At 42.5% G+C, this 125,808-nt stretch overlaps 2 protein-coding genes across 2 annotated transcripts; one reads left to right on the top strand and one right to left on the bottom strand.

The window, feature by feature from the left end:
• The first annotated feature begins 14,574 nt into the window (after positions 1–14,574).
• On the top strand, positions 14,575–17,270 carry LOC125015836 (free fatty acid receptor 2-like). The gene is made up of 2 exons (XM_047597834.1): positions 14,575–14,690; positions 15,340–17,270. Exon 2 carries the CDS (start codon positions 15,585–15,587, stop codon positions 16,593–16,595), a length of 1,011 nt encoding a protein of 336 aa, XP_047453790.1. The 5' UTR covers positions 14,575–14,690; positions 15,340–15,584; the 3' UTR covers positions 16,596–17,270.
• Positions 17,271–28,011: 10,741 nt separating this feature from the next.
• iglon5 (IgLON family member 5) lies at positions 28,012–120,948 on the bottom strand. Its single transcript, XM_047598579.1, has 8 exons — positions 120,376–120,948; positions 49,958–50,036; positions 47,452–47,684; positions 45,680–45,799; positions 39,199–39,330; positions 38,813–38,933; positions 37,473–37,624; positions 28,012–34,565 (listed from the first exon to the last, which is right to left on the bottom strand). Exons 1-8 carry the CDS (start codon positions 120,434–120,436, stop codon positions 34,462–34,464), a joined length of 1,002 nt encoding a protein of 333 aa, XP_047454535.1. The 5' UTR covers positions 120,437–120,948; the 3' UTR covers positions 28,012–34,461.
• Between the last annotated feature and the right edge of the window lie 4,860 nt (positions 120,949–125,808).

Raw genomic sequence — 125,808 nt, 5'->3', positions numbered from 1 at the left:
ACTAAACAGCTCAACTGAACTGGCAAGACATTTTGTAGCCGTGCAACACAACGCAGTAAACCTCAAAAGCTGATGTGGCCACCTTCCCTGGGCCAATTTGCATGCAAATCGGCTTGTGTTGTTTTAGTATACTGATTTACAGTGATTTAGTGTGACTGCCACAAGTAATTGTAATTGTTCACGCATCCCTTTGGAGGCATAAATTAAAGGAAAACATAACTCAAGTGCTGTGTGTGCAAATAGGGCATTTTCCTTTTTTTTTTTTTTTTTTTCCTGTATTGATGAATGCTCGCTTTGGTGTGTGTCAAACTGCGGCGGTGAGCTTTCCTTATCCAAGTGCATAGAGAGCCAATGTTGATTTCACTCAGGAGACTGCAGCTGGTTTGTGCAGAAAATGGCCAATGTAATCCTAATCCAATTTTAATTTAAATTCAGTCTGGTTCAGCAGGCACACGCATTTCTGTAGATTTGATGGCATTTTTTAGTTCTGAAATTACACAGGAGCTGTAATAAATCCCTGGCTGAATTTAGTCCAATTAACTAACGCCTCCGAGTGAATATAAATTCATGATACCTCCTTTCTTCTGTTCACCGCATTCATGGTGTTTTTCTCCACTGCCAGGGGAAAGAAGGGGGCCATGCATGATAGTCTTCATAAGTCTACATGATCATTGAAATGAACTACAAAGCCCTTTGAGATCAGGGCGTCCATCCTTGTCAAAGTGTCCTTGAGAAAGACGCTGAAGCTCCACTGCTGCGCACTGACCCCTTCGGTGAGATGGCATATGAATATGAGTCTCAGAGGGATATGAAATGAAACAAATTTATGATTAAACTTTGCACATAGGACGAGAGAGAAAAAAAAACACTCAACATTTTAGAGCTTGACAGTATGACCCTGAATTTATAGCTTCAGTCTGTGCCACAGTCATCTATCCATTCAAAATGTCCTTGAGCAGGACAGCGAATCCCCAACAGTTCACTAACTGTAAATTGCTCTGGATGGGAGAGTCTGAAATGAAAACCATGTGCCCAACCTGCACTGTGGCAGCCACCGCCTCAATAACTCCTCACCCACAAGGGGGAGCCATGCGAGAGAATTTTTGACATCTATTGATCACTCTCCACACTTTTCCCCTCCTGGAGGCCTTCACCACCTGTGAAACTTTGATGCTGTGCACTGAAATTAAAATACAAGCCATTTAGCAAAGTGTGTTTTTATCCGTAACAACAAAACACAAGGGGGAATGAAATACAGTCATGTAAGACAGTGAGGAAATCCTTTATGTATAAAGGTGACCTGCTGCCTTCAGGGATACATACTAAACACTGTAACTTCAAAAACCACCTTGTTGTATTGTTATCTTTTGTGGAATCGTGCTGTTTAATATGTTCACCATGATTTCTCTATCAAATAAAGGCACAACATTTCATAGATATTTCGAATTAAAATGAACTCCGACCCGTGTACAAATTCTGTATTCTAAAGCATTCTCAAGAGATCTATGAAGTCGTCTGTGGCGCTGAAATGAAGCAACAACAACTGTTTGACTATGACTGTTTATCATAGATGCTCCGAGTATGCACATGACACATTCGCAATGCGGTTTGGGGACTTTAAAGAAACAGAAGTGCCAAGCTAAAAATACAATTCAGATTTAACACATATGTGCTGTATTAGAGGTGCTCAGCGCACTGAGCTTGGAGTGAAACTGCACGTAGACATCACCCCGCACCACCTACTTAAGAGGTTCAAACTTTGCAACCTGAAACCACAGATGAAAGGTGTCCTGAAGCCTGTGTGCTGAAAACTTGTGTTACATGTTCCACAGTAGAGCAGATTCTCTGAATTGCAGCGCTAGAAGTTCTACTTTGGTGATGCAGTGAAAAACTGACATCAGCAAAAAAAAAAAAAAAAGGATGATAGCACAGAACACAGCAGATGCAGAAGTCACTAAAAATATGTTCAGGCCAAGAGCTGTGAGCGATACGACACCGCAGTGGCTTCAGATAGGAGATACAGTAGTGGTTGCTTCCTCTTTATAGCTATGTTCCATTTAGAGCACTTAAATTCACTCTACTGTACATACAACTTCTTTCTGCCCATGTTCTCATGGAATTTTCCCTTTACTTCATAATCCTTGTGAAGGCTCAACTGCAAACACCTGAAGGAAACCATGTTCTGCCTTTCTGTGAAAGCATGACTAGCATTTACTGAACAGCAGCCACAAAAACCAAAAGACAATCTTCTAGAACAATCAGAAACTGAGTCACACTGTGAATACCTTAACTTGTGCAAGAGTGTATTTTACTGTTGACAAATTACACTTTGTTGTATATAGAATAATATATTAATCCTTTTTCTAAAGTAACATAATACCACTCCCTAGCCAGGAAATGCATGCACAACACCAACAAATGCAGACTTTGTCCAGTTGCCCAGTTAAACATTACCTTAACGCAGACCCGATTCAAATAGCCCAACATACCAGCCAGAGATGACAGAGATCAGATGATCAAGCTGGACCTGCTGCCGCTGGGAATGAGAAACTACTCTTCTGTTTCACCGGCTTCACCGAGCCACGCCGATTATTGAGGGGGCGATGGCAAAGAAAAGATTCTGGGAGATTGTCAAGCCCCCAATGTTGCAGGGCAGCACTCTATATTGAAGAAGGGTCCTGATTAAACAAGCAGGCAGCTTTCTGTCCTACATGCCTGCAGTGAAGACTCGCATACCTTTAATCATAAGGCTGTCAGTGGGGCTTTAAATACCCTGCAGGACAGAGGCCTTACTCAGTTATTTGCTTGAATTTATTTTCAAACCACCAGCTGGACAGATTTCTTTCTTTCCAGTTTAGGATCTAAGCCTAATTTCTTGTGACCCAAAGTAAAGCAAACACAATAAAACATATGTCTTTGCTGTAATCCTAATGCTAGTATAAGGATAGTTGCGTAAAACCTTCCTTTCTTTAGGTGTTCATGAATGTCTGACTGATGCAGAAATAGATTTGCTTACCAAAGAGTCAGAAACAGTGCATCCACCGAAGGCAAGGTGTTTTACAGCTGCACCGGGTTAATAAATTGCCCTGTCAGCACATGTGCTGCAGAGTGCAATAAAGCATGGTGTCCACTGAATATCACTAAATACCCTATTTATGGCAGTGTTTTTATTTTACCGTCTTTTGCAACGTGCAGTTATACAAATATACAGCTTCAGCGCTTGTGCATGCCATGTTTGGTGAAGTTCTCTGTTCAACCCTGCACCACTGCACACAGAGTGTATTATTTGATGAGGATGTGACTACTTTTAAATTCTAAATATATCTTTTACACCATCAGCTGGAACAGAAGATGAGTGACAGATAAGTCAACTGTAATAAATTTATCTCAGCTTTAAAAACTCATTTCATTGCAGTAGGTCAAGTAAAATTCGTCTGTAAAGCCCTTAGTCACAGTGTCAAAAGTTATATACTGAAATAGAACAAAATCAAGGAGCTACGAGTTCATCCCAACTCCCATTGTGACATGTATATGAAGTGAATCATTTCACACATTTAAGTTCATGTATTATCGTTCTCATTACTCATAACCACAACTTAATAGAACCGTTATATTTTTTTTACAAATCCACTCATAAACACTTGCTATAAGTGCTTGAAACTTCACAGTGAGCTGTAAACCATTTCAAACGGTGCTTGACAAATGAAGACACTGAAGACAGGAAACAATGAAAATGAGAGCAACAGAAACAAAACAAACATGCATTTGCTTGGGCTGATATCCACTCCAGCTCCTCTGTTGAAGGCAACTACCTACAACTCTCTTTAAGTTTTTATTTTTATTTTAGTTAATAAAATGTTTTTTGGCAGACTTAGCTAATTTTGTAACATTGCTACATACAATAAGTGGAAGCCATGCCCAGGTGGATAGGTGCTCAATAATAGAGCTGAATTGTTTGATTGGAATCTGAAAAGCTTAATGAGAATTTCTTTGTTGCACTGCTCGTACACAAAGACAACCAGGTATTTTCTGGTTTATATTTTCATTTGTGAAATCGCTAATTGGCTTTTCAGCAGACGAAAAGTCATCCACAGACATCACTTAATAGACTCTGCAAACCTTTGATGTGCTTTTGTCATTACTTCTGGCATTTAAGAGCAAATGATTTGTCAGAAACAACTGATATTGAAAACCAGCATTGTTTGCAGAGCTTGTGAGTCTGTTCCTGCTTATTTCTGCGCCTTTATGTTGCAGAAAAGTGGCTTGGAATATCTCTGCTCTTCAAAATGCCACCGCTGTGCCATGTGACCTCATGTTAAGCAGGCCTTTAGGGGAGTTAACAGTGACATTTACAACTGTTTCTTGGCAGGGTTCACTTTTATAAAATTGCTCACTATCATATATTTTTGAACAGCTTTTGATAAGGACAACATTTTCTAGGGGATGAAGGTCTTTAGGAAGTGACATTTCTGCTGTACTAAAAAAAAGTGCTGTTTGTCCCATCAGCCTCAGAAGAATAGAGCTGAGTAAGCAAAAGCTGGAAACACTGTAATATACATCATGTTTTATCTAACCTTACATTCTGCAGTGGCAAGGGTTTGAAAATGTATATGCGCAAAAGAATCCCCACAGACAGAACATTTCTGTTTTGATTTGCTCACGCGTTGGTGGTTTGTGGAACACAGTTGGGAAAACATGATGTCAGTGCTCAACATTTCACTTAAAATATAATGTCAGTCATGGCTCTGTTTACTTATGTAAGCAAGTGAGTAGAGATTTAACACTTGAGGTCTGTCCACATATAGACTGATTCAGTGAGTGGTTCCCAACCTTTTTTCCTTGGAGCCCCCCCCCATTTGTATCTAAGAAAAGCATGGCGCCCCCCACCCCCCTTATAACTTGAACTTTTTTAATTTGGAAGCGGTAACTTTTGAGTTTGACAACTCAGAGTGTATTTTTCCCAGGTTCTCTTGAATGCAGCATCAGCTGCAGCTGGATCTCAACAAAGCTTTCCAAGGCCCACCCACACCCTACTTCTGAGTGGCTAGTGATGTTAGTTTGGAAGCTGCTTTACTTTTATTCCATTGGTAGACGAACTCAAAACTTTTTTTTTTTTTTTTTTATCACGATCCACATGCCAGACATCCGGCGCAGTCACTTTAAGCCCTGCAAGCCCAAGTTTTGACTCATTCAGTCGTTGCTCGTTGCACGGGTGCTAAAGGAAGGTCCTTGAGCTCCAAAACCATTTTGTACATTTTTCATTCAAAATGCACACAGATCAGGATTAACATTATGACCACATTCTTAATACTGCAGATCACTCTTGTGCCTCCAAAACAGCTGTGTTTCATCAGAGAATGGACATGGGCTTTCTGAGACTGTGGCGTCTGGTAAAGGGATGTCATTAGGGGCCTTTGGGTCCTAGGGGTTGAGGGGAGAGACCTCTGTGTATCATCCTACAGATACTTGATCAATTTGGGATCTAGTGAATTTGGAAGTCAGGTCAACACCTTGTGCTGTTTTTCGTGTTTTTTTTTTGTTGAGTTTTTCCAGATCTTTTTTTGTGTGTCAGGATACGTCCTGCTGGGGTCTGCTCTAGGTGGATGGTACATGTCTAAGTAACATCCACAGTGTACCAGGCCCAAACTTTTCCCAGCAGAACACTGAATTGTCACAAGATGATTAATGTTATTTACTTCTCCGTCAGTGGTTTTAATGTTATGGCTAATCAGTGTTGTGAGTGAGGCAAACAGGACATATTGCCAGCATAGGGCAGAACTATCCTATACTTATAGTGACAAATCACACAGCTTTTCTTTTGTTCGCAGATAGACTCATACAGTTTTTAGATCAAAGCTGTGCATTATGGACTTCAAGAAGGAGCTCTCCTTGATGTTGCTGCTCCATTATGGTCCATCAGGGTCAGCTTGGTGAATTTGGTGGCAGGAACCAAAGTCATGGATGGTTTTTCCTGCTGGTCAGCATTCGGGGGTTACCAATTACCTGTATCAGCTACTTCCACTGGTCATTACCAACTGAGAGTAGTTAGTACTCTGCTGAACACTGAATTTCATCACAGGGATGTACATACAGGAAAAGACTAGCAGCATGTGACAAGACGAACCTTTAGCAACGTGAAGTGAGCATTTGCCAAGTTTAGAGACTAAGATTTCCCCAATAGTGCCCCAAATAGTTACAACAAGAAAACACTGACCATGGGATTAGTTCTTTCTAATACATTTATCATGCTGGTAAAGCGTCTAGGTGAGCACATGGAGGGATAGTATTGCATTTGTGTGTGCATGGGTACTTAATGTTCAATTCTCTTGCCACCACATCACTGCTAGTCTCGTCAAGTGTGTCAACCTCTGTAAACAGAGATTTTTAGCAGTTTTGTCCTGAATATTTACCAGATTTGTATAATATTCTTGGCTGCTTTCTTCCAGCAAAAGTAATTTAATGTATCTGAAGTGTAAAGCTAAATGTCTTATATAATAGTTTTCTTTATTCCTGGCGGACTCAGCCGCTGAACTGAGGAAGGTCTTCCTCAATACAGAAAATCATTTTCTATAATGAAGGTCTTTTAAAAATAATTTCTTCTCACCTTTCATGTAATTTGTTTTAAGGATATAAGGCAGAGCAATTATTGGTATTAGAGATTATTTTACAGAAGAATATGAGGTAATCTCTGGCTGACTTGTCATCTAAATGCTTCCAAATGTTAGCAAATGTTCCCTATGGCAATCATTAAAATTTCGTCTCTCCTTAACATGGAACCACAGTTGCTGTCCTGCGCCCTTTATTATTATTACACAGCTAAGATATTAAAGAGGTGTATTCTGTACATCTATTGAGCAATTTCATAGTCTAATCAGAAGAGTGGTGACTTTCAAGTTTCATCGACCTCAAAGAACGTGCGTGATGCCTCTGTCTTGTGGCTCTGCTCCAACAGAGGGCTTCTTTCATCTGGCCAATCACTCACTGTTTGACAAAATCATTGATTCAACTCTTGCTCCCATAATGACATGCATTTTAAGTGCTATGCTTTTTGATCTTTTGAGAAATTTTTTACCTCTGTGATCCGAACCCCTGGTCTGAGCACCAGCGGCGTTGAACTCGCCCTGCAGTTCTACACTGCGCTGCAAACTTCTGGACTGAAAGGATATTGTATTCAAGACTGAATCATAAGTCAGGAACTGACATATACTGTAAGAGGAAGCCAGAACTAAAAATACAGGTAATCAAGAATGTAACTGCACAATAAGTAAATGAAGGTGGTATAAAATATGGATGAGCAGTTCAACAAGCAATCAACAATCCGTTTCCTTGTGTAGCCTACACAAGGAAGTGCTGGTGACGTGAGAGTATTATTGCTTGGAACGTCAAACATTGAGGCTGTCTGCTGCTGTAATCTCTGAACACATCCATACATCCAGCAGCCTCAATATCAGCTTTTTTTATTTTACAGCCACTCCTTGAGTTCCCAGCAACACCAGATAATCCAATAAACGCCCACACTCGGGACCATTGCCCAGGTGTGTGACTTGGCTTTGTTCCCAGTAGTTGGTTTCAAAAGTATGTTTGGAAAATGTGCACAATGGTCATAATTTGTTCTGAATCTTAATCTTGGTTTGTGTGTTTACGAGGTTTACACAAAGGACAAGCATTTGTTGAAATATTATTTGCACGTGTTTGACAACGGGCTGCTCAGTGCTTTAAATGGGGACTACAGAAGAGTTTCCTTTGGGTATTTCTGAAAAGAATTAACGATTGCGATCATTTCAAAACTGATTCGCCACTCCGTGTGAGAAGCCATGGACTAAAGATCTATTGCGTCTCTATCGCTCTTACATCTATTTTTGACACAGTTTTCTGTCTTCTAGCAGTTGTATCTTTGGACTCAGGTCATATGTGATAAAGCCGACAGCCATACGTACAGGATTATCTTTTCAACATAGCAAGCTGTATTTTATTAATGTGTCACTGGGAATGAGACAAGTCCACGTTGGTCTCAAAGTCACTCTTCAAATAACAATGTGGTAACTTAGCAGCCACTGAACTCTTCTGTCAGGACAAGAGAATTATGCTGTTATTTTTCTTCCCAGGCCACAAATATAAGGAAGCTTAGAGGTTCATGCTCTGAGTATTAACAGAGGGATTAGGAAGGAAGCTTCTGGGGTACTTAAATCCGTGAAGCGCAGAGCAGCAATCTCTTCATTGTTGAGATATCTACTTGATGCAACACAATTAACTATTTATTTCAACCGCTTTGAGGTATTACGGAGGCAAGATGGAAGCGGATTTCAGTGACACTCGTCCTTTTATGTTTTGAATCTAACCTGTTTTGCGGGTGTACAGCCTTTTTTTTTTTTTTTTTTTTTTTCAGAAGAGGATGTGTCTGGTTTGATCTGGACCAAAACAAATTTACTGATAAGAGGAAGCTGAGTGTGTCCCTGCAAGACACTTGTGACACAAACTGTGAAATTGGATGAAATATCGCCATAAGCAAGCTTTGCTGTTTCAGATCAATAGAATGCAGTAATTACATATCATGTAGAAACAGTGGGGTAAAGTATACCTGCTCCATTACGTTCTACAGGGGCATGTTACTTTTCAGATGAACAGCTCCAATAATCTTGAAGAAAACAAAAATGCAGCACTCATATTTTTAAATAGTGATCCTGGTATGTTTTACTGAAGCAGAGGTTCTGAGTATGACATCCACCGATGACAAATCATAAAGTTTTTTTTCTCAGGCTGGATAAATGGAAAAATTTCATGTTGAGTTGTCTCTTTCTTCAGAAACACAGAGTTGCGTGCACTGTTACCAAAAAAGGAACTTTTTTTTAACTCTTATGTTCCTTCCCCTTTCCTATAAAATGTTTATTTACAACACACACACGATGAGGGTGCGCAGCAGTCACGTCTACTTTGTTCTACCACTCCATCATCTCCAACCTCCTCCACTAGTCCTTCAAAAGGCTGCCGATAATGCTACAGAGCAGCTCTTGTCTCTATTTCCCATATTTGCTCTTCAACAACACAAGCAGTCGGACACTTTGTTCATAACAGCCATGACAATTGAGCTCCGGGGCAGCCTTTCTCGTCGAGCGCAAAGCAAATGAATGCAGTCGTGGCCAGTTTATTTATTATTGTGCCAGAGCACGGTTGGCTTCAAGCAGGTTCCTAATACCTAGGATTTTTATTAGGATATATTTTTTTCAATGATTAATTTCAGATAGTCAAACAAATCTTCAGTTTCTCTTGATTTTTATTTAAATTTTCATTAACTTCCCAGGACACTAAAGCACTCCTTTGAAAGGCTCACTAAAGTAATTCATTTATAGTTAGCAGCTAAATTAAGCATGATTGCTCACCCTCTCTACTTAACCTCTGAGAGGAATATAACTCTCCTGAGGGCAATAAACTGTATCTATCTGGTGATATGAATTCACAGAAGAACCAAACAGAAAAAAGCTTGTAAGTGCTTTTACGGGTTGTTTTGGCGGGAAGGGAGGAATCAGCATCATTGTTTCCCATCATTGGTCCCTGATACACCAAGATTTTCTACCGTTGCGTATATACTGCCTGCTTTTGTTTCAAAAACCACAGACGTTTCTCTGTAGTTCATCAAACTGACGCACGTCCTTGTTCCATTCCACGTGCTCTGTCACAAATATCATCCTGTTTCAACAGCCTTGTCTGACTGCAACGGCAGTTTTCTGAACGACGAAACCACCTCTGATTTGTGGGTCTTCTGCGGCCATTCACAACCTGTTTTCACACCACTCAACCTGTCCAAAAATTATGGGATCAATTCAGTGCCAAAATCTGCGCACAAAAAAACAAAAAACAGGATATTGTAATTCAAGTGACTGATGTGCCTCCTGGGTGTGTTCAAAGGCTTTACAGAAATCATCCTTTTGACGTAAGTTTTCCACCAGTCACAGATCATTTCATGGAGTTTTTGGTGTTCCTATTGGTCACTCTACATAAATTGTGCGCGTTCACATCCCTTTGTTAGTCATTAACTATGCTGAACTAACGTTTGTTCATAATTTCAATTTGTTCATGGTAGAAATGTAAAGAATCTGTGTATCATTCGTTCTTTCTATTTTCAATTGTCAATCAAAAATCAAAAAATTAAAAAGTTACGGATTATTTTGTCTTTCGTTTTTTTTTAAGAAAAAACGATAAAATGTCTGGTTTTTCATATTTCAATTTTAGACCCTGATCAAAAATAAGAAATGGAAAAATGGGCCACAGGACTGAATTTGATTTTAATATTCAGTTGGTTGGGCTGCGTGACCCGGAGATGGCTTTGTTCGGGTAATGTAGCCCCTTTCACATGGAGCGAAAAACGGGATTTTATCAGCTGGGCTTGACGCAGCTTGATGTGAACAGGAATGCCGCGTGGCCTGACAGTATCATTGTAGAAGCTTCAGCTCAAAAACAGCGCAAAGTTGTGGTCTGCTCCCATAAAGACCGATCTCTGAAGGGCAGATATTTTTGTTCATTTTTTTTTTCAATCAAACAAATATGTGTTGTTACATGTTCATTAATGGAAGCGCGAATTAGATTAGATTCAAGAACAAGAACAAGATTATTATTGTTATTGAGATGAGTATTAATACTCTTCACTATCTCTTGATACACACACTGTTTAGGAGTTAACTTCTGTCATTAACAGACATAACACCTACTTTGCAGCGTTGTATGGTGTAGAAGACTGTGATAACGGTTGTTTTATATCAGTCTCTAATCATTTTATCTTATTTAGCAGGCTAATCTACAAGTAAATGTGCAGCCTTGTAACGTCTGGTGTAAAATACAATAAAATAAACGTCACGTAATGTGCAGCAGTGATATAAACATAATATATAAATATAATCAAATAAGAGTCACATTACCGTTCACCCCATATTTTCATGCACAATGGTTCAGCCAGCTGTTCTGTCTCTCTCCACCCCGTGTCTCTCTCCACTGAGCTGCTACGCTAGGAGCGCCCCCTTCAGGTTTGGAGAACTTCCGTTTGTAGTGACCGGTAATGCAGCGTTTTTCGTTTCCAGACCGTTTCTTGGTGTGCAGATCGTTTCATGGTTTGCATCGTTTCTCTATTTGCAGCGCGTTTCGTGATGACGCATCTGTTTTAGTTTTTTGCAGCACGTTTTTTCGTTTGCACCACGTTCCTCTTTTTGTACTTCGTTTAGACTTGTGTTTGAGTTTGTGATTTTGCATCGTTTCTGTACTTGAAGCTGTTTTCTTGAATTGAGACGTATTTGGTCGTTGCCGTGCGTTTGGCCTGTGTCGGCCACCGTACAAGAGGGATGCCCAAACCTTTAAAAATTGGTTGATTATTCATTTTGTGTTTCTAAAAACAACCGTCTTTTCATTTTGTGCGACCAGAAGTTGCCGTTTTCAAAGTAAGAGCAAGTATAACTGTAAGGGCCGTGCTGTGTATGGGCGATAAAGAATTTCGGCGTTGCTATTTAACAGAAGTTTAAGGACATGGATCAGTAGGTGTTTTTTGAAACAATAAGAGTGTGTCTCAAGGAAGATGAAATGACTGCAGAAAAACTAATTAGTAATAGCTATAGTTACCAGTTACTTCTCCCAAAAAGTAACTGAGTTAGTAACTGAATTACTCCATTATAAAAGTAACTCGTTACCAGGGAAAGTAACTATTGCTTTGTTGACGCGTTGATGCAACCTAGAGATGGTTGTGTGTGAAAATACCAGTAGATCAGCTGGCCTTCAGCAGATGGGTCCCTCCACATGAGCTGGGTTCAGGAAGGTTTCTTCCTGTTAAAAGGGAGTTTTTCCTTGCCGCTGTCGCCCTCAGGCTACTCTGGAGGTTTCAAGGCCAGTTTTTGTAAAGCGTCTTGAGACAATTTGTATTGTTATTGGAGCTACATAAATAAAATAAAATTAAAATTAAAAAACAACAAGCACCAACAACCATACCACATTCAAAGTCACTTAAGTCCCCTTTCTACCTCATCCTGATGCTCGGTTTGAACTTCAGCCAGTTGTCTTGATCACCTTTACATGACTAAATGCATTGAATTGCAGCCATGTGATTGGCTGATTAGCTATTAACAAGCAATTGAACACGTGTACCTAATAAAGTGGCCAGTGAGTTTATATGAGAGGAAATAACTGTTTGTGCTAGTTGTCCATATTCCTCCAGAAGATCTGGGTCTACCTGGGATGGTAGGAAGACAGCTGCAAACCATCAGAACAGATTTGGCCTCTATAGAAACACGCTGTTCAGTTGGTCTCCAGTTAGATGATCACGTGAATACTTGTGCGTTTGAATGTTAAAATTAGCTCAAAATGAAAAAGGAGAACAGACTTTGTCTCTTGACATCACTTTTTGTTTATGTCATGTTAATTTCTCTTTTTGTGAATGAAGCTCTGCCACTGATTTAATATGCTGAATCAGCTGAAAAGCTGCTGGCAGAGGTCCGATCATTGACAGTAGTGGAGTAGTAGTAGGGACACTTTGCCAAAACAGATCAAAGATGTTTTTCAACCATCTAGCTTGTGGCTGATAATCAGCTTGAAGCGCCATTGTCCTTTGTCTCGTGATTTGTTTACCCGTCCATCCACCTGAACCTCAATATTCAGAATTGTCCCCCTATAATAAGGTCATCTTTCTTCCTCCTTTGGTCCAGCAATAACTGTTCCTGCTCATATCAGGCTTTGATCATAAACAGATGTGGATTTCACCATCTTATCAAAGTCACTATTGCTGCCTGTCTTGTTTGGAGTCTCCAAGGCTGTTTTATAATCATGGTAATGTTGTCAGGAATTTGGAGTGTATACATGGACGATATTTACAGTATATATCAAGATATGATACGATTGGCCACATTTAGAATTTTTTGATAGGAAAATTTATAGTTGGTTCTTTTACAATGAAAGTAAGTATTTCAGAACTAATTCAGAAGGACTGAAACTGCATTTACGCCTCCATGTTGAGAAAGAAATATATACACAAAGGTAAATTAACAATAAAAAATATTGTTTGCCTTGGTTAAGTGGTGTGGATACTTGAGGATTTTTTTCCCCAAAAAACCCTGGCCTTGCTCCTCTTCTTCTGCTTCTGAAGATAAAAATGATTTTTATTAAAGCTATCAACTAAATATGAGAATGTTCTCTGATCTAACCTTGCCACACATTCAAAGCTGCAGTTAAGATTCTCACTGGCAGTGAGGACAGCTTTAATGTGAAAGATACTATTCTGGCTCTGAAATCAGTTTAGAAAGTAAGAAAATGGGGACCTATCTACATGTCTCTTTTCATTTTTTCCCCTGCCTCTGGCTAATTACAGAAGTGGGTTATCCTGCAGTGGTGAAATAAACCAAAACATTACAGGGAAGTTTATGCTCACACAGCATCTTAGAAACCCCTCGATGTCACTCTTGCTCTGGAACTCACCCACTTGCATAACATGACTGTAATTACGTAATTTAAGTAATTTCCCCTTGGGATCAATACAGTAATTCTGATTCGGACTCTCCAGATGTATGTTTAAAAATATAAATGCGATAAAGCACATTGGCTGAAACTCAAATATTGTCTCTTGTTTAGTGTGTGGATGAATTGGAAAGAAGCTTTTTGAATAAAACCAATAGCAGCAGCAGGAAGTGACTCACATAGAAAACATAAAGATCTAACATGAGAAGTTGGATCAGACCAAAATCTCACACGTGGGAATGTAGTGTTGAAGGACTAAGCTGAAATGAAACACCGCAGCGTCAGAAGGACTCATTGTAAACCTCTGAGTCATTGCTACTTCAAAAGCTTGTGTCTTTCACTTTGTAAAATTAAGTGCGTTGCGACTGCTCAAGACAAGCTTGACCCTGCTGCTGCAATAGAAAGTGGTTGACACGAACAGGCCACATCCATCATCAGTTCATCAGTTCTTTGAAGAAACCAGCAGTCGATCGTGGTTTATTATTCTTTATCGCTGTGTGCACTATATGACTATTCAAATATCCAGCCCATGTTTGGACAACCCTATAGCTCTGCCTGCCGCCCTCACCACATGCTGCGAAGGGAGGGAGTGTGCTGACAACAGGTCATCCATTTAGTCAACCACCCCGCCCCTCCCGAATGAAAACGTGTCTAAGAAGAAAAAGTGGGTATGGATAACTGAATATGATTTAATAACTCACGATCAAACAGCCTCGTACACTGTCTGTGCCACTCATATTGCGAACATGCCTGGTGTTGCCTGGGAAACCGTGTTTGGCCAGCATGGGAGATGAATTACAGCAGTATCTACCTGATAATAAATTCTATTATCTGTACTGGATGTTTAGATTATCATGTAAATAGGGGGGTGTGCCAGACCTCAGGTCGGAGCTGAAGGCTGATGAATAAACGAGATCAAATAAACCAGCTGAGCAATCATCACGTGTGGGTTTCCCAAGAATCGGGCTGTAGAGGTAAGTCACAACCACTCCTTCTTCTTTTTTTTTTTTTTTTTTTCCACTAAAATGTGAAAGTTGTGTCTGTGTGTGTGTGTTGGGGGGTGGGGGGTGACTAACAACAGGAAGGCAAGAAGGAAGTCTTATGGCAATTCTTGGTTGCGTGAACAGTTTCCCCCTGCCATGTCACGTTATAAAAGCTGAACTTGTATCACACACGTTCACACTCAGTTGACACTCATTCCGTTAAGGGTAAGAAACAAGCTTTTCATCTTAACATTGAAATGTTTATAAAGGGCTTATGAAATACTCTCTTAGCAGTTTTCTTATAGATTGCACCAACTGACTTACTCCAGACTTTATTTTGTAGTTATTCTATAAAAGGATGCATGAAGTACACTCAGACATTGTTTTCATGACAACATATGTAGTGAAATGGTGTCAGCTAAAGCTGTGACACCAATTTCCACAGTGTAGTTAAGTCATTATGTTTACGAGGGTCATCATTTTCACAACAGGTCCACTGTTCCGTGTTTTTTATGAGAACAGGCGCTGAGAGTTAATGATAAAAGCGTTGTTGTAATGTATTTACTACGCAAAGCAAGCAATAACACAGTCTTATAGTTTGTATACAAAGTCCAGACCGAAACACTGGTTCCTCATTAAGAGATAATACATGGCCACAGCAAAACCCAACAGAGGGATGTGGAAAAAGGAATACCGAGGAAAAAGAAATTATAGTTTATCTCTGGATGCTAACTAAGGTTTTCAGCTTTTAGGTGAAACTTTAATATATAAAAAGCTCAGCAGTGCATTTGTAAATCATGTGTCAAATGGGCTAAAGTTTGAAATACTTTTCTGTGCAGTGTGGTAATCTCTTTCCATTCTCCCTTATCGGCAGCGCTCACAGCGTTCGAGGAAACGATGAGCCCTGGTTTATTGGTGAGGACAGGATAACCACGCTGTCTCGTCGGGTTTGTTCCAGGCCACTGACCCAATAAGACGCTTTTGCCTCCTGTGGTTCAGACTGCGTGACTGATCAAACCTCCCTGCACTGCAGCCTGTTCTTCCCTCCAGAGTCAAGGACATAATGTGACACATCTCGATTCCTGACTGACTAGAGCGACTTCACACACAGAGGCCACCATGCAGCGGTGTCACACCGGCCTGTGTCTGTCCGTCTACATCATTACCTTCGTCCTGGGCTTCCCAGCCAATGTCCTGGCCTTCTACACTTTCTCCAAGAAAGTGAGACAGAAACCCACGCCGATTGACATCCTGCTTCTCAACCTGACCATCTCCGACCTCCTCTTTCTCCTCTTCCTGCCCTTCAAGATGCATGAAGTGGTCAACGATATGATCTGGGATATGCCCTACGCCCTCTGTCCACTTTCTGGGTTCATCTTCTACATGACCATCTACACCAGCACCTTCTTCCTCACCGCCATCAGCGTAGAGCGCTACTTGGGTGTGGCCTTTCCCATTCAGCACAGTCTGAAGCGGCGTCCTGCGTATGCTGTTGCTGCCAGCATCTTCTTCTGGATTTTCTCCATCCTCCACCTGAGCATTGTGTTCATCATACCCTTCATTGGCACGGAAGAGTCTATGAATTCCCTTTCGGCCTCAAACAGCTCTTCCACTGCTGAGGACAGGGAGGTATGTTATGAGAATTTCACTCAGGCTCAGTTAAACATACTCCTGCCTGTGCGTCTGGAGCTCTGCGTGGTGCTTTTCTTCATCCCGTTCCTTGTTTGTAGTTTTTGCTACATCAATTTCATCAGGATTTTGTCTAGGCTGCACAACATCGACCGACGTCGGCGATACCGGGCCATTGGCATGGCTTTAGGAACGCTCTTGGTGTTTGCTGTGTGCTTTGGCCCCTACAACATCTCGCACATTGTGGGTTTTATTACGTGGAAAAGTCCTGACTGGAGAGACAAGGCCCTGCTGTGCAGCACCTTTAACGCCTGTCTAGACCCTATTATTTTTTACTTCTCTTCCTCGGCCGTCAGAGGGACTGTGGGCCATTTGATAAATGGGGTCAAACGTCGCTTCAACCTGTGGATCCCCTGTTCCTCGTGCCAGACCTTCTGGGGGGAGATTAGCAAGACTTCAGAAGATAAGGAACACAAACAAGACGAGACCAATACTATCTGAGCTAACTGAAAGGGAGCTCCAAACATTTTTCCTGTTTGTTATTTCTTATCCCTCGAGGCAGGAAATGAATGCAATGTGTCTGCTTTCACACGTGAGAAAAAGGACTCTGCTGTAAAAGGCACAGCGTGGTTTTGTTTGACTGTTATGCACTTCCTGTTTGGATATGAGACAAGACAGGTAACTTTCTCTCTGCCTGAGCAATCTACACCAATTTCTTATGCAAGGCAACATGTAAAGCCACAGAGACAGACTAGTCTGAACCGTCACATGAAATAAAAAATGTTTTTTACACAAAGCAGCAGGATTTTAGAGGAGCTACATTAATGTGTGTCAAGTGTTGTGGAGTGCTGCAGTAGAGGGGGAAACAAAATGAATATCTAAGCAACAGCTTCACGCATCATCCCCACACGCAAACAAAAGAGAGGAAGATTTCATTCCAGCTCCACTCCTGACCAGAATCTGTTGTTTGCTTGCAAAAACGTACTTGTTATGTCAATTGTCGGTGATACAAGTGGAGAATGTTGAAAATTACATGGTCTTGTACAGAAAGTAAACCTGTATTTTATAGCTTTGGAATTTGCTTTTTATCTGAGCACTCATTTATGTTCACACGTGCAGCTGATATGTATCTGAATTCTGTATGAAAGGAGTTAAAATAAAGTAACATTATTTTCATATGCAAATCGTGTACTTGTAAACTTTGTGTAAGTTATGACTCGTAGATGATTTTGTTTGAATGTGTCACTGTGTGTGAAAGCACCTGACGGAAGAGGAAGAGAAGCCGGTGATAAACACAAACTGCACAAACACTGTTTTCTCAAACGAACCATGGAAAACGTTTATGACTGAGTACGCAGTAGCCAGGCACAAGGTGATTGTGTCCGTGTGTACATGCAGGAGGAGCGATAAGGATTAATTTGGTTTTGAAAGGGTGAGTGACGAATGTGAAGAGTGCATGGAATAAACCCCCTGCATCACATAAATTTAGATGTGATCCCCAGATCGGTCACAAAAGCTGTTTTATTTTTTATCTATGATTTTAAGCGGGCAAAAATAAGGATTAAGTATGAACAATATTATTGAACCTCTCTTGAATCTGGTTTCTGTGAACACATTAGCATGCGGCTCTAACTGTAATGTGCATTACCCCCCCCCCCCCCCCCCCCCCCCCCCGACAGTCTGAGCAGTCTAAATTTAAAATGAACTTCCTCCAACACGTGAATCAAGATCTCACCCCACATCCTGCGAACATAAACAATGCTATCACACAAGCAAGCGCTGGCTTCGGCTGTAATCCTTTTTTGGGAGGATTAGGCCAGCACGGAGGTTGAGATGATCGCTGTGTCTGTTTGACAGGTGGATCATGCATGAAGCATTCATTTTGACACACAGACTCGAGTGAATGACTAAGACGTGCGGGCTAGCAGCCACTGACACAACAAACAAATCCAAAAAGACGCTAGTCAGCATGTCACCACGATGAAAAAGTTACTGAGATGAGCAGCTTTGATGCACAAAAAGAAAGGAGTGGTGCTTCAGTGTTCAGGTTGCACACAGTATTGGAAAGCACAGCATGGACTGTGCACACATGGATATATTATAATCATTCATAATATGGGGCGGCTGAGATAGAAAAGCACTATATAAAAACAAAACCTTTTGCAATATCCCAGCATGTGGCTTCAAATTAGAGAGAGAACCTTTTATTACAGTGTAGATGTTAAAGCAGGATGAATCCTATTTCCTTCAAGATGAGTCTGGACTTGAATTTGTACGATGTTGTTTGCCAAAGGTTGGTCAGCTGAGATGAGCTGCACTGAAGGCCCGGTGGTCCTTTTTTGTTTTCTCTGCCATTTCATTTTGTGTTTCCTGGAAGAAGATAATTGGTTATTGTGCCAGTGTTGACTTTTTCTCAACAACGTGTGATAGGTTACAGGGATAAGGCAATAAGAAAAACAGTCGCCTGTGAGTGTGTATATTCGTGCATATACATGTGTTTGCCGAGGGCATAGGAGCGTAGGAAAATATTGTACTCACATGGCAGACAGTATTTTCCTTGTACCCATAAATGTTTCACTGTATTGGAGAGCAAGCAATATCACATAAATTAAACATGTTTTTTTTTTTATCAACATGTAATTTTTGGAAAACACATTTACTCTCTCACCTTCCAATAAAAACATGGTCAATGCCGAGAGGAAACACATCTTGAGAATATTCAAGTGGACAATTAGCTCATTTGCGCAGGCATCTGGAAAAAACTAAAAAGCCCAGCACTGATTAGCACTGACTTACCATGTTACTGAGCATGACAGAATTAAATCACGCAGGTTAAACTGGCTTTTGATGATGGGCATTCTCCACATCCCCAGAAGGAGAGGTGTTAAAATATTGATTGGAAAAATCATTAATTTGTTCGAGTATGCAGTATTGCAGGCAATCTGTTGCCTTGGAATTATCAATGTCTGCCCCACATTAGCAGTCAAGTAGGGCAAACACTGAGCATGCCACTTGTTTGTTAGATGTGTCGTCTATGAACTCTCCCTCAGTGAGGAGTGTGTTATTTTGAAGGGAGCTGCATATATTCCAGCAAATATCCAGTTTACTTTGTGCATAGACATAGTTGCCTTGCAGCCTGCTATTTGAAGCTTAAAATTTTTTTTATTTTAAGTAACATGTTACCGCAAGAAAGACACAGTGCTGTCTAGCATTATTTTGAGTCTCATGCTACACAAATGCTATTGTGTTTATTATTTTCACAGGGAAAATATGAATTTTTTGTGGTTCTTATGACCTAACTGTAAGGCAGGGGGGTTATCATTCATAATCTGCGACCATGGACTATAAATAAGGAAAGACGACAGAACAGTTCCTCAAAAGTGAAGCCAAAGCAAGTAGAGCTCCCTCTAGTGACTGTCTGCAGTATAGGTCATGAGCTCATAAGCTCCACCCCCTCCTTTTATTTCAGTGGTAGTTTTTGTCTTTTTATGTAGTTCATATAATACTGATGCATGTTTTATTTTAACTAGTTGTTTGACGCAATATGAACAAGATGTGGTCTCATGATGATTACAAGTTACCATTCTAGCAGCTCTGTAAAGCCGTCCCATGGGGAAATGAGAGTGGGAGAAAATAAATAAATAAAAAAGTACAGTGTAGAATTTGTTGTAGCTCGTGGAGGTAGAGGAGAGTTCAGTACCAATTAAACCAAAATGCACAAACAAACGAATATAAAAGAATATAAGCGGCCGCTTTCAAGAGTCTGACAAGATGGTGTGTATGTTACCAAAAAATGTAACGAAGGCCAGATTATCAGACGTAATGTGACACACACCTTTCAAAAAGTTCAACTATTGTCTCCTCAGTCCACAGAGTATTTTCCCAAAAGTCTTAGGGATCATCAAGATGCTTTCTGTTAATACTGAGATGAGCCTTTATGTTCTTTTTGCTCAGTGGTTTTGGTCTTGATCTCTGCCATGAGGCCATTTTAGCCCAGTCTCTTTCTTATGGTGGAGTCATGAACACTGACCTTAACTGAGGCAAGTGAGGCCTGCAGTTCTTTGGATTTTGGTGTGGGTTTTTTTGTGACCTCTTGGATGAGTCGTCACTGCCCTCTTTGGGTAATTTTGGTCGGTCAGTCACTCCTGGGACGGTTCACCACTGTTCCATGTTTTCACTATTTATGGATAATGGCTCTCACTGTGGTTCACAGAGCTTTAGAAATAGAACGGATTAACCTTTTCAAGACTGATAGATCTCATCTGTTCCTGAATTTCTTTGGATCTCAGCATGTCTAGCTTTTGAGGATCTTTTGGTCTACCTCTCTTTGTCAGGTAGATCCTATTGAAGTGATTTCTGGATAGATAACAGGTGTGGCAGTAATCAGGCCTGTGGAGGAGTCAGTGGATTGAAAATGGCTGACAAATTCTTTTCTGTAGCTTCTGAGTTGTCCAACCTTTCTTAATGCCTTTCAGTCTTGAAAATGGCTAAATCCTCAACCAAATCCATTTCTTCTCTTCCTTCAGCCATTGTCGTCGACAAAACACCTGCAGAACTGATTCTGAAGGCCTCCTTCAGAATCAGTGATTGGAGAAGAGCTTTTATATGAAAATGCACATTTGAGAGCAGCACAGCCACTGGAAAAGCTATGAAAGGAAGCGAACAGACCTTTAGGAATTATTTAATTGGTTTTCGTGGAAAATATAATTTAATCTGTTATACAGATATTTTTTAAGCCAGCAGAGAAGGCCTTGCAGACCCTGATGGCCTACTACTGCAAAATGTATATATAGTGAAATAACAATTATCTACTCTCAATTTACTTATGACTTACTTACTTATGAAATCTGCTTATGTGGTTACATCATGGCTACAATTCACACATTGCATACTTAACAGCACTTGTGCGCATGCATGACCAAGTGTACCATCCCAAGAAAGCATACCGTACTCAAGCACTGTATGCTTGCACTCACACTAGCCATAGAATCCAGAAGAACCTAACATGCTTGTCCAGGCAAACATGCTTGGGCACGGCACGATTAACTTACGGCCGGATCTACTAAGATCCCAAATTGCGTATACCAATTTGTGTGCGCAATCTACAATTTTGCTTGTGGGCTGGAAATTTGCAGGTGATTTACTAAGACAGATTGTGTAAATGACAGTGGGTGCAAACAGCACAGCAGTGCAAAATAACATTTGGTGTCATTACATTGAAGGTGTCAGCTGAAGAGGCAAATAAACACATTACTAGACAGAGCAAAAAACATCTGAATAGAATTATAAGACAAGTCACAGTGACGGACTGCCAAATAAAGAGGCCACACAACGGAAGAGTCATTGTAGACCATGGTAAGCACATGAAACATGCAAATTATTTATTGGTCTTTTTGAGACTTGTAAATACAGCCGCAGTTTCTATGAGCGAAATCGCTTTCAGGTTGGATAAATCGCTTTGCGTGTGCTAAATTAATGTATTTGCATTTTCTCCTCCCAGCACACGCAAAATTGCTGTAACCACCCCATATTGCATATTCTATTGAGGAAAACATGATAAGCAGACTCTGACACACTATTTTGCACCTTTGAAAGGCACAAGTGTACTTTTTTGCACGCGCAGTGAGTTTGCATACGTTTATACATGCAAACCTTTAATAGATCTGGCCCTAGACAGCCATTCCTTATACACCTAGCATACTGGAGTTGGCTTTATTGGTTCCCTGGTAAAAGTAAATCCAAAGGAAAGATGACTTTAATTAAATTGTCCTGACCTTACCTTTTTTGCTTTCTTCTGACCCCTACCTATAGGACCTTCATCTGGGTTTGAATTCTCCCAGATTGCGTTGAGTAGTTTTTCTTTTCCAGTATTTATCCATCGCTGTCACCGCTTTCTCACTCCAAGCACAATGACTTATTCTGTTGTTTGAATGACAACAGGTAGGTAGACAGGTTGATTGTCTACCCTCTACCATCTAGTGGAAGAGGATTTAATTGTTCTGCCTATCACTATACATCGCTGACATAGGCAAATTATTTGCAGTAAATAAACAATAATTTTCTGACCAATTAAGTGAAATTGGATAATTGATGATCTCTCACAACACACTAATGTGACGAGGCACAGTGGTTGGATTCACTGTGGTAGAGGACCCAAGACTGAGGATGACACAGATACAATATGAACAGCACAAGGTTGACCTGGCCTCCAAATTCACTAGATCCCAAACTGATCTATCGGATGATTCACAGAAGCCCCTCCCCTTAACCCATAGGACCCAAAGACCCCCACTAACAACATTCAGTTACCAGACACCACAGGACAACAGAAAACAAGCAAACAAGCAGAAAGCAATCGACAAAACAACAAACATAAAAAAATAAAAAAATTAAAAATAGAGGGGGTCCAACAGAGACAGTATGTACACACACCTACACCTCTACAACTATAAAAAATATATACATGCAAACGCAAACTTCAGAAAGGAGTTAACAGAAAGGGTGCAATTGACCCATGTAACCAGATAACGCTGTATTAGGGCCCCATGTTTTCATATAAAACTCCATTTTATAAATATAAAATTATAAAACTTATCCATCAGCCTGTAGCACAGTCTTTCGTAGGATTAAATCTTGGCCATTCTGTGAAACCACTTCTTCGCTTATATGTCTCCTTATCCTACACCCAGTTATAAGTGCTGTTCTGCACCATGCGATCTGGTGGACATTTAGCACCCTTCTCCTCGGTAGTACACCCAATAGACAAAGCAGTGGTTGCTGTACCGGTGCAGAGGACATCACAGTATTAATAAAGATAATCTTAACAAATCTATCATGGGGCATGATTACAACACACACGAAGCATCACATCTCCAGCATAAATCAGAGTTTCTAAGTCCTAACTCTGCTGTTTTGCATGGGGTCCAATAAGTCCTATTAATAATTCTATAACTAATCAAGCATGTCTGCATTTCCCTTGACACTTTAACCCAGGATCAAATAATTTGCCCCCATATTTCATCAAATATCTTTTCCCCTAATCCCACACCCAGCATGTCTTACGGCCTTCAAAACTGAGTGGTTTGGGCCCCCTCAGAAGGTTGTAGAAACATCAAGTTTTCCTTTAGAGGTTATTTGTGCCAGGATACAACAGCATACCTGCAGGTATTCCAGAAATACTATAGTTTACACTTTCTCCTTAATTCATCAAAAGAAAGCAATAAATGCCTAAAATAAACACTTAAACACACAACTGGTTTGGAGGCACAAGGGAGACCTACACAATGTTAAGCAGATGATCATAATGTTTTTGCCTGATCGGTGTATCTATTGTCAGTGCTCAGTATTCTGTAGTGAGACAAATTCCATGCCTATGTTTGCGAAAAGGATTCATTTTCCTTCTTAATTTACCTTAAACGAAGCTGGCATGGCAGGGAGGTCCTGAACAAGAAGGATCAAGCTGATCCCTATTTTGAAGGACAACTTCATTGTGAGAGAAACAAGTCTTTGAAGGACAGACTCCCTGGCAGTGGTTGTCTATCACCTGGAAACAGCTTGACTGCTGTGCTGGCATGGAGTTCACCAACCAGTCTGAAGACAGCAGGGCTCTGTCAGCTGGCTGTTCAGACAGGCTGTTGTGAGGGCTGTTGGCAGGAAGGGGGCAGCTGGTGACTGACAGGTCATCGATATTGGCGCTTTGGGAGATCCAGGTGAGGGTGAGCCTGCTTTGATGGAATCCCCCAGTGAGGCAAAAGCAGAGCCTATTGACCAGTCTCTGGATCTGAGGGAATACTGAAGTACGTTTTAGAGGTGTAAGGTGGAGACAGTAGCAGAAGTAGGGTATGAAGCAAGCAAAGCGCCAAATGAGATCATTCAAATTGCTAAAGTGGGTCAGTGCAGACGCAAATAATCATATACCACAAGGGAAAATAGGACGGAAATATGAAAGGGGAAAATGTGATGCTATTAGTCATAATGCAGCCGTCTACACAAGGAGTAAATGTGAAGAAATACTTGACTAATGAAAGGGGAACATTTCACAAAATGCAATGATATGCAAGGTGTGTAAAATGAACATCAGAAAACATTCTGGGACACAGAAAAAAGACGCATTGTACAAAATATGCTATGTGACAAAAAATGGTGCATAAATAAAAGCTCCTTCACTAAATCGCTAGTCTGAATAATAATGTATCCACTATCTCTGACGACTGCTGCTCCTCCTACTTCTATGATTAGTGTCTATAATGGCCATTTGAACTGTGTGTCATTTCAGACACATATTACAAAATTGCTTCACCTACAATGTACTGCGGGAGGTCGTAATAATAATAATAATAATAATAATTGATGAAAAGAGAATTGAAATAAATGTAAAACAGAATTCAGCCTAAATACGACAATCAAGGAATAAAATTGGCCAAAACTTGCAATATCACTCGTTATTTGGTCGAGGCAATGTTGCATTCAGGGGAAATCAAAAGGAAGCTTTTCTTCCGCATGAAGGATTTCCACATAATAGTTTGGCCATCCCTCCCTGCCTTGTTTTCTGGTGAGTTTCAATTCCCTGGGCAAGATCGATACAAGGCACTGCGCATGGTGCTGGGGTGATTATTTCTAAATCTGTCATGAAACTGCTCAGGCAAAAAGATGAACTCTGAGGGAATTTCACATGACTTGAATTTTTATGGCCTGGCCGTTCGTTTTATGGTGATGCTCAGTCCTCGACGCTGCTCGTATCGGGCTGCCTCTCTTTAAACGCCGTGGCCCTGGTGCACGGGAGATACAAATGAGACATAATTACGAGCATGGCAACATAACCCAAGCACAGCGGCCCTAATGAATTGCGAGCGCGTTCATTTCTGAAACCAGCTATTTGTTTCTCACCACAGACGACCAGCTCGGTGCCGTTGGCCCACTCTGGATCGTCCTGCAGGACGTTCACCTCGTAGAAAAGCCACCCAGAATCATCCAGTGCTACCTCAGTGATCACGAGAGAGGATGCTTGATTCTCCTCCACAACGATCTGCCTGGATGACTTTGGGATGAGCTGCTTCTCCGACTTCATTTTAAACTGCTCAACCCCATACTGGAGGGATTTAACTCTGAAATGACATGACAGAGTTGCCGTCTCAGGCGGCATCACACCGAGAGATGGAGGATACTGTCTAACCCTCGGCCCCTCTGAGGTTCCTGTCAGGGCTAAAGACAGAGCCATTAATACAATGTGTCATACAGGGAACTTTTAAAAAGTGCAGGCCAGACCTGTGGGTCAACTACTTTAAATATGTGTGTGGTATGGCTGGATGACAGCTAACAGCGAGGTTTGCCAGAGAAAGACAATCAAACAGAAAACTCTAACAACCAGAAGAAGAATAAGTCTGCAAGTCAATCAAGTATAGTTTCACCATCCACCAGGCATTTATTGAATAACTTATAGTGTGATAAACCTCCCCAAACAAAAGTATGATGCAGACACACTCAAACACAAGAGATTGCCATGGAATAGGTTTGATTGTAGCGAATGCTCGTCTAGCCAAGGGTGATGAAGTGATTATTATGTGTGATGATGAAATGCCGCAGATAAGATAAGTCGCTCACAATTGCAGTGCAGATGACAAAAACGACTCGCAAGCATAAAAAATAATTGTTGAGAAACAAGTGTTATCTGTTTTCCCTCTGTTTGGAGGGAATTCAATAAAGAGCAGAGGCAGGATTTATTGACAATACTGAATTTGTTCAATAGAAGAAGCGGTCCAGGATGGACTGAGACGGACCCGGGTTTTCAATGGCACTACCTACATGGGTTCTGGCTTTGTTGGTCTTTACAAACACTTGTTTAAGCATGTTGTTGTTAGGCTACCATTCAGTTTCTTCCCTTCTTTAATGAACTGTATTCATACGCATGTGGTTCTTATTCTGCTAACAAAAGAGCAGACAAAGGTCAGGCTTTTTTTGTCATGCTGCTGTTGTTCCCCTCCTTTCTAGTGTCTCTCTGATGTTTGAAGCTTGCAGATGCTTCAAATGTAATGGTGTCAGCGGGGTTTTTTTTTTTTTTTTTTTTTGCTTTTGCACTCTGTGGTTAGTAACGGTTAGTAGGTCACACTTCGACAGAGCTGCGAGAGACTGTGACTACATATGTCTGTGTCTTGGCAAATAAATAAGCACCTTGTCTGCATGCCGACAGAAACCACGTTTTCACAGAGTCCTGAGGCTCTTTAAATAATGAAAACGGTTTGATCTGTGAGACACGTGTGCCAATTTTTAGAAACAAAAACGTACCACGGCACAAGGAATTACAATGAAACCTTAGTGTGAATAAAGCAGAATAAATCAGCAGCGAGCAGATTTGCGACAAGCACTTTTAGAAATGGTAACAAGTCACTGATGTATTCCACAATTCTTGTTTTGATTGTGGCTTTTCCAAGTTTTTTCCCGACAGCTGTAAATACGAATGTCTCGAGTGCCCTAATGAGCGACGGTATAATAAATTCCGATCTCCGAGGAGAGAAAACTTGTGATGCTAGGTGAAATTGTTCCCATCAAAGTGAGACGCGAGAAGTTCAGTTGAATATGAGTTCAAGTGGGGAAAAATAAAGATCTACTTTAAATATAATACACTTAATTGAAACTGCAGAGGGTCTCCTCTAACGCAGGTAATCGCAGTGACTTAAAGGTTCTTACTTTCCTTTCTGTGAGCAAAGGAAATTTTAAAAACAGCAACAAATAGGACCTGACTTTCAAAAAACTACATAAATAAATAAAAAACTGTGCAGCTCAGACAGAAAGCAGAACAGACTGGCCTGATTGGAAGGACTTCAGAGGGTTGGTGTAGAGCTTTTGATAGTCAGAGCCATGTAAACAAATAATCGGATCGTTTCTCTCGGGTTGGAATGGATTCACGTCTTCAGTGCACGCTTTCCCCTGTGCGCCTCGGGTAAACATCAGGTGACACGGCGAGTTTCCAGGATGGACTGAACACTGCTGTTTGGCCGCCGCCATGTGTGCGTTTGAAAGGATGAATGAAGCCGGAATCTATGTGAATAAGCGTCTCCATCATGTTCCGTCTGGGTCATCTCCCTCTACTGAAGAAAATCAGTGTTTGATTTGACACTCCACTTTGTGCATTTCAGAAAAGTTCTATTCTGCTTGAAGCTTCGGGGTAAGTTAGCACACAAATTACATTTGCTATTGCTATTTGCTATTTGGTGTCTATTTAAACAGTCAAGCTGAAAAGTCTGATCTGAAGGATTTCAATCAAGTTGAAGAATGTCTGTGTAAACACAGCCAGTGTTGAATTTCCAAATCCAAAATGACTCTGTTATTCTATTATTTTCCTCCATTATATGTTTTTTGACAGCTCCATTAAAAGGTTTTGACAAAAATATATATAGAAGGTGGTGTTATTAATGTGTCACTAAACACATATTGGCAAAATGACAATTACAACATGACGCTTTTCCTCACAGGACAGATTTAAACAAAGGATATTATTGTAATTAATTAGAAAAGATTAGCTCCCCAAAGCCGTTATCATCCTGTTTGATGACCATGACTAAATGTGTGCAGGTGTGTTGAAGATGAGAACACAGATGTTTGTCATTGACAAGAGGAGGACAAGTGGAGAGTCTCCCACTTATGAATTCACACTAACCACACCACGATAGCCATCATTTTCATATTAATTACTGGCGACGTCCATCATTATTATCCACTAATGACATTTGTGCTTTTTTGCTGGAAAACGATTTCCGACAAAATCTCAACAAACCCTCGGGAACAAACCTGCAAATGCAGCAAACGCAAAGGGGCTTTACTCAGCAGGACGCAAAAAGCAAACTGATGCAACTCCCCCGATCTCAAACCAACAGAGAGCGCCGCTTCGAGCAAGAATAAAAACAAAAACACACACAGTGAGTTCTGTTAAAAACAAAACTGATTTTTATTTTTTTGCCTCCCTCCACTTGATATCATATTTAACTCCACTTCATGGATTTTGAAAAAAAAAAGCAAAAAAAAAAGCAATACACTCCAAAATAAAAAGTCAGAGAAGATAACTAAAGGAATCAAAAAGAAGTACAATCACCACTTCACAGCACTGAACATCTGTCAAGGGTGGAAGACAAATGTTTTGATCCTTTCATTCTGTCTTGTGTTTGCATTGACATCGGTGTGTGTTTTGGACGAACCAAACAACCTGTCCGTGCAGGTCGGGGGAAACACACACCCACACACAGATGTTGACATACTTCTCGCATGTGAGGCCCCTTGAATTACACTTCAACATAGACAACACCTGTACGCACACGCACACCATTTAGATCAGCCATCGCAGAGTGGGCAAACCTGGAGCACTGTGGGGTGGGAGGGCATTTTTACAGATAATCCCCACTTTTTAATTGAAGACAGCAAGATTAAAGGAATCTGTGCAGCGAGAGTAAAAGAAGAAGAGAGAAGATTTCCACATTAAACACTAACCACAGACACCGTTCCTGCCATTATACCTGGTGGCTCTCTTTTGGTAAAAATGTGTAATTAGTTTCCAAATATGACATTTGCAGTGACTGCCTAATCCTCGGAGCTATTTCTCATCTTGAGGCACGTTGACCAGCCCCATCGCACATCCTGTCACATATCTCAGCCTCCAGCACACCTTACATAAGACACTTGTGCAGGGTTCACCGATGACTTCGCCGCAGCCTGGCAATCCATCCATCGCATAACTGCAATATAAATCACCAGCTGGCGCTGTCACTTGTGAAAGAAATCCAAGTTTCCCCTGTCAGCTCTCAACACCACAACCAATATTTACCCCTTGGCTGATTGACAAGGAAAATGCCAGGCGTGGGATGGTAAATCAGAAAGGCCAAGAAATGAGACTCTTTCTGTGTTGGAGATGTGAGGCGGGCGACTTAATGACTAGGGGGAGACTTGGTGGGCGAGATGCCTCTGTTGTGTTGCACGGTCCGTGTGAACGCTGCTGTTGCTCAGCTGGTGGAGTGCAGCATGCCATTAATTAGCCTCACACATCAGTTACAGTGAGGAAGACGGTGAGGCTGGAGGCTGTGGGGTGCAACACCTTAGCTGCAAGCAGAGGTTGTATATATATAAAGAAGACCTGACCTGACCTGCATCTATTATACACACTAGTATCTATCTATCTATCTATCTATCTATCTATCTATCTATCTATCTATCTATCTATCTATCTATCTATCTATCTATCTATCTATCTATCTATCTATCTATCCTGTATACCAATGCACTCATTAGCTGTGGTAATGCAGAAGTACAGCAGCTTTGCTCACGAGAACCAAATGAGCCTGTAGGTACTTGGTAAATAGTGGCTAATTAATATAATATATGGGAATTAGCCCTGCTTTGCTGTAAAAGACATGAGAAGGGGAATTCAAACAATGAATCATTCACATATAATTGTAACTCTGCATATCCTATTTCGTTATGCCGACTCCGGCGCTTCGACGCATGCAAATGTTCACATCACACATGATTTCTTAACCTTGTGTTGCGCACGCACACGTTACATTTGGCCGTTTCTCGCCCAAGATATTAGCTTCTAGATCTCGTATGGCTGCCACCACATAGTCGGCCTCTGCAAAATCTCCAGGTTACGCTGCTGTGATTACAAATGACATACAATAAAAATACATACAGTGCCAAAGGCAGCAATTATGGATAACAACACAGCATGTAGTGGAGAGAAAAAAAAACAAAAAACATACAAAAAAAAAAACTGCCTGGATTGACTTGAAAAGAAAAAGAAATGATTAATTCTTCATTTCTTGGATCTGAACCACAGCTCTGAAGACATAGTTTACTGAGCTGACATTACAGCTTGCCCAAATAGTTTCAGAGAAGGGCTTAAAATCAATGCGCAATTAGGGGTGTCTTGTATCAGGCATGATGAATTATGCTCTCTGTTCTAAGGCTGGTCTATGGACACTTGATCAATTTAGCTTCTGGGGACCTGGTACGGCAGGCCGCGGAGAAATTGCTCTATTCCAAAGCCATTCAGTCGAATGTATTGATTAACCATTGCATACTGAATTGAAAGTCTGTCCAGGATCTGTTCTATATGGCGAGGGTGTTATAGGAAAGAACTCAGCTGGAGCTGGGCTGCCACGTGTAACACAAAAAAAAAAAGAGGTACATTCACACCTTATCTGTACTGCCTTTTGCTATTTTTCGGTATTGACTTTAGAGCACCATAACAATTAAATTATACTCAGGAACGGTGCGCAGTATCCGTCCTCACACCATAAAAAGCTTGATTCCCTGACCCTTCTCAGCAAAAGCACAACGCTTTGAAACCTACTTCAAAGTTACTCCTCTTCCTAAAGTCCGTTTCATAATGCTGCAAACATTTAAAACCAACCGCTTGAAAAAAAAAATTAAAATGTGACACAATCCACTATATTGTAAACTGGGACACATGCTAGTTTTGTGAGCTCTAAACAACAGCTTTGTGGGACATTATTAACAACAATTCTGTAAACAGATAATCATAACCTTCAGCTACAGGAGCCAATCAACACATTCTCATCAGGGTGCGCAGAAAGTAATTAGGGGCTGAGGAAACGTCTTGTTTATATCACTGTAAACTCACTGAACCCCAGTTGGGGTGTTATTTATACACTTGAAGTGGGCCAGACTGTGTTTGTGATCAAGGCTATGTTAATGCTGTTCATATTACATAGTGCCACCATAAATAGTTTGTGGTACACCTTCTCCTGGGAAAGACCACGGCTCTCAAATTTGGAAATATGACTGTCTGTCTGTGTTCTCTCCCTAAATGGAGAGTTCACTGTCTGGTTAGTGTCATCTCATCTCCCTCTGGCTCTCGGCTTGTGGATTTGAATTGTCAGGATATCCTCCCACAGGCCTGTCAGGGGTGCTCGCTGAGCAGCGTCCTCGTCTGCCCTCAAAATGTACACCCAGGGGAGCTGTTGCCATCTTGCCCCCATCCTCTCCGGTTCCTTCCTTCCTCATTTACAGTACTGTGCAAAGGTTTTAACTTTAGATGTTTAGGCATCTCATAACACCAGTAAGAGGAGTTGGGCTTCGGTTTAAATAACCTCGTTAATGTGCGATCGCTACCACAAACATACAGCCAGAGTCCTTCCAGCGAAGGAAAATGACCTGCAACAGATGCTGTGGCTCCCTCAGAGACTTGAGCTCAACATCGTCAAGTCAGGACGGGGTTACGTGAAAAGACAGAGGACAGAGAAGCAGACTAAATCTGCAGAGGGCTGGACACTGTGTGCAAGTTCTCCAAGATGGAAAAAACGCAGAGATCGAGTGCAACGAGAAACATTTGGTTTACTGCACGGCGTATAACTTTTGCACAGCACTGCACAACTGTACATCATGGACAATTTAGATGCTCACATTCAATTTTTAACCACACCACCATTTCAAGTTGTATCACTTGATTCCCCCTCCTGCCGTCTGGACCCTTTCACCAAAAACCTGAACAGAAATAAAAATGTAATTTTTTTTTTCAAAATCCACCCATACACCAACACCAACGTGCTTTTTTCAAACCCACACTGAGAAACATGACAGTATGTTATTTTTTGTCCGTGTATTTTTTTTTTTATCTTGTATTTTTTGTGTTTTTTTTGTTCGTCATCATAAGGACAGATTATGTACATACAGATGTTATGTGCCACTAAAAAAAACAAAAACATAAAAAAAAAAACAGAACACAATCTGAGTGACAGATAGAAACAACATGATGTAAAAGACAGAAACGGAGAGAGAGTGAAAAGAAGACAGAAAAAAGGAGCACTGACCAAACGACCCGCTCTTGTGCTTGAAATGGAATCCATTGTTGTTTTTGGAGCAAAAAGATGCATGCACACTGTGTGCTCGCTGGCACACAATCCAAATACATTGCAGAGAGGGCAAGACTTTTGGAGTACAACATGTAATGTTTTAGTTTAAGGGCCATTTAAACAGAGCTTCACAATCATCTTAGAGTACTGTACACGATAAAAGTACAACAACAGACTTATTTGATATACCTTGTTAATGGCAAATTTCCAGATAGTACAACACAGCTTTAACCATGACTGATATCTCTTTGCACAGTAGAATTAGGGGTTATTGCTGCTTTGAAACAAAATTCCAATAAAACCAAACACATTCAGACATTTGATTCAGTGTCGAGTAACTCCCCGTTCAGATGGCAGTAGTCAGGGTTCAGCCGGGGGTGCACTCATCTCTCCGTGCAGGCTTGTTATGGCAAATTTGCATATAGTCGCTGCATGTGAGTGGAGCAGGTTTTCAGGGGAGAAACGAGTGCCACCGTTTTTGGAAAGGCGTGCTTTCCTCCCACTGTTTGTGCTGCGCGGGGGAAGTGGCTGGATAATTGTGCCGTGGGGGGTTTTGTAGTGCCCGTGCCTGCATGTCACAGGTACGTACTGGAGGGAGTAGTGATGCGCCGAGGCAAGGTTGTCCTTGAAGAGGATTCCTGTCAGTGGCAGGATTGAGCTTGATTTATGGGGGCCATAACTGGGCGGCGGGAAGGACAGGTGGAGCCCGGGCTCCTTCACTTAGCCAGCCACAGGTAACGGCTAATTACATCTTTATCTCCCTGCGGTCTGGCAGAACAAGAACTGACTTACACCCACGACCAGAGACTGACATGGATCCAAATCATTTATCTAGCCGGTCAGAGAAATACACACTATGATAATAGGACAAATGTGTGTGCAATGCAGTTAACAGCATGACAAAAGAGTCAAACACATAAACTGTTAAAAATTATAAATTACATCATCACCCACCATTTCTGGCCTCGGATGAAATGATCCCTCAAAATATTTCAAATGTGTTTTTAAAAAGCTTGCCATGGCAAAATAGAGCACATCACTTCGAAAACTTTACACCTTTTTTTTTTTTGTTATTTTTTTTTCATTGTAGTCATTTGATGTGTGTGAGTACAAAAACTATTTTTCCCACGCACGGCTCTTCACCATCAGATTTTTTTTTTTCTCACATAGAATTACTATTCATAGTTATTCAAATACTTATTAACATCATCATCGTCATCATCGTCATCATCATCATCATCATCATCAGTAGTATTATTAACACCAAAAAAGTAAAAGCAGGTAACCTTGCAGAGTAAAACAGACACAGTGCAGGGAGGGAGGGAGTGTATGGACTCACAACAGGAACATCTCTAACCAGTACATGCTATCAACAAGCGACAAAGAGGATGGAGCCGCAGCTTTGAAACAGAAGATATTGTTGTCAGTGGACAGTCTCTTGCTGCTTCGGAGGACTGGATCGTAGTCGAGGCTCATGGGAGATGTTTTCCCGGCTCAAGGCGACTCAAAGTCGCCGGCGTGGCCTCTTTACTGCATATATTTACACTGGGGAGGGGCAGCGAGGGGGGAGGAGGGAGGGGTGACACAGAGTAGAGAACACCATAGCAATGCGTAGGGTCGACTAGACAGAGCACGCTGAACAGAGGGGCAGGGAGGGGCTAAAAAGGTTTGGGTGGTGGGGGCGTCTACATGCGGAATCTCACTATGAACCCCTAAATTACATAAAGGGGTAGTTGAGACTGACACCGTCACTACCCAACCTTTTTTTATTTTATTTTATACATTTTGACATCATTCAGAGCAGCTTCACTGCTACACAGTTGAAATCAACAAAAAGCAATACGTGTGTGTGTTTGTGTTGTTGTTGCGTGTGTGATCAAAGAGTGACGCTTCGCGTGGCCACCTACTGGTCAATTTTCAAAAGGTCACACGACCACCAGTGACTATCATTTCCATAAATATCCACCATAATAATGTGATTTCATGTATAATTTCCATAAGGCAAACATTGTAGGTCAGTCCTTAGTCTATGATACATAAGAGATCATCCAGTTATTAGATTTTCTATTTTCTCATTGATCACCAACACAATTTTCATTAATTTACACTCTATTAACATATGCCCAGTGGTAATAATGGGTAAAAACAAGATGAGGGAAGGGAGGTGGGGAGTGCCAAGTCAGACAAATCTGCAAGGCATTCTGGGAGACAAAAAAAGAGAGACAGACGCTGTGTGAGAAATGGAGGAGGAGATAATGACAATGAGTCGACCTCAAAATTGAATTGAGGGTGCTGGGGTTTAGGGGTGGGGGGTAGTGGGGGAGTTGTGTGTTTGATGCAATGATTCAATGGCTCCTGGAATAATGCATATTCTTTTGTTCACAGTGATGGGTTCGTAATTAAAGAATTTCATTTCGGTTTTTCCTTCCGTAGTTGGGGAGAGAAGGAGGGGGAGGGAGAGCTGGGGCTTTCAGGGGCGTTTAAGGACAATTCCTGGAGGAGTTTGATCATTACACCTTCAGCAGGAGAACAGCCGTGAGGGAAACCCAAGCACACATGCTGACGCTCATCGATGCATGTAGACCGGTCCCTCGGCCCTTTAGGGCTCCCGGTCCTGGGAAAAGATGAAGATGGGAGTGGGGGGAGTGGAGGTAAAAGAGGGAGTTAAAAAAGGATAAATTCATCATTAAAAACACAGGAAGCTACAACCCTGGCTAGATATTTGTTTGTGGCAGCTTGTATACATTTTTAAACATATTACAATTAATTAACCAAATTAATTCTGACACCCTGACATAATTACTGTGAACAATTAAGAGGTTGCCGTGTTTTACATTAGTGATATGATGTTTCTGAAAACTGGATTATTCCATTTCTCATTTTCAACAGATTTATATTCAATTCACTAAGTGAGGGAATTTATTTAAAATGTTTTTTTTTTTTGTTTTTTTTTTTGTTTGTTTTTTGTGTGATGGAAACAGCTGAGAATCCGGAACTAATTATGGCACGGTGGGTACTCAAAATGGACAATACGTGGCAGGATGTGTCATGAAGTTATATTATTCCTGCAGGGTGTGGACGTCTACGAGGGAAACTTCATTAGCTGTTCCAGATATCAAAACGAATGACAAAGAAGCACTCAGGCAATGAAAATCCATACAGTATGCAACCCAGATTAATGCTGGTAGTTACACCTGTGGTGGTAAAAAGGACCAGTGTGTACAGTGTACATATATACATGTATAATTCAGTGTGTTCATTTCAAGTTACGTAGCCGTTAAATGGTGGCGATAAAGCAAAGGGTCCCATTACAGCACAGAGTGTGATTCATGGTTTAATAGATGAGGGATGAGGTGGCCCTGTTAGCTGAGAGAATACACTGCCATGTAGGAAATCGTGGGCAAACACAAGATATCTAAGAAAACATCTTCACCAATTGGGCGACACACGTGCAGCATTTAGAAGAGAAACGTGTTGCAAATAAAAAGAAAAACACACACACAACCTAAAACTGGATTTCAAAAACAGACTGAATGCTTCCAAATATGGAAACAAGCTGCAAAGACTGACGGCACGTGCACGTAGCCTACAATGGGGATGTTTCCAGGGGGCACTAATAAGTGATTAACACAGCATCTGTGTTGTTGACGTGGTGACTCACGAAGTCACTGAAACAGACAAACGGCTGTGTTGGAAAATATATATTTCTTAGCCTCATTTAAAGAAAAAAGAAAGATGACGTGTGATTCAGATCGCATTCTTGCAAACGCCGCACAAGATTGCTGATTTGTGTTTTGTCTCTTTGCACGTGTTGTCTTAATTTGCAGCGCTTTCAGGGCCACTACAGTGCTGCGCTTTATATTCCTGACAGTAACAGCGTTTACGTTCCTTTCCGTGATAAGCAGTGACATGAGCCGCACACAAAGATTAATAGCGCCGGAGGTAACTTTTACGTCACCGTGTCTTGCTAATGAATAGGAGACTGCTGCTTCACAGTAGCCATGTTTGCATTCATTCATACAGTGATTACTGCGTCGAGCAGAACCTTTGATGCGCAATTTGTCTGTCAGATGTTTGTTAAGGAGACGAGCGCCGAGCCCTTCCTTAACATCATTAACACTGTCTTTGTTCTCCGCAGATTCAAATGACATCAGGAATATGAAGAGGAATATATAAAGAGCTGTAAGCGGTCTACATGACATCACTGACACGCCGACGATGAGACATGAAAGTGATGTGTCATTTCGTTTTAGAGGAGTAGCTCCTATGGCCACAGCTTGGGGCCCTTAATGCAGCTCAGGAGGATTTGTCCAGAAAGAAAAACAAAAAGCAAAACAAGAAGAGTACAGTATATACAGCAACTTAATTAATATCATTTAATAGCCCATCGTGAACATGACATTTGGACCAGCACATTGCAGACCACTTAAAAAGGCAATGGCAAGAACACTTTCTCTGTGTGTCTGTTTCGTGCCATTAAACAACATAGTACATTTCAAAAATCTAACCCGGTGGCTTGTAAAGTGAAATCTAGTACAGCCTGCCAATGCTCCCTGTAATGGACTCATTGGTAGAGCGTAATTACGATAATGTGCCCATTTTGATGTGATGGTGGGTTGTTGATGTTAAAATGCTACACGTGGCACCTTTAAAATTGTGAACAAAGAGGTACAAAAGCGGCAAAACAAAGTCCTTGGAGGCAATGACAGTGAGGGACAGCGTATGAATAGAAATGCCACAAAAGTATCCGATTATGGTCCGATTTTGTGTGCCCGGTCCCGAACAGCGAGGGGTTTGTTGTGTCCTAATGACGGAAGGAGTAGATTAGGACCGAAAGAGGAGGCAGAAGGACAGATGATGGAGAGATAGGCTGACAGAAGTGGCAGCGGTGTTGGAAAAAGAAAGCTGGAAGATGTATGGGTCTGACGGAGGAGTGAGTCATTGAAGGGAGACTGGCCGGGATAATGGGTAAAGGAATGAAAGAAGAAAGGGGCTAGATGAAGGACTCACTTAAGATGGTAATGCTGAATGCACTAAAGGGAGGGAGGGAAGAAGGGAGAGAGGGGGAAGATGGGAAATGGAAGGGTAGAAAATCGCTCATTGGGGACGGTTAATGTGAACTGGGTTCCGAGAGAAATGACAACTTCTTGGGTAACGGGACAGAGCAGAGCAATATTTTGTGTGTGTGCAGGCGGGAGTGTGCACGGACAAGAGATGGAGAGTGTGAACCAACTAGAAAGAGAGAAAGAGGGACAGTAATGCAGGCAAGCAAAGCTTTAATGGGGCGGAGAGTAACGGAAATGGGAAGGAGAAGGGAGGAGAAGGCTGAGAAAATGCTGTGATGTACGCCGAGCTAAAACAGATGGGTGAGGAGGGAAAAACTGTGCGTCATGTCTCTTATAACTCACGCACGTTGATTGATAGTCAGACGAGATAAATGAGAGTGTATTTGTCAAATCATGGGTTTGTGTTTGCGTGTGTGTGTGTGTGTGTGGGCAGTTAGTTCTGCGCGTTGACTTACGGAACAGCAACATGCTGGCGTTGGAAGCCCCCAGGCGGTTTGAGGCAAAGCAGGTGTAGTTGCCAAAGTGTTTTTCTGTCACATTTGTGACGAGCAACAGCGAGCGCGTCTTCTCGTTTTTGATCCTTAGGGTGTTGTCACTCTCTACCGGCCTGGGTGGGGGAGCAAGAGAGCAAAGGAAGGAAGCAGGGGGGAGAGAGAAAAAAGAAGAAGAAAAAGTGTGTGACAGAAAAAAAGGGAGAAAACCCAGCGTAACATCACACCCTGCGACTACTTAAAATACTCTCTATAGTCTCTGTGGAAATGATCACACAATGTAGCCCCCTCAACACGTCGGCACTGTCTCACCTTGTACTAATAGTGAAATCTCACAGTCCATAAATAACAGAGATCTCCTATCGGGTCCCATAATACTCTATTAACAGCTCTCTCTGGCTTTGTCTTAGTACGTCAGCGTCTTGCTGTGTCTGACGCCAAATCACCATAACTCTTCTGCGCTCTCTGGGACCTTTTGCAAACTTGAGAAGGACCGTTACATGTCATAAATATAGAGGAAATATGTGGCCAGCAAGCTAATAATTCTCTAGAGGTGACAAAACATGCATTATTATCCCAGATATATACTAATGCCGTAGGTAAGATATATCTAACGCCATAACCACAGTAGCTCAGTGTGCAGCAATACTTGTTTTTTTAGGTCATATTTGCAAAGATCTCTATTTACATTCGCTGTGTGAAAAATTCCTTAATCTCTTCTTTTTCATTTTTGCCTTGTCAAAAATCAAAAGGTGGAAGAGGAGGGGCAGGAAAAACAGTTACTCATCTAAATCTGTCCTCTCTCTTTGTTGTTCTGTGATCACCTGCTGTACGCTGTGTTTGAATACTGCTGAACTCACAATTTAATTACTCTCATTAACATATCTTTCTGTTGGTGCTGACAGCCGTCTGATAGGTATAAAACAGTGGTCTGATTGCAGCTCAAAATAGCTCCCCGTTAACTAGGCTAACTGTTATTCCTGCCGCACCGAGGTGCTGACTAATCCATGTTAATGCCACGGAAACAAAAACACAGATTGAAGACGCCTCCATTGTGTGATCTAGTGCTCAAGTAGAGGGTTACAGGGAAATCTGTCTTCTTAAGTACACCCTTGCAGCTGCCAGCCATAAACATTTTTTTCTAGATTAATACTAAAATCCACTTTACAGAGTTTTCTTTTTCCAAAAGCTCCAACTTTGCTTTAAAAGCGCATTCCTGTTGTGAACCAAATGCAATGGAAAGAAAACTGGGGCCTTAGCTCCAGCTGGCGTACGGTGGACATTATAAAATAAACTTGTCTCACCTGTGGTCATCTCTGTACCACTCAAATGAGGCTGGAGGAACGGCCATGGCTTCACAACGTAAGATGGCTGTCTTTCCCAAATGGGCTGGCATGTTTTTCACGTCTGTGATCATGGGAGGGTCTGGCAGAGTAAACAAGAAAAAGACAGGCAAACAAACAGAGGAGAATCAGTAATTAGTCTACACTTGCTTTCATTGGAAAATCGAGTCAGGCGTGCCTGGGGCAGCCCAGAGGTTAAAAAAACACCTGCAAAAAAACAAATTAAAATATATACATGATAATGTATCTACAGCATTAACATACATTAGTGATACATCATTGCACACATGAGGTTTAGCTGTGCTGTCACCGCTAAGCCGCCGTGTCACGCACCAAGGGATACTTACAGTTCACTGTGACTCTGACCTTGCGCTGGTCGGGGGGAGCCACGCCGTTGTTGGTGATGCATTCGTAGTCCTCCGCCTGCTGCCTCTTGATCTCAGTGATGTCCAGGAACTCCCCGTCACTCACCAGCCCGTCTAATGGCAAAGGTCATTATATATCGAGTGCAAGGTGACTCAAGTTACCATTTGCAAAACTAACTGAGATAACATCTGCATGTACATGTGTTCTTATGATTAGGGCAATTCATACTTTCAAGTATAAATTAATGTCAGAGAAGCTCAAGCCCTGGCCAAATGAGTGGTGAAGCTAATCCGTACCAGGGAACCTCTCTGCACTGTGAGAATTCAAAAAACATTTTCTTAGTTGACAGTCCCACATTGCCACAATTTTATATCAGCTATCACGATGGTTTGGCAGAATTGAAGAATGGAGAAAACACAGTAACAGAGACATAACAGACCATCTAGAGGTAAATGTATCTTGACTTCTAGGAATTCACTGACGTTGGTGGTTGGGAAGAATAAAACAGAACCTGTAGCATTAACGAAAAGATAGTAGAGAATAAAGCCTAGGAATATGGTGGGAAAAAGTTACAAATGCAATTTGGGTTTTCTCAATTCACATAAAGCTGTTCAGGAACTGTCATTCAGGAAGCATCATACAGAACATGGCTAAAGAAAACATGGTCCAGATTTGTGTAATTAATTTCACTGCCAGAAGGGGGAGACAAATATTCTATACTGGACCTTTAAGAGAAGTATCATTAAGGAGTATTTTTGAACAATACTCATAATTTCTTAGAATTGTTCTTCCTCTTCTTTAAAAAAAAAAATGAATAACAGTTTGCTGCCTACAGAAAATTACAAATGAAGTGGTGAGAGAACACACAAATACAACACAACAAAATTTGGAATGATATAATTTGGAATGATAAAGCCCTGATGAAATATGTGTAGCTAAGTAAAACTCGTGACATTCCAGAATTTGTCATATGACCCTCAGGCTGTTTTGTTCAGGAAAATAATGGGTCAGTTGGTGACTCTGTGCGTAGGTGTAAAGTAAGCAAACACAATTTGACAGCAGTGACAACATTACTTTTATAATATCAGGGGAAATTGTAAGCTTGGTTTCCCAGCACTAGACACACCAGGGGGTGACAGCTCATTCACCACATTATGTAGTGTAGAAGAGTATTTGGCTGTTATTTGATGTTGACAAAGTCCCAGGTGCTCCAAAAACCAAATTAGCCACCCTCACACTTTCACTCTTTTTCCTTGGGCAATGAAAAGCCACGGAATCTCTTCAGCGGGGGGAGTCGAGGGGACGAGCTGCAAGTTATTGCTCCTCCATGTGAGGGCCATGGATGCTGGGGGTGTTATTGGCTTGACAGTGGCACAGAGAGGGAGAGAGAGAATGTTGGGAGAAGACGAATGAGTGAGAATGTATCGCCCTCCTTCCAGGCAAGTCTTACCAGTCAGCTGTCTCACTGCCTCCAAAACCATTAGGCCTTTTCTCTCCCCTTTACTCCATTAGAGAAGTCAGACTGTGGAACACGACATAATACATAATCTCACCACTAACAAGGAAATCCTGCTCTTAAACTGCTGCTCACTTTATTCCTTTCAAAGCTCCCACCCAAACCCACGAAGCACTGTCACTCAGTAGACCTTTACTTCCCCTCGAAAACAGCTCCTGAGTAACACCAACGCAAACACATACACACACACAAAAAAAGACGCTAAACGCCGCGTTTATTCCTGTCAGAGATTAGCGCGGCGGTTCTAATTGAAGATTATACTGGAGGATTATTAGTGCGGCTACTGAGCTGGAGACGATTATTTGCAGCTGCTGCGGCAGAGGCTGAGCAGCGAGTGACAACTGCAGTGACGGCTGCCCGAGAGAGTGCGGGCAAGCGTTTGGTGATGGGGTTGGGGTGGGTGCAATGTTATTCACTCATTCCATTAGTCTAATAAATATAGCTCTCTTGTGACATCTCTGTCAAACAGGCAGAAGTGCCCAACTTTGCCAGAATGAGGGAGCTGCAGCTGCATAGGATGGAAAAGGGGACAGAAAGATGGAATCAGACAGACACAAGAGAAAACACATGCAAGGCTGTTCCATCGAGACTTCCAAGAAATAAAAAGGACAAAGAAAATAAAGATTGAGAGCAATCGAGCACTAGAGTGCTCAGAAAATGTGGTAATTTGATTGAGATGCCGTGCAAGAGACTGGGAGAGAAACATACAGTAGATACGAAGATAAAGGAAAAGGAGAGAAACAGCAGCATAAAGACGGGAGCAGTGAGAGATGACGAGTCGGTTATTTGACGTGGTTTGTTCTTTTATGCACTTTTCATCCACAGCATCGATGTGTGATGTAATATGACAGCACAAAGCAGCCCTCTCAGACTCCCTTTATTTCCCTCCCTCTCCCTCCCCTGAGATCTCTGGACCAGCGCTGCACACCTCTCTCCACTTTGGTGGGAGATCATATCTGAGTGGAGCCGGCCCCTGGCACTCCTACAATGGTCTGTAAAATACAGCTCCATCAACCACTTACGGCTTTTGAAGGAGCCTGACTCCTGACCACCAGAGATAGTTGGATTGCACCTGAGAAGAGAGGGGGTGTGTGAAAAAGCGAATATGGAAAGGATCATGAGTTCCGGCCGGCCCCGGCACACTCTACGTCTCCGCTAGGACTCTGAGCTGGACTAGATCATCGGGCCACTAGATTTCTCTGCTCCTCTCAATCACTTACATTAGAAAAACTCACATCACGGACACCATATTACATTTTATGAGCCAGTTAATGAAATATTTCTCTTCTCCCAGTTCTGATGATGTTTCAGTAAGTGAAAAAATAAATCTGTTTCATGTTTATTTATGTTTTCATGGGCCACAAATCCCATAAAAAGATCAAAACCAACAATGAGATGATTCACCTAACAAGTATTGTCTTTGTAGCCAAAGCCTGGGTAAAGCCTATTCCACTCCCACTGAGATGCATCATAGGCTAAAAGCAATCCGGGGATGAGTAAATCCTAAAGTGTTCATCAACAGCTGTAAATCACTTCCAACCTACAGTTCTTAAAAAAAATTCAAAACGTTTTTAAGGTTTAAAATAAACCATTGTGACTATTCTTCCTGGCTGCAGGGTGAAGGAATATGTTCAGGCCTCAGAGACGCAGGCTGAAGGCATTGTCGTTTTAACAAGACTTGACATGATTTCTGGTCTTATTCTATAACATAAGCTCATAAACATTTTCAACTGCTTACTTACTTAGTAAAGACATGTACACAGTTGTGTGGATGGGAAACAAACGTGTCCCTGGAAATACTTTCCCTTCTTTCCAGTTACCTGGTGATTTCCCTACCCACCTGCTCCCAATTCCCAGCCCCATTTGTGTCTAATTCCCTTCATGCACCGTTATATATTGCACACTTGCCAATACACACCCATTATCTAATAGATCTTCTATCATGTACATGGAGCTTTAACATTCCTCCTTCGACATGTATTCGATATGTATTTGGTTTTGCACTAAAGCAAAATTTAGCAAACTGTGTTTTAAATATTCGCTCTGTATAGCGGTGCACCCTTTGGCTGTACACAATAATCCCTCAAATACAATGCACTGTGCACCCATACATGCAACCTTCATGCTTATCATCCTATTACTCACTTTTTAGTGTGCACCAACATTGCTCCCCCTACCCGCTGCCACACACATCTATTCATGCTAAGTCTGTGTGCCTGTGGGCTTTAAAGAATGGTATGTCGGATGATAAGCCTGCGCTTGGCTGGTGTGTTTAACTTCAGTGAGACAAAATGCTTGTATGTGTCTGTGTGGGTCAACTGATGGATGCCAGTGAGAGTGAACGGGTGCGACAGATTGTATCGCTGCTCTGGTGAAGATGAAGGAGGTGCCGGCTGCAAATAGCAGAGTAGAGTGGTATCTCCAGCCGCGTGAGAGTGAGGACTCTGGTGACTGCAGGCGGGTTGCAAAGGGGTCGAAGACTTTTAGACGCTCCCCCTCACCTCTGAGGTGGTGCGGCTCCTCCTTCTGTACCACCTCCTGGTGCATGCAAACACAATTTGCACACATTTTCCACACAGCTTCCATGTAGACTCCTCTCCTCGCGGCCCCTCCCTGCAGTTTCTCTCTGCGGTCTCTGAGTAATGGGGACAGATGGCCGGCAGCTTCTTGCTGTTTCTTTGGGATGGACCACCCCCTCCTTATCTCCACTGCCCCTGGTCTCCTGCAACTGATGGCTTGGTTGCAGAGACTCCCACAGAATAGCAATGTGGGCCCTATCTCTTTCCCTGCGAGCTGAGGGGTTATGGGGGTGGGGTGGTGGGAGTTGGTAGAGGCGGTCTGAGAGGGAGGATTACCGCTGACAGAGGAGAAATGCTGTAGGCTTTCAGGAGAGGACGACTGCTCAGAGTTCGTGATGTAAGGTTGTGTGTGTGTGTGTATTTGCTGCAGGTGAGCATTCATGCATGCTTTCCCCTTTCTCTTCTACAATTTTGTGCGTCTGTGCATGTGGACTTGGTCCCTGCCTGAGGTGAAGTACTGTACTGTACAGGTTCACAGATACAAAACAGTGCAGAGGAGGGCGTTGAGTTAACAGGAAGCTAACCCAGAGACAAACCGAGGAGAGAGGAGGAGCAGGAGGAACAGACCCCTGAGCAAGCCCAAATCTGTCTGTAAATACAGCACTATAGTAGGTTGTGCATTTATTGGCCTAACAGTATAATTACATTGTGTTCAGCAGTTGTTCACGCTGACCTATTTATTACTGCTGTCTCACTGCTGCATTGGACGTGTTGTAATGAAGCTACAATTCAGCCAGTGCTACAGTGGGATAAAAAAAGGGATACTGTCTTTCAAAGTGAAAAGACTAAAGCCTGCTGTGAAATTCATCTGTCAAATCAGAAATTGCCAAAGATGCTGTGAAAGATGCACGCACAGAAAGAAACACAACAAAGTCTGCACTACAACTGCACTAGAAAATATAATTATACCAGAAATATGCTGCATGTAGTGAAGAAATGAAAGTGTTTTTTTTTTCTTCTTCTTCATGGTGACTTATGACCTATTGCATATAAACTGTCATAACTTCATATTTTTATTCAGTGTGTGAAATGTTATCATAAGGAGCTTTCCAACTGCAGGAACTTTTTCATAGTCATCATAACTGCTCAAGTGCATGAACTGAGAATAGTCTTTTTTCCATTCCCTCATCAAGGTCGGTACTTTTCCAGCACAAGAAGACCCTTCAAGGACAGACATATCGTACTGCCAATGGCAACCCGCAATGAGCCATGAAGACAACTGTTTCCAATGTTAAAACAACACTTTATCTACCCTTCACGCAGATCTAGCTGATGTTTCTATAACAACCACTGACTATTACTACGGCTATAACATCAATGCGGCAGTCTTATTGGAGGTAAAGTACAAACAGAAAAAAAGTCCTTTAAGGTATGCAGCCAGATTTTCCCTGTGGGAGTCTCAAGTATTGTTTGATCTGGAAGGATCGACTATTAGAAATTGCGAGTGTGGTAAAATATGTCTGAGGTTGCTGTGACAACCAAATTTTGACACATAAGTTTATCCTTAAGTCTCAATAAGCACAATTTCAAGGTCCCTCTCTGAATCCCTCAACATGCTCCTGAGGTATTGGGTGGATGAAACACTTGTGTACACACAATTCACAATCATACAAACAGAAAGAGGAACATACTAAAATGATATTCTAACCTTTCTCCGAAAGCAATCACCTTTTTAGGGATATTGAGTCATAGCACAGCGGTGTATTGGGTACATTGCAATTTTCTTTATGCACCCAACAGATGACATGGCAGGACCAATTACAGCTCCAAAAAACCCTTAACCCCCTCTCTGTAAAAACGGTTACAGACCATGTAATGGTTATCTGCCTGACTGTGGACGTAAGCGATGACTGAGATGGGAGCGTATATAGAATAAATGCTATGCTGATCAGATAAAATGGATCTGACTTCATCCATCAAGCCATGCATCCCGGCCACCCTGAACCAGCTCAAGAGAAGATAAAAATAGCTGATTTAATGCCAAATTTGGCTGCTGGCTTCGTGATGCTGGTTGACAGGGTGGATGAAGACAGATGCTGATGATTACGGGTGGCGCGGTGGGGATAATTACGTGTAATGTGTGGTTATTTGGGACAAAACGTTGGGACATGTGGTGGTATGAATTTAAGATGGGGACAAACTAAAACAGCTGGGTTTAAGAATGATGACACAGGGATGAGGGATAAAGATGTTAACATGAGCTGAATGCTGATTTGCTACTTTTGCCCAGTAGGAAAAAAAAACAAAGAAAATAAAAACAAATTTAACAGTGGGAGCAAGGTTAGGGATGAACATGTAGACCGGGGAGGTGAAGGTGGAGCTGAGAACAACAGGAGACAAGCAAACAAGCAAGACGGGGTAGCTTACATTTCTGGTCTTTCCAGGTGACAGTGGGCTCAGGCCGGCCCACCGCCAAACAGTACAGGTTTACATTCTCTCCCTCGTTCACCGACACGTTTTTTGAGATGTTGACGATTCTGGCCGGCACTGGAAAACAAGATTACACTATTAATCTGTGACCTCAAAATCACCTTTCTATTTCATCAGTCATTGATAAGGTATACCCTTACAGCCCATTAATGTGTTTAAAATATGATGCAAACCACTGCGCTTTGGACGGACAGGCAATCAGCTGATTAATGATCTGTACCCCAGTGCTTACTGAACTGTGCAGCAATATGTTTGACCGACTACTTAAAATGCACTGAATTCTAAATTGCTGCAAATGGCCATTAAAATCTCCTTCTCCTGACGTCTGATCTAATTTAATCTTTAAAGAAAAGGACACTTGTAAAAGCGGTAGTTGGAGGAATTTCTACTTCTACTTTTTCAGTGACCACCCCTGCGAGCAAAGTGTTGGGAGGCTCTGCATGTATTTAGTTTGATAACAAGATGGCCCTTGAATTTAAATAGCCCATTATCATTGTTTTTAATGAGCTTGGCCCTGAGATTACTTTTTTTTCTGTCTTTTTCTTAGACATCTACCGAGGATCGTTTTCCCTGTCTTGCTGGAGTTGAATACTTGCAGCGATAGAGCACAGATTGGAGTGGTGGTGAAGCGGCGCTCGCTTGATGCACTGACTTGAGGGTGTAATTATTTTGTGTGATATCAAGCAAGGGCTGCAATTGCAGGCGACTTGGAATTGGGTGTATAATTGGGTATATATGGTCATCTGTGCCAAGCTTTGAACCCTGCAGACAGCATGGTTGGTTCGGCAGCGGCACAATGTGAAATGTCTGTTAGTAAAGTGGCCGAAGTCGTCTCCGCCACCTGCGAGCTGTGAGCCAGGCCTCGTGTTCTCATTCCAGCAGAATGTACCAAATATATCCTGTTGAAAATGCTCTGTGTCACCCTGCCAGTGATGTATCGCTGCAATCTGCACCGCACAGTCCCGAATATGCATAAAAATTGACACGCGAGAGGGGAAAAGGTCTTCCTCCGTCCTGCGGGCAGTCCTGCGTCAATACTGCACGTCGCTCAGGATCAGCTTGGCTCTCACTCACTTAGCCGCTGACTTGATGAGCGACCCCAGTCATGGTCTTGCACTGTCAGTCATTTAGTTAGGCAGTTGGACAGCATCCTGTGTACCTGATCTACTCAACATGCGACCTCATCCATCTCACCTGCCCAACTTTCTGTTTGTTAAGGCAAGCGGTCTTTACAGGCCGCACGGAAATACCTAATGAACCTGGGCTCGGGCCCTTGCGGTTTTCCGTCACTCGTGCCAGACGTACTTCACTGTGACAGCACACACAGGCCAACTAAGCATTTAAGATGTCCGCGCATAAATTCCAGCCTTAAATCCTGACATCGTAAACATCTACTGCTGGGGTGTACGTCGTAAAAAATAAATTTTAAGCCTATATTTAAGCACGATTTAACGTAAAAGGAAATTAAATATAACCATAAAAAATCTTAATTGCTGCCGCTGATGTAAAACCTCAATGACACGCAGCAACACGCATTGATGAATAACAATATACATAATTAAGCCATTTAGCTGATCCAAAGCTGCTTAAAATACCACAAGTACAGTAAGTATTTATTTTTCAATTTTTAAATTTTTAATCAAATCTGCAGAGTCTTGATAAACAACGACTAAAAACCTCTTATGACGGATTCCTGTTAAGCTGCTGACCTTGGACAATGAGGTAGACGTGGGCAATGCGGGGCTTGTTGTTGGCCTGGAAGGTGCAGGTGTAAGGCCCCTCGTCGTGCACTTGCACATTTTCAATGTGAATGGAGAAGTCACTGTTGTTACTGTTGACCAGGGTCACACGCTTGTCCAGGGACCACTTATCTGTCCCCGTGAAAAGGATATTGGAGCGGTTCAGCCAAGCCTTGTGGGTCACCTCTTCGTCGATCCGACACCTGTGACACAACGGGAGGCGATGAAGACCTGTTAATGTCATGTTTTTAGCTGGATGAATATTAATTCAGAGACAAGTTTTCCCATGAATAATTCTTCATGCAGTGTGATCACATCTTAAGTAAGATTTTTGATGCCAACGTACAAACTGATGATATGTGAATATATCTAAAAACCCTCTTTAAATATGTTTGTACAGAATGTTAGTACTTCAATGCATTTTAAAACAGACGTTGTGCAATGTTTTTTTAGTTTTCTGGAGGAATAGAAGCACATACTCCTCAGGAATAATTGATGTTTTCACAGTGAGTGTGTTTTCGTAGAGGGGAGCTTCGTCTGTGCCTTTTAGCTAGGTGGAAATACAATGATTTCAAAGGCTTCACACAATTATCACACCCATCAAACCATTCAGTCACCCCGTACTCAGTATCGGTCCACTCATTTATGCAATCGTTATTTTTTTCCCCTTCTTCTTTGATTTGGCTCTTGGGCGATACATAACAAATAAGCAAAAAATGTAAAAGGAATACCTGCAGCACAATGTGTCATCTTATGAAACATTTAGGCAAAATCAGTCACAGAAAAATTCACAATTATTGTAACACAACTCTGAATGAATGCAGTCTAAACTAAGTATGTCAACGGGCCATTATCCTGTCCTGGTGTTAAAGCCTTGTTTAAAGTTAATTGGTGTAAATAATAATAATAATACATTCTTGACTTGGCCACTAGATGGCCTTACCCAGCTTTAACTAGTAAGATCACATCCTCTCTAGCACTGGTGTTTAATTTATATGACCTGGTGAAACTAACTAGTCCTGGTCAGGGACAGTGACACTGCAATGCACAATCCTGGAAGTCTTTACCAGTCAGGCTACAAGGTATGAGCTGTTATACACAAACTAAGAGCCAAGAACAGTTGTGGCAGGACAGGGAATATGGGAAAATGGAAAACATTCTATTACCTATTATAGATTTTTTTGTCTGCTTGTGCCTGGCTGGTTTAAACAGAGGGAGAGTACATACGAAAAAAAAAATCCCACAATTAAAATTCATTATCTTTGTACAAACGCTCTGTTAATCTATTTTTAAAATTAATCACTTCTGCACTGATGATGCTGCAACAGGACTGCGAGCCCAGAGGAAATGAGCATCATAATAGCATCAGTTGTGTCTCTTCTTAATGGCCCGCATCAAAGCCAACTCAACAGCATTGTCTCAAGCACAACCCAAGTATTTGTGCCACTTGGGCAAAAGTGATTTTACATTAAAATGGGGTTTATTCATAAATCTCTTTATTCTTTTGTTTGACAGCTATTTGCTGTCTGGCACCGACTAAACTTGTACACACATCTGATTAGGAAATGTGCCAGCAAAACCGTGCTGATGAAGCCATCTAACTTTTAGGTAAAAGTCAGACTGATGCTCATAATGGAGCACTACTGTCACACTATTGCCCAGCTTTTGCTAAATGGCGGAGAAAACAATGTCACATTGACAGCTCAGATTTTATCACTTAGGTGCATTTAGCTTTGGGTTTTAGGTGTGAAGATATCCCATAAATCGGATAGATCTGACTTCGCAGCATCCATAGAACACCTCCAGGCTACACATTGTGATGACAACATTGATCAGCGTCCTTGTTCTTTGATTTTCAACTTTGAGAGAGATTTGTTGATGCCAACAAGTATTGACGGAACTGTACTTGGCTTCAGAATTACATACTTGATTCCAGTTGAAGACTCACTCCATAGAGAAAAAAGGGCCCGAAAGAGGAGGAATTTGTTCAGAGTTTGTTGGCGAGGCGAAGGTTTTAAGGTGATGAAAGCAATGTTGACTTGGATTTTTACTTTGCACTGCTGAGTGTACTGCCAAGCCAGGTCACATCCACGCTAGGGGAAAAAGCAAGTTGGCTGTTTTTCTGCTTGGTTGGGAGCCGGGAAAAACTGTGATTTCTACTTTATCACTCACAGTTAGGCAGGTGTGGTTGGATGGAGGGGGGGCGGGGGGGTCCACCCACAGAGCTGACCTGTGCATCATTATTGTTACATCCAAGTAAAAAAGAAAAGGAGACTGCAGGAAAACTGGAAGACATCTGACAGATAATATTATTAAATTAGCAAGGATAGACTGAGCTGGAAAATATGGCACAGGGTGGGATGCCTAATTGAAGTTATGTGACAGAGATTTGGCAATTAAACCAGCTTGACAGGTGGTGGAGGGGCAAACATGTTTTCATTTAATCAGTTGGTGCAGGTGTAGGATCAAGGATTACCTCAAAGTGACGCTTTCGCCTTCCAACACTGTAATGTTGTCCGGCAGGTGTCCGAATTCTGCTCCGTGTACACTGGACCCTGCCAAGAAAAATGAGAGAAGAGTGCAATGAGCGTCCAATAGCGGCCCCAGACGCTTTGCCGGTGTTCATCAATCTCAGGTCAGCTGCCTGAAGATCGACTACCTCACCAAGTCATTTGGGGCGCGGAGGTGTCCTGCATCCCGATTTCTTATTTCCGAAGGGAAAGGAATAAATATACTAAACAAAAGAACCACAATGTCTGCACTGACCCCCATACTTGAATAATGATTTGGTTTTACCCTGCATTCTGGTGGGATGCGTGTTCATTGAACAGCACTGATAATGAGCCAAGGGAAGAGGATTCACGCGGAGCTGCCGGAGCGTGAAATGAAGGGACAGCAACGGTAACAGAAGGGATGCTCATCCTGCCTACCAATACGCATACACAACACACACACACACACACACACACACACACACACACACACACACACCCCGAACAGAGGCACATTCTTACAAAAGCACAAACATCCCGACACACATACTGAGAGCCATTAGCTGAAGAGGAAACACAAACTTGGCATGAGTGTTTGACAAAACAGTTTGAAATCATTTTAGTTTGGACTGCAAACAAAGATGATAGAACTGGTTATATACTGGTTGTGACCACTCCCAAACACACTCAGCTTTGACCATTTAAACACATCAGATGCATCCGCTTTTGTCCTTCCTCCAAATTGGACAGTCTTTTATTCTCTTTACCTTCAAGACAGCCTCACTATCTCAATTGACTTTTTTTCCTGCTGCCTAGCCGTGAGCTTTAAATAAATGGCGACTTTATGAAAGGAAGCTGCTGCTGCAGTCAGGTGCTAGAAAGCACCTCGAGGTTTGTTAAAGAGCCACACAAAGATAGGTTGAGCATGCTGTGTGGGAACCTGCAATAAGATGAGACCTAAAATGATGGCAATGCACCACAAAATGGATGAGGAAAGTGGTCTTTGTGGTGGTTGACTATGGCTTAATTACAAGGGATAATGAGAGAGGCTTCTCAATTATAATGCATATCATGGATCACTAATTAAAATGTTTTCAAACTGTATAGCAGAACATTCTGCCAACTATACTAAATAGTAATTTATCATCTCTCAAATAAAGACCCTTTGCAGTTTTTCTGAGTCTGGTTTATCTTCTCTGTGTGAATGTGCTGCGGTATTTGTTGGCTCCATTTGTGCATATGTGTTCCTATATCCATGTATGTGCATTAGCACAGAACTCATCGTGCCTATAAACAGCACGAGTGTGTAGATGTCTGCAGCTCCTGGGTGTGAATGTGTATGTTTGTTTGCTGACATACCAACAGGGAACAAGAAAAGAGGACAAACTAATGACGCTTCAAAAGAAAACTGGCCCTGAAAATCTCCCACTAAAAGCTGTAATCGCATTAATGGGCGCTGCTGCTGCTGCTGCTACTGTTGCTGTGCTATCTAGGCTGGCCAAGGATCCAAGAACTGGCTCCATCCATCCATCTCTTTCCCTCTCCCTCTCTCTTTTTTTCTCAAAAAGCCTTGGGGGGATGGGACGGGCATATTATCTATTGTGTTCAATGCTAACAAAAAAAAAAAAAAAAAAGCCACAAGCTCTCATTTATATGTGGTTATTATTATGGAGTAATGTTGCATAGCATTGCTGTGCCTACGCGTCCTGTCTGAGACCAGACAGTCCTCAGCTCAAGCCCTCAGCTGTTCCCTTTCAAGTGTTGTGTTTTCTACACACTAGACTTTATTTGGGTTAATTCAATTCCGTTCCAGGGCTTGGGGCCTGTAGACGTGTGCGACATTCTGTCATAAATACACTACCACACATAAGCAACCGCAGACATACACATAGAGAAAAGACGCTCTCTATCACGTAATATACAACATCCGCACGCACTCATTTTGATTGAATGATGTATGCGTACTGTGAATGCTCCAAACAACACTGCGAAGGTTACAAACCAGCAGGGAGCTATTCCCATTTCCCTACTCAATTCCCATTTTCGCAGCTCGATTGGCACCTTGCATTCTAAAACCTGTATCACTCTGCCTCCACTCCCAGGCGCCGCACAACATGATAACCAGGTCAACACATTCACCCCGCGCTTCCTGCACCACACTGTGGATCACATGACAAATCGCAAACACGACAGTTTACACACACATACGGAAACACAATCATCAATAAACCAAACCGGAGGAGATGAAGGACATCACCGTGACAACCTTCACTAAAAAAAAAGTTTCCCTGTGAGATAAAATGTGACTTTATCTTTTAAGAAAAAATTTACACAGAGGAAACACAAATATTCACACATCCACACTCTGCTGTCTTTTTGAATTTGTTACTCACTTTGATTTCATTGAAGTGGCGTAGCTAGACTCAATTCACGGCATTTGGATTTCAGGATGGGTTTTAATTCAAGCTTTTCAAACTGTAGAAAACATAGCTCTGCACCCAACTGCACAGTCCTGCTAACAATCAGATTTTAAACTAACTGAAATTGTAGAGCTGCACGTTTAGATGGCTGTTTGTTCTGTCCATCACCCTAGACAGCCGTTCAGATGACCTCAGACCTTTGCCTGAGCTTAATCAGTTCCCATCGGAGAGACTCCAGATCAACTTCAAGCACAAATTATTTGTGGATGAAGAATTCGATCTGGCTAAACAGGACCAGTATTTGAGCTAAGAGAGACCACCTCTGTTCTGAGATGAAGGTGCCATCAGGGCCGTGCAGGGATTTATAGCTGGCCTTTCTTTATCCCCTGCAAAGCATTGTGTGAGAACTAGCGATAGTGTTACCATTATTAGGCTGACAGGTGGGCAACTCTCTTGGCGATAATAACACAACCTAATGCAGACCATGATGCAAACAACACAAACCCGCAGGCGTATCCAGTGGCTACTTGGCAAGTGGATGTGCATTTCTTGGTAAGATTGACAACAATTTTCAAACCTTAGTCAAAACATACAGACAAACAGGATTAGCAAAAAGTCATATTTGAATGTTTTTGGAAAACAAGAGAAAACATAAATTGTAGCAAGCACATTGGCATTTTATTTTTTTTATAGATACGGCAACAGTAAGTCAAAAAATAACAAACTGTGCTATTGGGCTAACGATATAGAGGAAAGAACCCATCTTAAGGTATTTTCTTTGGTTCTGCACTATTTTGATCATTTCTTATTATAATTACCGCCTCATAATACTCTTTTTTTTGTATAATGTATCATCTAACATGCCACAAATGTTTTCATCATCCACGCTTCAGCAAATGAGATCTTGAGCCCAAAAAAGTGCATCTGCACATTAAAATGCTTATGTAAAACTGGCAAAGGCACTCAAATAAGATAAAATACAGAAATGCATTATTCATTTATGGATATATATTGTTATTGTGCTGGTGTGAAAATTGGTAGAGGTACTCAGATAAGATAAAATACAGTAATGGATTGTTCTGTTTGTGGAGATAGATGGTTTTTCTTTGGATGAGGCAATATGAAGTGTGCATCTGCAGCCTCAAGTGGGGATGCTGGGAGTCAAAGTAAATGTGAGCTTCATCTGGCTGAAAGATAGCACGCGTCTCCACCCCATAATTTCTTTCTTTCTTTCTGACAATTAATTCAAACATTTCCGGGCAAGCACAACGCTCAAGATCAAACAGGACAATAACGAGGCAAGAGTGCAACCACTAGTGTGCAGCGGCATGGCCAAAACAGAATATTCAAACGTCACTTTCAATTTCTGTGTTACTTTTGCCTTTATTGATCCCCATCTCAAATTCTTCCATTTCTCTTTACCCTCGCATGCGAGCTGATGAACTGCACCAACCAGGATGATTCAGGAGACTTGTCCTCTAGCACTCAGAAAGGAGGGTACTTGCCAAGAGGGAAGCTTAAACCACCAGTTACCCTGCAGACTCTAAATGTGGAAACATACACAAAAACAAGCTGTTGTGCCTTTACCGCATTAATGCACCAAGAGAAACATAAGAGAGAAGACTGGTGAGCCTATATAAAACAATACTGAGCTGAGGCTCAATGATGAATAACCATTCAGGACACCGCTGTAGAGTGTTGTTGGTGTACACCAGCCCTTGGTGCTAGCGTGGCTACCAGCATATTGAATTTCCCTGCTCACTCCTGTCTACAGCAGATACAGTTTGTTCTGGCTACCGGTGTCTCTTGTCCTTGCTATGACCTGCTTTGCACACTAATGGAACCCCCACCTACCATACATGCACGGACACAAATACACACTTAAATGCTGTCCAAACGACCCCCTCAAGGCTTCCTCTTTCGCACACAGAAATGAGCCTCGAGTCTAGATTTGATATTTTAAGAGAATAACATTTTATGGACATGCCTGAGGAATTACTCACAGGAAAACACTGGACTGGTTGACCATTAATTCACCCATACTGCAGGGCTTTTGTTTGCTGCTTAATTCTCTTGTAAAAGCAGAATCCTGTTTTGCTTATCAGTCGATAACGCTTTATCTCTTTCTGCTGCATATGTAGACATTCTTACAATTCTGTCCACTTGTGTTCCGATGGTTTTGTCTCTGTGCTCCCCGTCATTGTCTGGAAAAGCATCGCGAGGCTTCTTGCTCAGTCCCCACGAGACATCTATTATGTGATTTGTATTCTCTTGACTTTTACATGCGCCTGTTTGTAATTGCACTTGCTGCTGGCTGACACTTATGAGTAGAGCTCTATTGAGCTGTATAACTTTAGCAGGCAAAGTCCTTGAAAGGCTTTCTTTGTACTGTTCATCTATTTCGCATTGCCCTTGACGATCAAATAAACACAGTGAGGAGGGAAAGCTACTTCTGAAAGCATGATTGGCGTCAAGACGGATAACGGCGGAGGCTGTAATGAAACCCATAACAATAATCCGTTTTAACGGGGGCTGCTCTGGTTTTCAAATTGAAAGGAGAGAGGTATTGCACAAGGTGGATGGGAAAGGTGAAGGCAGATAACCAGGGTGAGGTGAGGTCCTGGAAAGTTAAGTCACCGAGAAAGTGGAAAGGCTGCAGTTGAATATAAAATTACAGGATGTAGTAAGAGTAATAGCAGCGACAGCAGCAGGAGTAGATGTAGTGGTAGTATTAAGTGATAATAGCAGCAGTGGTGTTAATGGTAGGAATAAAAGAAGGAGCAGCGGAAAAGGAGCATATGAAGCAAACGGAGGAGCATGAGGGCGCAGTGAGTAATGCTGGGCCAGGGAGCAGAGCACAGAAGAGACACACCCGCATAATTAACACCGGCATGCTGCAGCCAATTAAATATTTACAGAGTCACTTCCCTTCGACACCTTGATGATGAAGAGAGACAGCCCAAGGATTATCAGATGCCGGGAGCTGCAGGCAGGAGACATGGGGTTGGGGATGGGGGATTAAACATTAACCGCCACAGATATCCCTTTCTCTCCCTCATCTGATCCCATTAACTCTGGACGGCCCAAATCCACCCTCACGTCCACCTCTCTGAGCCTCCCGCTCCCTGCCCTCACCCCCCTTCTACCTCCCACCCCCTCTATCATTGAAATCCCAGACTCCCCTCCTGGCTGCTTCCCACCCTCGGCACCACCTGTCAGGGACGGAGCAACAGGAGAGCAGGGAGAGAGTGATGGGCAAGCAGTAAGAAACCACCTGGATGCCTCGCTCAAACAGCACAACAAGATGGATATGCAGGTCGCTTGCTTTTCACAAATGCTGGTGAAGCAAAATGGATGTCGGCAGGATCCCACTTGACAGGAAATCTAAGAGATGTCAGAGAAGTCACGGTGAATGAATTGTTTTGAATCTGTCTGGAAATGTCATTTTTTTCCTCTTCTCAGACCAAATATGTTTTTCCCCCCATTGGAGGAAAGTAGTGGAATGAGAAAAACGAGTGTTTACGTGCTTGTGGTTTATTTTGACGTTAAGTGGTCTGGCGAGTGTGCGCTGAGGCGTCAACTGGACACGGTGGACATTTCGCAGCTCGCATGTTAAGCTGATCATATGGGTCCTAGATATCTCTGCTGTTCTGACACACATATGTGTAAGGGCTTACGCGCTTTGATCTCCCAGCAAAATAATCAAAATTTACAGAGAAGCAGGTCATCACCCTCGGGTGTCTAACTAGGCCTTACCAAAGACGTGACATCTGCCCCTTCTTATTGTACACGCGCTGCATCCACAGCTCTGCCTCTGGTTGCTTCTTCGCAGCCAGCATCTCCCTCGTTCCCTTCCTCCCCTCGTCTCCCTCCCACCTACTAATCCCTCTTCACACATCAATCAATAGAGCACTGCAGAGTGCACAGAGCCATACAGTACTCAATGCAGCAGTTGTACAACTTCAATGGGCAGCCACAGATCTTTACCATTGAATCAAGCCAGGCTGGGGAGAAAAGCCGGCCGTGCTAAAACCAGGGACGAGCCCCACTACGCTTTCTTTTACCCCCTATTTTCCTTGGACTGACGCCTAAACCCCTTAGCACTGTTGAAATCAATATAGTAGTTAAACTGTTACTTCCTTTCTCACAGAGTACACACACACACACACACACGGCCGCCCGCCTTACACAAGGCCCAGTAGACTCCCCTAAATACACCCTGTGCACTGGTAATTTGACAGAATTGTGGGCAAGTGCTGTCACTTCTTTAAAAGAGAAGCTTGAAATACGGATCCACCCAAGTACCTCTGTGTCTAACATCTGACAATAATATATTTTATAAGCATTAAATCAAAGTTTGCCTTCAAAGTCGCCATGCAAATGATGAACAGTTTATTATACTCATCTTATTGAAATATCAGTACATGTGTACAGTTTGCTATGCAGTATTCATTTGCACAACACATCAATATAATAACAAAGCATAAAGCACATTAAGAAGAGAGAAAAAAATACAGAGTTTGAGATAGGAATGTGCAGAAGAAGAAAAAAACCATAGGGCCTGTCAGGTGGCCCTCCTAAATGACAAACATTCATAAACAATAAATGAAAGAACAGCTAGCAAAGAAAAATAATTAATCATTTCAAAAGATGAATGGAGGTATTTAGAGAAATATAATAAAATTAACTATTATGGAAGTAGATGGATGATTACAAATTTGCAATGCACAGTTCGTCCAATAAAAGATGTATTGTTTGCTTCCTGAAAAAATTGACCCGGTACAGTTTCTAATGTGAGCTGGTACGAGGAGATCTGTATGTAACTGAAAATTGTAAGAAGGTGGTCCTTAAACTTGTAGTTTGAGTCCACGTTCACACGTACCAAAAAGGTCTTTTTTTTCTCCCGTTTTCCATGGTGTCGTGTCAAGAATTTCTCCGTAAAGGTGGATCCATTGCAAAACCGCGTCTAGCTGTAGAAAGGCAAATTGCCCTAGCCACTCTGTCGTTACGAGACGTGGGGGCTAGAGGAACGTCCACACAAACGAAAAAAGAAAAAAAAGAAACGCAAATGTTCTGTGTTTGTTTTTTTCATCCTGGATTCAAAAAGCTGTGGTTCCAGCCACATGAAGATCCACATCCATCATGGCGGTCGGCAGAAATGTGTAAGACTTGTGCGGTTTCACCCAAAAATCAGATTTGTGTAAACGTGGCCTGAGACCAACTTAAGCCATACAAAAATGTTTGTAAATGCTCTCTGGCTGACTGTGAAACACAAGGGGACATGGGGGAAAATATTTGATAAAAAATATCTTGCGCTCATGAGATTACGTATTTCGTGCTTGAGCTGCCCCTAGGGGATGCAAGAGATGAAAAATGTATTTGCATGGGACAAGTTTCACCTGGGACGTCCTGTGATTCAGATATCACCCCTACGTCTGTGTTTACACTTTTGACAGCGTTACTTTGTAAATTAAAATGGTTAATACAAAATGTATTTTTGATACCATTGATGCAGGGGAAGAATTTACAACGACCTGTCAGTATTTAATCCAGCTCCACATTTACAGATAAACACATTAATGCTTGATTTAATGATATTTAAATAAATTATATATTTACTTGATAACACAGAAGCTCTACAGCAAAAAGGAAGAAGCTAACACCAGTTACATAGTTAGTTTTAATCTTTTTGTGGGATTTTCTGACAGTAAGAAAAGTGTACCTTTTATCCGCCTAAAAATGTTAATAGCGAACTGGGAGTGAACCGCAGTCGTTCTACTCCTCTAACAAGAATTTCTACAGCTGCTGAGAGGAGTTGTCATTTGTTTTTGTCATTTAAAACAAGTGTTCCTTTCATTTTTCAGTCTCACAGTGTCATGTGATATTATTTTGTAATGATGTAATGTCAATTGAATTTTAATCCACTGTTGCATGAGATAAAGCTCGCATGTAATACAAGAACTTCAGTACTTAATTTTCCTTATAATCACTGATTTTTTTTTTTTTTCACCAGGATCCCTGTGTGTCAGCCCTTTTTTTCTGCTGTTTATATGAGCTGTGTTTATAGGATGCAGTGAGACTGAACAAATATTTCCAGCCATGCGGTTAAGCTTCCAGCACAGTGGTGAGGCTTACCTTATAGTTTACACTTGAGCCTCTAAGAGGCTACAATAAAAACAGCAATTACCGGGCGATAGTGACAGGAGACAAAGAAATGTAATAGCATGGGAGCAGTTATTTTCGATAGGACCATTGGCTGTAAAGTAGAGTCAAAAGGAATGAGGCGTCAAAAAGTCAGTTGAGTGCTCGGGCAGCACGCGTGTGAAATGGATGACCTGGCAATACAAGCTGCCAATGGTCATTTATGACACACTTGAAAAGTGGGACTAATGAGAAAAAGAAAGTTTGTCGAGAGCCTCGCAATTATTGTCACTGCTGTTAATCTGGACTTTATCTCACACTGAAAGAGCTGAAATCATGCAAAATCCCTCAAAGACCGAAGATAATGCACTGAAAATGCATTGAATGAATTTCCAACAAAATCTCAAGCCATTGTGGCGCCGAATAAAAGATTTAATTTAGCTTTTGTTTAGATATTTGTTAGCAAGCATAAGCCTTTACAGCACCACTTAGCCTATTGATTTTTCCACCGCTGTTCATTTTGTTCTGATAATAACATATTTTGGCGGAAATATGCAAAATATGTAATATACTCAAACAGAGCAATAAGACCAGTTAATTGTAATGACTGAATGGAGGGCTGTTAGCCGCTGTCTGAAGCTTCTATGGTAATGAGCAATCTAAAATAAGTGATTCTTTGTCTCTGCCTTTTGCAAACAGCAAGCAGCAAAACGTGCAGGAACAACATTTTGGCAACGGCAAAGCTGCAGCACACTTCAAGCTCAATGAATGCAAAAATAACTGAGTGTACAGTGGGTCTCTGGTTTCAAGTGCATCTGGGTTACACTTAAGCACATACGATGAAATTGTGTTTGCATTTTGTTTTTTTTCAAGCATGTGTATTTGAGAGGACATTGTTGAGCGCGTGTAAAATCATTGCCGCGTGTGTATTTGTTTGTGTGTTTGCTCGTATATGTACTGACCACTGAGCCGCTTGTCCAAGGGTCTTGCTACCTGTGCCACAGAGGGTGGTAGGAAAAGTGTGGATGAAAGGTGCAGAGAGGAGAATGGAGGGTGGAGGTGCAGGGTGCATGTAAAGGGAATGAAAAAGGAACGGGGAGAAGGTGTAGGCCAGAGCCCATGAGTAAGGTGCTGTCAGGATAATTTGCAGCAGCAGTACTTGCCATGAAGAACAAAACAGAATTACCCGAGGGAACAGAAATCAGCTAACACCTGCTTAGGAGGGAGCTCCTGAGGGACAGAATGGGACAAGGAGGGGAAAAGGAGGGAGGCATGGTGCACTGCACTAAGACGCTGGCAAGTGCAGATGAAGTAAGCATCCGCGTGTGTGCGTGTGTCAGAGAGAGTGAATGTGAATATGTGTATTTGCAAGCTTGTGTAAATTTGTTTGCTGCATGCATGCAAATCTGTGTGTATGCGGGTGTACCTTCTGAACGTGTGTGTCGTGCATGTGTTTGCACACGTTTGTCTGTTTGTGTGCAGCCAGAATCCGCCTGGCTGTGCCCGCAGCCATCCTTACAGCTGTGGACGGGGTTCATTTGCATTCTGAATCGCAGCAGCCATTGTTGCGCCGCTGCTGTGACTCGTCACCGCTAGATTCCGCACACAAAACCCCCCCCGCGCCAGTTATGTCTGGCTACACCTGTGCTTTAGAGCATGTGGCAGGCATTCAAACCACCACCATGAGCTTGGGTCTTGGTTTGTTATTTTGGATGCGTTTGGCTGATGTCATTTTCCTTTGTGAACTACCTGGTTCAGTGAGCTTGAGCGTATTCCCCTTCAACAAATCTTGGAGCTCCCCTCCTTTTCTCTCTGGATCCTTTTGTCACACCAGATGGGATCCGGATGACACCCTGGCTAGTTTTTGGCTCCACCAATGTGCTGCTGCTGCTCAATTGCAGAAAAGCCCCTACCCATTCCCTCGACAGCATGGCAGTCTTGCTCACACGTTCCCTGCTTGCCCTCTTCATCTTGTTGAGCAAAAAGGCCCGCTGAGTTAAAAATATTCCAGACTTTGAAGACTAGTCTGCCCCCGTTTTCCACCCTCTAACCTCTTCCTTCAGCCCAGATGATGGTATGCTTTTGGTATTTCTTTAGAGAGGCCAGTGCAATAGAAAAGCGCAATCGATATAGAGCCCATCTAATCTTTGCAGCTGAGCAAAGCTGTGACGGGTCTTTGGATGTACCACATCCAGAGACAAAAATGAAAAACAGAAAGAAGAGACGTAAAGGTAAATGAATGTGTCATAGTCTCTTTGAGGACATAACAAGAATGCAGCCAGTTACTTGGGGCAGAACTAAGCTGTGAATTTACGTCAACGCTGGTGGACTGAGCCACTTATGAATCTGCCGGCTCAAGTTCCTGATGAAGTTGTTTCACCCAAGCCTTAGGCTATTGAGAACTATGAGGAAATGAGCAGCATAACTAAAGCTGTGACAGAAGTAATGTGTAATTAAATACTCTGCCACTGGCTAATTCGCATTTCATTTATCTGTGCACATCGGTTTCACATTCTTATTGTGTTTTCTCGCAGAAAGGGTTGTATAACTCCTATTGCGGGGGTTATTAATCTTTCAGTGCACTGTTACAAACGTAAACAAATTCTTAAGTCACCATAAGTTATTAGAGGACCGTCTCCTTGGAGCTGTTTGAATCGGATTAATGCTCATTCATGTGGAGCACTGAAAATGATCTCTGGCCCCCCTCTCCCTTATGTGTGAACGAGCCGCAAAACAATTTCACTACAATGCCGCAAGCATGTGAAGGCTGCAGACATTCTTGATGCATATGCATACCCCCACAGGAAAATATAATAGAGGGTATTAGACACAGACATATACACACATTTTCACTTGCTGTGTCATCCTGACAGTTGTAACTGTTGATAACCAAGGCAAGAAAACCTGAAGAATTATTTATTTTTCAAGTGTCTTACAATTTACAGCCTACAATGCACGAGGGAACAAAGTCGTCTCCCTGAGCCATAAATTGAAATATTAATAATAAAAGACACACAGCCAAGGTGTATTACAAATGTCAAAGATGCTGTAAAAATTAGTGTGTACGGCAAAGACGCTGTGCTAGCAAAGGCATTTGCTGTGCTATAGGGAGTACTTACAGTAACACAAAAAGTACCGTGAGCTTTGTAAAGTGGAAATGCAGGTATCCTCCTTTTAAGTTTCATGCTGATATATTGTAACAGCTTTTAAATAGTCTCAACTCTGCATAAAATATGCTAAAGGATATCACACAGGTGGCTGTATTTACATGTCATTCATTATTACTATTCAGCAAGTGACTGTGTCATAGCGAGATTGCTTTTTAACACATTATTTCTAACCTTTTTACAAGCTGTCTCATTATCTTTACTCACTCCATACTGCATCGGCACTGACTTCGTCTGCCAATGACCCGGCAGAACATTAGCCAGATGTTTAGTCCCTGCATTTGCACAAGAGTCTGCAATAAAGGAATATATTTAAACCCCTGAGACCTAAGCCTACCACCGACGTGACAGCGTGATTTTGCCCAACTCAGTAAATACAGACCTTGATTGAAAAAACTTTTTGAACAAACTAAAGGTGGCAAAAAAGAGCAGAAGAACATTTTCAAAGGAAAATCTATCTGCAGATATTTTTTTTCCACTGTTATTTAACTTATCATCAATCTAAGACATTCAAAGTGTCTTGGGAGTTATTTTGTGGTGAAGTAATTTACTTTTTTCGTGTATCTACTCTGCCACAATCTTGCTCATCTGCTTCTATTAAAGCAGGTCCCTAGAATTGCACGGTTAGAGCAAGAGGGTGAGGAATATTACTTGTATCTTTAAATTCCAACATGTTTTAACTCATTGAAAGACTACTCTAGTCTACACTGAACATCTGAAACTGCCGGTCCTTATAATCCTAAATAAATTTCAGGTTTCCTCCTTTTCTCCATGTATTTTTTACTTATTTATTTATTGATGTTTTGCTCTGTGTCTATGTATGTTTGTTGTATGCTAAAGGTTTATGTTTACATGTTCAGTTGAATCCAGTTCAGTTTTATTTATATAGACAATACAAACTGTCTCAAGACATTTTACAAAATCCGGCTTGAAACCACCAGAGGAAACCTGGTGGACAGGAAAAACTCCCTTTTAACAGGAAGAAACCTTGAGCGGAACCCAACTCATATGGAGGGACCCATCTGCCTGAGGCCAGCCGGGTAGAAACAGAGAAGAGAGAGAAGAGAACAGCAGGAGAAACAAGATAAACATACATCTGTCATAGATACATAGATCTGACAAAAACAAACACTTAGGATCTGTTGATGATACAAATACAAGATGTAGCTGATGATGTTACATGACAGGTTGACAATCTAAGAGGAATCACATAGGCAGGTCGGAGAATTGTTCATTCATGCTGTGAGCTTGCTTGCGGCAGCCAGTGTGTTTATAGGGACACATTACAACTTCATACTTAAATACAAATATACAAATATATACAAACTGAAGGAGTGTCTTCTCTGACTTGAGGCGCTATGTTAGCATAGTTTGTCCACTATCTATGGAAGGCCAAAGAGTTTAGCTAACTACTTTAGTTTTGGGGGCTGAGGTTATGTTAATGCGGCATATCATTTAAATATCAACATCTGTTATGTTCAAAGCCTTGCGAAATTAGTCCACACAGTGTTGATTAAGCATATTAGTGTGAAGTAAATCTTCTTAACAGTATATATACAAACATTTCAAATTTTCTGTTGCAACATTTGTGTAATAAGTATTTTACATCAACCAGCAATATCTTAAGGGAAGAGCAACCACAGTGACGAAGATGGAATATCTTTTAGGAGTAGGCCAAAACCTATTGCAGAGAAATGAGAGTTACAAATGTAAGTTGGGCTCTATGACTTCACCTTCTCGTGCGGTCAGGAAGAATTAAATGGCAAGAAAAGCTCTGAGGCTCAAGATAAAGAGAGTTGACATTTAGAGAAGCTTACATTCCAGAGGACAAATACAAATGAAAGTCAGCGTGGCTGTTCCTTGTGTAATTCTTCCAGCTGCCAGGAGGGGGAGACATAAAAATGTTCACTGGAGCTTTAAGGTTACCAGCTTTTCTCTGCTTTATAAGCATTTCAGCCTCTGTGGGACACTGATGGTGTAGCCTGTGCCAGTGCGAAGTATTTATACTTGTGAGCTCGTCAATCTGGCTCGCTCTGTAAAAACACCACCCAAACAACATGTCTTTTTTACCAGTCGGGTTACTCCTTCCTGCTTCACTTTGAACAATGGCAAGTGAAACTTTGACCAAAGACAAGTCATACATCATCTGTTTGTATTGCTGAACCTCCTCAGTGTGTTCCATCTGGAAATACTAAATTGGAAACATGCTTCACAAAGTGAAATTGTTGTGATTTCAACCTGATTATGCCTTGAAACACTAGCATAACAAGCCAGCTAGTCACTGCTAGTGACCTGCCAGCAACGTCATATCAGCTAGCACATACGTCAGTAGAGCTCAACAGGAGTAAGAACTCTATCAATATCATCTCAGTACTTTCTCCCCCTGAGCTCTTAAGACTTCATCATCCTCCATCCCATCCACGCCTGTCTTCTGTTTTCCCTCCATTTGCCACTTTCCCTTACTCCTCTCCTCTCTCTCTATCCCTACTTTCTTATCTTCTCACCTGCTAGCTCATCTCCTCTCCCCTGCAATGCCACTGCTGATCTTCCCCTCTGTCTAATTCAGCCGCTTATCTGAGCATACAAGTTCCACAAAGCTCTATGATCCCTGTCACCCCGCAGCCCTCGTGGGAATCATGAGTCAGTGCAGCAGATAGATGATGGCGTAAGAGCTGGTTGTGGGGTAAAGAGGAAGGTGGGAGGTTGAGGCGACAGACAAGAGTGGAGGAGGAGAAGGGTACAACGCTGCCTAGAAATGCTGAGGTAGTCAGAGAATGAAAAGACGAGGGGCGAAGAGAAAAAAAAAGGGCAAAGATAATAGACATTTGAGGGGTCAAATAAAATAAGGGCTGTGCAAGGGAAATGAAAGACACTTGGTGTTGGAAGGGCAGGACAAATCCATCTACCTGTGAGTTTTCCTGGAACTTTTATCCGCTCTCCTAAACTTTCTCTGACCTGTTACTGTAGAATACATCAAACAAAGCTTTAATGACATGATGTAACTTTAAAGAGGAGAGAAACAGCATAAGCATAAAGGATATAGTATGCATTTAAAAAATGGCGAAAAAGAAAGGGAAGTGAGTGAGAAACACCATCCTGGGATAAAGACAGAGACAGGCAGAATATCGTTAGAGATTTAGTATAAATGTGTCACACAAATCCTGATCTTTAGTCAGACTCTCTGACAAGCACAAAGAACATCTTGCTGTCACGCGGAAGCCCCCTCTTAGCCGCCGTGTTCCTCTTCGTCATCTTCTCCCCCCCTCTTTGCCCCCCTCCCCCTTCCTCAAGCTTCTTTCTCTGTTTTTGCTGCCTCTCCGCCTCATTTCTCCCTTTTGCCTCATTCCATTCCTCCCGTTCCTCCACTTTTGCTCTGCATCATCTCGCCCTTCTCTCGTTTTCTCAGTGCACCTACTTGACTCTATTTTCACACTGTCAGTCTGTCTCCTTCCTCCTGCTCTTCATTTCTCTCGTTTCTGCTCTTCTACGTTCTTCGGGAAGAGATGCCTTATTAAAAAGCTTGAAAAGTCCATTCCTGCTGCCCCTTCCCTGCCTGCCCTCTTGGTCACTTCCATTCTTCCATTCCTTCCTTCCTCTCCCTCTGTTTCGCCCTCTTGGTAGATTTTTGCTCTTCGTCTCCCTTGTCTCGTCTGTCTCCACTAATGAATTTTGGGCACTTTGCAGCCACAGATGGTGCAGTAGGCAGCCCCTGGCTGCAGGGCCCTGGCTTAACAAAGAGGGAAAAGAGTGCTGCAGCGATAGACCGTCTGCCATCACTTCTTTTAAATCAACACATTAGTGAATCTGCCCTTGCCTGAAATGCACTTCCTCCTGTGCATCGAGATCCTGATTTACGCATTTCAGCCAGAAAGCCATCCGGTGCACACATGTCAACGACTCTCTTTTAAAGCATTTAATGTTGCTTTTTTCCCCACCACTCTCATCTTTTTTCCTTGGTGGCACTCTGGTTAATTGCAAAGCCATGTTTCTTTTCTGACACACTTGAAACCTCTTTCCCTGCAAGGGAGCCTTCGGGCAAAGAAAACAACCCTGAAATGGTGTTGCTCTCTGAGCTTTTTAAACCAGCACCCCACCCTTTTTTTTTATTCAACTCACACACCTTGGTGGAATGTATGCTTAATGTATTCTGGCCTTGGTCTCAGAGAGTCTAAAAACATATCAAGGAGTGGGTGAAGGCATCAGTAACAGAAGCATGCACAAGATGATGGATGGTTTTCTTCTCTGAAAAAGTTAAGCATAACCGCCGGTTAATATGAATGACATCAAGATCGCTACAACTAAAAGGACATGTAAAAAAGGGACATGTAGATATCTCACTATTTTGGCTCATCGTGAGTTTGTTCTTTGACTCACCTGAGGTGTCAGGAACAAAATGTATTTATATAAAACCCCTCTTTGTAGGAACTACTTACCACCTGTAAGGAAGTGTCACCATTAGGCATTGCTTCCCTTTGAGTTTCGTACATTATATTGTAAAACGCTTGATTTAAAACACATTATTTGGTCAAATTGAAAGTGAGTGCGCCCAAATTTACATTTTGAGTGAGTTCTCTTTCCCAGACATGATGAAATGCCCACTGGCTGCACAGAGCTCAGGTGTAATGGCCAGGTGAGCATATTTGACTTTCTCTGCCCAAGCATCAACTCTAACATCACTGAGTAAATAAAGATAATACTGTAAATACAGGGCCATCAGAGGGAAGACTATGTACTCTGTGTTTCTTTTTTGGTCTCTGTATGGTCAGCACATCCTGGGGTAACACTGAATGATTTATGAATTCTGGGAGATTTAACATGCTCAGAATGTACTGCGCAACACTATTCTACAGCATGTACCTCTATAGAGATCTATGTATAGTACCAGTGGACGTAAAGGTTAATTGTCCTAACTCAAGGGCATGAACAGCTGTGGTGCCCTTGTGACTTCAACCATTATACAATTTAAGGCCAAGGAACGCACCCCACACACATAAACATCAAAACCTCCCCCTTTCACCCACTTTCCCTCTCTCAACCTCCCCTTTCTCCTCACCCCTGCAAACAAACTGCCTCGTCATCATCATCATTTCCCCTGACAGCATCGGTGGCTTTCATGGCCCCAGGTGAAAGCCGTTCCCTTATGCAGAGGTCAGGAGTTCAACTCCTCTGTCCACTCCCAAACTTTTTTGGAAAGTGGACGGCATCACCTTGCACTGCTTGTGTACCCTTGGTGTTTTAGACAGCACTTGTGATAAAAAAAAAAAAAAAGAAAAAGAAAAAAAGGGAGAGAGACAGAGACAAATCCCCAGACTCAGGGGTTTTCTGGATGTTCGGACAAACAGCACAGACTATCGATGCAGACTTGAAGTTATATCTGTACTCCCTGGTGTTACACGATTTGTGCATCTGTGCGGCTGCTGCACTCAGTTTAAAAAACTCTGATAGCTGGGTTACATGTTGAAACATTGACACATTTTTAAATTTTTTCCCCCATAATTTTCACACGTTTTCGCACCTGCAACGCTTCAATTCTTTAAGGAAAACCGAGTGTTTCTTCTATTGTCCTGAACATTAAACTAAACTAGTAGTTCTATCATTCTATTCTTTAATATTATAGTAGTGGTGCAAGCAAAACCATTTGCATAGCTGTGAAAACAGTATTAAAATGCTTTGCTGGAAGAATAAAGGGCAAAAGATTTGGATGAAACAAACAAAGGAGACAATAAATAAGAGCAAGAAGCAATTTACAATTAAAATAAGTCTTAAGAGGAACCCAGCAGCTTCCAAATGCTTTATAAAGATGTTTTACTCATGAGACATACCAACAGACATGACACATGATGTGTCTTTTTAGCTATTCCAGCACATTGCAGACCTTTAATCAATGCACCAGATCACGTTGCAGTCAAAATCCAATATTAGTCTAGGGCTGCAGCTTATGATTACTTTTGGTTTTTATTCATCTCTTACATCAGTTGATCATTATGCAGTAAAATATCTTCAAAGTGAAGTCCACAACAACACCAGCAGCAAATCTTTACATTTGAAAGCAAACAAGAGGAAAGCTTGTCTTACTTCACTTAAATGATTCATTGATTATTTAAATTGCCACTTAACAAAAAAAAAAAAAAAAAAAGGCACCTGAGAGAAAGACTAACTAACTCAGTTCTAAATGTTGTTTGCCTGAGGACGTATCTCTCCCATCTCTAAACTGAACCTTCCCTTTGTTGCATTGTCTCTCTCTCTCTTCTTCTATCTCTCTCCTGCGGTAATAAACAAACCAGATAATAAGTTTAGGCTAACTTTTTTCTCCAATTCATCTCTCATCAATGTTGTTCCCCTCTGCCTTCCTCCTCCCATCTTTCTCCCATTCTCCATCACTGCCGAGGTAGGCGGCGGTGCGGGGGAAACTGACAGCCATCATTGCATCGTTTGTCGGCTCGACTGCTAATCTGCATGGCGTTAATAATTGATTGAAAGCTGCAGCCACAGATCTATGATGGACTCTCATTCCCTCCATCTCTCTCACTCTCATTCGTTCCATCTTTTATCCTCCGCCTCTAAGTATACTCCCACTTCACTTCCCCTATGCTATCAAAATGCATTTTCTAGCATTTCTCTTCCTTCTGTCTCTCTTGATGAATCAACCGAACCGTCCTAATTCTTTTCTCACACTCCCAGTCTCCGCTGATACATGCACACAAACGCGCTCCTCCGGCTCGCTGTGAAAACCTTTACTTTACGTCTCTTTCCAGCTTTTCATCCACCTGTTCAGGTTTTCAGACGAGCCTTTTCAGGCTGTTCAGCTGACTCCACCATGTGAGGTGCTTTATGTATCCTTTCTTCCACAAACAACAACTGAACAATGCCATGTCAATGCCTCACCACCTGTCCCACCATAGGCAGTACCACATTAGGCTCATACAAGACGCATTCAAACACACACACAGTTTTTTTTACTTGACGACATAATCCAGCCATGCTGCTGTGATTTATGAGACCCAGTTAGAAGGATGTGAGGGTTCTCTCTTCCCCTCACCTCCCTCTCACTCTCTCCTTTTTATATCTCTAAGGGATGTGTGTGTGTGTGTGTGTGTGTGTGTGTGTGTGTGTGTGTGTGTGTGTCTGGTGAGGAGGGGGTGTATCTATATGAGGCGCAGGGCGGATCAAGTCACTCGAAGCCCCACTGTGATTTCTAACCACAGGCTCTAGTGCCAAAGCACTGCAGTGCTCATCACTCACCTGTCCAGTATACATGCACACGGCACATGTGCACACACGCTAACACAAATGCACGAAGAAAAGCACACAAACAGATGAAGATGTCACATTAAACATATGTACAAAAGCACATAGCAGTGTTTCCTTTGTTTTAGGTGATATTACATTTACTTATTCTGTTTATTACATACATGATTTCCATATTAACCAAACAAGCGCTCGCCTGACCTTAAAGTCTTAGCCTTTAAATTCCTTAATGAACGTTGGGAAGATTTGCTTTTTGGCTTTTTGGCCCCAAACAGAAGGCAGCTTCCCACGCCGTTTAAACTGATTTATGTCCCTACAACACAAGTAACGCACACACAACACACAAACCCTTGTTATCCACCCACTGTTTCATATATAGGCGCTGCTAATGTGGCAATTCATTTGTGGAACTAAATAAACAAACACTGCACATAAATTTGATTACCGATATGCGCAATTGTAGCATAGCATCAACAGTGTGACAGCGGCGGCCTCCGAGGAACCTCTGCATTGTGGAGCAATATTGATTTTATTGTTTCTATGGATGTGTTGAATTATAATATGAACACAAAAAATGTACTAAATGTTCAAGCTATGTAATCTTGTCATGAAAAGTGTAAACCAACTGAATCTGATCAAATTTGCATCAATTTAAGGCTCTGTTTTGTTGTTTTGCAAAGTTATTGAACACTTTTATGTGTATTTTTTATCTGTATCTTTGCTTTCTGTACCACTCTGTACTCTCACATTCTGTTAGAAGACTAATGCAGGAGAATCCTAACGAGTCCTCCTAATTAGCACATGCCGTCTAATCTAGAAGAAATATTTGTGTTTATTCATGTTACAAGCTTATAGACACACTTACTGACCTGGGGCAATATTGTGTTCTCTCCCTGAATATGTCTGGGGATCTAGGTTAAATAAAGCTTAGGATCGTTACTCTGTCATGTGCATTTTACCAACAGTGCAACAATACATGGTCATTATGGGGACTTATTTCCAACACTGGTTTGGTGTTTGCTTATGCTATATACACACATGTTACTTTCTGCTGCAGTCTGTCACAGCAGCACAATCAATCTCATCTTTCCATATAGCTGCACTAAACACATACATGTTTTATGCATTTCCACACATATGTTTACCCTGCAGACACATCAATTGATAATGACATCTTAAGGCAGCCATCCACAGCAACATAAACACATTTAAAGGAATCTAAGCAGCAGGAGACTTGTGTGTTTGTGCGGGCGTATTTTTCTGTGCACACACGCCTGAGTGTGTGTGTGTGTGTGTGTGTGTGTGTGTGTGTGTGATGTGTAAAGGGGCTTGGCTGGGGATGGGGCTTTGGCAGCAGCCAATCTGCCCAGGCTGTTAGTCACGACTCCGTGACACCCCCAGCTCCCAGGCATTGCACGGGTCATTAAGGAGCAGCAGCACAGCCGGAAGATGACCACACACAGGCACACATGAACACACAAAGCCGCGCTGATACACACATGTACACAAACATGCTCAAATGTGGCATCACCAGAAAGAAGCACCACCTCTGCTTTGCTCCCAAGGTGGCTAAAGGGGACTGAGAAACAGACACAGTACTCTGCACATAAACATACACACTACTTCCACTACCTTCAACGTGGGGAGCCAGGGTGGCATGAGCAAGCCAAATGGGAATCATCTATTCAATTGCTTGATTAAATCCTGAGTCCCCAAAGGCCCTGGGAGAGCCAGGAGGAGTCTAATTGAGAGAATAGGATCCTCTCTGCGACCTCGGTGTTGCTCTGAATCCTGACCCTTGCTACTGAATGTTTCTCCGGCCAACCGGGACAGCATGGAGACAGGGGCCAAGATATGAGCCCCGGGCAAGACACAGTCAGAGGAAGAAGGGTCAGAACTGCATGAATCAATGAGATAAGTGGATTAGAGTTGATTTCTGCTTCCATGGACTTTGAACCTGAGGTGGCATAGCAAGAGGGTAGCTAGTCGCGTATAGTTGGTGTGCTTTCCGTTTAGACCCCCAGAGAGCAGTTGTTTGCTATGTCAAGAGAAGAAAGACACTCTTATGACCTTCCTTTTTGGACTTTAATTGCATTGATCTATAGCAGTAATAAAAGAAGCGGAGAAATAATCAGTGTCCCGAGGAGTGTTGAGTGGTTTCTTGGTCACAAAAGTAAGATGCTCCCCACCTGGAGGGGAAAGTTGTTTCTGTTAAGGACAATGAGAGAGGAAGGGAAATTTTTAAATGGCTTTTAATTAAATTTTAATCAAGAGATAATTTTCCTTTCCCCCAAACCATTTAACAGAAAGAGATGGATGGAGCTGAGTGGAAAGGAGGAGTGCCACGGTCATGATTGATTGGATGTTTAAACCCTGGAGAGAGCCCATCACTGGCGTCTTGTTAAAATTTAATCGATCAGTTGATTCTCAGCAAAGCTGTCAGATCTTAAGAAAAAGATGAAGCCAATATAAAGGTGAAATTCTTCATTTTTGCTTGCCTCTATTCACCTCCTAGTCTCTGAGAGAAAAAGGCCTTGGGGGGAAAGCCAATACATGTGTTGTTGTTTTAACATCACATCAAGGTGAAATAATTTCTTCACAAAGGTATTTATGCTCTGAGAATGAATACAATTAGTGTCATGCTCCTTTTTGAGGCACACACATTATTGCTGATAATTCCACCACCTCCTACCGCCAGCACCTTTGCTTGGCCACCAAAAGCGACCCGACCTTTAAACAAAGCCTTGTGCTCAATACAACTTTATTACTTTATTGACTTCACTGGCTTGGTAGTGCCAGTGCTGCAGAGTAGACATTTCATCCTGAATGTCAGACTGCTGATGTCATAGTTGCCTGGGAAGTTGGACCCATCTTCATGAAACCATAGAGCCATGTAATCATCGAAACCCCTCAACTCGCTCTAGTTTAACTCTCTGCTATTTTACGAGATGCTTGGTAGGACGAGCAGGCTGCATTCTTGCCTAAAGCCTGACCACAGCATTACATTCTCCTCACTGATGTGCGACAATATGAGGAAACACCACAAGTAATCACATTATCATATTCACGCAGCGTCTGAGTGACTTATTGAGAAGTGGTGACTAGCTGCAAGCTGGATGTTGCACTGGATTACATTTCTGCGGAGTGTTTCCAGCCGTTACGGTCAGCTATTACTATGATCACTTTTCCTTGCTAGTAGGATAGCAGTGGAGCGGCACATAAAGTGAAAATGTCACGGGGGTTTTAGTGGGCAGGAGGAGGAGGTTTGAAGGGGGAGTGGTAAGAGGCTTCGGTGCAGAGTGTGTTTCTGACATGGTGTGTGACGAGGGGCATCACGCCGACCCCTGCTCATGAATAAGACATGCGCTGAGAGGGCCGCTGGGGTGCCCACTGTCCATTTGCCATTTGCACGCTTGGCCAAGACCATGGAGGACGACTGGTGAGGGATCCACTCTAGGAATACAGCATGGAGATAACAGAGTACACAGAGGAGACTGCTGCTGCATGCAGTTTTGCCATTTGTGAATTGAGATTTTGAGGTCCACTACACTACTATAATTAATGGCTGGCTTGCCTGATTACACGGGCATGGTCATCATGTCGTTTTGATTGCATGTCTAAGGGAAACATCTGGGATTTTGATTTGTGTGGTTCTTTGCATCCCCTTCCTCCTGCATTGAGATGTGTTAATATAATGCAAAATTCTCTCTCTTTCTGTTTTACTGTAAGTGACACGTGACAACAGCCTCAGAGACACAATAAAAGTTAAGAAATGGCTGCAGGGAAAGATTCTGATACACAAGTCACTCCCGCTCACAAGTGCGTTTAATCAATTTCCAAAAAAAAAACAACATCTCACTATCACTCTGTGATTTCTATATGAAAATATGAAAGTTCTAAATGAAGACAGAATAGTGCTATATGAAGATATAATAGTTCTATATGAAAATGAACACCAAATTAGAATGCTGAAGTTGTTTCTTTAGCTCAGACTGGCTAACCGTTTCTGGTTAGCCAGTCTGAGCTAAAAGATTTTCATCAGAAATGCATCCAAACCAACACCCCTAGGGAGTTGAAGCCAGCATCGATCTCTCCTTCCTGTCTTTTTTCTTTCTCTCTTTTTCTTCTCCCCTTCCACCCGACCAAGGCAGATGGGAATCAATAGGAAATCAAGGAAATGGCTGGAAAATAAGTTGGTTGTGAAATGTTCCGCACTGAACTTTTACATCAAAAGGAACTTCTGAAAGTGACGGGGGACAGAGACATGTCATTCGCGAAAACTTTGTAGCCTGGGCCTTGCTGATGTGAAGCAGCAAATTGGGGTGAGGAGTCAGAGAGAGGATGCTAGCTGCTCGGGAGGAGGATAAGAGGTCAAAGATGAATGGGACAAATAAGTGTTCTGCTGTTAACACAGTCTGACACCTGTACAGAAAGGCCAAGTCTTACTCAACATGGCCTTTTTGATAATTTGTCAGACAAAGAGTTGTCCGCTGGGAAAATAAGGGTTTCAGGCAATTTTTGGAGAGGGACATAATAGGTGAAAACACAGAACTCCTTAGCATTGGTCTTTTTCATGGAGTGATGATTGGAATCCATACAGTACAACCCTTCCATATGACCACATAAAGCCAGCCTGTTTCCCCCAAGGCTTGCTCAGATGTAAAGAACTCTAACTGGCTGACATAGCCTTTAACCTCCTAGCCCATGGGTCTCCCTTCTTGTGCTTTTAATACACCTTTCAGTATGAAAGTGTATTTCAGGAGGCAGCATGATAGTTAAACAAAGCTGTTAACCACTGATTTTGTGGCTCACACAACCTTTAAGCAGAGTGTCAAGTCTAATCCAGCTACACCAGGCCAAACAAATTAGCCATTAAATGGGGTAAAGAACTAGAGGCACCCAGTGGAAAGCTCGAGCCACAGCAGCTTTCGGTGGCTATTAAATTCTCCATACGATGCCAACACTCCAATGGAGATGCTAGAGAAGCAGCTGGGGCCACATACTAAAATAGTTCTAATATAATGAAGTGCTGAAATGGAAGGGATAACTGGGGAAATCCAGGAGTGGCTGGATCTGTCTAAACAAACCTGCAGGAAAACAAACTTAAGTGGTTTTCAAATCAAGCAGCCAGCCTCACAACGCTCCCAAAAGAACTGTGCAGACAGCTGATATATGAAAAAAAAAAAAAAAAAAACTGTAATACATGTCAATATTACTCCATCGTCTTACAATGTGAGTATACACAACACTAAATCACAGAGATATCCATTTGACAGTGGTAGGCATTTATTATGAAACAGATGAATCAGGTAAATGAGATCACTCTACATGGCTGCTGCACACTCATGGAAAAGGACTCAGAGTAGTACATGGGATGTTCATATCAGAGAGCATTTAATTAGAGGGAAGTGGAAAAAAATATGGAGGGCAAGGGAGCTTGCTCGGGTGGGACTTGGTTCGGCAAGATGAAAAAATGTAAGGAAACGATTGGTTAAAACATGGAGGCAGAAACTCAGCTGATAATTGCAAGAATAAAGTTGGGGAGGGGTAAACGACTAGTGGAGGATTGATGGAGTAGGTGGATGTGTAAGACAATCTAGAGTCCAAACACTGTAGGAGGGAGAACTTTGGCACAGTGTGTAATTAAAGGTGATAAAAGCAGACTCTCCTAAGTGTGGAATGTAATGGAAGAAGGAAGAGGACAAGAATAGACTGAAGCATGGAGGCACACAGGTGGGGAATGGGGACAGGTAACAGTGTAGGTGAGGTGGAGTGGTAATTGGCTGGCAGGCAGCAAGGCTTAGCCGATCTCTGCACTCTGTGGCAGTTTGGGTTGTGTGTGTGCTGCAAGAGAGTGGGAATTGATCATCAGATTTGTTCATTCCAGTGGAAAGGCTGGAGGCAGGACAGGGTACCTGGGGTCCGAAGAATTGGGCCTGTCTAAAACCAATCAAGGGAGAACAAAGGTAAACAAGGGCGACACGGAGCAAGACACAGAGAGAAATAGGGGCAGAGGGAGTGTGGAGATGAAACCTGGAAAGAGAAATAATCTGAAACAGAGAGAAAGAGAAACTCTGACTCATAGGAGGATTACTGGCCGAATGCAGTGGAGAAAGAAAGTAACAAAAACTAATTTACAGAAACCAGTCAGAGGGTTTGGAGTCAGTCACAAATTTCCCAGTTAGCTAGGAAGAGTTCAGTGGAGAAACACTAAGATACCCAATATCGTGTTTCAAGAAACATTCAAAGAAAATGCTGCCAATTACAACTGAGAGATTTGTACAGAAGGAAGGTTTAGTTTGTTTTTATTAACACACTGTGGATTTTTTGTGACAATTAACATGATTAGAATCTAAAACCAAACCATTTCCACCCCAAGGTCAAATTACTCTTCTCTGTTAACCATGTTAACCTTTTATTGGTAGAACTATTGAAATGTTTTTTTGCATTTATAGATTTAAGAAGTATACATATTTTATCAGTGGTTCAGATATAATCCCCACATGTTCAATCAGATCCTGAAAATGTGATGATGATGTAATGTTAAGATAAATCAAATTAAATACCGTCAAGGTAAGTTGCCTAAAAAATACTTTTAGAAGAGAGTTTTGCAGCTAATAAATATTTGTAGGGAATGTATGGAGGATTGGAGAATAATGTGAACTCTGTAGCCCAACCAATGTAAGAAAAACTTACATGCTCTTCATACAATACTGTTATAATATAATTTACACAAAATTTGTGAAAATGTGGTAAAAGGTTCAAATTAAATTGGCAAGCAATCTATACCATAACATCTGTGTGTGATTCCTTGATTATCACAGTTAATTCATTCTTCTATATAATGAGCTAGTGTAGTAGGTTATACTTCCTAGGGAGACTGTGGCCTTTGAACATCTGCAGCAAACTGCTGTGGATGTAATTTAATCTGTTTATCATTTATTATACATTGTTTGTTTCTCTTACTTCTATTTTGTGTACCGCTGCTGAAAATAATGGTTTGTGCAGAGTTCCCACTGAACCCAGCAGTGAGAATGAAGCAGCTTTTGCCGATCAAGTCTTAATGTAAATTTCTGTTTAAACATCTGTGTTCTTTTCTTCCAGAGAGAGGCAGTTGTGTTTAGAGAGGGAATGAATGACACCATGAAAGCAAAAAGCTAAGCTCAGCAAATGCTGTGACGCAACAGGTTTGATGTGTGTGGGAGCATTTTCTCTGGCGCTTTTCCAGCATTAAAAGGTAGAAAAAAAAAGAACAGGTATTCTTGACTCCAACCTCTATAAAGACATCATCGTAACAAATATAGTGTTGCTTAGGAAATCGCTTTTCAACATTACATTAACCATGTGGGTGGGAAATATGGGAGACAGAGATGCTGCATAGATTTTGTGCTCAATACAGAAGAAAAGAAAAGTGATAGTAAGGACAAACCTGGACCCAAGCAAGCCACTGCACTGCCAGCATACCAGAATGGGTTGATGATCCCCGCCCAGAAGTTTACTCTGAGGGTATCAGTATTGGCAGATTGGTCGAAAACCAGCAGAGGAAGGGGTCAAACTGAGCCCTCTTCTGGCTGTCGCATCCCAAGCTTTAACAAATGACGGCAGGCTGGAGGTCACTGCTGGCAAGCAACGGGCAACTCTTTGGTGTGAAGGGAGGAGTATATGAGGCTGCACCAACTGATGTAATGCCGTATGAGAGGACAATGCTCATTGCCACATGGGGGGTTAATACACACTGACACACGAAGACTCGTGTAAACATATATGTGGACTCCATATGCTTTCATTTTATCATAAATTTACCATTGTCAGTGTTTCCATTTGATCTGTGCACTAGCTTTCAAGGATTATGTTTGGTTTTAGTTATATGCAATATGTTGCAATGCTTAAATTACACTTATAACTTATTATAATTTAGAACTTATATTTGAACAACTATCAATTCCATCACCAATAGGATTTTTGCTCTTTGTCTTCGGGTGGTCCATGAACTTCTCCAAACTTTAAATTTAAACTTTTAGCAAAACAGGTAGTTCCTGGACAAGAAATGGCAAGCAGCTGGCTGGTTATAAAAACGCCTTTTATGGAAATTGAATGTTGACTAAATTGGTGAGAAAGTCATTATTTTGGAAAATACCTAGAAATATAATTTTTTGAGGAGCAAAACAAGATATCTGTTCAGATGACTCTGGCAGTAAAGGTGCATTATGTACTTGTAAAAAATTATACGTTCAAATCCAGCTCACTCCATTCTTGTCCTGTCGAAATTATAGCTTTAAATTGTTCAAAACTACTTCAACATTTTTGACCAGTTAAGCCACAACAGAATTCCCTTTGCTTTCAGAAGGGCAGAGTGCTAAAGCAGAGCTTAATGTGTGGTGAAGACTGTAGTGTAAGTCCACAATAAAAAAAAAAAAAGTGTATTCTCCCTCTTAACCCTGAAGACATGTCTTAGCATTCCTTGTTAGTTTCTGCTTTGGTTGCAAGTAAAACGTTTGAGTTCATCCTTGGTAAATACTGTGAGTTCACATTGCCATACCTTGTGAACTAGCTGTTACGTGTGTGAAATCCATTGGGATCAAGTTGAGGGGAACGAAGTGAATGGAGCCTCTTCAAATATGCGTGGATGCCTTGCTTTAATGTGAAAATTGATTGATTGTGAAAGTTATGAATGCTATGGGATTACGTTTAGATATGCCAAACACAGTTACTTTGAAATATTTGCTGAAAAATAGCTTGAGAAAGAAAGACACGACAATAGTAGAGTAAGGAGACGACAGTGAGAGGGGAAAATATCAGGAAGTTGAAAGATATAGAAGCAACTGGGTGCAGTGGAACGATACATAAGAAAAAACTTAGATATTTGTCACATTGCAAATATCTCAAGAGGAAGTGAGGTGAAGGGAGAGGAGCGGATGGTGAAGAAGAAAGATATTAATATTACACTAAGTCAAGCAAGACTTAGGTGTGAAAATGGCCTCCAGTTTGTTCGCCAGTACTACTGCCAAGCTATCAGCCTGTCCCCTTCAGGCAAATTCTCCACAACACAAACAGAGACTCATATTCTGAGAGAGAGAGAAAGAGACAGAGAAAGAAAAACTTTTCTTGCGGCAGATAATGAAGCTGCAGATGCGTGGTGCGGCATCTGTAATACATTTTTCCATGCTCAGGGTTATAATTCAGGACTGAAGCATTCTCAAGCTCTTCCACAGCCTTGGTCACTATGCTGTCAAGATTATAGGTGAGACACTGATAAATCTTCCATGAAACCAGCTAAAAAACGAGCAGAATAATTCTATGAGCCCAGGGGCTGGGGGGAGGGAAAGAACTGGCCGGGGAATTTCAATAGACAAGAGAAAGCCAGAAAAGGGACCCACTGGAAGAAATGTCTGCCTCCAGGCACCCCTGACCTATATGTCAGGCCTTGAGGCTGAGCCACAAAGCCCCCCCATTTGCACGGCGATACGTTTTGGCAGCAGCAGCCTCGCTGTCAATCCGACGTCCTTGATGAATTTAAACAAAGTGGTTCAGCTGAATGAGCAGCGCAAGCAGGGAAGACATAAACAGATAATCAGAGCGATTAAATTAAAGCTTTAAAGAGAGGAAAAGCCAGAATAATTAGTCACTATTGATTGAGATCCTACACTAAACTGAACACTAAGTGTAAATTTGACCCCACACAGAAGCCATCCTCAAGAGTCCCAACTCTTTAACATACCCTCCGCCCTAACAGCCCAGCCCTCCAACAAAGCCCTGCCCGCCTACTGGAGGCCACTCATACTTCCTGTAAGTTTTCTCTTTTCAGTGCCAGAAACTGAAGCTTGTTGCCATAGAAACAGCCTTGTATAGGCAGGGAGGGGGAAAAATCTCTGCCGCATTGCTCGACTTGGATGAGTGTTTTGTATGTGTGATTGTGTGCATGTGTTTGTCTGATGGAGACCTCGTCAATGAGTGTGTAATCAAGCGCCCCTATAGGCAGAATGCTGTGTTTTTGTATGTACATGTGGAAGAATAATGAAGGAAAAATATGCACACTTTACAATTTTTATTGTAAAGTCAAACATAGACTGTCCCCCGTCCTACTCCGTCTGCTCCGAACGTCTGTGTGTGGTTTTGTCCGTCCACGGACTTGTGAATGTGGTGTCACTGATCCAATTTCCTGCCCATTAATGTATATCATTAATGTAAATGAAGCAGGATGTTTGATTGGTGACTTCACTTATATTTGCTGCATGCGTGGCAGGTCCATTAGGCACCACTGCCTGTTTAAAACCTCTCAGCCAAACCAGGATTGCTGTGGTGGAATTGAATCTGTTCAATTTACTTCTGGATTCCAAAGACCTTAACAGCCTTTACTGTTGGCAGGCCCCGTTCCCCAAGCCCCTCTCGTGGATGAGGTGACATATTGTATTAGACCATCAGAGGATGGTTATGGAGCCTTGGTCTGCATCCCACCCCCCTCACCCACCCACTTCTCATTCAGGTCAAGTCTCAGCTCCCTTGCCTCTCCAGCCGCTCAGCGGCGCGGCAGCCCCCGTCCTCTATTGATCCCGCAATCTCATCAAGCATGTTTCCTTGAAGATGCAATTTCCACCATATCAACACACAGGCCGGAGCACTTTGTTCTAGCCGCACCCGCCATGTCATTGATCTAGGCTGCCGCTTGCTCGTGGCTCCCCATCCCCTCCTCTGAATTCTACCATCACTGCACAGCCAGGGTCACGGCCAACTGCCAGCCGCCACTGCACATAGAGCCGCCACTCCCCACACTCAGACACACCCCGCAAAGCCCACCTCTCTCCACCTCAGTGAACATCCACCTGCTGCTCACTTTCCATTGTGGCTCGCACTTTTGACTGAATGAGGTTCAGAGGAGCGCTGAACCATAGTGCACCCACGGCCACACACACACAGCGCTCGTGAACACGCACAAAATGCGCACGGAAGCCCCACAGCAGACACACACCAGTGCAGGGATATGCCCCCCATCAAAGCTGTGGCAGCAAAGGCCAAGAGCGACTGAATGGAGAGGTTGATGGGTATCCACGCTGTGAAAAAAAAAAAAAAATGTCTTAAAAAAAAAACACACTTGATCAAACCTTTACACAAATACCCAAACAACAGCTTTCAGCCATCATGTACTCTGCATAGCAGACAAAACCTTCAAGATAAACATTCTCTGCGTATTTGTTCTACATCTCACCCCTTATTCCCTTTTGTTTTTCTGCTTCATACACTTTTTCAGCAGCACACCTACACAAACACATGAAGACATATACACAAACACACACACACACACACACCTCATCCGCTGGCCTTTCAGTAGTGAGGTCATGGGGATCTAAGTCTACACCCCGGGGCCTCTGAGAATTCATCCAACTCCTGCCTCTGTCTTCTTTCACGTCTCCTCCTCTCTTCTCCCAGCCACCCCCATCCACGTCCACACATAATCTTGTCATAAACATGTTTCAGATAAGACTAACTCATCCTCCAGTGCATTCGCCTTTCCCTTTCCTCCATTGCATTTTTCTTTAATTACTGAGGCAATAATATTTACCAATTTCCACCGCCTGTTTGTCCCTCCCTGAAAGTGTTTGAACATTGAAAATTGCTTTATTTATTTGTCTTTTCCACATTCAAGGCAAAGAAAGGGAGGCTATAAGATAGAATTGTGGGAGATTTAATTGAGTGGGTCAGTGACTTGGGAATTTATTATTAAATGAGCAACAAACATTGCTTACATGCAGGAGATGGTTGCACTAGCATATAGTGTGATTAGTATGAATAAACACACTATATGCTAGTGATGGCCCCTTCCTCTGCTCTTCCCCTTCCATCACTCCCACTTCTTCTTGCATCAGCCCCCATATTGGACGTCAAACTGTCTGTCATAGTTCCTCTCAGCAGGCAGATAAGACACAGACTTCACTGCAAGTGGCCTTTGAGGCAGCTATGTCAGTATTTATTTTCTGGTGCCCACAATTATGCCAGTCGACATTTGACGATGGTGTCACCTTGACTGAAGCCATGAAAAAAGGGCAGAACAAACATGAAAGCGTGAGAACGCAAACACACACTATAGTATTTTTAGATACGCACGAGGCGTTTAGCTGCAATGCATGTCTTTGTGATTTACCTGCTGTCACTGGATTCCTCCCAACTGATGGTGCTAAACTATAAACTAGACAGCAGTGATGTAGGCTTTCCACCGCGGACATATCTGCAGATTTTATTACCTGTGACAGTGTTTTTCTTTCAGAATAAAATGGAGCTAATTATCACCTCACTGTGCATACACCAGAGGAATGGCAGCATGGTGAGAAATACATGCTATGCTGTAAAAGCCTGTGTACAGTAGTGACTACATAAACTGTCCATTAAAGGATAACCAGCGCTACTGGTTGTTTAGATAAACTGGAGTTGTGCGTCCACACCCTAAATTGACAATCAGTGACTGCAATGTATGCGTAACCGGACAATCATCAAAGACGGACACTGTTGACACATTTCGCAATCAGCACAGTACCCCTCTGGAAGTCGGCCTGATTACCCAATGTGGGGTAATGACATTTCCAAGTGTATAACTAATCACATGTTGAGCACCAGGTTCTGAATCATGCAGCACATACCTGCGAAGGCTATTTCAAAAAAGACAACTGGTGGTGGCTTTTCCCAGCTTGTGTTTCATTTACATCCAATTACCTTGCGGTAGGAGTGACACAAACAAGTGGGCTCTGTTTCCAAGAATACACTGACCTTGCTTCTCCTTGCTTATGAACCAGAAATTAGAAAGCCTCCACTGTCTGACCAATCCCTCCAAGTGTCTCGTTGCTGTGCTCCTCTTGGTTTTAATCAGTAAAAGGATGGGACTTGCTGGCCTGTCTGAGGTAATCAACATCAGGGGCCATAAAGCGATGCTAATTGAATGGTCTCCTCATTGTCATGCACATGGGGTATCTCTCCTCACTCCCAATCCTTCTCTTTCTGCCCTAACTCTCCCACCCCCTTTTCTCTTGTATGCCTCTCATACAAGTCCCTTGGAGACCCTCCATTGCTGGAGCTGGCTTTTCCCACCGACAGCTCTAAGAAAACAGGCCTTGTTTGAAGTGGATGCAGGAGCTGCTGAGAGAGTTAGGATGCAAGTGTAAGAGGTGTAAGAGAGTTGGGGCAGAAGAGAGGGCAGACATTGGAGTAAACAGTACAAATGTTCTGAAGAGATTGAGGCAAACATACACAGATATGGTAGACCTATTATATGTGTGCGAGTTCTTTTTTCCATGTAGTGGGAAGAACAAGATCATGCATGTATCAAAGTTCACTTTTACTTCAGAGTTTTATGAGAATTTCAATTGCAAAGGTCTTGCGAGGAAATTCACTTTGCCCCTGCTGAAAATACTGAAACTATTGACTGGTTTAAGCCTTCTTGCCTTGCCATGGCCCCTTGCTCAGACCCACACTGTGGATACCCATAGAGACAAGCAAGGACCGTGACTGAGCACATTGACTAAAACAAAAGGCCAGTGATTTCATATACAGCTTTGGGGATGGTAGGAATTAGCGGTACATCACGATCTAGGGTATGATGGCACATCAGTGACTCACGTTGGAGCAAATGTTGTGGGAGGATAGTTTTTTTTGTTTTTTTTTTGTTCCAGACAAACTCATGTGGTTGCATAACGAGTCCGCTTAACCTGAACAAATGTTGTTGCTCACACTTAGATCACTGTCTCTCCCATATATGGAGGCGAGCCTCATTGATGCTCATCCCTTCAGGCTACCGTGGCAGAGGTATGTCGTACAGAGAGGCAAGCACGCCACTTCCAGAACGAGGGGCGTCCTCAAGCGACGACTCAGTGAAGCCGAATCATCAGGCACAGCACCCACAGCGACAGAGCAGAAACCACACAACAGAGAAGCCCTCTGTGTGTGGCAAACAGCAGCTCGGGCAGGCAGACCATAGCATGCCGCCGACAATTGATTTTCTTTTGTGTGTGCCCATTTTCACCTGGAAATGCAACAACACTGTAATCACCCCCTCACACCAACACCATCCACAGGCCCACCCCCCAGGCAGCTGCTGCTCAGGCTGCCATCTGGAGAGTGGCTGACCACCGCTTATCAGCCCCTGGCTCATCACACAGCTGGCACTGTGGCACAAAGAGGGAGAGGTGGAGGGGGAGACGGAGGCGAAAGAGAGGACGAGATAAAAAAAAAAAAAAAAAGAGGGAGGGATAGCAAAAAAGATCTAGCTGTGGAGGGATAATGGAAGGGCAGAGGACGATGATGAGTGACACATTAAGGGGACCACAGTAAAGACACTCCACAAAGATGGAGGAGTACTCGGGCGATATGACTGCCAAATCAGGAGATTAGCAAAGTGAGCAGAAACCATGGACAATCAGAAAATGTGTGAAATGGTAAATAAAAAAATAAATAACAGAGAATGAGGCGGAGGAATCTCAGGGTTGCGCATCTGGAATTGAACCAAAGCGTCTGTCCTTTATGCCTCATAAATTGTCTTTCAGGGTACCATTGTAGTGGCTATTGATCTGAAAAAGACAAACACGCCTCCTCAGGTCTGAGGAGACGACAGCTTGTTGCCTCCATTGATGATGTCGCTGTACACTCAGTCTTTCATTACAGTCTTTGCACACAGCTGCCTCTGTTGGCCTCTAAGCATCCGGGCCTACACCTAAAGCATTATCAAAAGTGAGGGACATTCTGGGAATAGCCTCATGGGTGCCCTCTCCTCCCCTACTTGTAATGAGACTTTATGTTACTGTGAGTCAGAACGTCAGTCAGCTTTCCGAGCTGAGGCAGTGTGTCTGTCAGACAGTCAGTGTGAAGTGTGTCATGTGGGTTAAATGGTACATAGTCCACTGTACATCTCCTCATCAGCTGTCACAAATTGCCTGACACTGATACACATTCAATCACACACCCCCTTTGTTTTAGTTTTGTAGTTTTTGTAGTTTTCTTTTCTTTTTTTTTTCTTTTTGCAACCTAAGTACCCCAGCCTTGTTTATGAAACTGAGGGCGTCTCTCTGTCAGAAGTCGGGCAGTGCACAGATCTGATTTCCCCGGAGGCTGGAAAACCTGCCTCTTGCTTTGGCTCTGTTGTGTTCCTCCTCCTTGTTACCCAACACACATTTACATCAAGGCACAGTTGGAATGCTTGCATAGCACATTGAGACCCAGTTTCACTGCTGCAGGATTCCATGATTAGAGCTGTGAGTAGGACTGGCGAGAAATTATGTATTTCATATGCTCAGCCAGTCTTATTTCCATGATTCAGACATCCAACTTGGCTCTAAATTGGACTTCTAGTGCCGGGATCTCCTACTGGGCTTGCAGCTGTGGGAGCATGTTGAGGCTCCGTGGGCAAGAGCATCTCACAGGAGAAGGTTAGCCAGCACCAGGTGTGGTCTGACTTCCTCCTGAGAGTCCAACTGGCTTGTTCATTTCCTCTTCATTCCTGGCCTTAATTACCAAATTCATCTGGTCATTTGGATAATAACTCACACTGGCGGTCATTTACATTTCGAAGACCCTAATAAGATGATAATTAAACAGAACCTGAACTTGCATCCTGCCCCCAGAGGAGTGACATTATCTCTTCCCGTGGTTACAGTAGATCAGTGAGATGGTGGCTGTCCATGTCGGAGCTCCCTCCTGTCTTGGAGGCAGGGAGTAAACCCACTTGGTGAGACACGGGCATAACTGCCTGATTAAATCAGCAGATCTATTTTTCTGCGTTGGTCCCCGTTGTCTCTTTGTTCCAGTTTGCTTCCTTTCCAGAGTGCGTCTGAAGGGGTAGAAGGGAAACAAAAGGAGCAGCAGCAGTAGCTTTCTTCTTCTTCCCTCTAAAGAGATTACAAGTGCTTGTGAAATGACTTCAAGGAAAAACGCGTGGAATTCCCATCTTTTTCACTTCATATCAGCCTGCAACCATGAGTTTGAGAAGGCTCCCGGGGAGAAAACATGGCTTCAGACATACTGCCACACACAGAGCTGGAGTAGACAATGGACCAGCCTTGCCTAAGTCTGTTTCCCCAGCCGCTGTAACCATCTGGATGGTCTAATAGTCTGTTAGCCTAAATCCAGAGGACTGGTCCAGTGTAATGAGTACAGTTAGCTGGAAAAGGCTTAAGGTCAGAGCAGAGGACAAAGTTTGACCACTAAGCAGACACGGAAATGATTTAGAGCGATCCCTCTAATTAGCCCATTCAAGCGTGTTAATAGTCCTGGTCTGCAGATCAGAGCTGACTTATCATTACATGAACTGGACAGGGAACGCTGATGAACTGCAGTCTTGGTTTACAAGATGTACAAGGGTGCTGGTGGACTTCATTGTGCTTCTTTGATGCTTTTTGTGTTAGTATGGCTCTGAAGCTCACACATCAAAATTGGTAACCCTCCCTACTTTTGATGCTGCCTGTCTCCTAGGTGATGAGTCCACCCAGCCAAGACCGCCATACTAATGCCCCCCCTTGTGAATTGCTTTGGCAATCAGAAGTGACTGATCCGATTCCACCTGTGAAAAAAAAAAAAAAGATTCTGTGTGGATATGCGGCTTTCGCTCGTTCAAATCTTTGAAAGTCAGAGGAATTGCTTTACTTCCTGTCCCCTTTATCCCGTGACTCTCATTCTGCTCGGCGGAAGTTCTAATGAGTTCTTGGCACAGCTTGGGCTGATGCGCTCATGTTGGAGGGGAAAAAAATCTCTACAGGTCTATCAACTAATGAAACTTAATGATTAATTGTTTTTAAGAGATTAAATCAGGCTGTGAAAATGTTAAAAAGTACGATTGTGTACTTTATTTTAAGAATGACTTATATGTAGATGCTTTCTTTCTTCTAAAGGTAGGAATCATCAATTAAAAAAACATTTAAAATAAAAATGAATGATGAATTATCAATAATATATTTCCTGAGTGCAGGTATTTTTGCAGTAAAAGCACATAATTATGGTGTACACACGTGTTTCATGAAGTCAATCATGAGTCAAAGTCATGGACACTGTAATACGGGTGAGTATTATACTGGATAATTATCACTTCTGTGAGATTATTAGCCAATTTGTAAGAAAATGAATAGATACAGTGTTGTTATGATAATCGTCCCACGCAGTTGTATGGATTATGAGGATTTCGTACACATCCGAGAAATACATTAGCTTGGACATAAATCTTGACACAGCAATCCCTTTTGCATACAGATAAACTCTCGTCAGAGTGAGAGAAAGGGGGATGTTGCTAATTACAGTTATTAAATGCATGGCTGTCAGTATCAGCTTGCTATGAGGCCAACATGATGGGCTTACAGTCTTACATAGGAGAACCACTTCATTTGTTAATTATCCGAGCAGGCCAGGCCACTTACACAGCCTCCAGCAAACATGAGTCCTGACGTGAGAGGCCATGATGTCCCTCACTGTCACAAGAGATACAGGTCTGGCTTTTAGACGATTTATGTTTTTACTTCTCTCAGACGGGAATTTAAACTCCTATTTCCATTTGATAGAGACATAAAAATGCAGGGTGGCCAGCCACTCGGTAAAAGGATATGAAAAAAAACTAACAACAACTATCAATATGAGCGACAGTTGATGCTTGATTGCGCTCCACAAATCACCTTCTGGGAAGAGGGTCAAGTGAAAATGAGATCCTGACAGGATTCTTAAAGTCTGCAGGCACATAACTCATAACTAAGTATAATTTAAGCAAGACAACAAGGGCTGCAGCTGAAAATAGCAGCTAATGAAACAGGCCCCGGAGTTGTGTCGCGCGCAGGGAGTGACAAAGTGATGCTAAAGTGATCAGACATTTGATGGGATGAGAGTTAAAACAGAACGCAAGTAGGAGGAAAATGCCAGTCACATTCCGCTTCCCTCTATCTTACTGTCCCTCTTTTTCACGCACAGATGCACTGGCACACATACACCATAAGCTCATATTGACCAAGTCAAGTAAAGCAGTCCCAGCAATGCCCTGGGTGCCACCCATCAGCAACAATTAAACCCAGTGATCTGTGACATCCCTGCCACTCCATGTCACTGGTCGCCTTTTCACCGACATAAAGAGTCGTTTCTCCACAGACTAGAATCGAATCGAGAAAATCACAAATATCAGCGCTGACTCATATGGCGCGATTCCTTTTTTGTTTCTTGTTATGAGTGTTTTTGAGTGTCATTTTTTGAGCATTGCTTAAAATGCAACAGAAACAGAAATTCTTGCTGTTATGTGCATGCACCTCAGTAATTAGTGGTGTGTGGAGCTGCTGAGCAGAACAGAAGAGAAAACTCCTTCCAATGCTTCCAGGTGGCAGTGAAGAAGAAATGATGCAGCTGTGAGATCATCTGGCGGTTGTGGGTGTCTTTATGTTGCTCTTTTCCCGCTGTCTATCGAGTCCATCATTCCACCGTCACCCTAAGTGCAGCATTCTGACATGCATGCGAATTGGCTAATTTGCTGTCTCCTCTTATTTCCCCCCAGACTCATTTGTGAGGCATGGCGTCTGCCGAACGCGAGCTGGATGCACACCAGCAGGTTCACAGTCAATTAAACAAAACACAATGCTACGGTGATGAATAGAAAGCGAATGGATTTGACGATAATTTGCGCTCTTGTAGCACCATTTGTGAAACTTTGCTTCTGAGGCGATCTAGGATGCACTACAGAGAGTGCGAGGCAGAGGCAGAAAAAGACACGTCCCATGGAGCTGCTAGCATCAGCATTCGACTTGTGTATCAGCCAACTAGTTATGAAAAGCCCCGGTGTGTGTGGGTGTCCCGCTTTTAGTCGAGTGCAAACATTTTAGCCTTAAGAGGGAGATGTGCCAGAGTCCGCTGCCAATACGAATTCACCATCAACGCCCACGTCATTCCAAGTAAGTCAAGTACGCGCCTCATGCGGATAGACACACATACGCATTTACTCGTGTGTAAATGATTTCATAGTCTTGTGTGCATTCCAGCCTGTCTCTACCACGTGCAATCATGTGAACTTGCAAATCCACACGTCAGGGTAATTAGTCTGTTATTAGTTCGTACAGTACGAAGCATAGACCGAAAGCCAGGAAAACATTCACTCAGATATCTGTTTGACTCATGCTCGCACCCAAAACAAAACAAGAAATTTCCCAGGGCATCACAACAATTTATGACCTTTCCAAAAACTAATCACATGAACATTTTCTGTTATGCCAAACCTATTATTGAGCTATGACTATTTATAGTTAAACGTTCCCCACAACAACACATTTTCACCCACTGCAAACCTTTCAGTATGAAATATAAATGTTATGCTACTCATTATTTTAAGTGTCTTGTAATGAAAAAACTAAACACAGGAATAAACCACCAAAGTTGGGCTTTTCCTCAAATATACACTCAATTACTTTTTAAAAAAATTAAAATGAAAATTCTTCTGCTCTGAGAGTTCTTCTTGAGTCCCTCCAAGTCACCACTGCAGGAGGCCCTGCCAATCAACATAAATCTCCTTTAATCAAAGGTTGTTTATTGCTCTCTTCTGGGCCAGTTACGGGAGCGAAGAAGCAACAGAAAAATAAAAAAATAAAATCTGCATTTTTAACCAACTTGTAAAATCATGTTTTTTATTTGGAGGACCCAGGAGTTTGTTTATCTTTTTTTTTCTTCCTAATTTACCAGACTGATGAGTCCATTTAAATGCAGAAGATGCCCCAAAATCTTGCAGGCGACAACTCCATCAAGCGCAGGTCACGTGCAATATGTACAACGCTGAAAGAAATTTCTACCATATTGCTCGGTAATGAGGATGATAGTGATTCTGGGCTGTCATGTGCGCAGTCTGCGGGTCCCCATCTGTAGCGGTGAAGGTCACCACGACATGGAAGCAGAACCAGCAAAACCCTCTCACCCCGTCACAGTGATGAGCAGGCGATGCTGCTGGTCCCCATCACAGATCACCTCCTCCCTGATTAATTAGGCTCATTCTGCTAATTGAAAGTCACCCCTCACCCACTGTTCTGCTGTGAGACTGAGGGCAGACTGAGAGATTGCGACCATCCCACACTGGAAAGCTGAGCCACTGAACTGCCACACTTTATTAAATCAACAAGCGGCCGCTGCATTTTTCTCACGGTGCCTCCTCCTGTTCCTTCCCTCCTTGTTTCTCATTGGCCCACGCAGCTCGGCCCCTATTACTGCTTTTGGAAGCCTCCAATGAATGACAGTCAACCCACACCGGCTGCCCTGGGAGCAATCGGCGTAACAAGCCAATTAACTAATTAAGACCTTGTTTGGATGCCTAATGAGGAACATGGACACTCATTTGTGTAAATAAACAGGGATTTTTTTTGACTGCATTTGGACAGCTCAAATGCGTGTGTTCTTGCACATAGGTCAATAAATGAAAAACAAAATAACAGCGCGTGTACACAGGTTTGTGCCAACAGACGCCTCCTCCTCTACGTATGAAGGGAAGAAGCAGAAACCATGCAATATGGTGATTCATTTATTCTAATGATACTGCTGACATCAGCCAAGCAAAGGAGCGGATCAGATCTGTCTTATCGCAGTAGGGAGAGCTCTTAAGCTTCTGACTGTCAACTCATTGGCAGCCGCTGTATCGTAATAGCATGGCTGCATACCAAACTGTAAACAGACGCGAGCTGAATTGTTAGTGATTCTCCTGTTGTCCAGTATCAATCTACATCAGGAGACTTGACGCCCATTGATCTCGCAGCTTGGCGCAGGCTTTGATGAAAACGCTCTATAAATTAGGGCCGTACGATGGGAAAACTGAATGTGTGATGTGCCCCCGCCTTGCTTATTGGACAGTGAATATGCAATGTATCAAATCACCAGGCCTCTGTGCTAATGCTCCAACACGGGCAAGAGCAGCCATTATGGAGGCGTATCATGTCGAGAATCCTTTTACAACTCCAATAAAATTCCCAAATGGTGACTGATCTGGAAAAAAATGGAACATATTGACTCACCAATCAGGAAAATTGGTAGGCCCTTTCAAAAAATTATGTATCTATATACAGATGAAAGATGAAGATCCATATACAGTAAATTGTAGGGCACATGTGCACACAGCGGTGGGTAAGCTCTCCTTCCGTCTTTTCTACAAAATAAATCTTGCACTTCTCTCATTGGGTAATCTTTCAAGGGCTCGATTTCTATGAATGACAAAATAATTATCTGAAATATGTGATTAATTATCTCCAAAAATACCATGTGTTAAAGTGTTGCGATTTTCAAAAAGACCTTGACTTTGTTCCCTTACCAAAAGTGTGAGGTAGGTAGGTCTCTTTATCAACAACAGATACATCTTTCGTCGTGAGCTTTTCCACAGATTCTATGAACTTTGGTATTTTTATAACTACTGAGAGGAATCATGTCATACCTAGAGGGCACCATGTGATGAAGGATGATTTGATCAAGTAATTGACACATGACAGAACCTATTCAGGCAGAAATGTTTCATCTGAAAGCACAGAAATTACATGTGCAATGGAGGGTTTTCTTCAGACCAGCATAGAATGAGCAGTTCAACCTGACCCGTACAGCTGACAAATAAACATCAAGCTCAGGACCTCAACATGTGTGCTATTAAGTGTCGGTGAAAATCTCCATGCCACGGATTCAACCATGGCAACCACTGAGACTTTGATCAAGTCTGTGGCTAATCCCCTGTGACTGAGCCTCCAATATGGGCTACAAACAGCAGGGGTGGGTGGGGAGGGCGTGCGAGTGTATGTGTTTCATCATCTGTGTTTGTGTACACAGAGCAATAGATGTGCAGGGGAGGCAAGACAGAGTGGATGCAGAAAGAAGAGGGTGAAAGATAGATGGGCGTGAGGCAGGAATATAAGACGTGAGGGGAAGAGAATTGGAAAATTGGATCTTGGGATGAACAACAAATGGTGAAAAGGGGAGCAACAACGGGGAAGTCACAGCTGATATATGTGGAACAGAAAGGGTTGTGGGCGAAGAAAGGGTGACACGGAAGACGGTAGGTAGGTATGATCAGGAGTGGAGAGAAACCAAAGAGTGTAAGAGTGACCTGTATTGTTGATGGTTGTGATAATGAAGGAGTGGGGGGAGAAGAAAGAAGCTGAGGGTTGACTTTTTTTTTGTAGCCTCTCTCTATTTTCTGCTGGGAGTCAGCAGGTTTGGGTGTGGACTGCGGGCGAGTGGATCGATGTGAGTTTCTATAGCCAGAATACTCTCCTCCATCTCTGACAAGTTCCACCGTGGTGTGATAGACCACTGAGATGGAAGATGGAGGCTGCAAAACAAGGGAGCAAAAGCGAGAGAAAAAGTGAGGGATGGAGCGATGGAGTGCGAGGCCCTTGAAGGCGTTGCAACCAGCGTTTTTTATTAGGTCCAGATAACATCTGTTCTGAACCATGTCGTATCCCTTTTCCCTCCCTTAATCCACACACACACATAAGTCAACCACAACAATTATATAGTCTTGAATACTGAATGCAGCGTACGCGCTGGCCTTGGATTGCCATGCCATGCGTTAATAAGCTGTAGTAAGTGATCATTGAGAGAGTGTCTGTACAAGGTTGAACATGCTCTCCAGGGCTGGAGATCCTCATAAATTCACACAAATAAAGACACATGTGCACAAAGTTTAAATGTGCGTCACCACCACCTCCTTCTGCCAGCTACTGTAAGTGTAATGCTAATGTTAAGCCAAAACATATGCTCGGGCTTAGGTGAGCCGCTGAAAGATTTATGCTTGTCTTTATTTCCCATCCTAGTGCACTCTGGCCCTTTCCTCTCACACCGTGTGATATACTGTCCAGTCAATACAAGAAAAAAAAAAAAAAAAAAAATCAGGAAAATAAAGGACTGTATTTTGGAGCAGAACCAGGCCATTCAAGCCTGCAAATGGGTTTTGAGGAAGCCCAGCATGTAGTAGGACAGCGTAGGACAGTCTCCACTTCTCAGAGAAAGTGGAGAAAGGGCCGGCGAAAAAGACTGTATAAGACGGCTGATAAATCCCATGACAAGGCAGAGCGTAGCAGTGACAATGCCCTTCAGGAAGGTCCTTAACCTGACCTGCTCAGGCAGTGCTAACACGCTAATTTGCACTGTATGAAAAATGTTGGTGGCCTAAATTGTATTAGATCAAGGCAGCCATGAAGCGAATAAGTGACAGACTGAAACAATAAGTCTCAATAGGAGTAACAACAGGGGGGAAAAAAAGAAGCATGTGGCATGTTGTTTTAGTCCCAAGGCCTGCTGCTGCTGGCTCCGGGCTGCCAACAGCCAGTTGGACACGCGCCACAGTCAGGTGTAGGAGATTTTATTCTTGTTACCTCGTCCTCTATGTGAATATTGAGTTAAATTACAATCCTATAACCTCAAATGTGGTCTCGTAACTTTGTTTTATTTATTTATTTGCTGTACCACCACGGCAATTTGTTTCACTGCGGCGGCATGTGGCCGTGACACACCTGAAAACGGATCAAAGTGCTGCATTGCATTTTCCTTACCACCGCTTCCAGGTTTCTGCAGCGCCAAGTCAAACTGCTCTGTGTGTTTATATAACACGGCAAATCAGAGTCCTTCTTTGTCCCCGGCCGTGTCCCTTGGTCCCAATCTGCTTCCACAAAGTCTTACAGCACAACTTTGTTTGCAGTGTTAACATGTAATTCTAAAATCTAAATAATTATTAATTCTTAGCATCAGTGCAGCATGAGATATAATAAAATAAATTAAGAGTGCGCAGATATTTTTCATCAGAATCATTTTGACTGACCTCTAGAAAAGAAAAGTCACAGTTGGCCTATAACTGACAAGAATAATAAAGTCAGCCCTCAAAATAGATACTTCCGGATTAGCTAATTAGAGCAAAGACCCAAAAGAATAATTTATTGAAGAGCTTATCACTAATTGCTGTTTCTCAGTTGGACTCAGGAACAAGGCTTCTTACCTTCTTACTATACAGCAGCTCAATAAATCATTTGTCCATGTGATCAGTAAGGTCGGCAGCTCGGGGAACGAAATATTAATTGGTAAAGTTGTATTTCAGCCTTTCTTGCACATTACAAAATGATATATATTTTCATATATTTTCATGATTTCACATTAAGAGAATTGAATCATGGAAAAGCGGCGCAGAACCAGGAAAGTTCAGCAAAGTAGGCCAAGTGCGGATGCTCCTGTTCACCTTGAGGCTCTGTGATCTCAGTGGAAGCTGGTAAAACCGTGCAGCGGAAGCCCCTGGGCCAGCTAAAGATTCCCTATCTACAGAAACAGAAACAGGGCTCTGCAGTCGTAACACTTATGTAACGTGTAAGTGGTAACATTATGAGTAATACGTATAAAGTATTCTAAAAAAATAAAAAAAATGAAAGAAACACAGAATTTTAATTATGCAATAAAACACTGGGCCTTACTGATAACATTCTGTAAATATGTTGTTAGAGAATAAAAAATAATAATTAGTTAATTAGTGACATCAGCTCTATTAGCTTCAGCTAATACTTCACCTTGAAGGTTTGCTTGTAGACTACAACAACACAATCGCCAAATCGGACCAAATGAAAACAACTTCTATGGAATGGCTTTAGCATGCTTCATTGCCCAGTTCCCCTTGATGGTCTGAAATGATCCTCTCCTAATGATATCTTCATAATGGTCTCAAAGACAAAGATAATTATATTTAGTCTCCTCCAGTTGGAGAAACTTGATAAATATGGGCAGTGCGTTTCTGCCTTCATGATGCCGCAACTTCGGTCCACAAACACTTGACTACACGGGGAGGGCGATGTGGGGCAGTGTGGCAATAATGGCTAAGGTGAACCATCCAGTGTAAATTAACAGTGGCATAACAATACATAACTGCATATGTGTGTGTGTATATATATATATATATATATATATATATATATATATATGCATATATACACACACAAATAGATAGATAGATAGATAGATAGATAGATAGATAGATAGATAGATAGATAGATAGATAGATAGATAGATAGATAGATATTCACTCATCACTACCTTCTGATCTAATTTTAGCTGCTGGAAATCCAGGATAAAGAGCAGTGGCACTGCAGATGATAATGCACTTGAAACTGCCTTGATAGTCACTAAGAACAATCTGGATGGTTTGCAGCAATTCTAAATTCATCCCAGCACCCCATGCAAAATAATAATAATAAAAAAAAGGACAACTTAATGTGGCTTTCAATGTCAGAAGTTGGGTCAAGATAAACACTAATTGTGTTTAATGTTGTGGCTGATCACTGCATGTATTTGTTTCAGTGAAGCTGAAAATTTGTGTCACACGGGTTCCTTGATGTTCTTAGTGTATTTTCCTCATTCCCACTCTGAACCTTGAGTTCAACCACAGTGAGTATACAGTATGTTCCATCCCACAAATACCAGCCGTCCGTGAGATGTTTTTGTTTGTTTGTTTGTTTGTTTTTATCCTAAAATACCCCTCCTGCCATCATCCCTTTCTGTTTTGATTGTCTGTTTGTGATCCCATTCTCTTTGGGGATTTTGTTTTGTGTGTGCCTCTTCCTGGACTTGTATGCCCTCTTGCAAATGACTCATAATTGCTGGTGCTTTAGGTGACTGGAGCTGTGAATATCAAGTCAAGTCAACTCAGTTTCTTTTATATAACCTCGTATTACAAATCCCAAATTTGCCTCAAGGGGCCTTACAATGTGTACAGCAAAACTACTGAACATGTCCTTAGCATGATTCCTATTTACTCACTCTGTCATTCAATGTATCTCAACCTATATCGAGAAATTGGATTTTAGAATGTACTGCATTACTGAAGCAAAGCTCTTGGTTGCATGAGTAAAGGTAATATTAAACAGTGTATGTTTTAGAAATGCTGGCATATTTTGTTAGATGAGATACATAGCTCTGACATAAAAAAAAAAAAAAATCATCAGCTTTTCAAAGTCATCTCTGAAAGCTGGATAATTGAGTTGCATCCTGTATTTCTGCAATAAAACATGCCCATGAGATTGGAAGCACAGTGATGGGTTAATTCAAGGTACAATTTTACTATCCGAGTTGCCCTGTGTCTTACGACCTTTAAGCCGTGTATAGAAAACACTCCATGTCACATCAGCACTGCCACAAGCTAAGCACATCTCTCAGTACTCATCTAATTATGGGGTCACTCAGCACTGCAGAAGGAAGAGGAAAACTTGACAGATTTGCATTCATGCCATGAGTGGAGTTCAGATCATTTGCAAAGCCATCAACTGGATGTCCTTTCATATCCGAAGTCTGTGCTGTCCTATCACTCCTACACACTGGGGATCTTAATGATGGCTCTCTTATTTGCAGTTATTTCAGGAAATTCAATGACTTACTTTCCAGGGTCATGAGCAAAATGAACAAGACAAGCATCTTTGAAGATTATGATAATGGAAACCGAGGGCAAAATTGGAATTGTTTTAAAATTCACCCACACGTTCCACATCTTATTATCCTTCCGCTTGGCAGCCACCCATTTTCAAAGGCGTGATAAAAATACACATTAGATACATTCACCACAGCTGCTATGTAGCAGAGAGTTTTACGGAGAGAGTGTACAGTCTGAAAAAACAAACACTCTTCACAGCAAAAACTAAAAGATACAAATCAGAGATCGACGGGAAGACGAATGTTAGTCCATCCTCAAAATAGTCATTTGGATTTACTCAGCAGAGCAGATGAAATACAGCCCTACATCATGTAATTTGCTCAGAGTTTTGATGCTCAATGCTACAGAGGCCTATATTGAGGAGAAAATTGAAACCTTCCGTTCCTGGTAGGAGAATGACTGTTCAGTGCTTGACACAGCACTGAACTAAAGACCAGATGGCGCATACTAAAACATACTTTAAGAGGGAGGATGTTGTTTCAAAAGGCAAACTCATGCAAATCAGGTCTTCAGTGAAGCTGTTGACTCATGCAATTTCACAGTGTTTACCAATAACAAATTGGAATGGAACATTAATAGTGCGTTTCTGAGCAAAAAAAAAAGCCAGGATAAGACTAAATGTTCTGAGAAATGTGTTATTACGGTTGACCTCAGAACTCAAATGCTACATTAGCAAATTATGAAAGGTTTAGTATTTGCCGTACATATACTGGTGAGGAAAGGATGCCCTGACCTCAGAAAAAACACACACATTAAGAGGATGTTGGCTACAGCCTTTGACATCTGAGGGCTGAAGATGTAGCAACTCTGACATGGGCAGTTAGATCCACGAGGGAACACGTAGGGCTGTCTGGCCAGTAGAGTCACAGACAGACTGGCTCACCACAGGATTATTCATCCCGTCATTAACCTGCTGCTTCTTTAGTTCATTCATTTACACACAGATTGCACACACAAAATATATAGTTTGCATATTTGTAACATTGTACAGAGTCTGCACTGAATCTGGTCAAGCCTTGCTGCATGTACCTGTACGACTGGACGATATTTACAAATTGGTCCTGCTCCATAACACAACCTTGCACCTCCACCCTGTTCGCCATGGTGGCCATCTGGAGAGCAACAGCAGCTAAAGGAGTTTGGAAGGGCAAAGCAGACAACAGGAAGGACTGGTAGGTGTGTGAGGGGCTGCTAAGTGTGAGCCTCTGTCCTCCCAGCTGATGATCAAAGACAGGCATAACTGCCTCTGACGAACATGGCTGCAAGCCAGACCAAATGCACAATGCGGACCACAATGTTCGCTGCATCAAGGCCATGCCAGCTAGAAAAATACCATGGTTGGCACCACGGCAATACAGCACATCTACACAGGAAACAAAAAACGAATAACATCTCATCAATTTTCCATAAAACCCTTTGTCTGCTTTTACGAACCTTGAATTCCCTCATTTAATCGGTAATGGCCACACTTTGGTTTGCCCATTTTAAAGAGGTAACTGGGGATTATTTAGGACATGGAATTAAAGAAAGACTCTGTCCCTCCAGCCAGTCAGACAAGATAATGTTAATGATGTCTTGTGGGATCCTCCACAGTAAAGACTTCTGATCTACATCCAGGGGGATCTGTGGCGACTTCTAGGAGCTCTCTGATAACTGCTAATAATTCATTTTTCCTAATTCATATACTCTTGATTAAAAAAAACTTTCCGTAGGAACATTATCTGTCATGTCAAGTCATGTGATCATAGGTCTTCCAGGGTATGCAGATAGATAACTTTCCCCTGTTGGCAGTAACTGAGAAAGCTTTGTCGGTGGGATCTTACAGAAGAAGAAGAAGAAAAAAACATTTTAAATGGGAGGGAGCTGTCACAGTGTCCCAGCGCTCTGCCGTGAGAAAGTGGCCCTGTGGACCACATAAGAAAAGACCATTCATTGAATTGATGGCTATGGCTTGATCTGTCGTCCTGAACGTCTGCACATAACAGCACATTATATCACTGCAGTCTAAAGCCAGGGCTGTATTAGTAAAATAAAACATGGCTAAATCTTATTTTACCTCAGCTATCACTGTGCCACACGGACCATGATGAGGGAAAGATGGACACCAGCAGGACTCAGACACAATCTGTATACTCCAAACACAAGAGAACAAGAGAACAAGAGAATAGCAGCCATTTTACTTTTTTTTTTTAAAAAAAGTTTTTTTTTTTTCTTGACTGTCTTTAACTTGGTCAGATTTAGTCTTAAAAAATATTTAATTAATTGCATTGTCACATTTTGCAGCCTACTGGTTACAAGTCAGTTTTCTCATCATCCTCTCCACCTTTTCTGTAAATCTTCAAACTTTTACTTTTTTACATATTTCTGTCTCCGCTGTTGCATACTTAAACTGTCTCTCTATCTTTCTCTCTCTGCTCATCATTTCAGTCTCTCTCTTTAAAAGCCTTCATTTGAAATAGCTGAACTGAAACTTGCAAAGTGTTTTTTGCCACAGTTGCAGATTAACAAATCAAAGCGGTCGGAATACAGATTACAAGATGTGGAGTTACTGGCAGTATAACTTCTACTATAACGCGCTTAGATGACTACCTAAGTTCAATGAAAATGTCACATTTCTTTCAACTGCTCTATCAGGTGGCTCTTGCAACGTTTCTAGATCCTCTTAGATCCTTTTAGATTCAGCACAAAAGGTGCTTTTGTTTTAAATAGTAGCCAGTGTTATTTCATAGCCCGTTCAGTGTTTTTGCATTTAGCCTTGATTGCAGCCATGTGCATAATACAAAACCAAGGCTTCCTTGAAATGCAACATCAAAAGGGATTGATAACATACGTGTATGGGAGTGAAAATATATTCAAAGGATGAAAAGTAAGGTGAAAAGGGTTAGGTAGAGTGTCCATTTCACTCCATAAGAAGAGAAATGTATAGAGTGCTTGTACCATAGTTGAAGTCAATGGATAGATGTGACGACTGCTCTGATGCACTCAGTGAGGTCAAACAGTAGTGTATACTCTGGCCATTAAGCTCCATTAGCAGAATCTGCATTTCATGTAGTTTTCATTCAACATTAAGACATATTGACAGTAATACCGCACAGCCTTCACTATGTGGTTAAAGAGCACTGCATCCTATAGCAAAGCCTGGGTCTACGCCACTGTCAGGGATGACATTCCCTATAAAGCAGTGAGAGATCAATGCATGCAGGGGTACCACCTGTGCTGCCTGGAGCCCTGCTAAAAGCCTCTGCGTCTCGTCTGAAGATGGAGCTGGCAACCCTGGGGATTCGCCTTACAGCAGAATGAGGGAACCTCCCCCCACAACACCACCACCACCACCACCACCACCATCACCACCCCACTGCATGATGGTCATGGAGAGCTCCATCACACAGCCATCCACTGCAGGGAAATCATTGCTACTCCTAGTGGTTACCTTGCTTTTCCCTTTTTTTTCACCACTGTGATTTGAGCAGGTCTAATTAACTTCAAGTAACAAAGGGCTCCACCACTGTTGTTCCACGGCCTTATTATAGGGTGAGCTTGTGGCGCGATAGTGCGAGCTGAATGTCATGCTCTCCTTGGGCCGATCAATCCATGCGATCAGATATCAGACACCTGAGGGATGGCTCTAGCCACAGATCACTCATGCGCAGACTCACTGGCACGCACACAAACACAGTCATTGTCAGGTACGTTGCAGACACACACACAAGACATGAACTAAACAACAGGTCCAAGGACAAGAGCTCATCCGCAGACTGACGAGCAGAGCCGAAATCATTTGCTTCCATTTTGCAACACTTTGTCTTCCTTGTTTTCCCGTCATATTATTATCGGCGTGTCAGCGTGATGAGACGTCTTCATCGTTGATACTGTCTCTGTTCAGTGCAATTGCTGTGCGCTGTCACATGCTCTCCGACTGAAAATTGTGCACCTTGCTCAAGGTCACAGACAGTGGTTTACCCTGAGGGGGAGACAGAGCCAGACGTTCAACTCCCTCCGTTCGCATGTCTACATCTTTGCTCGATTTCTAATTGCCTCTGTAAGAGGTTGTGGCCTGTGGGGGAAAAAGTGGTACAGACAACAGCCCTGTTGTATTTGCCTGTATTAGTCATTCAAAAAACAATCAGTGATGGTAAACATGCAGTTTGCCCTCCCTGGGAGTGTTAATGACAATCATTCTGTTAGCAGATCATCCGCCTCTAACCAACAGGGATAACAGCAACTCCCTTGTACGTTAGAAAATGATGTGGTGTTAGGATGAACTCCTGTATACACTGCTCTGAATATTAGGCTGCGGGAGTGCAGAGTACACATGCCTCCTCAATCTAAATAGCATTACTGTCATCCTCCCATCCATTGTCCATTCCCGGTGCAGGGGGTCATGTGGCCAGTTCATTTGAAGTCCATTTCCTCAACTTGAAGTCTCGCATGACGAAACACACTCTCATTCACACTACTCTCAAGGCTAACAATACTCTTCTGTGTTTCTGTCATCGGCAAAGTATTTTGCTCTGACAGTGTCATGACTTCTTGTGTCACTAACACTAAATGCTGGTGTTGTTCTCCGTCTGTCTTTCTTTAGACATGTTCTCTGCTCTCCCTCCTTAGTATTTCTGCTCGCCCTCTTAGCATGCTTTTGTCCCCAATAAAATGTATGGGAGATGACGGGACCACAGCACTTCTCTGTGGTATATCTTGCAAGGCCTCTTAGCAGCAAAGGAAAGCTACGGTGGACAGGCTTCAGTCTCCCACTGAGCTGCAGTGCTAATCCACCCGGGATATCACATCAAATAGAACTGCTCTTATGTCATGTGTCATTTTCTTAGTAAAAAAAAACAAAAAACAAAACAGAGCAAAAAGAAGCATGACTAATGGTTCTGCAGATGCACTTTTTATTGCAGATTCTCTGTCATTAAATGGAGTAGCCGAGTGCAACGATCCTGTCAATTCAGCTTCAAGTCACCATGTTGGATGTATTTGTTGGACAGTGCAGCACAAGCTCAGGGCAGCTCTTAAGACACATATTAAGGTGGATGCTGGACTAATCCAATCAAAATGATCCTTATGTGCTCATTGGTACAGCTGCAAAGGATTCCCATCAAGAAAATGTGCAGAAATCAATGAGTCAAAGCTCAGTCCTTTAGCTCTTCCTTTTTTTAAAATTAGATTTATGTAGGAAATCAAATGAAAGTTGTAGTTTATTCTGTTTAGAATAAAAGAAACAGCAGACTCAATATGAAGGTCATATTGTTCAGTGTGAACTTGGGATTTTGTTACGCAGTTAAACTGGGAAAAGAATGAAAAGGAGGAAGATACTATTGCAGCGCTCTGAAGATGCATAATTTTTCCTTTCTCTAGTTCCCCTTTTGAAAGGAAATGGGCTTAGGAATTCAATCAGCTTTGGAGAGCCAAAGCTTTATGTGATCCAGCTCCGCCTTGGTGTCTGTGTCCAGCGTACATGAGCTAAAAAAAAAAAGAAGAAGAAGAAGAAAGAAAACAAAACAAAAAGAAAAAGATCAAACGGAGGCGAAAAGAAGAGAAGACACTGAAGCAAACACCAGCAGAGCGTAAACGTAATACAGCGCCATCTCAAAAAAGCCAAGGATGTCCTGCCTGCGCACACATAATTTTCCCTTTCAGGAAATGGAAACAAAATTAAACCTACAAAACTTCTTTACACAGTCATGTCTTCTTGCCATCTGGCTCAAGAGCTTCAATCTCCGTTACACCTTTATACTGCTGCCTGAACACAAACGAGTGCTGTGGTATTGATCCAGCCGTATAGCGCCTTTTATTATCTCTTCTCCCATCCAAAGGCGGCAGCTTTCCGCTTTCAAAGCACCACTGTCGTAGAAAAGCATAAATTCTCAAGCCCATTTGCTGTGAGAGGGCAGATAAATAGATGTGAAATCAAGCAATGAAAAGTCAACGTGGCATGTTGAGGAATTTCATCCTGAGCTCATTAGGAAAAGTTTCCTCCTCTACTCATAGCTGGACACAATGTGCTGATTTTTCTCTCTCTCTCTGTCTCCCACATTTTCATCAATGCTTTTTAATTGGTAATCTTTGTTTGGCTCCTTTGTTCTACTGATATTCTTCGGCATACCAGCAGTAGGAGAAATCAAGCCTGGCTTTGGCTTGTAAATTAGCAGTGGGCCGTAGAGTGGAAAAGGGATGGAAAAGGACTCTGAAGCTTCACCATGATTTGTGACAATAGGGCAGCTGTGTGTCAGGGAGACCAGAGTAAATAGGGCTGTGTGGAGTCACAGAGCTGCCCTGATCAAAGGCGTCTCTCTCAGCTCGCCGTCAGTAACTAATGTCCTCTCGGTTTCGTCTCTGCCCAGCCTTCGTGGCTGACTGACAAGTAGAGGCTATGGACTACTGTGAGCAAAGCATTCTCCCACAGATATGAAGGCACTGCCTGCAACATGCTGGTATGTAATCAGTTTGTGGGTCTGGATGGATGGATCCCTGTGACACTTGTTGCCTTTGAGATCCACCGTTATCTTTAAAGTTCAGAGAAAAAGCTGCACAGGTAAGAGAGGATCCAGCAGGGGGAAGAGCGTCTGGTGTGTTCTTTGAATGTTCCTCCATATTCACCCACCTCTATATTCTATATCCTGCAGGTCTGAGGAACCTGCACACGTGAAAAAGGCCCTGAGGTGCGTTGTTTCAACAGGAATGCTAATAAGATTCTGTAGAAGGGGGATTTTTTTTTCTTATGGATGTGCCATCCCTCTAGGGGCTGCTATGCATATATTACATTATTACACACGAATTAGCATGAGTTTGTGGAAGTGTGCACGCGTGTGCTGTGTTTGTGCAGAGGCTCAACATTACACACCCAAACAGCAACATATACATGCAGAAATAATCTTGATCTTCTACCTGCATACATTTCACCACCTCCTCATTTTCTGTGTGTATTTTTTTCGAGCTTCGAGCCATCTTCAATTAAGAGATTTACACTGCACGCCCCGCTACAGCCCTGGGCCGAGTGCGCATATCGAGCCCTCTTTCCCACATGGTGGGATCGCAGTGAGGTGATGCGTGACTGCTCATGATTGAGCCCCCTTTAGCTAACAGGTGCTATCATCTCTGCAAACCTTTGCCAACACCTCACACTCATCATCCCCACAAAAGGTGTATAAGACGGACGAATGTATAAATGATCGGATCACACGGAGAGGCGCAGCGTGAAATCCCAGATTGGATGAACATTGAAAGAGGGCTTCAGGATAAGAGCTAAAAAAAGGTGCTCAATTTCAGAGGTGGACGCGGTTTTCTGGATTGAATAAATCTGAGGACATCAAATAGACACTGCATTTTGTCGAAAGAAGTAGATGGTGTTTTATAAAGCACTGCCCTCGATTTAGGACAAGTTTGGGGGGTGTTTGCTCCCAACAGGCTCCTTAAAACATCCTAGAAATAGCACGAAACCTCCTCAATGTATTATGGAGAAACATCTCTGCTGGCTTGCAGTGACATTAGGTAGATTTGTAGACTGTGTGCATGTGTGGCGGGTCTTGAGATATGTCACAAGATAGCTGGCTTCTAGAGTCTAACTCGGTTACAATCACAAGATTTAAGAACACTTTTTCTCAGTGTCCTCCGTCCTATCACTTTTTCCGCTGCGCTACAACATCCTCCTCCAGGCTTTGCCTCCACTTCCCTCGCTCCAAATCACAGTCTTTGCACCTGTAACCCCTGGGTGACAGATGATTACACCTTCTGAAGCAGAAATTGAACAGAGAGTTTGGCCCCGACCTCACTTGCACACCTCCTCCTCAGCCCATCACGACTATCACACAGAATGAACAAAGGTAGTTTACGTGATGATTAATAGCTGGATGAAGCACATGTGGACTAGTTATCATGTGTATCCTAATATGCATGTACTAGTCCCGTGCTTTTTTTAACTGATGAATGCGAAAAGGATCCCTCCTGCACCCCAGCCTCCACCATCGCAGAGCAGAACAGCAGACCAAAGGCCGCACTTTCTAATTCGCTAAGGCCAGAAGCTAATGACAGGTAGTCAATGACCGGCTTCTCTGCTTTCAATATCTCCTACAGAGTCAGCAACATACTCATTTTCCACTCTAGAAAGAACCGCAAAGGCTTCCCAAGCCTCTCCATAGTTCTGTTGGTGAACTGAGAGAGCAAAGACGCAGGAAGAGAGGGGTAGAAATAAACAGCTAGGGGAGACAGAGGTTGAGAGCACGAAGAAAAAGAAATGGGGGAAAGATGTGATGATTGAACAGAAGGGGAAGGGGTGGTTTGAAGTGAGACGAGATAGCGTTGAGGTAGGGTGAGGGAGGGAGGGAGGGAGGGAGGGAGAGAGAGTAGGAAGGAAGGAGGGAGGGAGGGAGAGGGGGACACAGAAAAAGCGACACACTTTCCTGGCTTATTTACACGTAGCTGCCAGTATGACAGGTAATTTGGGCAAATTCTCCACAGAGCCTGCAGCAGACGGCGAGGGGATAAAGACGAAAGACGAGAGCAAAAAGGAGAAAAAAGGGAAAGGGAGGAGAGAGGGAGGGGAACGAGGGAACAAGCACTGAAGGGGGACGTGCGCAGACTACCTGACACGGCCCGAGTTGGGTCTGAGAGCGACGCAGCAAATGGGTTTCCAGATTCCAATCAGAGGAGAGGACTGGGATAGGAGGAGGGGGAGAAAAGATGGAAGGACGGGGGCTTGTTGGGAAGACGAGGAGAAGGAGAGGGAGGGAGCGTGAAACAGGGGCGGAAGTCAACCTGTTGACAGAGTCTGATCATTTTATTTATCTGCTGCAAGGAACAGATATCAAAAGCACTTTTTAATTCAATTTCTCTTTTCCTGCCGAGGCTGAAAGATCAAGCAGGAGGCAGGAACGGGTGAGGCGAAAGGAAGGAGAGAGGGGGCGAGGGAGGAGGAGGGGGGGATTATATCCAGATCTCCAGATTTATTCAGGCACTGATTTATTCACTTGTTTGTCTAACTCCTGCTTCGTGTGTGCACATTTGTGTCTCTCCCTGTGAAGGCAGGTGCGTGCATGATTCAGTGTGCACGTGAACATTGCTCTCACTGCACTTCACACTGGGGCGATGCAAGACTGTATTTATAGAGAACGCTTGTACTCGTTCAGCGCATGGCTGTATGTCAGCGCTCAGAGCCAATTAGGAAACCCTTGTTAATGGTGCAAACGTTCCCCCTTCCTGCCACGGCGTGCTTTGGGGGGTGATGACTTTATTCTCCCACGCCGTGACAGAACTGGAGGTGTGAAAGACGATAGCAGCGATAACGACGTGTTTGCCCCCGTGGGTGAAGGGCCCTTCGGGAGGCGCGGGAGGGGGGGGGGCATGAGGCACAGGGTCCTGTAGGCTGGCTTCCACATCCTGTGGTGAGTCATGCCTCGTAGGAGGAGTGCTTACCCCGTGTTGACCTTTTAACCCATCCTCCTTACGCACTCAAAGCCTCAGGCGACGCAGACCTGACCCTTCCTCCCCGTCACAGACATACTCAGCTCATGAACACTCTGCCTTGTGTGTGCAGCCACAGCCCCTCATGCTATTGAGTTCGAATCACACTGAGAATCGTCCTGGTTAACAAATATGCACATGACGGCACTGTATGCACACAAATGTGCACACACACATGCATGTAAAACCGCGGCCTACCCTTCCAATTTGCTGCACGCCATCTGCACTCTGAGCAGCCCCACGCAGAGCAGCACCTTCTGTGAAGCACCGCGATCTCACAGTTTATGTCACAGCGAGAGTGGAAGAGCAACAGAAGTCCGGCACATATGAACGAAGAAACTGCGGATGGGAGGGGAAAGCTGAACGAAACAGAAACGGTAGCATATGGGTTGAGAGGGGAACACCCAGGGGCACAAAAAGAGACTTCACAAGAGGAACGTGGAAATGGGTTTAGGGAAGACACACACAGGCAAAGAGGAAATGGAAACAGGGGAAGCTGAAGTGAAAACCGTAAGAGGTCAGGACACATGTCCACATCTGACGTGGCAGCAGATTCTAGAAGAAGGTGCACGGAAGTAGTGAAAGAGCTGGGTGACCGTGGGTGGAAGAATGAGAGCAATAAAACATAATCAAAGTGAGAAAAAGGATTACCTCCTTTGCTTCAGTGGAGTATGAAATTGTAATAAAAAAAACACTGTGACTTGCTGTGACAACAAAACACAATTGTGCCAGAAAGAGCCGAGTGTAATGCTGGGAATTAGCAGCGGTGATAAAGACAGAGATAACAGGGAGAAGATGGGCAGGAAAGATTCAGCTGATTATCAGTGCTGGGGATAACAGTGCTGGTGGTTATCATAATGAAGGTGGTGAAGATCAAATGTGGCATAATGTCTTGATGATATGACACGAAAAAAATGCCTTGATTAAAATTGCTACTGATTCCAGTGATGATAGTGGTATTTTGTTGGCACAATTTTAATCACGGACGTTCCAGATTTTACAAATTCTGCTAGAATTCGGTATAAGAGGAAACTGTTTTGCATTGCATAATCACCCTCCCATCCTCTTTCCTTTTTTTAAAAAAATAAATAAATAAATGATATAACCCCATATGACTCACATTCAACCAACAATGCTGCCTTGGGGTATCAACACTGTTGCCACTCACTTGCTTTTATTTTAAATCTAGTATGACTGCTAACCGTAAAAATGAAATTGGACTTACATGGCCAATTTATACCTACAGAAGCAAATTATTACTTTAAACTTGCAAGGTTTTCCACCCTTTTTTTTCCCTCAGTCAGTGAAGGTGCCACTCCAACTCCTGTCACCCATACTAATGAGCAGTCCGCGAGTCGATCACCGCAGTCTGCTCGCCTGAGGCTGACCAGCATCTATAAGACTCAGTACAGGTGTGTAAGAAGAGGAAAATGGTAATAGAGATGAATAATTTGTTTCTTGATTAGTTCCATCTGCGTCTGTTTAACCCAAATGACAAGACATAGGTGAATATTTATAGTAATGCCATCTAGTGGTCAGATTCAGAACAACTACCACGCACTGATTTGAAGAGGGACCTTTACTTAGGTTATTAGAGTTATTACATTGTGTTGGATTGAGAGGATCAAGTGTTGGCTAATTGTGTCTGTTAAAGTCTGAGTCATGTTGTAGGAATATTTGATACATGCAGGAAATCAAATTCAAACCACATACTGGAGCACCACCAGTGGATCATTTGGAGAGAATCACATTTCACAAGAAAACATGATTTTTTTTTTATTTAAAAATCTAGAATGAATCAGCCCAGAGCACTGGGACCAAAAGCAATACCTTGATACTGAGACCTCTCAATAGTGAGACCTTTAAGAGCTCTTTAGGTTTTACCTGCTGCACTTCACACAGGCTCTGCTGGCTTGTTCTGGCTGCTTCATTTCCCAAACAATTTCCCAGAGAGGTGAACATGAACTGAATGTAGTGACCTCAAAGAGCTAAACACCACACAAGGATGTGACATGCATGTTATGCACCACTGACTTGCCTTTCCAATGTTGTCCACTTTAATCCTCTCCACAGATGGTAGTCCAAAACATTAGGAACGTTATAGAGCAACATTTTTCAGGCCAAGGACCCCGAAGCTGATGATTGATTAAACAGGGACCCCTATCTACTATATGTGTTCTATATTAAATTTGGCCTAGTGCTATTCATAAATATACATTATTATAATCAATTTGCATCCAATATTAAGCTATTCAAATAATACACAGGTTCAAATTTAATTATTTTTAATTTCAAACGTGTAACAGTAGGGTGGCCGTGCACTGCCTGTTGCAACAGCTCCTATATCGCTGAATGAGTGAAGGGCTGACTGAAAGATAACGTCTTCTGCCTCCATTTATTTCTTTACTAAAATATGTTGGATTCATGTTAATGTGTTTTTAAATTTAAATTTTTTAAATTTGTGGGAGAAAATTAAAAAAATAAATATGAAAAATGTCTAATCAACCAATGATTTTGCGACCCACCTGTAGTACCGTTATAACTGGTGGTATAACTGTACCACCATGTTTGAAAAGGAGTCAGAGATATATTTTTACAGAAATCTGCCAAAGAAAAGAGAAGTAAATGAATCGCTGCATTAGAAGAAACAACTGGAATCCAGGCACTGAAACCTGGTGTTGTGATTCTCATTTAGTGTCTAGTAATATTAATTCATGCTGTTTTTTTGATGAAGTCATACCTTAAGTTACTTCTTAAGTTATGTCCTGGAGGACTGTCAGGTAAGTTTGTGGATGTTGTTGTTTTGGCGTAGTTACGGCCGAGAGTAACTATTTCAGTTCCAACAATAAATAACAAGAAAATAATAAACGGAATATTTATGATCACGTCTCGTCATCCTTTTAACGTCTGCTACAGTATTGTAAAGCTAGCGTTACTTCTCAGTAAAGCTCTTTTGCGTTAGCATCTTTTATTTAGCTACATTTATCATAATGAAATGACCTTAAACTAAGTGACTGAGTCTGAGGCTAATCCATTTTTTCAAATCCATACTAGTTCATATGGAATATTGTCTAGTTGGCCTTAATTTGATCTGTTAATCCCCATTTTCCCCAGTCTCGCTGTATTTACTGCTACATTTCACAATATTTTTGCCATGCGGGGGGCCTTGGCCCCAGGCAGCAGTGACATCTATGCATACCCTCTATAACACTAAAAATACAATGATTGTATATAAAATGACTTAATTATGGTATTTTAATGGCAAAACCTGCACATTATATGTTTTAGATACCTATTATGTTATTATGTTGTTTTGTATCCTCTAAGTGGAAGCTCTGTGTGGTGGGCACCACACTAGCGTAAACTGCTCTTTACTCTGACTCCAGCCTTAGAAAAGCACAGATATGGCGTAACCCTGCATTGCTTTACACGGGTAATGTGGCAAGATCATCCGTCAACCCTGCATAATTAACTGGGTGGCCTGAAAATGCGCCTTTAGGATACCATTAACCCGTGCCAGCCTAACAAGGCTGAGCAAACACCGTCTAAATACACCGGCAAACACACATCTGTGGCTAAAGTGAGTGGGCGAGCAGAGAGAAAAATCCATTTCATGAATATTGGATTTCATTATGAGGGTGAAAAAAACAGCTTTGCCGTGGATCATTCTTTAATGACCCCAAAGTCCACATGCATGAATCTTTTAGTAGTGGCTGTCTGTTTGATATGGGGGAAGAAATAATAGGGAAAATGAGATGGGAAAGTCGTCTCCCCAGTGGGTTTTGAAAAATCATGAGACAAGTCTGGGGCTGAGCACCTCAACTGTGGTCTCAGACAGTCTTTTGGACAGACACAAACAGGCGCCAAGTAGGAGTTCAGTTCTGGGATACACTTGTTGCAGAATAAGAAACAACTGATTTTTGAAGCAAGATAATGATGGTGCAGTATTAGATAGATGTTTCAGTAAAAAACAACAACTTGCCATTGGGAAGTTCTCTTTCTCTCCAAAATCCTCACTGATTGGTTAAGATGTAAGACTTTCTTACCTTACTCCTTTCCACTCTAGAGCCACTAGACTCTAACGCTGTTCTGTTCAGTTTGTCGCTCGCAATTTACAAACAGCTCACCTATTTGACCAGGGCTGAATTTACACGGACCCGCCTTGTGGCACAACACATGTTACTCAAACCCACCCGTACATTTCCTTTGTTATGATGTTCTGGAAATGGAGCGCCGTCACATTCAATATATTTAGCCTTCAAATATTCCTTATTTTCACTCAAACAAATTCGGCTTCAATCAGTCATGATGACTCAGGTGTCGGGCATGATGATGAGCAACTACACAGAATGCTGGTGAGAAATAAAAATAACACGCCGAGGAGCTTGGTGTGAGTAAATGTTAGTCAGTGCAGGAGAGCTGAGTTGATTTGTCAGCCTTAGTTATGTAGACTGCTGCTCACATCGGGATTATGTGGTTACATCCAAGCTGTATACAATCTGTATGCAATGACACAGCCCACAATAACCGCAAAGGGAATATATGAGGTCAAAAGCTCAAGAGCTTGGAGACATTACAGAAAACATAGAATTAAATTTACAATAAACACCACATTGGCAGCGCTTTTTTCAGCAGTTCTGCAGACAGAAAAAGCTTGCATTCCACTACTTGAAGTCAGCAGATTCAACCGAAGGTGTCGGTGGGTAACACACGCATGAAATGAATGTAGCAACGAACCTTGCAGGGCTAATAAATAAAACAACCAACCCTGGCCACACACAGCCCTCCATATGGTGTTCTTCCATTTCAACCAACTCTGTGTGTCTCATTCATCCTCGGTGAAAAACACAGTCCATCTCAGGAGTGGCCTTCCTCTTTCCAGCCCAGCGACTTACCTTTCGTAGTGTGCAGTATTTTTCTCTCTTACCACTTCCTCACATGCAAGTGGCATTACACGCGTTAGGTTTCACAGACTTTAATTTATCTGAGGGCTTTAATATGTTTGATGACGTGTACTATTAGTCACCTATGGCATTAGTTTCCTGGAAAACCATTTAAAAATGCTTTTTTTCATCAAATGTTCATGTCCCTCCCTCCACCTGCGGCCCTACTGGCTGTGGCTCATACATATACCATATGGATGGTGCCTTGTCAGCCCACTGGTATTGACCAATTGCAGTAGACTGAGGGTGGGGCGGGGGGTTCGGTGTCTGGGTCTCCTGTGAAGTGTTCATGGAAAGATTTTTTTAAAATATACAATTCATGCAGTTTTGTTACCACGCAAACTCACACATAGGAGGCAATTTAGAGAGAGCAATTAACTGAACACAGAAGTCTGTGGACTGTGGGAGGAAGCCGGTGCACCCACGCAGGACTCAGTTTTTCATTTTGATGGAAAAGCATTTTTCTTATTGTGATAATCATCAAATTGCCCTGCGCTAAAGTTATCCTGGAGCCTGGAGAGTAGATCCACCAATTGATCTTACGTTAAATCTCTTGAATGGCAAAGGCATGGCATAAATAAAGCCATTCTTATCTGTGCACATTAAACTCGCCGCAAAGGGAGTATGTTACACGGAGTGCCACGGCAAGGGAGGCGCCGCTTTCATTTAAAGGATGTGAACATGTGGTGTTCCCCAGGTAATCAGAGCAGATAAAGCGGTTTGACAACTTTTTTTTTTTTACATTTCACATCCTGGTAGAAACCTCCAGTTGTTCCAGATAAAACAAACAGATGGCCTCAGGTTGTGCGCCTGTGTCTTTAAGTGTGAGACGAGAGCAGGAAGGAGAAGCGGGTGAGTGGGTACAGAGAGGGGCTGTGGGGTCCCCAGGGCCGAGCACTAAGGCATAACTTACAGTGTGCACACACTGGATGGATTTTACATTATAATAAATATGGCACTGCTCTAATGCAATTCTACCCACTTGTATGTTTGACTGTGTAATTGCTGTCCTCTGAATTGAAATACTGCCGTTTCAAAGACGCAGTATTTCAAAGCCATTCAGACTATATGGCTTGACAACTTGTGTTGTGCTTTGCATCTGTGCTTTCAGCCTTTGCAGCGCACTCATATAAAAGGGAATTTTTGCTCATTTAGAAGCCCTGTCTCTAAGAAAAAAATCACTGAGCTACATCAAACTGCCCTGTCAAAATGCTGACAGCAGACATGCATATACATGAGAATCAAAAAACTTTGCTGTGATGCGGGGAGCAGAAATGAGGCATTAAATGACGCTTTTTATTCCGTACATTATATCAGTCATATTCACATCAGATCGTTCAGTTAAATCCAAGATATTACGCAAACGATATCATTACTTTTGCTGAAATAATTGAACCTTAAGGCAAGTTTTCTCCTGCCATAATAACACTTCATATTAACTCACCATAAAAAAGTCTGGTAAAAAAAAAAAAAAAAACTAATTAAAGGAAAATCAATAGCACAAGCCGAAGTCTTTCCAACCTTTCTGGATTTAGAAAATTTTGAAAACAGGGCTCAGTGGAAATACATTTCTTTCCCCCTTAAACTTTTTCTTCAGTAGTCGAACACCTTGCAGCTTTCTTTTCTCTCTACTGTCAAAGAAGTCTTAAGAGAAGTCCAGTGTCAATAAAGCTTTATCATGATAGATTCCAGACAGGATCAATCAAGTCAGTCTGATTGAGAGAACACCTGCGCTGTCTGCCCCGCATTTGTCATGTCTGATTTAACCGCCTCCCTGTAGCATACAAATCAATTCTGATTACAGCTGTCAGACCCAAAATAACAAACAAAGCTAAGTGAAGGTTTGACGCAGTGCACATTTACAATAAACAGGCCAAACACGAAGCCTGATAGCAACTACTGAATGAAGCTCTTCATCCGGGTTCTGATTCATGAATTTGTGATCCACCAGCGCTGTGGGTCTTCCTCTGACATCACCTCAACGCTAATTCTCTGTTGTTGTCATACAAAAGTGCATGTTTTCTCTTGAGCTTTTTATACGTTGCACCTTATTACCTTACTGCTCTGTCTATACCTTTATTTTTCTTTTCTTATGATAACATTTAAAGACTTGTGTATCCTAGTTGTCGACTACAGCAGAAAACGGAGGCAGTGAAAGCTAAATCAGCAAAATTATCTCCATAATGTCAACAATTCCAGTAACATCTTATTGTGTCCTAAAGTACAGTGGGTGTTGTCAGGTATATATATTGACTTGTCAGCACAAATATGTTGTATTAGAGTACTGTTGCCCAACATTAAGCAGCTAATTGCCCTTTTCTGACACCTTCATTATTTCTTAATGGAATTGGAGGTCTGCTGGCCAGATAAAGGTCACATCGATACCGCCGGCACCCCCTTGATGGGAAGAGAGTGAGATGTTTTGCTGCCATGACAAAATGATTTCACAAACCAATTTCTAAAGGGAGGGTTGCTTTTATGTACTGAACATATTTGGAGCTTCCAGCTCTATATTTGATCAGTATATCAAACATAGCATGAAACCAGACTTGAGCTTTTGATAATTCTTATTTATACATTCACGTGTGCTCTAGTATCTACCAATTACTGCCGCAACATGAGGAAACCAGCAGCTGAACAAGGACGGGATGATGGGAAATTTTAATTGGAAATTTGTCTTGCATCTCCAGAATCATAATGTGCATTTTATTAAGCGCAATTTGGCCAAATGTCTTTATATTTAGTGCTGCTGAAGAACAAGAGGGGAGGAAAAAAAGCGTTTTCAAGTGGACCACAGCCTTGAAAACGTCTAAAGTATTTCTCTTTTTTTATTCCAAGAGGAATTTCAAAGTCACACTGGCACCCCAAGAATGACAGTACACAGCAAATTAGCACCATTCATCCACATCCCTCAATGAATAAAGGGATAAATTGTGATTGGCGAAAGAATTTCGAAGCACAGCATACACTTTAAATTTCTGAGATAATCCAGACCAATGCAATGCTCACATTTGCTCCCATGCAGGTCCAAACACTAATGGAATTTCACTCACTGTGTTACAGAACTGGGAAGAGCAGCACCGGCTTTCAGTGTTATCCAACTCCACATCTAATTAATGAAATATCATAATGCAATAATACAGAAGTCTTTTTTCCCAAACCCAATTAATGGTCTACAATAGCACAAATGTTTGATGAAATCTCACCTAACATCCCAATTACCACACTAGGACGACAATATCATAGTGTGTTCGAAAACTATTCCTGTGATCTGTTGCTTCGAAATGCGCAATTTAAACACCCAATATCCAGAGGGCACGGAGAAAGGAATCAACATTTTTCAAGACAGTGTGGGATATTTTCTGTCTATTTATGGGCTGTCACAGCCAAATCCTTGGTGAAATTCTGCCTATAACGGAGTCTTCACTGTCAGGATGTCATGCTAACATGGACTCTTTATTACAAGAAATCCCACTGGCACCTTCACAGCTGGAGCCAGAGCCACGTGTCAGCCCTAAACCACAGGAGATCTGCGGCATATCTTTAAATCGCTGCGTAAGCTGTGTGTGGATGGCAGCGGATGTGCCAAGCACTGCCTACCACTGGGCATCGGCATGGTTGTTTTCCTAATTATGTAGAAGAACAGAACGCAGCAACATGTAACATTCCTATTTGATTGCTGATTTGAAAAGAGTATCCAAACATAACATTTTATGTAATCTGCAGATCCTTGACAACCTCCAACCCACTTATTATTATGTGGGCACACTGCATGAGCGTCTTATTAGAGGTGTGCTGCCTCACTAGAATGACTCCCTCACCAATGGCATATCACATTAGCACCAGCTCCTTAATGCCGCAATATCACACCACAAGTGACCCTGAAACTATTTTACTACTCCCACTCACAGCAATATCACCCAAACACAGTTTTCATTGGCAGGGTAAACCTGCCATGTATTTTTATTCCACCTAATCATCTGCCTAAAATCAATCCATCTCGATCACTGCCTGTTGCGGGTCTTCGAATCCCTCCTCCCCTTCCTCCCTCACACCATCTGTCTCTCTTCCCGCGTTTCCTCCCAGCAGCCCTCCTTCAATCATATTTTTTATAACTCTTCCATCTATGTGGCCTGTCCATCCTCATAAGCTCCCTCTGTCTTTTTCCCCTGCTGTTCCCGCTCTCCACGTTACACACCGCGCTACACAGGCTGCTTGTAATGTGCAGTTTTGTGTGTGTGTGTGTGTGCAAATTTCATGGCAATGTGGGAAGACATCAGCTGATGATTGGAGCGCGTTGGCACTGACGGTGGCCACGCCTGATTCGTGGCTACACCTTAGACGTCTCAGCTGTTGACCGGCTCATTATCATTTAGAACTGCTCGCTGCACAAACAGCACACCCACACAGCCTGTCGCTTACTCCTGACAGGAATTAGAATTATGTGAAAGTCAGGAAGAGGGATTCTTACACTGACTATTATACAGTGCCAAAGTCTGGGAGCGCAGGCTCTCGTATGGCTTTTTTTGTTCCCACAGAAGACAGTGTTGGTATGTGGTGCTCGTTAGCACGTCCCGTGTCGCTTCTCCACCCCTCACTCCTGCCTTGCCTCTCTGTCTATTAAAGTCCGGGACACAATTATCCCCACTCTCTGTTGCTCTCTTTCACCCCCGTCTCTCCTGCTCACTATGAATGAGAGACTGGAACACAATTACTCCTGTCCTCTCCCTCCGTCTCTCTCTCTCCGCCTCTTATGGCTTCAGGAGGAGTCTGTGAAGGGAGCAGCTGCTGAAATATTTATTGATCTGTTTTCCTCAGTTTTATTTATTTCCCTCTCTTCTCCCTCACTCTCCCTTCCCCTCCACGCACACCCAGCAGCACCTCAAGCGCCACGAGGTGTCAGAGGCAGCAGAGGGGCTGAAAATCCACAACATAAAACCCATTATTTAGCATTTGTTGCACCCAGTAGTTTTTCCTGTGTAAACAAACATAAGAGGCACAAGGGTGAGATGAAGGCAAATGTGAGAAGAACAGCAGCATCAGCTACAGCCGGAGCAGACGCGGCACAGATTGAGTCCTGAGACAGGTGGATGGTTTGACATAGTTTGATACCATCAACCGCTGCAGGGGGTTGTTGACAGGCAACAAAAAGGTGCTGCTCTTTTTTTTTTGTCAGTCTAAAGGAAGATGTACACAAGTGCTAGCTATTGAAGTTGCAGTCGTCATAGCAACAATGCCCTGAGCAATTATAATTACAATGGTAACAGCAGCCTTAGCACTGGACTAAATGGATTCACAGATGAATCTGACGTTATCTCTGAGTAATTAAAGGGCTTCCTTGCTATCGCATGTCCCCGTGGTAAATATCAGCGCATTAACCGCGTGTTCTGAGGTTACTCTGAAAGCAAACAAGTCAGCATTCGCTTGAAACCAATGTTTTTTTTTTTTTCTCCAGCCCTTCTGTTGTAGCGCAAATGATTAAAGTTCCACAAAAAAGGGGGAATCGCACACATAAACAACACTCTGGCACGCAAGAAAATACACACGCGCAAAGCTAAGTCCCACCACCAGACATGGCCTGCATTAGTGCCTAAGCCTTTTCCATTGATTTGCCGGCGAGCTCCTTGTCTTTTGGTAATGAGGACAGGGAGAAAAGCAGGACCCTCGTCCCTCCCGGCTCCTCGAGGACAAGCCGCCTGCACTAATCTGAATTGTGTTTCCAATGATGCTAACTCTCTGGCACAAAAAAGACTAGAAGGAAAAGAAATAGGGGGAAGAAAATCAAACAGCACTGTCTCTCACCCTCCAACAGTATTCATTTCTCTTAAACGAGTAACATCTGCACATAACCAAACAAGAAAACATTCCTTTATTCTTTCTTTCGTTCTCCTCTTCCCTGCAGACAGCTCAATCTGGAGCATGGACTAAAGCTTCGAATGGAAGAAATTTGCAGCATTCTGAGGCTAATTTGATTCCTCTGCAACTGAGGAGATCAATGAGAGATATTCATATCCACACTAATGTATATATAAAGATGTCTCTTTACCATTGGCCTTCCGTTGATTCACTGCTAACACCTCTAGAAAGGAGGATGTTGAAATTCATCTTCTCATTGGCCCAAGCGAAGGAAGTGTGTGGGTATGTGTCCATATCTCTGTGTTTATAATATGTGTGTGTGTGTGTTTCCCTCCGTGGGTGGGGGTCAATGTGAGTGCACCAGCCACCACTTATTTCTTCTTCTGCAGCCACTCTGCTCCCTCTTGAATGATCCTTCCCTTGCACTAAATAAAACATAGCTCATTTTCATCCGTTACAGTGAGGACCCACAGCTCGTGTTCATATTCTCACCTGGACCAATGCAGGTCTTTAAACTGGAACTGGTACACGGGGACGATGTAAGGAAGCAAATTACAACAGTAATTAAACACAGTATAACCACCTGTCCCAAGCTGAAAGCAGTCCCAGTTCCTTTCCATTACACCGAACTCCATATATCATAACTCTAATTATAATTGCAAACAAGCCCTGCCGTAATCATTATTTATGACACTGACACTATGTGTAATTGCCAGACCCCCAAACCAATATGTGAGGACCGGCAAAGTGTTTATCAAAACCGACAGGAGAAATCTCAAGGGCAGTGAGGTGGTGCTGCACCCACCTATCACCGACAGTAGTGGTGAGGCAAGCCATCCCCAAGGGATTTGAGCCAGTGACCTCTCAGTCACCGCTACGGCCAGAGAGCTGCTAACACTACTACGAGATGCACAATTCAGCTTCAGCCTGACAGGTCGTGGGGTCACCGGCTCAGGGGTTATTCATCCCTGTCTCGCCAATCATTGAAAACGCTGCAGCGCTCCCTTAGTGAGAGACGAACAAGAAAAAATGGAGCAAATTTATATTTTGTTGAATACTGCAGATGCTAAATTCAAATGGGTCTTTTGAGTGTGTGCAGACAACAAACTGGGAGAAACTTCAAACAAGCTGAGTTGTGTTGCTTTGCCGCTGCTTTTTTGTGTTTGTTTTTGCCATGCTGTAACCCAAATTTCCCATTACGGACGATATAAAAACCCAAATGAATTGGTTGTACTGCACAGTCTCTCGTGTGGAACCTTAACACTTTGAAATCAAATATAAATACTTCCATTGGTTGCCAAGTACAATATGACTCACTGCACTGCATTTGCCAGACTAAAGTCACGGTGCAGTGGCCCTTCCATTTCTAAATTAATGGAAGTAGTCGTTAAAGCTAATTGAAGTGTTTCTGCAGAATCTTCAGAGGTAGAAATAACTATTCTAAAGAATTCCTTGTACTAGTACTAAATGTTCCCGTTTAAGACCAGACAATCTCAGTCAAAATCAGTTCATTCAAGTGAAACTTGTTTTCCAGCTCTTCTCAAGTACACCATGCTGCATTTTTCTCAACCATTAATTGAAATGAGGTTTACATACAACCTCGGACTTGTCAGCTCATTTTCCATCCCATCACCTGTCCCTGCCAATACTGCATTAAAACACAGTCGGATTCTCCTTTCGTGCTCCACTATATGTGAGGGAAACATTCACTGCACCACAGGTCAGATACAACAGCAAGGGGAGGAAAAAATGAAACCTTTGGGCAAAATATTCTGACCATGGGCCCTCTTCAGCCTGGTTACACCTCCAATCCTTGTCCCAAGGGCTCTTCAGTCTGAATCCAGGCGCTCTCACTCCAACACTTGCAGATAAATAAAACCTGCCAAAATGGCAGAGCATTTCTAAGCCAAACATAGAGAACAACAGCACACAGAAACCGTGGATTTCAAAGGGAGGGAGAAAAAACAGAGCCCCCTCCAGAATAAGAGCGCAAGGCATCTGTTGATGCTGGCATCTCCCTTCTCTTCATCTCCAAGCCAAGGCTGGTGATCCAGTCAAGTGTGTGTGTGTGTGTGTGTGTGTGTGTGTGTGTGTGTGTGTGTGTGTGTGTGTGTGTGTGTGTGTTAGGAAGCAGGGGAAAAGGAGGGTGGCTATGTGCCACATGTGCAACATGCATTGACCCCACTTGGCCTCCATATGTTGCTGAAACAAGAGGGATGGCACGCTACAAAGCGACCCCACTTGTTTTCACCTGTGCTCCTGCCCCATGCACTTCCTCTTAGTACAACCTTCATCACGTCGGTGGGAAGACCCATCTGTTGGACTGTTTGAACACTAGTGAACATGCAATTTTCTGAAATAACATCCTTCGACATAAAAGCAAACGTCCTCTGATGTGACCTGTACTGCACCATAAGCAGAAGTAATTCCTCTTGTCATATTCACTTTTCCCTAACTCAATAATTATGTTATTCTCATGATTAGACATTGCAGGTTTCTGTCATGAAAGCAATCCTTTGAGCAGAGGGTAATTTGTTTAATTTCCAGCCTTAATGTTCCACTGTTGGTCCGGTCTCACTAATGTAACAGGTTTTGATTGATTGCAGACAACTTGCGTGCCAGAAATGTCTAGATATTTTAATTATATGCCTATGTAGGAGTGTTTTCTAGAAGCAGTGTACTCATACAAAAAGCAACAATAAATGAGGAAGAGAAAGAAGGGTACAATTGTATGCCAGTAGCTGGCCATCACACCCATGGAGTGGTTTGTGCATTTACATGCCAAGCCCGTAGGAAACCTTTGAATGGCCTAATGGTGTTTTGAAGCAGCAAAAAAGCTCTTTACAATCTGGTTGGCATGGCATTCTTCAGATTTGAAATACATTTTAGTATGTTTCTGAGAATATGTATGATAAATACTATTCACATAGGAATATTTGTCCTGATTAATGAATATAGTGGCTAAATGAGTGAAAATATCAGCAAGTGAATAAAACGACGTAGGAGCAACAGTCATTCAGATGAATGTTTCTTATACATCATTATACAGGCAATAATAACTCAAACACAATCTACAAAACAGTGGGGGTGAGGCATTACCGCATTTTAGTGAATACTCGGGGCCACAGATACAAAGAATTATTCCACTGGTGCATGATTTATCAAGCAAGGAATGGTGCCCTTTTAACAGCCATGTTCTTGCTTCATAATGCATGCTTAAATGATGGACATGCCGTGCACCTACTGCGGCTCCCTGTGCTAGGCAGGATCCCTCTCCAAGATGAAGCTTGTTCACGTGAGCTACACGGTGCACAACTCACATCAATATCCAATCATTCCTCAACTGTGCATGATTACATGATTGAGCAAATCTTCACGTAGCAAACTCCACAGGCCACAAATTCGGAGAGATGAAACCTGAAATGAGACTCAATGTGGCTGTAGGGTTGGTTTGTGCGGAGCCATTGTCTATTGTGTTTGTGTGCTGCTTGCGCCCTGCGGGGCTGTCCGTCTGCTCTCTGCCTGGTGTGGAGAAGGGGCTTGCTGTGTCAAGCCAACCATGACCAGCTGGGCTCTCCTTCCCACAAGGAGCTCAGGAGCAGGAGGCCTGCATCTGCAGGTTGTTAACCTCACATCTTATTGCACTGACACATCAATTATTGTTATTAAGGGCCAGAGTAATTTATTTAGATACTGATTTCCCACAGGACTAAAGCAGGACTAATTGAGCCAGGTTTGTACTTGTGTTTGGTCATGCTAGAAGGGAGGGCGGGTGGATAAAATCACATGATGGTGGTGTTGCACACAGGTAATATACAGTGGGACATCCCATAATGTGGCGGCAATATCAGACACGGACATGATGAAAAATGGGAAATTTAAAATTTTCTTGAACACAACAGCCTAACATAAGCACACTGTCTGTTTATGGCATTAATAATGAGGAAGTTTAAAATGTCACCTGAATCTGAAAGTTTTCTCCAGACTATTGTATCCAGCAGTTTTAACTGAAGGAATTTTGGAGCAGCTAAATTAAGTGTGTTGGTCCCTTCTCAGATGAAGTGATGTTTAAAGACAGTGATAAAAAAAAAAAAAAGAAAAAGAAGAGCGGATTAAGTAAGGCTTGACCGCCCATCCAGTTCACCCAAGACTCCCCAATTGCCCATCCCTCACCAGCTATCTGTCGGTGACTCTATCGACCTTGATTTCGGAGACAGAGAACAAAACACTACGTCTCTCGTGAGTCTCTCTGCAATGCTTCTACTCACGTTAACTCCACAACCCCCACCCGCACCGATGTTGCGTCGTGCGCGTGGGGATGCCGGGCCATTCATGTCACGTAAAGGAATGTTCGCAGAAGACTCGAGTCTACCCTCCACCCCCCCATAGTAAACATCTTAACATGCACCACTCGATGCTGGGACTGAACCACGAGGTTGGCTTGGAGATGAACCTGGCGCTGCGCTCACATGCACACGCACATCGGCCAGGCGCGCGTACTAATGCACAACATCTCTCCACATTTCACTGCGTGCAAATAGAAAGCCGAGGCGTAGTGGTACAGCAGTCACGCGTGATTCAAAAGCAGGTAGACCCCCCCCTCCCCACCACCACCACCACCACCAAATCCCCCTCTCTCGTCATCATTAGTATTCACCCCCATAACCACTTATAGAAAATGAAAGGCAGTGATACATGCGTGGACGCACAGCAGCACTGAACCATCAGCACATCACTAAGTAGCTGGTAAGAACTTACCTTTTGACAGCAGAACCAGGATCAACCCAGCAAACGCGTTCCACAAGAGGGGGCAGCCCATGATTGAGTTCTGATTGATTTTTTTTCTCTCTCTTGTTTTTGCAGCCAAAGATTTCGGTATTCCTCCCTTTGAGTACCGCTGCAGGGAATCTGTTTATAAAAAACGACCCAGTGGATGAATGTCAACAGCAATAGTCCAACGCCTCTACATGTGAGTGGACGAAAACATCAGTCTTGACTTTTCCTTTAGGTGATTCCCGTCGGAGATAGCGGCTGGGAGGTCTGTTTATCTTCTCTCCGGTGCAGACTCACTCAACCAGAAATATATTACAGCAGCAATAACAAATATCCCAGACAATTAGTTTGTCTCTTTACACCTTGCAGAGCGGAGAGACTATTTTGGACAATGCATGAGAATGAAATGCAGAATTCAAACAGTCCAGTGACTTGACATGAATGTATTTTCTGTCACCATGCGAGTCTGTGCGCCCTGAACAAAAATGAGCCTGCTCTGTATGTCTCTGTTGGTATGCAGCGCGTTTCGTCGCTCCGCACTCAGCGCGTCGCAGGCAGCAGCACTGAATGCGAGGCGCACAAGAAAGAGCATGATTGACAGTTCAAGGAGAGCCCCTTTCTCCCAATCAACGGCCTCAAGGAAGGAGGCGGGATTTACGATTGCGCCGATGTCCCGTTCAGAGAGGCCGGGCAAGGAGCCGCGCCGGCCAATCCGTGGCATGCAGTGGGCGGGAGGAGAGCGAGGCGATCCACGGCGCGGTGATAATGCAATGTGATTTATAGCCAGTTTGGTGTTGCTGCAGTACTCGGGGAAAGCAGTCCACAGGGGGACAGGCTGGCATAATAACTACAGACACAGAGGTGGAGGGTGAGTGAGGGTCAGGTGGAGCCATAGCCCGTCGTTTCCGGGGATGCTGAATGAAAATAGAGTGAGGTATGGAGGCATTTTGCATTTGATGAGCAGATGTTAGCCGCTGAAGATGAGCGCAGATCACAAGAGGTGAAGCTTGTAAAGAAGATGCCCATTCACTGGTTAGTGTAGCGCACCAGAAAACACACCATCTGATTCTGCTGCTGACTTAATGATAGCTATGAACCCATTTAGGAAGACACTTTATATTTATGCAGAGGTACTAATGAGCCATTTGTAAACATGTTGGTCTCTTAGTCTCTGTGCCGCATCTGGTACTAAAGGCGTAAAAGGCTGTTGCCTCTAGTGAAGATATAAAAGGCCATTCGCAGTGTGAGCTAAGCATCTTGCTCGAAAGCGAGAACCCAGAGACTGACAGGAGGCTGTGAACCTAGCACAAAACTTTTATTGCCAAATGTATGCACACACATTTGGCCGTTCATTGCAGCCATATTGCATCACATTAGCAGGCCTTGGTCAGAAACACACGGATCATGAAGTGCCCTCGGGTCTGTTTTTGTAGTATTTAATGTATCCCTGAGATGATTAGTTCCATTTAGCTAATGCAGTGTTTTACTTTTGACTGATAGACTTTGTTTCCTTATTCCTCAAATAGCCAATTAATACTTTATTACTGCTGAGTGCGCAAGTAGTAAAGCGCTGCTTGCTGATTTATGGTATTCGGACAGAATTAAAATAAATACAGTGGGGGATAAACTGCAGATCTGTGTTACGGGCCTCTGTGTGTGTGTGTGTGTGTGTGTGTGTGTGTGTGTGTGTGGTTGTGTGTGTGTACATCAGATGACATGAGGAAGAAGAATGGCCAAAAAAAAAACAAAAAACAAAACACGGCTGATTAATGAGTCGACTAATCAAAGTCCAGCATTAGTTATGTATGGTGTGATTTGTTGGTAAATACTTATTATTCAGTGATAATTAGGTCTGGTTCAAAACAGTGAGTCAGGGTTCATGTTTACCATGTTATCCTCTGGCTCATTAGGCTGCTATCTTTTCTGATTTTTGTAAACTTATGCAAAATGAATGACTTACGGCCGATGATATGATGGTCAATATATTGACAAGATTCTTCATATGAGCAGCAGCAAATGCAAATGGGGAAACAACAGCATATAGCTATCACAAAGGGTGTACAGTAAAGAAAACAGCAGGTCCAGTCTTTGGCCTAAGGGAAACTGTTTCCAAATGGGCTTATACACCCTCGACTATATGCTATTGTTTGCACAAAACAATTAAGCTGAGCACAGTATGGTGTGCTGTTCCTCTAATCAGCATGTCCTCCCCCTCTTCTTCTTCATTTGGACGTTCAGTGTTTGCACTGAAATGCCTCAGGACAGTAATTGTGCAGCTTCCACATTAGAGTACAAACCTTACGTCTGTGTGACACTAAAAACTCTGATCCAAACAAGAGATATAGTACGCTTCATTAATGGCATTCATGATTGCAATCAGCAATTCAGCTGGGTTCCATGTACTCACAGATTTTATTTATAGACCTGTCACTAGCAGCATTTTGTTTGTATTCAGTTGTTCCAAGTGATTCGATAAAAGCAGAAGCACCTGAGAAAATGTTGACATAAATTTGCATTTTGACTCAGATTTCACAAAGCTAATTACCCTCAGACCTCGCCAGCTCCCGTCACACTGCGTGACAGCCTGAGAACAGTGAAAACAAACAAGCAGGTAACGCCAGGAATATTTCTCAATTTTGGAAAGACTGGCATGCATCAGTGAAAGAATGCAAGGCTGAATTTCTTAGCTTCCTCCCACTATGAATAAGTGAGGCCAAAATATGTCTCGGGCTTTGTGTCTGATGAGCCCAGCCTGTGAAACAATAGCAGGATATTGTACTTTCTATAGGAAGAATGCTATCGAGTATTACTGGACTAATAAACATAACTCTGAGCACCAAGACAGGTGTTTCACAGCAAAAAGTATCAGAAGGCTGAATTTTTCTGTCCTAAACATAATTTAGAGTTCTTCCCAGAACGCAGTTAAGATTTTCCAACATTTTATGACTATCACTGTACGAGGTGCAAAAATAATTTTTAGCACATGCCAAACAAGTTAGATTTACACTGAGAACAGCAAAACAGGAGACAAACTGCATTGCCAACAAGTGTTAATGGCATGTGATGAGAAAGCTGCACAAACTCCACTGTAATTTGCCCCAATTTTGTGCTTCAGATAATCTTTTGAGAGGTGGCAATTTTATCAAATGCTGGATATCTCTTGTTGGAAAAACAAGGTTCTTCTCTTATCATTTCAGGGCTGAAGTAAACAAAAGGGAGTTATTATGTCTATTTATCCTCTGATTGCTCAGTTTAGAGTCATCTTGGCTGTTGAGTCTGGTTTGATGTTTTCAAATTTCCATCAATTTATTTTATTAATTCGCTGTTTGATCTGAAAGCATTATTGTCTCTGTGTCTGATTTTGTTCCAAAATTGAGCTGGAATTGAGACTTCCTGCAGACTTGGAGAGCCCGCAGAGACTGATTAAGCTCACTAACTTGCTGAACTTACAAAAATTGATAGTGAACTCTCAATTCAGACTATATTTTGGAGGAAGAAATGTATTAGTGTTATTGTCAAAAAAAAAAAAAGAGAAAGAAAAGAGACAACAGACATGGGAAGCTACATGTTTTAGGCTGTGGTACACCAAATTAATGGTAAGTCATTTGCTGGTGTATGTGAGTCATGCAGCCTCAGAGACTTTTATTGTTTTGGCTGCGAGTGCCGTACTGTTGCCTCTAGTCTGACATCTGACAGCATGCTGAACCTGTGGCGTTAGTGCATTGGTGAGTGAAATCATTCAGATGGGCTGGTCGGTTTAGCAGGAAGAGAAACAGATGTGACAAAAGACAAAGACAAGAAGGCACACACAGTCGTTCTTTTTCATCTTCATCTCATTATTTTCACAATGACCTGACATCTAGAATGAATAAAAACTATAGACCAGCTGATCAGAGAGATTCCGGAGAGGCCAAGTCAGCCTTTCTGTTTCCCCTTTTGAATGAGCAATACATACTGCTACCACATGGGGGCTGAACGACATCCGATTTTTTAAAGTCGACTAACATGTGGTGAAAGTCGACGTCAACTAGTCAATGAGGTCACACATAAAAACACAGTAGAAAGTAATGCTTTGCAACAATGAAATATATATTACTGACCAGAATCGCATTGTAGCGTCTCACACAAAAGGAGCTATGGCAGCTTTTCTGCAAGGTAACTAATCTTGAACACGTTAACATCATAACCTCCGTCAGTCTGACACTTCTAATATCTCTCTTGCATGGTGCGTTAACGGCCATCAAGGACAAAAAACAACAACAACAAAATAAGGGTCTACAACTACAGCAACATTATCAAATAATAGAACTGAACATAGGTGTTAAATGACTGCTATTGAGAAGATTTGGCCTCTGTTAGCCTCTGTTGTCCTGCATGTCTGCATGTGTACAACCCAGTACAGTTAGTGCAACCCCTACTTCCACCTCCTGCCATGAGTAGTTACCTGTATTTCCATTCTTGCTATTTGTCTGTTAGCTGTGAAATGTGAACTGAGATGACGCCAGAGTGGGTCTTAGTGGCCGGTAGCTCTTTGGTGTTGGTTGAGTGTGTCCAGTCCCTAAGGTTAGCAATTAATGTGGATAAGTACTTGCTCAGGAGTTTAAGCCGTTGACTGATGGCATTGTAATGCAAAAGACTGGTGCAAGTAAGTGGCTTTGTGATGTGGTAATGTTTAAAGTGACTGGAAAGCAATGGATAGGGAAGCTTCTGTCTTGTAAAAGGTAATATACCGTAGAATGAAGAGCACCTCTTACTCAGCGAGAAGCAGAAGAAGACCTCATCTTCTTCCAAGGTAACACCAATTAGAATAATCATATCAGAGCACTGACCTTTTGCAGATTTTCTGTTTTTACTTTTAGTCTTTAATTTCGTTTCAAGTGGCTGCGGTAACCAATTACTGGAACTAACTTTTGACTTAATAAGTCTCAGCAAAAATCTTACACTATCACCGTCTCTCGAGCTTCATGACTTTCCTGAGTGACCATTTTCTTGTAGCTCTTCTTGTACTGAGCTAACAAGCTTCACAGTGCTGTCATGGTGTAATTAGACTGAACTGGCATGATACCTCCTTTGGCTTTTTTGCGGTTAACTCTTAGAGTCACAGTGATGGAGGCTTTGTTGTATGGAAACATAAGTAATGTATGATAATGGTCCTGATGCATAGTTGAGTGTAAGTGGCCACAGTGCCACTGAGTGCATCATTACTCATCAAGGGGACGCACAGTGACTTTGATGGATTATAATGTACAAACCCCTTTGCTGCAAGATGCATATGTGTGCTGCCTGTATACACTTCTATTAGAATCTGCAGGATGTGCCAGAGCCTGCATAGGCTCTGGCACATCCTGCAGATCCTGCAGCCAGTCACTGAGACACCTTGAAGGCCCGAGCTGAAATGACCCAATTAATAGAGTACAA

Source organism: Mugil cephalus, chromosome 11 (assembly GCF_022458985.1).
Source record: "Mugil cephalus isolate CIBA_MC_2020 chromosome 11, CIBA_Mcephalus_1.1, whole genome shotgun sequence".
Lineage (NCBI taxonomy): Eukaryota > Metazoa > Chordata > Actinopteri > Mugiliformes > Mugilidae > Mugil > Mugil cephalus.
Note: the sequence above shows the minus strand (reverse complement) of the source record. Positions and strands in the feature narration are given on the sequence as shown.

What these genes read in the sequence shown, in the direction of transcription:
- LOC125015836 (XM_047597834.1), top strand. Translation starts at nt 15,585, where the DNA reads ATGCAGCGGTGTCACACCGGCCTGTGTCTGTCCGTCTACATCATTACC.
- iglon5 (XM_047598579.1), bottom strand. Translation starts at nt 120,436, where the DNA reads ATGGGCTGCCCCCTCTTGTGGAACGCGTTTGCTGGGTTGATCCTGGTT. An exon ending in CACCTGGAAAGACCAGAAAT is followed by an intron (nt 39,331 to 45,679) that starts GTAAGCTACCCC and finishes CTTTGCCATTAG; the next exon opens with ACGGGCTGGTGAGTGACGGG. An exon ending in TGGTACAGAGATGACCACAG is followed by an intron (nt 37,625 to 38,812) that starts GTGAGACAAGTT and finishes TCCCCCACCCAG; the next exon opens with GCCGGTAGAGAGTGACAACA.